At 41.9% G+C, this 126,923-nt stretch overlaps 7 protein-coding genes, 2 long non-coding RNA genes, 1 other non-coding gene and 1 pseudogene across 16 annotated transcripts; 4 read left to right on the top strand and 7 right to left on the bottom strand.

Moving 5' to 3' along the window:
• Nucleotides 1-1,018: 1,018 nt before the first annotated feature.
• On the bottom strand, nt 1,019-2,522 carry LOC146581474 (uncharacterized). Its single transcript, XR_014888510.1, has 3 exons — nt 2,384-2,522; nt 1,587-1,691; nt 1,019-1,496 (listed from the first exon to the last, which is right to left on the bottom strand). It is a non-coding gene; the product is annotated as an uncharacterized LOC146581474 (long non-coding RNA).
• An 18,248-nt stretch (nt 2,523-20,770) lies between these two features.
• On the bottom strand, nt 20,771-37,840 carry mmp17b (matrix metallopeptidase 17b). Of its 2 annotated transcripts, none has more exons than XM_085283155.1 (12): nt 37,776-37,840; nt 33,181-33,375; nt 32,883-33,015; nt 32,643-32,784; nt 32,400-32,508; nt 32,147-32,324; nt 30,677-30,853; nt 25,728-25,830; nt 23,309-23,382; nt 23,050-23,199; nt 22,006-22,284; nt 20,771-21,886 (listed from the first exon to the last, which is right to left on the bottom strand). In XM_085283155.1, exons 2-12 carry the CDS (start codon nt 33,307-33,309, stop codon nt 21,504-21,506), a joined length of 1,857 nt encoding a protein of 618 aa, XP_085139281.1. In that variant the 5' UTR covers nt 33,310-33,375; nt 37,776-37,840; the 3' UTR covers nt 20,771-21,503. The 2 variants fall into 2 exon arrangements, with proteins under 2 accessions (XP_085139281.1, XP_085139290.1); XM_085283164.1 differs by lacking the exon at nt 37,776-37,840 and adding an exon at nt 34,957-35,113.
• A 3,955-nt stretch (nt 37,841-41,795) lies between these two features.
• On the bottom strand, nt 41,796-41,867 carry trnaa-ugc (transfer RNA alanine (anticodon UGC)). Its single transcript has one exon. It is a non-coding gene; the product is annotated as a tRNA-Ala (tRNA).
• A 413-nt stretch (nt 41,868-42,280) lies between these two features.
• Nucleotides 42,281-79,679, top strand: LOC146581471 (alpha-1,3-mannosyl-glycoprotein 4-beta-N-acetylglucosaminyltransferase B). Its single transcript, XM_085283177.1, has 15 exons — nt 42,281-42,616; nt 48,240-48,413; nt 50,100-50,228; nt 52,424-52,557; nt 53,740-53,786; nt 54,801-54,914; nt 56,052-56,127; nt 56,639-56,753; nt 56,858-56,988; nt 57,375-57,482; nt 64,248-64,441; nt 67,920-67,998; nt 73,946-74,012; nt 74,791-74,903; nt 78,559-79,679. The coding sequence occupies exons 1-15, from the start codon at nt 42,526-42,528 to the stop codon at nt 78,574-78,576; spliced, it is 1,590 nt and encodes a 529-aa protein (XP_085139303.1). The 5' UTR covers nt 42,281-42,525; the 3' UTR covers nt 78,577-79,679.
• A 633-nt stretch (nt 79,680-80,312) lies between these two features.
• On the bottom strand, nt 80,313-84,734 carry LOC146581470 (short coiled-coil protein B-like). 2 transcript variants are annotated; one of them, XM_085283143.1, is made up of 4 exons: nt 84,212-84,734; nt 83,566-83,634; nt 83,404-83,484; nt 80,313-82,539 (listed from the first exon to the last, which is right to left on the bottom strand). In XM_085283143.1, exons 2-4 carry the CDS (start codon nt 83,579-83,581, stop codon nt 82,397-82,399), a joined length of 240 nt encoding a protein of 79 aa, XP_085139269.1. In that variant the 5' UTR covers nt 83,582-83,634; nt 84,212-84,734; the 3' UTR covers nt 80,313-82,396. The 2 variants fall into 2 exon arrangements, with proteins under 2 accessions (XP_085139269.1, XP_085139259.1); XM_085283133.1 differs by lacking the exon at nt 84,212-84,734 and adding an exon at nt 83,820-84,201.
• A 119-nt stretch (nt 84,735-84,853) lies between these two features.
• Nucleotides 84,854-87,526, bottom strand: LOC146581469 (microsomal glutathione S-transferase 2-like). Of its 2 annotated transcripts, XM_085283113.1 has the most exons (5): nt 87,385-87,498; nt 86,323-86,635; nt 85,588-85,687; nt 85,135-85,287; nt 84,854-85,017 (listed from the first exon to the last, which is right to left on the bottom strand). In XM_085283113.1, exons 2-5 carry the CDS (start codon nt 86,534-86,536, stop codon nt 84,915-84,917), a joined length of 570 nt encoding a protein of 189 aa, XP_085139239.1. In that variant the 5' UTR covers nt 86,537-86,635; nt 87,385-87,498; the 3' UTR covers nt 84,854-84,914. The 2 variants fall into 2 exon arrangements, with proteins under 2 accessions (XP_085139239.1, XP_085139247.1); XM_085283121.1 differs by lacking the exon at nt 86,323-86,635 and having other exon boundaries at nt 87,385-87,526.
• Nucleotides 87,527-91,246: 3,720 nt separating this feature from the next.
• LOC146581468 (histone-lysine N-methyltransferase SETD7-like) lies at nt 91,247-100,986 on the top strand. Its single transcript, XM_085283042.1, has 8 exons — nt 91,247-91,389; nt 93,570-93,699; nt 94,779-94,980; nt 95,082-95,271; nt 96,258-96,339; nt 96,435-96,552; nt 97,626-97,783; nt 100,044-100,986. Exons 1-8 carry the CDS (start codon nt 91,293-91,295, stop codon nt 100,234-100,236), a joined length of 1,170 nt encoding a protein of 389 aa, XP_085139168.1. The 5' UTR covers nt 91,247-91,292; the 3' UTR covers nt 100,237-100,986.
• A 451-nt stretch (nt 100,987-101,437) lies between these two features.
• LOC146581467 (uncharacterized) lies at nt 101,438-107,662 on the top strand. Of its 3 annotated transcripts, none has more exons than XM_085283080.1 (6): nt 101,455-102,474; nt 102,635-102,694; nt 103,562-103,693; nt 104,843-104,989; nt 106,496-106,550; nt 107,167-107,662. In XM_085283080.1, exons 1-6 carry the CDS (start codon nt 102,310-102,312, stop codon nt 107,271-107,273), a joined length of 666 nt encoding a protein of 221 aa, XP_085139206.1. In that variant the 5' UTR covers nt 101,455-102,309; the 3' UTR covers nt 107,274-107,662. The 3 variants fall into 3 exon arrangements, with proteins under 3 accessions (XP_085139215.1, XP_085139206.1, XP_085139197.1); XM_085283071.1 differs by having other exon boundaries at nt 101,469-102,474; nt 107,164-107,662; XM_085283089.1 differs by lacking the exon at nt 106,496-106,550 and having other exon boundaries at nt 101,438-102,474; nt 107,164-107,662.
• Nucleotides 107,663-107,710: 48 nt separating this feature from the next.
• rab33ba (RAB33B, member RAS oncogene family a) lies at nt 107,711-114,810 on the bottom strand. The gene is made up of 2 exons (XM_085283057.1): nt 114,325-114,810; nt 107,711-111,640 (listed from the first exon to the last, which is right to left on the bottom strand). The coding sequence occupies exons 1-2, from the start codon at nt 114,550-114,552 to the stop codon at nt 111,146-111,148; spliced, it is 723 nt and encodes a 240-aa protein (XP_085139183.1). The 5' UTR covers nt 114,553-114,810; the 3' UTR covers nt 107,711-111,145.
• Nucleotides 114,811-115,021: 211 nt separating this feature from the next.
• LOC146581465 (uncharacterized) lies at nt 115,022-122,668 on the top strand (annotated as a pseudogene). The gene is made up of 9 exons (XR_014893443.1): nt 115,022-115,593; nt 116,351-116,937; nt 117,026-117,097; nt 117,191-117,247; nt 118,585-118,653; nt 118,757-118,834; nt 119,029-119,097; nt 119,198-121,306; nt 121,430-122,668. The product of XR_014893443.1 is annotated as an uncharacterized LOC146581465 (transcript).
• A 771-nt stretch (nt 122,669-123,439) lies between these two features.
• Nucleotides 123,440-124,969, bottom strand: LOC146581464 (uncharacterized). Its single transcript, XR_014893441.1, has 2 exons — nt 124,492-124,969; nt 123,440-124,132 (listed from the first exon to the last, which is right to left on the bottom strand). It is a non-coding gene; the product is annotated as an uncharacterized LOC146581464 (long non-coding RNA).
• Between the last annotated feature and the right edge of the window lie 1,954 nt (nt 124,970-126,923).

The raw sequence follows: 126,923 nt of genomic DNA, 5'->3' as shown, positions 1-126,923 counted from the left end.
AATCTCATTACGTTCACATAAATCCTAGTTTGAATAGTAGGTTAGATTTGGCAGGTATTTCATGTCCTGACACAACCCAAAAGGCTGGTTTGTGTTGGAACTTAACCTGCTTACCCAACAAACTTAATATTGTGAAGGACATTTATTGCAAAAAATGAACAAAAACCTGTCAGTGGATGTAGTGTTAATATTACTCATGAATTGAAAGTGGTGGATTAGCACAGTGTTTAAGCAGTAACCACTTTTACCTTACCGTTAGCTCCTTTTCATTTATCAGGTTCTTAGTATGACTTTACCTTTCTATGTGGTGGCTGCATGTTTGGAAGCTGTTACTGTCAGTTTGTTTCAGCTGTGGTGCATTCTCACTTCCTTTTTAGTTTCACTAATGCACATGTGCAACTCGCTCTCTCTGTGTGATTGAAAGCCTATAGAGGGAAGCAGAATCCAGTGCACAGGCTGGTTTTTCTTACCTATCCCTCCTCTGTTCCACATCGAGGAAAGCACTTTGATAACTGAAGAATAAAGTTGTCATCAGCATCAACCCGTCTCTTCAGTGCTGTACATACAGCATGGTCAGTATTACGTTTCGTGCCAGAAAACATAAAACTCTGTATTGTAAGTTATGTTTTCAAAGAATATTGATTTTCTATAGAAAGGTGGCTGCAGCAGTGTTTGTTTGGTGCTGTGTTTGTAAACGGATAAAAGGATTTCTGATCAGGAAGAGAGCTGGTGGGATATTTGCATGCCATAGAAGAATATGAGAGCTCAGGCAGAGCTGTGTCATTGCAGCATGAAAGCAAAAAAATTGTTGTGTAGAGAAAATCACGACTACAATCAGCATTATGTTCTCAAACCAAATGGCATATTTGAAAACAAAAAAACAATCGGTAACAGGTAAACATTTTTAATTTGCACTTTAATAAATAAATAATAAATAATATAAATAGAAAGCAACATTAGAACATATCTGAAAACAGGTCAGCATCAGTAAGTTAAATTCCACAAAAGAACTGCTGTCATACTGAGATAGTGTCTGATTTACTCACTGACAGATTAAATAGATTATTTATGAGGCACAGGGACCTACAGGGCACTTAAAATGACTTTTCTTTTGTTGAGAACTTATACAGTGGTCCATTATTTCCCAAACTACAGAGCAAACTTAAATATGCGGCCAGTCTCTACCATAGGAAAAGTGTATCAAAGGAAAGTGTAAACAATAGTATTTTTCTGTGAAAAAGTAGTTGAACACAATTTCATATAAGCTAACATCAAATGTTGCAGCAAATCACTTTAACCAGACTTTCCATGAACACAAAGGATTCAGAATGAATCTGGATGCCAGTTGTATTGCGACAGAAGAATCAGGTGGTAAATTTCGCTGTTTTTCAGCAACTGTTGTAACAATGAAACAGCGTTTCCAGTTTCTTATGAAACTCTTTTGGTTCGATTGATTGATTCGGTTCTGTCTGCACACACCCAGACGTCACGATACTCTAAAGGAAAACACATTAACAGAGATTAATGTTAAAAAGTGACATGAATGATTTTAGGTTCAACATAAATGAACAGTCATGATCGCTTACCTGAGAGGAACGTTTCAGGCGCTCTGACAGGTTTGAGATGAGTGAGTTTGGGTCTGTACAGTTGAGTAACTTGATGCCCTCGATAAAATACTGAATGGAAGAGTTCTTTCCAGAGAAACACAGGAACATTAGTACAAACGTTGGGAATCCTACTTGTAAGTAGCTGTAAGTATCCTACTTATGCTGTTTAACTCCCAGAATGTAGCAGGTTTAGTCCTGCATGTTATAACATAGTAAGTACGTCAGAATGTCAGTTTACACAGACATTCGTTAGAAATTTGATTAAAATGGTTTAAACCCCCAGACTGAATTTAAAAGTGAACAGTAAATCTCTAACATCCCCCATTTTCTCAATTTAACACTTGTACCACAATTATACTTGATTTTTGAAAGCATGCCTCAATTTATACCCTAATGGGAACTATAACTGAGAAACATAAACATCATATTTGAACTAGTTATGAGACCACACACAGGATAGTGTTTTCTGTGGTCACAAAGCAACAGAGCTGAGCCCTGTTGCTACAACACAGCGGCGACAGGACTTTTTAAATGACGAATGTACTTGTGACAATGACAATAAAGAATATTCATATTCATTCATTCAATGCAGTTCATGAAGCAGCTTTCATGCCCAGTTGTGTCCTAACAAAGTATAAATCCAAGAGTAAGCACTTTTAAAGGATCTTTGTGCTCGTTTTCATTACATGTCTCCCTATCCTACATCTACATGCACCCCTTTTAAAACCTCTCATGATTGAAAATTACGGCACTTGGTAATGATAACTCCGACTTACCGATTGTGCTACGGAGATGTTTAACTGCTGAGAAAACACAGTGAGAAAACAGAGATGAGCCATCATATTCTTGAATCAGTAAACCAGCATTTGTCCTTGTGCTGTTGTTCAGTACGAGGACAAATGCAAGAGTTACAACTTGTTTTACTTGTTTCAACTACTGACAAGAAGGAAAGTGGATGGGTGCACTTTATAAGGATGTGTTTCTGTATGTATGTAAAAAAAGAGATGAATTAGAAAGCAAGCATCCTCCAGTCAACAAAGCTGCACATGAATAGCTGAAATTAGTTCAGATGAGATAAGAGGGAAGCAAAGAGGAAGTGGTAAAGATGCAGAATAGAGCACGCATGATAGAAAATGCATTTGTGAACGTTTTTGAACATTTTTTAGTGACAGTCAAAAAAGCATTATCAGTCTGTTTGCTTATTGTATATCACATTTAACCTCGTGTGAATTATAATTTTATATTCTGTTGTTTTTTTTAGAAATGATTTATGAATGCAAGCTGTGTTGTTAGTCCAATCTCTTCCCTCCTGTTATATAACAATCACAGTCACAGAATGAAAGCACGGGAAATAAAAACGCCACCGCTAATGACCAGCGTTAGAACAGAATTTGTTGTGCACTGAAATACTTACTACTCATGGTTCAGTATCATTACTCATATGTTTTCTCACAAGTGCAAGAGCAGTGTAATTATATAAATATATAATGAATGGAAATAATGTAGGAAGCAGGAATACAGATAGACATTGTTCAGAAAGAAAGAAAGCAGAGGCCGCTAAGGGCTAACAGGCTCATGAATTTGAACTCCAATCAATTAAAATGACAGAGAAGTTGGTGAGAAAAGTCATAAGTTCAAGCAACACAAGGTGTCAAATGGGAAAAAATAAATTGTAGGCTTACAGTTTTGCTGGACTTGTCAGAGCACTCCTGTCAAAAGGAGAAACAGAGTTGAAGCAACAGCAGTAACAGACAACCTAAATGTCAAATAGATGCCAAGCAGCAACATCGGCTACTTTATCAGCTATCTATTCCGCACTTCACCCACACAAAGTCAGCAGTTTTCTTGTAGCTTACATGAGAATGGTGCAGGTGAATCCCTGAGAAGAGGCTTTTGATTCACCAATTCAAAGTTTTACCCCTGACATACTGAAACCCTACGTTACACGTCTATATAACAACCTAAAACCTAAACGAAAAGAGAAACACTTTGGATAACAAAGTATGTAATCAGATAAAGCAGACAGGACACAATAACATCTGACTGCTTTTTAAAAGATGGTTTTGTGCATAATTTTGTTGAATTTCTTTATAGTTCTAAGTACCACCACATAAAAAGAATCACAATACAATTTTTCACTCACTGGTTGGTCAGCTTACCTTCAGAGCATTAAGCTCTGTTTTGGTCGATAGTACCGATCGTGCTGATGCACAATTATTGGTAGCAGGAGCTGAAAAGGATGAAATGACAAAAAGAGCCAGAAGCATTGGGAGCAGCATCCATGAAGAGGTGGAGGTAGAGGATCCAGTCATGATGACAATAATAGATATAGACCTGAGAGCTTACGCTGAAATATTCTTTTAGATTTTCAGTCAATATTTTAATTCAAATAATTGAATTAAAATATATAAACTGTTAACTGTTTATACAGCTTTATCAGTTTTCGTCCCAAGTGTTGTTGCATGAACCTTCTACTGAGTTTGTGGATAGGTGATAGCTTGCCACCTTTTTAATACACCGGGTCGACACATTTCCAAACTTTGGGGAATCCCTACTTGTGTGTCCATTAGGTGATGCTCCCACACAGGATGTCCTTAGTCAATAGGACCCTGACATGGTGGCAAGACTGATACAGCATGTTTGTGCTCATGCTAGCCACATATCAGTGAGATCTCACTACTTATGACTGTCGCGGCATTTCCTCACCTCTGTGAAGAGCTGGCCGTCACTGTACAGAGGAAAATAAGTCAGATACTTTCTCTTTTGTAGTTTGGTGGCTGTGCACTGAAATCAGGTTTTATCCAGCCAGCAGCTCTGAGACTTGGTGTCAACTTGGTGAAACAGGTAACAATGTAGCACGATGGTAGAACTTGGAGAAAATTTAATTTGATTGTATTTATACAGCTCCAAATCACAACAAGTTCATCATATTGTAATGATAATAATGTCGTTTATTGATCCCCATGGGAAAATTACTCTCTCTGCAATTGAACCATTCTCTCAGTGAAGCAGTGGGCAGCCTCTAAGCAGGCACTGTAAAGTGCTTTGAGTGCTCAGAAGAGTAGTAAAGCACTATATAACAACCAGTCCATTTACCATTTAGCAGTAAATGCATGTAAATGTCACTTTCCAGTGATTATTTTCATGTTGACTTGTAATAAAATATCTCTGCTGTTACTGCAGTTGTAACTTTGCATACATTTCATCTTTTGGAGCATGAGAAGGACACAGTGGACTTTACAGTTCTGTGTAGCATAGCAGAGAAAACAAAAGACATGCATAGATTCATGCTTTTGTCTAGTTGGCTAAGAATCTTACAATAATAGTATTTTTGTGGGCTAAGTGAATGACCAGTTGTATTATTTTGTTGGCCATTATATGCACAATGCCAGTTACAGAGGTTGGGGACCGCTGCTCCAGACCATGCACCTGAACATATAAAAGTGATGAGCACCTCTTTCATTGAATTTTGAGTGTTTTAATCAACCTTGTTACACCTGTGGGAATCCACTCACTCGCTTACTGACTGAATTTGGTGGCAAAAAAATGTTTTTGTGCTAATTTAAGAGCAGTTAAATCACACCGGTCCATCTTAACCAGGAACACTAAAGTAAGGGGCGGGAGGTGAACACAACCGGAGGGCTAATCTGTGCTTCTCTTTTTACAGTGTGAGAAAAGGGTGATGGAGAACACAGTGTAGTGGAAGAATGGGTGAAACTGAAGACTTACGGAGCTCAAGGCCGGAGCTGAACAACAACACCCTGATAACGACTGTGTTTAGCCTGTTCCTTCCCATTCCATGCAAGGCCACCTGGGTTGGCTGGAAGACTGTTTACTTAGCCTGGCAGGGCGAAGGACACTGTCTCAGCTGAGCTATGGACACGCACACACATACATATACTGATAAGCACTCACTGACGCATCACCCTCCCTACCCCGGATCCAACGCTTACCTCCCCTCTGATGTGGACATCGGGTCAGCTGGAGGCGCAGTCGAAGATTGCAGCGGTGCCAGATCAGATGTACACACTGGAACTCTTTGCCATGCTGCTGTCTGTGTTTATTGTGTTATGGTGTGTTGATATCTATGCATTCCTGTATTATCCTTCTGTGTTACGTATTTCCATGTTTTTTTCCTCGCTACCGAGCCTGACCTGTCTCCCCAATGTGATGTTTGTATTGTATGTACGGTCAGCAAGGTCTGTCATCTCGGTTGTGGGCAAAAGACCTGCAGCTGACAAATAAAAGCTATCTCTCACAGGCTAGCAGTCTTGGCACAAGCAGCGAAAGCAGATATGAGGAGATGTGTGGAGATGAGAAATGAAATGAGAAGAAAAATTCTCCCTTGTTTTCTTGTGAACCTATAAACATACTGAAAAATTATGCAAGTAACTGACATTTGTTTGTTATAGAAATCTGCAACCTGCTGTTGTTTAGTAAGATAAAATGTGTCAGACAAAGTTGGATGAACAAATATTAATTTTCATGTAATTACTTGTGCTTTTGGAAACTGTAAAGTTTGACCTTTTATTATGGAAATAAATGTTGGCATTTAATAAAAGTCAAATTCACCCAAGAAAAGCTTAATAATCTTTCATGTTGTGTTCGGGTCCAATTTGACTGATTTACAACTTAAAACACTCATAAATATTGTGTTTTACATCTGATTGCCTCAAGGCCTTCTGACATCCTCCAGACCAGCGGTCTCCAACCTTTTTTTGCGCCACGGACCGGTTTATGCCCGACAATATTTTCACGGACCGGCCTTTAAGGTGTCGCAGATAAATACAACAAAATAAAACTAGTACCGGTACTGAAAAACAGAAAATTTATTCATAACACACGTGAAAAGACCCAGGAAAACAGAGTTAACGATAAAAACGATAACAAAATAACGCTGGAAACCGATAAAAACCCTGAAAACCAGACATTTCACACCTGACCCTCAACTCTCGCGGACCGGTACCAAACGACCCACGGACCGGTACCGGTCCGAGGCCCGGGGGTTGGGGACCGCTGCTCCAGACCATGCACCTGAACATATAAAAGTGATGAGCACCTCTTTCATTGAATTTTGAGTGTTTTAATCAACCTTGTTACACCTGTGGGAATCCACTCACTCGCTTACTGACTGAATTTGGTGGCAAAAAATGTTTTTGTGCTAATTTAAGAGCAGTTAAATCACACCGGTCCATCTTAACCAGGAACACTAAAGTAAGGGGCGGGAGGTGAACACAACCGGAGGGCTAATCTGTGCTTCTCTTTTTACTGTGTGAGAAAAGGGTGATGGAGAACACAGTGTAGTGGAAGAATGGGTGAAACCGAAGACTCGGACTTACTTAACATTCTCTTATTAACTGAAATTAAAATCAAGCCTTTCAGAACCTTAACTCTGTGTTTTATGTGACGGAAAGAAATTAAGGCAAACATCTCTAATTTGCACGTCTTCACCCGAGCCATGCAAATGATCAGTTCTGAATTTTGATCAGATTCTGGAACAGCATTCATTATGATTTTGGTAGAAGAACATTACATCAGGAACTGAAAACAAGCAGTACATGACCAAGTTTTCAGAGTTCACTAGAAGTGTTCAATACAAAGTGTATTTCACCCAGCTGCAGTGAAGGGTTGCTGCTGTGGTGAAGACAGATATTAGTAAAGTGTCAAGATTAGCTTTATGAACCATCCCCATCCTTGCATTTTGAAACTAGACACTCTGTTCGGCTTACCATTTACCAGTCACATCAGCTTTTGACATATCATGCCTTTTGAACATGTTAAAGTAGTTAAAATATGAAATAAACACAAGAGAATAAATGATCCTATTAAAATAAATACTAAATGAACATTGACGTTTTTGTAAAAACAAGTTTTGAGGAGTGATTTAAAAGCAGACAGCTTGCTAACTGCAGCTGCTCCATCCCTTTTGCATCGAGGCGGGCTGTGGGAAGAGTTAGGAGAGGTGGGGTTAGGTTAAAGTAATAAATAAAAGTTTAAATGAGTTTGGTATCTTAAACTGATTTAAACTGGTTTGGTATCTGGTGGCCAATGTAGTGGAGCAAGGGTAGGAGGGATATGCAGTCTCTGATAAAGGTTTTGAAAAGACTGGAGGGGAAATATTCCTCTTCCATACTGGTCGATTGCTTGTCATCTTTATTTTAGTCATTAGACACCATCTTGCTCAATTATTCCATTACATTCCCCTGGAATTACCGACCAAGACACTTTGTTAATGTTGGTGGCAATGTGGGTGCAAACCTCACACAGAATTCCACTGATGAAGTAAAATGATAACAACGTGGCTTTGTTTCCTCTGCAAAACTAATTTTGCTTTGAAGGTTTTCAAGCTGCCGTGTGAAAGAAAGAAGACAAAAAGTTAAAAGATCATTTTTTTAAAAGAGGTATCGTGACAAACAAAACAAAATCTAGCACATTTTCGCACTAAAAGCCTAACATATCGTTCGTTTGTGACACAGACGAACTCAGCAGCGATTCTTAGAAAGTAAAACCACCTCGCCACATCTGAGAATTGCTGCTTTATCAGAGGGATACGAAATGGAAGAGTTCAGGAAGTTAGGGCGCACAGAGGTGCACGTCGCTTTGGTATCAAGCTAGTCTCCAGTATAAATGAATTAAACTTAATTTTATACCCATAAATCTCCATTTGAACTGGTCTGTGTTATGTAATTCATTTTGCTTTGCTAGATGACCTCATACGCCTTTGTTAAAAAACAAAACTAATTACAAAAAAGAAGCAGACACCTTTTCATCTTTCTTTCAACAACATGTTATAAAAAGGGTTGTGAAGTAACGTTTTGTGTATCTACAACATTTTGCGGTGTGATGTTGGCCCGCCCTTTGCAGCTATAACAGCTTCCTCTGGCAAGACCTTCCACGAGGTGCAGCTGCGTGTTTATGGACCATGCCGGCCTGACAGGTCTTTAACACGGCAGTATCGCTTTACCCAGCTGTGCTAGCTAATTATAGGTCACTCTCCAACCTCTCTTTATTTTCAAAGATTCTTAAAATATCAGGTTTATTTGGTTTATTTAAAGCAGGGGTCTCAAGCTTAAATGAGCTGTGGGCCACTGCTATCACTGTCGTCTCCTGTGAGGGCCACTTCAGTGTTCAAGTAGCACAAAAAACAAGCAAACAAACAAATGAGAAAGCACAAACATTTCCAAAATTCTAATGTTTTGTTGTATTTTTAAAATTTCAAATTTTGTATAACAAGACAAATTTTTTCCTCTCACTCTTAACTAACTGAAGCCTTTCATTAAACTACCAGTTAAACACTTTTTCTGTCCGGACCCGTGGCAGCACCTCTGCTATAATTTTGTTCCTATTTGTTGAAATTTAATGCAGACATAAGTGTACACATTAGTTTTTGACTGCTCACACGTGTGTACTCTCTGCTGCACATATTAAACCATTTTGTGCTTTTAAAAAAACGTATTTTAACATTGCACTCAGCAACGAACAGAACAAGTAACTTCAAGGGTCAAACTGCGTTGTATTTATTCACGTCAATATATGGGGTCACAAGTATGGGTGGCGTGGGCCACAAGTGGCCCCCGGGCCACGAGTTTGAGACCCCTGATTCAAATCATCACAGCGACAGTGATTCGGAAATCAGAGACTTTTAATATTAGGCTTCAAGCTTTCCCTTCTAATAAAGCATATAGTTAGGCCTGGATCAGGTGACCCTGTCACGCTGCACAGGCCTCGGCTGCTGGGGATTCCCATGATGCATTGAGCATTTCTTCTTCTCTTCGTTAGTAAAGAGTTGTGAACAAATGCATTTACTGAGACTTTAAAGACAAACTTCAGCTCTCAGCTTTACTTATTGCTTTTGCAATAGGAGTTGGGAAATTCAAATACAATTTCCATAACTGAACTTGTTTTTGCTTTTTTGTGATTTTAATAAATAAATCACCCTGTCTAATGTTTCTTTAACTTTATGGATGTTTTCTTCTTTCGGGACTTGATGAGCACTCGGGCCATATTTTTATACATTTACAGCAGTTGTTGTACTCGTAGATGTGACAATGAGTTTTGTTTCTGATTCACCAAAAGTCACGTTTTCTAATGTTTTCTAATGTAAATATCTTTGCAGATCTTTAATTTGTGGAGCCTTTCATTCAGACCAAAGTTCACTCTAAATGTTCTGTAAGACCTTTTCATCTGAAGTTGCTGATATAAGGTCACCAAAAACACCAGGACACAAACTTGTCAAGGGGTCATCAAAATTATTCATCATGTTGTAGAAACGCGTTGTAAACGTTCCTATGAGAGACTCACACCTCGTTTGTCAGCTCACTGAGGTTAACCACTCTGCAAATATGAAAGTGTTACTAAATAAACACAAAAGGATGTGAAATGAGTAAGAGGCCGTCGGCATTCTCTGTTTAGACATTTTGGGGAAAATACTTGTTTTACTTTTTGGCCAGATAGGATCAGACCTGTTCATCTCAGTAGGTGATGTCCATCAGAGGAGGTGGGGTTTGTGTTACTTCACCAGTAAGCTGAGCTACAGTGGAAGTGGCAAACACAATGCAGAGTTGCCCTTTCTGCTGTGGTTAGGCAGCAGAAATACGAGGCCCTTACTCTGCGATTACTGCTGATGAAATTTCAGTGTTTTACACTTGTTTCAATAACATTTGGCAAACTCAAGAAACGTATCATACATACACACACACACACATATATATATATAATATATATTTAATATATAATTTATTACGTGATCCTCTTTGAAAGCAACAGATAAAAACAATATAGTAATATAGTATATATAATATAATGTATATAATATAATATAATATAATATATATAATATAATATAATATAATATATATAATATAATATAATATAGCAAAAAACAAAAACAAAACTCCGATGTACAAATCCTGGAATTACCTCACATTTGACTTAAGATAACGGAAATTAGTAACAATAATAATAATAAAAAAAAACCCTACTTAGATTTTTACACATCTGGCATCAAAAATGTGTTTTTGGTGTGTGTGTCATCAACATGTAATCCATTTTTTTCAACTATTTGATGCAAACAAACACAACTTTCTAGGGAAACAACCTCACACCATCTCTAAGTATGTCTGTGGTTTGGGGTTTCTTTAGTGCCTCGAGGTCTGGGAAACTTTGAAGCATGACACTTTGAAGATAATCTGAGGCCAACTGTCCAAAGTGTCAAAGGCTGAACACACGTTAACCTTTTCCTCAGAAAAACATTGAAAGCTAAAATGTATTTGCTCAATACCTAAATGAATGGAGGAGTTGATATTCCTTGTGATTTTGTGATTTTCAGCTTTATCTGTGGCTGATGAAAGTAAAATAAATTAAAAAAAAATCAGCAAAAATGTGATGTAGCCGACTATCTAAACTGATATGGTTTATAACACATAAATATATCACATTGGTAGGATATGCATAACATAAAATGCTACAACAATAAATAATTTCTTAATTAAATATTTTTGTTTATAGCAAAGTGTAATATACAAATCTGTACTTACCTACTTGGGCTGTGTTTGAATTGTGTGAGCCGTTGTGGAGTGCTGTTTGGTTCATTTTCTTAAGCACACATCTGGTTGTGGTCTATCCACTCCACTGGGGCACAAACTTGGGTTCATCAGGACCCTACACCACCAGGCAGAAAAAAGGGAGCATATAAAAACACAAAAAATAAAGAAAGCAAGAAGACATCAACCACGGAGAAACAGAACCACAGACAGGGTCAGTTTGAATGTCTGAGCACACCCCAGACCCGGAAACACCTTCAGACAAAAAAACTGGTTGAGCCAAAGAAGAAAACTCCCCACCACAAGCTAAAGAACATCTGTCATGGTCCTCCGGTTTGCCTTGGGTTGCTGTCTTCACCCCCTCCCGCCAGGGCAGCGCCTTCTGCAGACTCATCATTCCTGATCATTCCAGCCTGTACTTAAGACCTGGGCGGCGTACTGTTCCTCCCTGGATCGTTGTACTTACCTCAGTTAGTGTAGTCTCTTCTTAGTGAATTCCCTTGTGTTTCCTGGTTTTCTTCAAACAGCTGTTTGTCCATCTCCTCATACAGATCTCCCTGGATCCTTCTTGGCTGAGGATCAGTGAGGATCTGGGTGGAGTAGATGGAGTACAGGGAGTGCAGAATTATTAGGCAAGTTGTATTTTTGAGGAATAATTTTATTATTGAACAACAACCATGTTCTCAATGAACCCAAAAAACCCATTAATATCAAAGCTGAATGTTTTTGGAAGTAGTTTTTAGTTTGTTTTTAGTTTTAGCTATTTTAGGGGGATATCTGTGTGTGCAGGTGACTATTACTGTGCATAATTATTAGGCAACTTAACAAAAAACAAATATATACCCATTTCAATTACTTATTTTTACCAGTGACACCAATATAACATCTCCACATTCACAAATATACATTTCTGACATTCAAAAACAAAACAAAAACAAATCAGCGACCAATATAGCCACCTTTCTTTGCAAGGACACTCAAAAGCCTGCCATCCATGGATTCTGTCAGTGTTTTGATCTGTTCACCATCAACATTGCGTGCAGCAGCAACCACAGCCTCCCAGACACTGTTCAGAGAGGTGTACTGTTTTCCCTCCTTGTAAATCTCACATTTGATGATGGACCACAGGTTCTCAATGGGGTTCAGATCAGGTGAACAAGGAGGCCATGTCATTAGTTTTTCTTCTTTTATACCCTTTCTTGCCAGCCACGCTGTGGAGTACTTGGACGTGTGTGATGGAGCATTGTCCTGCATGAAAATCATGTTTTTCTTGAAGGATGCAGACTTCTTCCTGTACCACTGCTTGAAGAAGGTGTCTTCCAGAAACTGGCAGTAGGACTGGGAGTTGAGCTTGACTCCATCCTCAACCCGAAAAGGCCCCACAAGCTCATCTTTGATGATACCAGCCCAAACCAGTACTCCACCTCCACCTTGCTGGCGTCTGAGTCGGACTGGAGCTCTCTGCCCTTTACCAATCCAGCCACGGGCCCATCCATCTGGCCCATCAAGACTCACTCTCATTTCATCAGTCCATAAAACCTTAGAAAAACCAGTCTTGAGATATTTCTTGGCCCAGTCTTGACGTTTCAGCTTGTGTGTCTTGTTCAGTGGTGGTCGTCTTTCAGCCTTTCTTACCTTGGCCATGTCTCTGAGTATTGCACACCTTGTGCTTTTGGGCACTCCAGTGATGTTGCAGCTCTGAAATATGGCCAAACTGGTGGCAAGTGGCATCTTGGCAGCTGCACGCTTGACTTTTCTCAGTTCATGGGCAGTTATTTTGCGCCTTGGTTTTTCCACACGCTTCTTGCGACCCTGTTGACTATTTTGAATGAAACGCCTGATTGTTCGATGATCACGCTTCAGAAGCTTTGCAATTTTGAGACTGCTGCATCCCTCTGCAAGATATCTCACTATTTTTGACTTTTCTGAGCCTGTCAAGTCCTTCTTTTGACCCATTTTGCCAAAGGAAAGGACGTTGCCTAATAATTATGCACACCTGATATAGGGTGTTGATGTCATTAGACCACACCCCTTCTCATTACAGAGATGCACATCACCTAATAAGCTTAATTGGTAGTAGGCTTTCGAGCCTATACAGCTTGGAGTAAGACAACATGCATGAAGAGGATGATGTGGACAAAATACTCATTTGCCTAATAATTCTGCACTCCCTGTAGATGGAGTGTGTTTTTGCCACAGACTGAACGAAGAACCTGGAGCCCCCCTTCCCCAGATCACTGTATATGTATATATTTCGCTTGGTGTTGATATTAAATTCCCCCTTCGACTGCACAGTTTGAGACATGGCTCACCCAGCGTGACAGCGTCATATCTGAAAAAACAAACAAAACACTTAAATGTTTGCTTTATTTCCTGTGTTTACCTTTACTAATAGCTCTATCTCTAATATCTCTCTGTGTGATAATGTCTGCTATAATGAGACACAACACATTTCCTTATGAAATTTCTCCATGCCTGCAGTAGTGGGCCTACTGTTGCTTTTAAACAAATGTTAAACTGCATGTATCTGACTGTTTTGAAGCGGTTAAGTTAAATTATATTGTACATCAAATTATGTGTGCAGTGATTTCTGTTTTTATTTCAAAGGGGAGAGGTGTAGCAATTAAAATGTGCACGTTGTTCAGTGAATGAATGAAATAATTCAACCATCTGTAGCTCCGTAGCAGAAAAGACCCCATCTGTCTTTGTCATCTCTACTTTATGAACTCACTCCTCAGACTGCTGTCACTGTCAGAGAAAGTGAGAAACTCCTTGTCCAAATCTTCCCCCACAGGCCTCTGGGATGTCTGTGCGTTCCCCTCTCCTCCTCTATTTCCCCCAACTCCTGCATCTTGCTTATTTGGCTGACGTCAAAAGAGTCAACAAAGTGCATATCCACGTATACTCACAATGCTTACATATCAAAATTAAGTTCCTGGGAACCATCAGGTGAATGAAAGAAAGCTTCTTGTGATTCTCAGGTCAGAGGTGCTCCCATCATTACTGAGCTGCCAGAGCCAGACTGCACACTTCCTGCTTTCAGCTCATAGAACAACTTGAGTAGCACGTTTCCATGAAGCTGTTACCTGTAACGATAGATAGCATCAATCTCATGTCTTCATGATGAGCCTCTGAGATTAAAGTAAACTTTTATTATTTATTTAAATTGTACAAATTACTGTGAATGATGTTAAGCAAACTCTGTGTACTCAGGCTCTAATCATGCCCTGTTCTCCCTGCCTCAGCTCTTTCTGAGGGTCCTTGGCTTTAGAAAACATTGTTAGGAAAAACTTAACTTGAAATGACACAACTGCAGAACTGATCCAGCATGGTTTTATAATGATGCAAAAACAGCATTGTACGACATGTGCTGGGTTGGCTGGCAGGGAGATATCTGCAAAGTCCCTGGACTTATTAGCAACTGGTGATAATCGTTGGTAAGGACTGGAAGATGGAGACTTGTGGAAGCAAAGTCACCAGCCAAGGATACGTGGTTAGAATTGTCTCCTATGGCAGTTGGAGACACGATAACTGGCGTCACCACCAACTGCTTAGACGGATGCACATTCTCATATAAAACTCTGTGAACTACTGGGAGAGGTTACTCTCTTCAGGGAAGTTGGCTGCAGCTGTGCCTGGTTTCTGAACACAAGAGATCCACGTACATGCTCATATTTAATCATCTAATGACTTAATAAACAACAATCACAAGTTAAGCCTTTTGGCTCGTCATTCCTCAAAGTACATCTGTTGTCACACTTTAATAATTATTTTGCTTTAACATCCATCCATTGGAGCCTGTCCAGCTTCCAGATTTATGAATGCATATATAACATCTAAGGTATTTGTATTTGATTTTAGTTTTTGAGGTATTAAAGCATGTCAGTAAATGATATGTGAGTGACCCTTGATGTGACAGGTTTCCACAGTGGCCCTTAGTAATAGTTTGACTCACCTGCTTAAACGTTTGAAGAGTTTTGGATAAGGTTGTTTTTTTTGTTTCTTTCATTTGCTCAGAAGTTGTGGTTTAAATGACACCTCATTAAATGTCATCATTCATTCTGGCAGTATAGAGTAGATTCATGATAACTAACCTATTTCCTTTGCTGAATTTTAATCTTCTCTCCATTTCTTTTTTGTTTCTCTGGAGGCCTGACTTGTTCCAAGATTTGAGCTTCCATGGAACATCGCAGAAAAACCTGTCAGTCAATTTGAAAAGTGAGAAAGGTCTTTATTTCTCAGTTCTGAAATGTTGACTAATTTATTGGTGGAAAGGGCTCTGTGTGGCCTGACCAACGTGATGGTGGTGATAGGGAGAGAGAAGAGCCGCTGGGTTGTCTTATCTTGTTTGGTTTGAATGCAGAAGCACAAAGTTTTCCACCAGTCTGTTTGTGAAAGTGAAAAATCACAATGTTTCTCTGAACAATCCACAATTCAGTGAATTCTTTTCACAAGAACAATGTTCCTCAAAATGTTTGCACTTTTTGAGGTTTTAGCTTTTTTTACTGCCTTCTTTGTGTCTCTCGGTAGTTGTACATTCATTAATAACTGAACTCAAACATCTGAGGGCTGCGATGTGTTCCTAATGAAACGCTTTGATTTTAGTGACGTCACTGAGTTAAAGTATGTTCCAGGTTTACATGCACATAATTTTCCACAATCTCATCAGAAACTACTCTTGTTGAGTTGAATGAGAAGCAATGCAGCTTATCTTATTGCTGCTCTTTCTATGAGTGTAATGGGAAAGCCTCACAGCTGAACTTGCAGTAAAGACCGTTGATGAGATAGAATCTTAAGATTCCCCTTTTCAGTGTGTAGCTTATCCAGCTGGGGGAGTTCCAGTGTGGGATGTCACAGGGCTGAGACTACAAATGAATATATATTCATTAATATATACATTTAATTTTCTATCTATCTATCTATCTATCTATAGATATGTAGATATATCTATAGATAGATATGTGTGTGTGTGTGTGTGTGTGTGTGTGTGTGTGTGTGTGTGTGTGTGTGTGTGTGTGTGTGTGTGTGTGTATGAACAGAATCAACTTCTGGAGAGTTACTTGGATGATTGAGCATGCGTCAAGACGGCAAACATTTAGTTTTGCTCACTCAGAAGAATCAAGTTATTCTCAGTACTGTTTACTCACAATGTTGTGCTAACTTAGTTATTTTAAGTTCATTTTTTAAACTTTACTTTTTGCATAATTTCCACCCAGTTCTGTGGACAAATTAGATTTCCCTGTGTATGTATGCTCACCACCCAAGACTCTGTAGAGTCTTCAACAGCATCTTGAAGCACATGGCAAAGGCACACTTCATATAATTGAAGGGAATAAAATCTGCTGCCATCTTCATGATGAAGATGAAACAAAGACGTTTCAGGAAGATTATGACCCAAGACCAGCCAAGAAAACTCTTAAATGGTTTCAGAGGAATAAAAAATAAAGTTGCGCGAATGGCCCAGCCAATCGCCTGACCTGAATCCAACTGAAAATCTATAAAAAGAACAAAAAAGAAAGTTTTTCCCCTCTCGCACCTGCAGGTGATTTGGGTCCTCTACCAGAGGCCTGGGAGTTTGAGGGTCCTGCAGTATCTTAGCTGTTCCCAGGACTGCGCTCTTCTGGACAGAGATCTCTGATGTTGTTCCTGGGATCTGCTGGAGCCACTCGCCTAGCTTGGGAGTCACCGCACCTAGTGCTCCGATTAAGTTGAAAGTTGAAAGCCTTTGTCATTATACATAGTATAACGAAATTAGAAACGGCTCTATAAAAGTGCACACGTGCTTATAGCACATTATAAAGACTATACAATAATTTAAATATACACTTACTATAAATATAAATACACAGTAAAGTACTGACAGAGACAGACCGGCAGAGAGTTGATGATATTTCAGTGCAGATTGCTTTTTGTACAAGTTTGAGGTGAGTACGGTGATGGCTTTGGGGAAGAAGCTGTCCCTGAGTCTGTTTGTTCTGGCCCTTATGGATCTATAGCGCCTGCCAGAGGGCATGAGGTTGAAAAGATGGCAGCCGGGGTGGGTAGTGTCCTTTAAAATCTTTCTGGACCTACTAAAACAACGGGAGTTGTAGACAGCAGACAAATGGTAAATGGCCTGTATTTGTATAGTGCTTTACACATCCAGTCATTCACCCATTCACACACACATTCACACACACTGGTGATGGCAGCTACATTGTAGCCACAGCCACCCTGGGGCGCACTGACAGAGGCGAGGCCGCTGGACACTGGCGCCCCCGGGACCTCTGACCACCACCAGTAGGCAACGGGTGAAGTGTCTTGCCCAAGGACACAACGACCGAGACTGTCGGAGCCGGGGCTCGAACCGGCAACCTTCCGATTACAAGGCGAACTCCCAACTCTTGAGCCACGATCGCCCACACATGGGCAGCCGATGATTTTTTGTGCTGTGTTTACCACCCTCTGCAGCTGGCGTGCCACACTGTCACTGCACAGGTCAGCAGGCTCTTGATGGTGGATCTGTAGAAGGTCACCAGCAGCAGGGTGTTTAGTTGCTCCTTCCTGAGCACCCTTAGGAACTGTAGCCGCTGCTGGGCTTTCTTGACTAGGGCCGTGGTGTTAGCTAACCAGGAGAGGTCTGCAGAGATGTGGAAGCCAAGGAATTTGAAGGACTCCACTCGCTCTACACATTCTCTGTTGATGTGCAGGCGGGCAGGGGTAGTTCTGTTCTGCCTGAAGTCCAGGATGAGTTCCTTGGTCTTGGTGATGTTAAATGCCAGGTTGTTTGATGCACACCATTCTCCCAGTCTCAGGACCTCATCTCTGTAAGCCGCCTCATTTCCTCCTGTGATCAGCCCCATCACTGTTGTGTCATCAGCAAATTTGACAATGATGTTCTCTGGGTGGGCGGGACTGCAGTCATATGTGTAGAGGGAGTAGAGTAGTGGGCTTAGTACACAGCCCTGGGGGGAGCTGGTGCTGAGAGTGTGAGGGGAAGAGAGGTGAGGACCCAGTTTCACCCGCTGGGGTCTGTTGACCAGGAAGTCCTTTATCCAAGAGCAGGTGGATGGCGGGAGCCCCAGGCTGGCTGACTTGGTGATCAAAATGTCTGGAATGATTGTGTTAAAGGCAGAGCTGAAGTCGATGAAGAGCATTCTGACATAGTTCCCCTGTTGTTCCAGGTGGCTCGGTGCTGTGTGGAGTGCGATGGCTATGGCCTCCTCAGTGTCCGGTATGTGAATTGGTGTGGGTCCAGAGTAGGGGGGGGAGGCAGGTTCTGATCATATTTCTTTTAGTTGAACATGAAATGTTTGTGAGTAAGTAAACAATTAGTATTGTAGAGTCAGAAATATCAAGTTATTCTTAATACTGCAGACTTGCACTGTATAAGTCGTCCTAACAGTCATCTTAAGTAAGCTTTACTTTTTTGAGGCAACGAGTTTCCTTAATTTTTTTGAGTTCTGGGAACTAACAAGGCTGTACAGTGTACTCAAAATGAGTAAGTTGCCCTAACTTGGTCATCTTACGTAAACTTGATCCAATTTTTTTGAGTTCTGGGAACAAATGAGCTTGTACAGAGTACTCAAAATAAATAAGTTGTCCTAATTTAGTCATTTTTAGCTAAGCTTTACTCAATTTTTTTGAGTCAACGAGTTTCCCCAATTTTTTTGAGTTCTGGGAACTAATTAGATTTTACAGTGTGGGGTCTGACCCCAGCCTCTATGGATCTTGTGCTCAGAGCTTGTTCCTGTGCTGCCATGATTAGTGCCACTGTGCTGTCTTTCAGTCCAGCTTTGTCCAGCCACTGGAAGGATTTCTGCTTAGCGTACAGCCTCAGGGTGCTGGACTTAGGGTGAAACCCTCCATGCATGGTCAGGAGCTTCCTGGTCTTGATGTTGGTGGCTTCTATCTCCTCCTTTGTCCATCTTATTATCCCAGCAGGGGTGTGTTTCTTTGGAAAGGTATTTTATGTTCTCAAATGCCCCATCCATAGACATCCATAGACATCCATAGACATCCATAGACACTGGAATGCTTGATTTAGACCTCTATGTAGTAGCTTACGATGTAACCTGAAACCCCTTTTAACTCGATGCCATAATCTTCCAACCATTCAAGCATTACGGCACCAACATCAGGAAAAATGTTCATGAGAAAATAGAGAAGTACCATGGGAAACAGCAGTCCCAGTGGTAAAGGAGCTGTAACCCACAAACTGGAAGAGTGGGTCCTGCAGATACCAGGTACAACATCAGACTCTAACCAGTCCTACGATACAGCGGCGCTCTGTTAAGACAAGGAAGGCAAGGACTGACTGCCTAATCAAATCTAAAAATAGTCATAAACTAAAATGTACTACAGTAAAAATGATGTCTCACCTTTCATTTCAGCATCATAAAGCTCCTTGTCTGTTTGTATCTATCCTTTACATACCTGCCATCTTGTGGCTGCAGATGGCTATTGTCACTGGAAGCATTCACAAGAAACCTGATTGGTTCTTGCCATAATATGAATTCTAACAGTTGTTAAATAGGGCCGCCAGCTGTGTACCAACCTGACTTCTGCACTGATGATCCCAAATCCCATGAAGAAGGCAAGAAATTCCAGAGATGAACCCTGACAAGGCAAACCTGTGGGGTGAAACCATTTCAGGTGACAACGTCATGAAGCTCAGTGAGAAAAGTGCAAGGGTTTGCACTGTCAACAAAGCAAAGCGTGGCTCCTTTCAGGAATCTCAAATATAAAACACATTTAGAGTTACTGATCATTTTTTTCTACTATATTCCCCATTTGTTGTGGATTATGGAGTTGAAGCAGCAGCTGCAGAATGCTTTGACAAAAGTTGACATATTTCAGTTACTTCATTTCAAACCCTATTTACAGGAATATCATGATCAAAATCAGAGTTCAGAACAAGCAGGCAGTCTTTAAATAACAGAAGGGCTCATAAGCACATCGAACTAAGTAAAAAGCATGTGAAATAGCAGCAGCAGGCCAGAACAACAACCTCTAACAACAAAAGACAGAGGAGGGAAGACGCAGTAAGAAATGCTTTTTCTAAGAGAGTACATCACACGTGCACCATTAAAATGCATAGTTTATGTAAATGCTGTTAAGATGAATGGAAAATGGGTAAAAATAAATGGTCAGAAAATAGAGCTCAAACTATTTCTCTCGTGTGTTGTTATGTGTTCAGAAGCGATTGTCCGTTCTTATTTAATTCACTTAATGTACAGACTTTACCTGCTTGCTGCATACATGCTACTACTGCACATCCACCTAATGTATATGTTATATTATATAATGTCCCCCCCCTTTTGCTCAAGTCAAGGAGCGTGTCAGGTTACATTTGATTGTGTGTTATAACTATGCATGTGACGAATAAAGACCCTTGAACCTGAAACATGTGGCAGGATAATGTTTTTAAGTTTGATAGCTGTCCTTAAGTGATGTCACCTGAGTCAGGGTCAGCTGCCCTTTGAGTTATTAAAAGTGCAAATTGGTTGGTGTACATTTACACTGCTCAAATCTGCTGCATGCTAAAGGCTACCTCCATCACTGACTGCCCTGTTGGAGGTTGTGTTCAACTGCAGTAAACTTAGGCTTTGATAAAAAATAATAATAATGTCATTTATTCTCCTTCTTCATAGATTTTTATCCTTATTTTTAAACAGTGTGTGCTTGCAGACTGTCACCTATGGGACGGCAATAAGAGAAATTAACCAGGAAGGTGAAATAATAAAACCACTTAATAAAGCCACTACTCCACTTTTTGTCTGTATAAAGAGAAACTTAGTTTAAAAGCTACGGTGGGTTTGGGGTGAAACTGGTCAAACTGAAATTAAAATATTATCAAAATGATATTAAAAATGATCTCTTTAATTTTAACTTCCCCAAACCACTTTCATTTTCTAGTGTGGTGTCTGTGATGCCTGGGATAGATTAGTATTGCTGTAAAGTACGAATGTAAAAGTAATACAGAGATCCATACATACATTTAAAACACTGATATCTGTAAATACAAGCATGTCAAATTATCAGTCAGTTAATGTCTGCGTGATTATTATTATTATTTATTATTGTTGTTTTTGTTAATAATTGATTTTGGCAACTTCAGTCCTTCACAGATGGAACCAGTTTTCTGGTCATAACTCACAATATGACCGGATGACTGGTGGACAGGTAAATAAATATGCCTCCTAATTAAAATAGCACTCGTAATTAGCACCGCTGCTACCTGAAACCAGCAGCACATTTCTAATCTCACACTCAGACAGGAGTACAGGGCGAGGATGCGAGTGCTTGTGGAAAGGTTGTACACACACTCTGTTTAGTCTAATAAAACCTCAGTTTTTTCTTTCATTGTGCACCTTTAAACAGCTAACAGTGCCCATGTAACCTGCAGCAAGGCAGCTATCAAAAATGTTGTCCTGCCCCCCAGGGCTCCGTTTCGGCATGTGCATTTTGTCCAGATGTGTGAACCTCTGTCCAGCACCTCTTTGTGTTTAGTTCCATCTCTGACCCGCTTTCTTTTTATCAGTTCTTCCTCCTCTCCCCGATATCTCCAACTCTCCCTGAGCTCCTCTCTTCCTCCAGGTGATGACAGTGAAAAGGAGAGGTCCTGCATCCCAGGTGAGGATGAGTCAGTGCAGCCCAGCCAGTCTGCAGCAGAGGATCGTGGGTATCCATCATGCAGTGATGAACCTGGAAACATGAACTTCCAGTAGGACTCTCCTTTAAAGAGATAGACAGAGCCTGGAGAGAAATAAAAGAAACTTCACTGAATTTAGTCTGGTTCTAGTTAAATTAAGTCAACTTTGTCCGTTTATTTGATCCTTTAATAGAAAGATCTCACACATGAATCAGATCCTCACCATTAGTGTCTGTAGTGATTCCATTCACACCCTCTTTGAGCAGTTGTGTCCAGGTGTCTCCTTGATTCTCTTGTTTGGCATCTCCAATTTTTCCCCACACAGCCCCCTCCTCCGGGTCCCAGACCAGGCCCCATCTCTCTAATGCTCCTGCTGCCTGCTCGTCATCATCGTCGTTATCAGTGTCTGCTAAATCTAAGCTGACGCCCGTCCTGAGAGCAGACAGGGGCTGAGGGTAACCTTCTTGCAGAGACAGGTCCTTGAAGAGCCAGAACTGGTGACCTGCAGCGAGACGTCACATGAAAAGGTTAGTAAGCCAGTTCGATGATTCGCAGTGAAACACCATCGATTGTTTCAAAAAGGTTTAAGCTTGTCCACTGTGACTGCTTTGATGTATTATTTTGTATTTACACTCTCACTTTATCATTGCATGCATGTTCTAGGCAGTGGATGTCTGTTGCCAAAGAAATAAGAAGGAAAGGTTTAAAAACCTGAAGCCACATCCAAGGCCAGATAAAGTTTAATAATTGGACACATCAGTTTTGATGCTGGAGAATTTAGTCCTTAACTATGCTAAAAGTATTTTGGTTATAGAGAATGTAATCTACAGCCAAACTGTAGGAGATGTTCAAAGAAGCTATAGGACAGGTGCATGTAGGTCTTCTGAAAGTAGCAGGAAGTAAGTAATAATCTCATAAATCTCAACAAGTTCTGCTTTCTGAAGACATCACTATCTCTCAAACGTATCACTGCTTGCTTGAAAAGTAATTCAGGAATTGCTATAGGCAAATTCTATGAAAAAGACAATTTTGAAGAACACATTCAGTGTACTTCAGTGTGCAAAATGTAAAGGCTAGAAGAGATATGAGCTAAAAAAAAACTCACGTCAATCAATTGTTACAGAAATAAAGAAATAAGGAATCTTCTTAGATTTTTTAAACAGTTTCAGTAACGATTTTAATAGCCAGTTATGGTGCGTAATCTGCACTGACTGTTGTGGCCTTTACACCGTTTTACCCCTCTCACAAGTAGGTTACTGTACTGCACCACTGATAAAGATGATCGCATGATCCGAGCGCCTCTCCAGCACAGCTTGAAGATGAAGCAGGTCAGGGGGTAGACCCCTCCACAACCTCCTCACTGAAGAACCGCGCCCCGACACCAAGCCTCCGCCATTGACCCTCCACATCATCGGACCTGAAGCGATGACCCAATGAAAATAATGAATTGTGGTATCCTGTTACTATAGATACATCTTCCATAGTTAAACTAAATAAACTACATTTATAAAAATCTGTTTTCAGACCTTTGAAGAAGAAAGTTTCTCCTCGAATCTTTGCCACAGCATCAAAACTGGTGTTACAGTGATCTATGGAGGGGCTGAAGGGCAGAAGCACACAGGGATACTTGTTAAAGGAATGTCGGGGTTTCATTTGGTTAACAGTAGTAGACAGCACAGCCATACTCTTTGTCCTGAGACAGGGGCGAATTTAGCCCAAAAATGGGCTAAAATCGCCCCATGAATCATCTGACATGTCAGTGCGCCCCAGGGTGGCTGTGGCTACAATGTAGCTGCCATCACCAGTGTGTGAATGTGTGTGTGAATGGGTGAATGACTGGATGTGTAAAGCGCTTTAGTATAGCGCTTTACACATCCAGTAAAGTGCTATACAAATACAGGCCATTTACCATTTTTTGTACAGACAGACAGCCAGGTTCATAATGGATATAAGGAAGTTTTTTTATTATTTTTTTTAAAAGGAGCCACATTCAGGTAAAAGTGTAAAATCAAATGATCCGTCAATCAAGAATAATGTTGGATCAGTGTTTCAATATTTATCTTTTATTAGATGTTTGTGTGGTTTGGTTATTTGCCTTTTGGTTGAAAGTACACTGAGAGAGGACTTTTTGTTAGTGATCTTAATAGTATTTTTTTCATATTAATGTAATTTATCATCTAATTGAATACAATATATTTGTGTATGATTGTCAGTCCAAAGAGGGAGAGAGGAAAGAGGGAACGTGAGGAGAAAGAACAAGGTCAGGAAGAACCAGGTAAGCAAACAGACAGGGAGCAGTGACAGGCACAACAGCAACTGTTAAACTGACAAAGAGGAAAAAACCTGATTTTACTCACAATCTGGAAGTTGTGTCCTCCCTATATTAAAGCTGCTGTACAGAATCTGCTAAACAAACTGGTTTGAAACATTTCTGAGCCTCTTTAACAACATTCCAACATAACATTATCATTGATCGGGGAGATTAAAATTAATGATATATTTTTATGTGGTTCAGCCACAACTCTACTAAAACCTCAGCCAGTAATAGGGAGGCCAACCTTTGGACCATCCAGTTGTCTGTATGACTGCCGCATGTACGTGCATCACATTTGCTCACTATCAGAAAGAGCCAAACAGCCCTGGTGGAGTGAGGAGCTGTAAAGAGAAGCAGATGCTCTGTTTCTACAAATGTTTTAAGCTTGTTTCAAAGATTCTGTACAGCAGCTTTAAATGTTTTCCAAAAGCACACACACACTTATCAGTGTTTCTCACACTTTTTACAGTGTGGACCACCTGATAAAAATGTCAAGCTCTCCTAAGGACCACTATGAAAGCATGAAAGTCATAAATCTTACAACACAAAATTATTATTATTAAATTAGTAAAATTAGTGTCTGCAGTAAAGATTTTTATTTGTAACAATTTATTCTGTTTTGGGAGTGTTTTTCATGTATCTGTATTATATTATACAAACGCATTAAAAGTGAATCTCTGTCCAAAAAATGCACTCAGTTCACTTTTTACTCACTATGAGCATCATTCATTATTAATAAACCAGTAATTAAGGCTAGGATACGTATTTTTATTATTCCAATCCATTCTTCTTTTGCAGCATTTAAATAACCTTTATCAGATTTGACGGTTTTGTTACAGACTTTGCAAAAAAGTGTTTTGCTTTTCTTTCACAAATGTGGGATTAAATTGTGCTAAAATGTACAAAACAGTGACGTCATGTTTTGAGACGAGGACCCAGGCACAGAGTGACTTGATGAATTTCAGAATCTTATGATTTATCTTGCCTGGCTGGGCAGCTCTCTGGGTGCTCAGCACCCCCAAAGCTCTGATCCTAGACTCGCCGCTGTCCTCAGATGGTAACGAATGTCTGTCTGTTGTAGCTGTTTCAGGCGGAACTTGCTAGCATTAGCTGTTAACTTAGCACTGTAAACATTTTCCTGTTTACAAAATCTATCTATTGTTTATCTAGCTTGTTTATGTAAATATCTTTGGTGGCTGAAATTAAATTTAAAATCTTAATACTGATATTAGATGATTTTGCAAAAATATGGAAGAAAAGAGGCACACAGTAAGAATTCTTGTAGCCATCTAGCATATTTATGACAAAGAGTTTTTGTCTCCTTCTGTCCGTGTGAACGTCCCTTCCCCCGTTTGGCTTTTATGGGATCTAGACCTTCTGCTGCTCTGCTCCTCGCCTCTGGAATTCCATCTCGCCAGACATTCAGAACTCTGACTCTCTCCATCTTCACATCCCGTCTCAAAACACACTCCTTTAAATGGGTTTAATTACTCATCCTGTCACATGAATCCTCTGCTTTTTATTTTTTTTTTATAGTCTTATGATTTTATTTATTCTTAAATGTATTATTATTAATAATGATAACATTAATATGATTGTTATTAACAGAAAAATCTCTCAGTAAGTCATACCCATGCCTATGATGATGCTGACGACGACGATGATGATGGCCTCTGTGGTGCAACTCTGTGGTGATACGAGGAGCCTCCGTAGACAGCAGCTTGTTCATTTGGCCTAAATCAAAAATCACAACAATTTAAATGGAAAAGCTTTAAAAAAAACCTAAATTCCCCCTCCGCCCCTGTGGAGAAGAGAAGCTGTGAAGAGAAACTTCGAGCTGCAGGAAGAGAGCCATCAGTAAGATTTCAGGATAAGACAAACCCATAAATCTTACAACACAAAATTATTATTATTAAATTAGTAAAATTAGTGTCTGCAGTAAAGATTTTTATTTGTAACAATTTATTCTGTTTTGGGAGTGTTTTTCATGTATCTGTATTATATTATACAAACACATTAAAAGTGAATCTCTTTTTACTCACTATGAGCATCATTCATTATTAATAAACCAGTAATTAAGGCTAGGATACGTATTTTTATTATTCCAATCCATTCTTCTTTTGCAGCATTTAAATAACCTTTATCAGATTTGACAGTTTTGTTACAGACTTTTCAAAAAAGTGTTTTTCTTTTCTTTCACAAATGTGGGATTAAATTGTGCTAAAATGTACAAAACAGTGATGTCATGTTTTGACTACCGAAGACATCACAAGATGGTGATGGCCAGCACAGTCTCCAGACTTAAACCCCATTTAACTGGAATATAAACGTAGATTCTCAATGGAAAAATTTAGCCAATGCAGAAATGCCTCAAATCTGCTTCTATCTAAAGGGCAGTGATAGATATAAAAAGTCTTGCAGCACTATATGGGTCCATAGGAAAACGTCATTCCTGACCTCTGCAAACACTTCCCTGCTGAGTTCACGGTGATCCATTTTGGGTTATACTGACTGGTTCTTCAATGCTCCTTCTGCGGTTGGCTCCATGCACCACTAAAGGGGCCCACCTGACAGTCTAAGAACCACTGCTGTCATATGCTGTGGGAGTGTCTGGTTGGGCGTGGTCCAGGTTCCTGTCATTTGTCCCTGGGAGTGGAGTTGGCCAGCTCATCACCTGTTGTCAATCTCCGGGGCTCCACCTAGAGGGTTTTTAAGCCAGCACGGCCTGCCACTCCTCGCCAGTTCGTCCTGCTACCATCTGTGATTCTCCACCCATCGCACTCACCAGTAGTGCTGTTTTGGTCTCCATCCTGTTCTCCCGTCTGCTCGGAACCCGAGGATTATATACTCCACTTCTCCTCAGCCTGCCCTTCAGTCTGTATTCTCCACCTCCTCGGAATCTGGACCGGACTCTCCACTCTTGACCCTCTCTGGAATACACCCATGGCAGCCTTTTCCCCGCCTAATAACTAGGGTCTCCAAGTAAGCCCAAGACTATCCACTGGCACTCCGTACCTCTGTCCCTTACTCGTTTTTTCCCATTCAGTAACATCTCTCTCCTGTGTTTACAGAAGTTCCCGTTAGAAGTTTCCCCGTGCTCTACGCCGGTTTCTCCGCCCACGGATTTCCTTTAGTTTCTGCGTATGGTTTCTGTTAAACCCAGTTCCGTTCAAGTTTTGTTCTTTTCAATAAATTATACACAGTTCTAAGCAAATTGAGTCTGCTCTTGAGTCCACCGCATTCTCGCCCTTGACAGAACGAACTGGCCATTAAGTTGGCTTTGGAGGAGTGGCGCCACTGGCTGGAGGGGACGGAACATCCATTTATCATCTGGACAGATCACAAGAATCTGACTTATCTCAGAACGGCTAAGAGACTGAACTCCCGCCAGGCTCGGTGGTCCCTTTTCTTTGCCCGATTTAACTTTGATATTTCCTATCGCCCGGGTTCCAGGAATCTTAAACCCGATGCTCTGTCTCGCCAGTACTCCTCGGACTCGGACTCCCGGGACCCGGAGCTCATTCTCCCTTCCACCTGCAGGATTGGCTCCCTCACCTGGGATGTGGAGGAGGCTATACGCCAAGGACTACGGGACGACGTTGATCCGGGAACTGGCCCGCCCGGTCGGCGTTTTGTGCCCTCTGCCGCCCGGTCGGCTGTTATCCATTGGATCCATACAGCCCAGTTTACTTGCCATCCGGGAGTGAGTAGGACCACGGCTCTGTTGAAGAGGTATTTCTGGTGGCGTTCTATGGACAAGGATGTGAAGGCTTATGTGGCTGCCTGTTCCGTTTGTGCCCGTAACAAGACCTCTAATCGGCCCCCGTCTGGCTTACTCCGACCGCTGAGTACCCCGCATAGGCCTTGGTCTCATATCGCCTTGGATTTTGTTACCGGCCTCCCAGCCTCTTCGGGGAAGACGGTGGTTCTGTCCATAGTTGATCGGTTTTCCAAGGCGGCTCACTTCGTGGCCCTGGACAAGCTGCCGACGGCTGCAGAGACCACCCAGATCCTTACAGACCATGTGTTCCGTCTTCATGGCATACCCTCGGAGATTGTGTCTGACAGGGGGCCTCAGTTTGTCTCCCGAGTGTGGAGGGCCTTCTGTACGGCCCTGGGTGCCAAGGCCAACTTGAGTTCTGGTTTCCATCCGCAGACCAATGGCCAGACTGAGCGTTTGAACCAGGAGTTGGAATCCGCTCTTCGCTGCGTCTCGTCACTGCACCCGGCTGCCTGGTCGTCTCAGTTGCCTTGGGTGGAGTATGCCCATAATTCTCTCACGTCTTCGGCAACGGGTTTGTCGCCCTTTGAGGCCTCGCTGGGGTATCAGCCACCGTTGTTCCCAGAGGATGAGACGAATTTGGCTGTTCCTTCGGTCCAGCATCACCTTCGACGCTGCCGGCGGGTGTGGCGGAGGGTCCGACGGGCTCTCCTTGCAACTGTCGACCGGCAACGGGATTATGCGGATCGTCGCCGCTCTGTCGCTCCGGCGTATCGGCCTGGACAACGGGTGTGGCTTTGTGCTAAGGACATTCACTTGCGGTCGCTTTCTCGGAAGTTGACTCCCCGCTATGTTGGCCCCTATGTGATCACTGCTGTCGTCGGCCCCTCGGCGGTCCGTCTCAGGCTCCCGGCCTCCTGGCGCGTCCACCCGACGTTTCACGTCTCTCAGGTCAAGCCGGTCCGTAGCAGTCCTCTGTGTCCGCCGTCTGTTCCCCCGCCTCCCGCCCGGCTCGTGGACGGTCATCCGGCCTATTCGGTCCGGCGGATCGTTGACGTGCGCCGCCGTGGTCGTGGTGTCCAGTACCTGGTGGACTGGGAGGGGTATGGGCCTGAGGAGCGTTCTTGGGTTCCCCGGTCGCTCATTCTGGACCCGTCCCTGATTGCTGCGTTTCGTTCCTCCCCTCGCAGGGCCCGGTCTGGGGGGTCGCCGGGTGGCGGCCCTTGAGGGGGAGGTACTGTCATATGCTGTGGGAGTGTCTGGTTGGGCGTGGTCCAGGTTCCTGTCATTTGTCCCTGGGAGTGGAGTTGGCCAGCTCATCACCTGTTGTCAATCTCCGGGGCTCCACCTAGAGGGTTTTTAAGCCAGCACGGCCTGCCACTCCTCGCCAGTTCGTCCTGCTACCATCTGTGATTCTCCACCCATCGCACTCACCAGTAGTGCTGTTTTGGTCTCCATCCTGTTCTCCCGTCTGCTCGGAACCCGAGGATTATATACTCCACTTCTCCTCAGCCTGCCCTTCAGTCTGTATTCTCCACCTCCTCGGAATCTGGACCGGACTCTCCACTCTTGACCCTCTCTGGAATACACCCATGGCAGCCTTTTCCCCGCCTAATAACTAGGGTCTCCAAGTAAGCCCAAGACTATCCACTGGCACTCCGTACCTCTGTCCCTTACTCGTTTTTTCCCATTCAGTAACATCTCTCTCCTGTGTTTACAGAAGTTCCCGTTAGAAGTTTCCCCGTGCTCTACGCCGGTTTCTCCGCCCACGGATTTCCTTTAGTTTCTGCGTATGGTTTCTGTTAAACCCAGTTCCGTTCACGTTTTGTTCTTTTCAATAAATTATACACAGTTCTAAGCAAATTGAGTCTGCTCTTGAGTCCACCGCATTCTCGCCCTTGACAACTGCAGGTTGGTGGGACACAGCCAGAGCTACTGTCACTTCCAGTGTGTCACACATGCTTGGTTAAGCCCAGCCTACTGTGATGATTACTCATTTAGCTTCATTTTAGAAGGTTAGTACAACACAGTTCAATGTCCCAAACTATTGCCACAGTATTTGGTAACCAAGTATTTTACAGAAAGGCTTGTTTCCTCTCCAGCGTGCTTCATATTGTGAAATTATTCATTTATAAACTACTTGTCAGACGATAGTTTTGCATTTCACTTAAAACCACAGAAACAATTTCATATCATATCTGTGGCAAAGATATTCAAGTTTAACTTCTAGGAGCCACAGACCTTAGTATAAAATGTTGTGCCAATGAATAATATATTTTACATGTTCATTAGTTTAAGTACCAAACATTAAAAAATGGATTGTGGTTAGTAAATTTTCACAATGACAAATTGTTAAACCCGAGATGCAAATATAGTTAATGAACCTGGAACGACACTGAGTGGAAGGATGTATTTTTTGGAACATGTGGGCAGAAGCTTGAATATCCACAGACACAGCGGTTTGCCTGTCAAGCATTCATGACATTATGCAAAAGCAAAATGAACTGAAAAAAGTTAAGAATGGTTTCTGAGCAACAGCGCAGTCAGACATTTCCTCGTTTTTATATTTTACAGTATGAGGCTTTCATGAGAGTCTTCGCTGAATGTGGAGGCTAAAGCTGTGAAGAAACTAATTCTGTCCTTCCTCAATAAACACACCAGAGGTCAGACCAGGGAGCTATTTCACAGCTGTCCTCATCCATCCTTTAAACTGCACTTCAGTGTTTATCCTTTTACATCAAACTTTATATTATCCTATGTGTGCTAATACTGAAATTTTACATTCAGTCTAGTTTACACATCCTCACACATCAACTATAATCAATATTAATGATTAAATCATGGTGTGAGAAGCTTCACCATAGAGCTGAGTGATGTGCTCCAGGTCTTGGGGTCCCAGGCGGTAGTGGAGAGGGTCTCCGACAGGACCCAGGTAGTATGGCCTCATGACTGAGTGACGGGATGAGGAATGAGGAAGGCCCAGTGCGTGGCCAAACTCATGAACCAGCACTGTGAACAGGTCGGTACCCTCAGAGACTGGGAAGGAAACAGAAGAGGAGGAACAGAAAACAAAATGATGACCTGATTAGAAGAAGAAGAGAAACAAGTCATGGTTTACTGGTATCCGGTTGTTCAGTCTGACGTCACTAGCCGAGTCTGGACCTAAACTCCGATGCAGGTCCATATATCAAACGATCACTGTGGCATTACTGAGAGTTGAAAAACTGTCTAAAGTCTTTCATCTTCAATAAAATGATCAGCATTCTGCTCTACCAGGTGTAACAACTGAGTTTAACATCCAGGCATCCATGAAAACGGAATTTATGACATTTAACGGAGTTAGAAGTTAGCACGGAGTTAGCTCGCTAGCTTCTATCTAAATACAATATAACATGTCCTGACTGCGGGGTTTTGGAAACAAATTAAAACGTACAGCTCTGCTATCACTTCCAACATAAATGAAGACAGAAAACTAAACAGCAGTGACGTTTGTAGGGTTACTGAAGTTGGGCTAGCTGGTATATAATGATGTGCTACGTGACCGCTAGCGACACAGCTATGTTAGCATAATATAAACAAGCTAACTTTTTTTCCACTCAATAAAAGTTAGCGTGAGTGTTCTCGGTGGTCAGGAACAAATGTAATCGCATGGCAGGATGCTGTAAAAGGACCAAACTTCAGCCAGGAGAACAACTGAGATAATCCATCCACAATACGAGGTTAGTCATTCATATACTGCTGCATGGGCTGGGCTGTAGTTACATCCTAAGGTTTTAAAAACTGAGCTTAAATAAATGATTAGCGGTAATAAAAGCCGAGGGAGGTCAACAGTGATCACTGACTGTTTTAGGAGCTTTTTGAGATTAAATAGAAGAAAATACAAAGCATTAAACATGTTAACAACACAAAAGCCATATTAAACGCAGACTACTTTAGACCCGGAAGTAGGATTCGTCGCGTCATCACTGAACAACCGGATAGTATGGCCATAGAGTGTATGGAGGTAGCATTGTGGTCCAAAGCTCACTGGTTTTGGACTCAGTGTTATTGTTTTGTCCACTGCCATTTGGCAACTTTGGAGCAAGAAAGGACCATAACTGAGTTACCGCCTAGCACTGTCAAGCTTGGTCACCAAGCTGCATTAATCTACACCATGTGAAGACACAAGACAAAAGACTGCTTCACTGAGTGAATGGGTCAAATGCAGAGAAAAACAAGTAATTTCCCCATGGGGATCAATAAAGTATCCATTATTATTATTATTATTATTATTATTATTAAAAGACTCATAAAAGGTTAGACTTTTATGTTTTTGAAGTGTTGTTCTACCTGGCTGTCTGAATGCCCACTCTTCCTCCGCATCCAAATGAACTACTCCTGCCCGGGCTGGGTCTGAGGGGAAGAAAGCGTGGCCTACTGCTCCACCTGCCCCATCAAAGGGGTAGTCATCACCATGGTAACCATGGAAGAAGTCTACCCGCAGGTCAGCTGCATCCGGACTGCCCACCTGGAAACAGAATGAATGAAACTCATCGACTGTGTGACTTTGGCTAGTTCTAGTCAAAAGTGGCATCTGACAAACCTCATGGAACTCCAGTGGCGTTGGCTCGGCCCACACTCTTAAAGCGTAGAAGATAAGTGAGCGAATTGTTTCCCGAGACAGATGAGAAGAGGAGGGATATGATTGCAACCTGACGAGGTAAGATAGACGCAAAGACCTCACCGAGTGGCAGATACTTCACCAAGCACAGCTTACTGACAATAGGAAGCCATTGTGAACTACTACATCGAACTGATCACAGTCTCCTCGCAAGTTTTATCCCACCTCCAGTTGATGTTCCTGCGCGTCCACATGGAGACAGCCCATCTTCTCCGCCTCCTCATATTTATTTTCTCTTGGTTGGATGATTCCTCCTGGTCCGGTAGTGAGCAGCGTGGCGTGTTCATCACCGCCATTGTCTCCTCATCTGGACACCAGAGAACAGACTCTATCCAATCACACAGAGAACACTAGATTTGAGAAGCAGCATAAACATCTTTTTAAGACACCATCTGTATTCCTCACCTACAACTCCGCTGTCTTTTAGGCCTGCAAACCTTTGCATGGCCCTCACAGCACTGGTGACACCTGTCCAAGCCTGCAGCTGACCGGTGGAAGGGTCTGAGGGTGGGAGGTAACCATACTTCATCAGCCAATCCTAACAAAGGGGGTAAATGATCTCTTTAACAGGGTGTTCTTCTTCCATTTCTATCCTGCAGTCCTGTATCTATATTATATATAAAGCTCACTACCAATGTAATATATGAGAGAGTTGGTAAAGATATTATTAATTTCCCATCAATAGTTGTATGGTTTCTATTACCACAAGTTTGGAGCTCTCATCTTGAGTGGGTGTCACTGGTGCAGAGGATGGTGACAGAGTCACACTAGCAGCACAAGTTGTTTGCATCCATCCACAGCTCAAGCAGAGGAAAGTCATATACATCTTCATCTTGATTACATGTTTTTGGAACTGAATATTCAGTGGAAAGCAGTATTTTCAGTGTGTGGAAATCCACTGGAAATGAAGCAAAGGCATTTTAAAACATTAAAGACAACGATACAGACAGGGCAGCAAAAAACCCTAAAGCCCGACATTTAAAGAGTTTTCCTTAAGTTATCCAAAGTAAACAAAAATATTTTAACATTTTGCACAGTGGTACAGAGGGTGGCTTGACACGGACACAAGGTCGGGTGCAGTGGTTAGTTCTGTCGCCTCACAGCAGTCACAGAAGTTTGCATTCTTTGCAGTTATTAAAATAGAAAAAACACTATATTCTCTTAAAAGGCCGCAATTCATTTGTGTCCTCTGTGAAGGACATGAACCTCTACATCAACCAGAATCTATGCAATCTGAGTCCTACTGTGGTGTCGAGGGGACACGCTGGGCTTTTATTGATGCCACATTTTGGGGGATTGGGCTAGTAGAGTAATAACAGAGTTCTTTTCCAAATGAAAAGGCACTGGAGGTCCCACATTTCAGATTAAGTGATATGATATCCGGTTGTTCAGTCTGACGTCACTAGCCGTGTCTGGGTCTAAACTCCGCTGCAGGTCCATATATCAAACGATCACTATGGCATTACTGAGAGTTGAAAAACTGTCTAAAGTCTTTCATCTTTAATAAAATGATCAGCGTTCTGCTCTACCAGGTGTAACAATTGAGTTTAACATCCAGGCATCCATGAAAACGGAATTTATGACATTTAACGGAGTTAGAAGTTAGCAGGGAGTTAGCTCGCTAGCTTCTATCTAAATACAATATAGCATGTCCCGACTGCGGGGTTTTGGAAACAAATTCAAACGTACAACTCAGCTATCACTTCCAGCATAAATGAAGACAGAAAACTAAACAGCAGTGACGTTTGTAGGGTTACTGAAGTTGGGCTAGCTGCTATATAATGATGTGCTACGTGACCGCTAGCGACACAGCTATGTTAGCATAATATAAACAAGCTAACTTATTTTCCACTCGATAAAAGTTAACGTGAGTGTTCTCGGTGGTCAGGAACAAATATAATCGCATGGCAGGATGCTGTAAAAGGACCAAACTTCAGCCAGGAGAACAACTGAGATAATCCATCCACAATACGAGGTTAGTCATTCATATACTGCTGCATGGGCTGGGCTGTAGTTACATCCTAAGGTTTTAAAAACTGAGCTTAAATAAATGATTAGTGGTAATAAAAGCCGAGGGAGGTCAACAGTGATCGCTGACTGTTTTAGGAGCTTCTTGAGATCAAATAGAAGAAAATACATAACATTAAACATTAACAACACAAAAGCCATATTAAACGCAGACTACTTTAGGCCCGGAAGTAGGATTCGTCGCGTCATCACTGAACAACTGGATAGGGGTCTACCTACAATATAAAGCACCTTGAGGTGACTATTGTTGTGATTTGGCGCTATGTAAATAAAATTGAATTTAATTGAATATTTTAATGAACCCTCAAATTGTTTCTTCAATATTGTCATGGTCCACGGCCCGGCGTCCGGGGTGCTGATGGGATGCCCATGCCCGTGGGCGTGGCTGCTAACCCCACACCTGCATCCCATCCCAGGCGATCACCAGGTGGACTATTTAATCCTGCCCTACCTGCTGCTCCACGCCAGTCCGTAGCCGTCGCTCAACGGTAACGCACACCTGCGGGAAAGCCCTTATGAAAACTTATCCGTCTGAACTAACACTACTCTGCCCTGTGTACTCAGATCACAACTCGGCGTGTTGTGAGCCACCTGCCTGTCCGCCTGCCCGTCTGAGATTTGGATCACGATCAGCACCCGCCGCCTCGACCCTTTTGGTTCTGCTTCTGGGTCCAGCTTGTGCGCGGAACCTCGGTTCATGACAAATATTAGATTGTTATCTTCAATTTAGTAGAATTTCAGAAATGTGCAGTAATGTTAACACTTTTGAAAGAGAACTTTTATTCAGTGTTGATAGAGTTGTATTGTTGATTGTCATTTATGCTTAGAAACATTTACTCATTTATGCTTAGAAATATTTAACCATAGATGCTTAGAAGTGTATAATCAATTGTGTAGTGATAAGTTGTGTGATCTTTAACAGGCTACAGAGGCCTGGTGTGCATTCCACACTGGGAGCATGGGAAAGTTCGTACCTTGTTTAATTGTTATGGTAGGATTAACGTAGTTACATTTGTTTTAGTTTAAGTGCTTTTTGTGTATAAATGAACTGCTAGACTTCCTTACTGTGTTATCTAGGATGAGGGGGGGTCTACCCTCTTCCTGACCAAGGATGTTTGCTTGTGTGCTTTTATGACCCTTTGATCAGCAGTAACACACACACACACACACACACACACACACGGTACTCTTTGTGTATGTAGACGTCATATGTTAATGAACCTATGCATATTCATGTAACCTCAATAAAAGGACAGTGATACGGGAGAACGGACGAGAGCAACTGGGGCCAAGCGAAGGAACGGCGTTTGTCCGGTTCTCTCCCGTGCACGAGTAACATGAAGCTTGCCTACTTCGTGTCTTGCTTTGCGGTGTAATTATATTGCCTTCAACGTTCCAGCGAATAGGTTTATGCTACAAACCCATCAAGTGTCCTTTGTAGTGGACAGAGGAATTACTAACTCTGATTTGTGAATGAGATTTTAAAGGATTTCACTCAGTTTGTAGGCAGGGAGTCAGACGAATAGCTGTCCCGGGATGGTGAAAGGTCAGAGGACACACTGGTATGTTCTGCACTCATCTTCCATTATGTATAAGAAGCAATGTGTAAGCTAGGCCTTGGAGGTTTTTTCATTAGAGTTCAACTCTTTTGAAATTGGGTAGAAAGACTTTTTAATGAGAAAACAGATCAACTACAAACCAGAGGGAGGTGCTCGTCTCTTAAAATTGAAAGCATCATTCAGCATATCTGTATATGTGACATGACTCGGATTATCTTGGGTCCTAGTTATAGCCAGGACCCGGTGTATAACTCAGCATCTGGCAGTCAGTCAAAGTCACGAGTCATCTTTATGTCTCGGGTGAGAAAGAAAGAATGTCCTCTGGCTGGTGATGCAACAAGGCTGCATTAATGAGACCAACTAAAACCTTTTTCTGGGTCTCAGAAGGATACAAAGATGAGTACATTACATTTGCACCTGCAATGTAATAAAATATAAGAGAATAATGCCTGTCCCAGTGTGCTTCACATCCACCACCATCATCATAGTCCCAAAGAGGACAGCTGCTACCTGCCTGCATGACTGCTGCCCATGGCGCTCAATCATCATGAAGGTTATTCATGGCACGTCTCTGGATGCTGTGCAATTTGCACTCCAGTCTAACAGATCCACTAAAGAGTTACTGGTAATCTGGCATGCCCGGTGTGCTGATGTGTCAATATCATTTTTTGGTCGATATAGTTACACAGGCCACAGACTGGATTGAAGGTCTGCTGTGCACTGGCCCTACAAGCACTGACAGCAGCCCATCCATTCATTTTTATCGGTGACACTAGATTACCCAATCAAATCTCTTCATGCAACCAGGCCCTTCCCAACCTTCCCTGTGTGGTGATGCACGTCCTGTGGCTACTTTTGCTACTGCTAGAAAGTAAAGTGCAAAAACTGTCACAGAAGAACAGGAAGCACACTGTGACACTCCATGTCACAATAGCACGGACGCGTTAAAGCAGTGAGTCAAAGAAGCTGATGGGAAACGTTGTATATTCCCACAGGGTGGAGAAACCTACCAGATTCAATCACGAGATGGACGAGAATTTCCATAAAATACAGAGAGGAGGGCATTGTGCCCTGCCCCATAGGACACTGCTAGATATGTGTGTGCCCATGTCAATCAGAAGATGCCTCCATTAATTAAGTTAGAGGGTGTACCATTTCAGTTAGAGCACTGGGGCAGAGAAGGAGGAGGGAGGATGAATGGAGGACAAGGCAGCTTTAAAGTAATGAGATTAAAGCAGCCACAAGAGTAGAGGGCGAAGGTCGAAGGAGCCGACTGTCAGAAAGAACATTCTGAATTAAACAAGCTGGAATGAACATTAGAGGAACTGCTTTGGTGGCAAATCACGTTGCATCAAAGCAGCTGATCAGGTAAAGTTCATGCTCTAAAATGTAAGTGCATACATTTTTGTCTTAACCCCAAAGCTGACTTATTTTTGCATTTCACAGCGTTTGACTAGTTAAGTCAGGCTTTAAATGAAAAGCAGAGTTTGGAGGAATTCGAGCAGCGGTATTGGCACAGCTGTACAGTAATTCAGGCTGTGTATTAGTCCCTGCACATGTAATATTGTCACCATCTGACAATGAAACCTAACATCTCACACCACTGACCACGGCACATTCATTCATTACATTAAGTTACACTAACTCCAAATTTAGTCTGAAAGCTGAATCACAGCAAGTTAAAGATGAGAAAAGTGCTTTTAACACTTACCTTCCTGCTGCTCTGCCTTCTGCTTCTCCCTGCTCTCTCTTCATTTGCCACAATGGGAACAGATGGGTCCTTTCTACTCTCCTGCTCGTTTCCTCAAAGCCTGACTCCTAACCCCCACCCCCTACCCCACCCACTGCCACAGCAGCATGACAAATGAAGAGTTTCATCTTTGCAGAAATATCTTCCTTCCTCTATCCCGAGATTGTGCCTTGGTTTTTCCCAACTTGTTTTTCCTCCTATCAGTCAGTTATTTGCCCTCAGTACACAATTTATGAACAAAGAAAATCTGATTTGAAAACAATTAGTTGTGGCACAATACTCTGTGAGTGCAGAATGCAACATTTGACTCGTGCAGGATTAGTGATGCACAGTAAAGATGGGTTTAGACACGTGTGTGTGCCTTTGCATGTGTGCAACATCTGCATGTTTATGTGTATCTTCTCTCATGATGACATTTTTACACACAATCCTCTTAACATGAGGATTAAAACAAAACCAAGACAGATTTGTGGCTCCCTCTCGTTCTGCTGCAGCTTTTTCCTTGTGTTTCTTCTTTGTGTTTAATCCACTGAACTGGTGGGAGGGGTGGTCTCATGTTGGCCTCTTTCTTTAAATGCAACTGATATCCTACTGTTCATGTCAATGAAAAAAGCATGAACTGCACTAAGCCATGTTCTCCATATTCTTGTCAATGCTAATGTTATTTCTTCCATTGGTGAGTCCCCTTCATGTGAACCCTGCACCATCCTGCTGGGATCATGAAGCTCAATCTAATCTGGTCTTTCTCTGCTGAGAGAAAAAAGCTGCAACTAGAAACACGTGTAGGACGAATGCAGTGTGTTTTCAGGAAACCTGATTCCTGTTATGTGTGTCTGTAGCAGAACAGGCAGATCCAGTGACGGACTGATGCTCAGGACTGACCGTTCTCTGCTCTTTGACTTCAATTTCTTAGACTGAAGTACATTTGTCACGGGTGTGCTGACACACAGGATGCATAGCCAGCAGTGATGGTGCATGTCATTCATGATGTTCATGAACATCATTAGTGGCCTATCCCTGGTCAAAACCACTAAACGAGTCTACAGATGCCCTCGCTGTAGGGGCCAAATGTTCAGGCCTAACTAGCATTAGTCAAATGCTCATTTCAGGCTCCTTTTGAACCGTCTCATGTAAACTGTTATACTTGCTTTATGCTTTCTGTTGCTTTCTGTGCTCACGTCACAGCAAAGTCAAGCAGTGTTTTCAGTGGGAAACATTAAGTAATTTAAAAAGACAGCTGCTGATGAATTACTGTAACAACTTAACAACAATTTCCATCTCTGTCTTCACCAGAACCTGTTGGTCTTCATGGGTCCTGGGTTATATGTGTGTGTTTGTGTGTGTGTGTCATTTTTCTGGGTATTTAATTATAAAAATTACAGCAAAGACTGAGTGAATCGTCCTCCTGGTGTACAAGTAGAACATGACTCATGAACCAAGAGAACCAAGTCACTCCCTCATCTAACTCATCACTCTTCTGCACTTCCATGGGTTCAACTTCTGCTCGCATCCTCACACACCTCACTAATGCTCAAGGATCGCAGCCATCAATGAGCACATTGAGCAATGTCAACTCAGACAGTATTCCTGTTCAAACACTGGCCAGTCAACCAGTTTTGTGACTGAACGTTCCACCCCAACAGTGAATCCTCTGTCAAAGACCTTTACCTCTCATTATGAGAAAGATAGTAAAATGTTTTACTAATAATTTTTCCCTTTCTTTGTTGAACAAAATGTCCTTCGCTGCTTCTTTTATTGCAATACGATACGATTGGTGTGATGCAAATTTTGTGTAAACTGCAAATAAGAATGCAGTTGCATGTAAGACATGCTTTTCTTACATGCAAATGCATGTAAGACATGCTGAGGAATGCAGTTGTTTATAGGATAGTAACACAGCAGAACAAGAAGATATTTAAACTCCGTCAGGAGAGGACAATAACTCACATTCCTAATGGATCCTGTCTCTGTTTTTAATTGTGGACAGCTTCTGGCTTTGAAAAGTTGCCTTGAACCTGCGTTCTTTTTAATTACCAGCAGGGGGTTAGCTACTGTGGCAGCCAAAATAATTTTGCTTGTATAGACCTACAGGGGAAAACAACGCTAAGCTCCTTTATTCTATGATCGCAGTTACTTTCCTGGTGGGCTCATGGCTTCAGTTGCTTGTTTCAAGGGTTACTGAGTACATCATGAAGCTGATTTTGTAAAATATGGTCTCCTTTAGCTGCTACAGTATATGAGAGTGCACTGTCTGTGATATCCACGTCTAAAAAGCTAAGATTACAGTACAACAACTGTTCTAGTCCTGGTTAGTTACAGCATATGGTACTCCAGCTTAAAACACTTTTGCAGTCAGAAACATTACCATATATATTTCCATACAGGGATAAACATGTGGATAATTTACAAAGAAAGTCAGATTTTAAACTTTTTATTCCTTGTGTGTTTTTGTTCACTGTTTAAGGGGTAAATGAAAATAAAACTGCTCCTCAGTCACCATGACAACAGCCTATTTCCCGATAAATGCAGCTGCTGGGAGGTGTCAAAGGTCACTCTGGGGTAATGGGTGATGGATGATGGGTGGGGGGATCTTGGTAAATATGTGAATGGGGCTGTGTGTGGTTCATCTTGCTGTTACCCGTAGTGACAGAAATGGCCCTTTTTGGTGTGCATGGTGTCTCTGTTAACTTGTCTGAATGAGCCTTTCTGAAGCGCTGCACACATGGGATCGCTCTGAGCACATCTGTGTTGCAGTGGGACTGATGTTCTGAAGGCCATGTGGTTATTTTGAAGCTCAAGTTGTTAAAAGACAATATATTGTTTCAGTATCCATGATTTTAACAGACATGAAGTCAGGGTGTCCGCAGCTGATTACCTTATGATGGAATATGCCATTGGCCTGAGGTCAGGCTGCACTGTATGGCGCTAACAATGGCCAGCCTGGTCCTGATGGAGCTGACCTGGTGATCTGATGATGGCAAACCCCAAACAGAGCTGTGGGTGGAGGAGAGGTCATGACCACAAAGAAGGCAGTGTGAAGAGTGATTACTAATGTAGATGTCAGAACTGAGATCATCAGACTTTATGAAACTCACAACAAAGTTAACTTGATATTTCATGTAAATCTTTCTTAAATTCATAACAGGATAAAATCCTTACTTGGTTCAACAATGACACTGCTGTCAGCTGGAATAGTACAATAGCACATGCTGTATTGCCAGTTTTGAATGCATTTGGCTACGGATGCATTTTCTGTTGCCCTGAGTGTTCTCTCTGTTCCAGTAAAGGTGATGATGGTGATGAAAACTACGGGAACCTTTTTCTGACAAATCATTTGGTTCTGAATTTCTTACACAGGTGGATCTCATGATATGTAAAGTGGGCAGTGGTGTGGTTGTCCATACTGCTGACTCAGAGCAAGAAGATTCTGGGTTTTGCTCCATTCTCCATGCCCTCTCTGTGCCGAGTGGTGCATGGATTCTCTCCGTCTTCCTCCAGCAGTCCAAAGACATGCATGAGTTTGGTTAATCGGTGATCCCCCCCACTTAGAATAAATGGATGGTAGGAAAGAAGTCTCAAAGGAATTGGATTGAGCAGCCAGAACACAATGACAAAAATATAATTGTTCTTTACAACCTAAAATCGTCTTTAAAATATGGGAAACGGGGATATGTCATCTAACTGAAACAGTCACTTCCTGCACTTTGTATTTTGTCTCAGACATCGATTAAAATATATACTTTAAAATAAATAATTAACTTAATTTTACTTTGAGATCTTCCTGCTTTTGTTTTGAACATCATACTAACAGTGCTTTCAAACACAGAGTAACTAGTGCATTTGGCAAACTAGTAGCTTAACCATGAAACGAGATATATATTACTAATTGCTACTTTTTTAAAATGAGAAAATTTGACTCGGACACAGAATCCAACAGTCAATTTATGAATTTATTAAAAAACAAAAAAACAAAAAAAACGTTGGAGATGCCGGGGATTGAACCCGGGGCCTCATACATGCAAAGCATGCGCTCTACCACTGAGCTACATCCCCACACGAGCGGAGGCTCACACCGTAGCCTATATAAACATGGCACGTTTCGTACTATTATACTCTCAACGTAAGCATAGATTGTCAGTGGCAACATTCCGTACCGTCACTTAGAAGGACTTACACAGGCTACCTTGAAGCACACGTTTCCTTAACCATACTGCGAACTACGAAACACGTGACACTAAAAATGTGCTGCCTACTAAAACTTGGGCTAAGGTTTATTTCTCATGCTAAACCTGAAATATTACATAAAGAGATAGTACGACTTTCGATTGCTACTATTTATTTTATTGTTCTGTGGGTTCCTGTCATAGACCGGTTCGCCCGAGGCTGTGAACGCCATGACACGGCCAACAGGTGTCGCTGTTGGCCGTGCGTGCCTACAACACGCCAGATTGTGCTCTTGGAGAATTTCACAGCGTTTTGTCAGGAACTGTCATCATGCGACCGTGTAACAACGTTTTCAACATGCGGAAAAGCATGAAAGCGGACACGCGTAGATGCTTGGCTTTGACGTAGGCTAGAATCACAGTTGTGACCAGACACTAAGCGTTTCTTCTAACTTACCTGCATTTACCTGGTCCGCTCACATCCACCTGTTGTCCCATCGGCGGCAAGTAGGCACACAAAGACGGTGGGACTGTGAGTGAGGAATGAGATGAGGTTTTACCCCTATAAGTTAGCATGTCTCTTGGCGTTCGGGTGTTTTGTGTCGGTTACTTGGATTAAATCGATTCCCAGTGATGAAGGTGAGTGTACCTGCTTTTACTTTTCACATGCTGACTCAAACGGAAACTTTATACTCATCTGCTGTTTATTCTCATGGAAACAGAAAATACCGCAGGGTTAAAGTTCGCGTCACAGCGTAGCATGAGCAACTTTTACATTTTTATGTTTTTAAATTATTTATTTATTTTTACAAATTATTAGCATAACCTTCTCGATCGTCGGGCGACGGTCTCTCTGTATACAACACTCTGTTTCACATGGAGTACAAACGTCTTATTGAAGAGGCTGTGGGAAATGTTGTTTCCTAAGAAAAAAAATGAAAGTTATACCGGTTATAAAGTCTTTCCCTAACGTCATAACATCACCGTGTGAGTTTTAGTAGTAAGCCAACACACCCACCATCTCGGCCTGCCGACCTGCTCCATTACTAACAGCGAGGTATTCAAGGAACAAACGCTTTCTGCTGTTGCTTTTTCACTCTGTTCTTCTCATTCCGAGCTCTTGTATTTTTATTGCGAATGACTTTGTTTATCTTTTAGGTACAAATACTTATTTTACTGGTAAACAGAAGGGAGTAAAATGTCTGTGAAGGTTCTCAGTCATCCAGGTCATCGTAGTCAAAGGAGCTTGCAAAGAAAAGCGTCTGGACTTCTTTAAGTTGCTTGAAGACGTTTCACCTCTCATCCGAGAAGCTTCTTCAAGTTCTAAGGTCAAATGGTGGAGAGTCCCAGATATAAAGATAAGATAAGATAAGATAAGATAACCTTTATTAGTCCCACACGTGGGAAATTTGTTTTGTCACAGCAGGAAGTGGACAGTGCAAAAGTTATGACGCAAAAATTAGAATACAATAAGAATAAATACAGTACACAGCTGTACAGAATAGAATAAAATAATATACTATATACAGTAGAATAAAATAGAATAAAAATATACAATAAGATAAAAATAGAATACGAATGCTGTATACAACTGAGTAAAAATACAACGATGCCAGAAAAGATTATTGCACTTAGTGTTATTGCACATGTGTGGATGTGTTTGTTTGTTCAGTTAACCTAGTGGGAGTGACCCCCCACAGAGGGACAAAAGGACCCCCTGATGATCCTCTAATCACCTGAGCCAAGGTGTGAAACTGGGTGTGGGTCCCAATCAACCAGAGTTTCGGGTGTGTTCATTGTGAAACCTGGCCCCACCTTATCATGCGAATTCCTGAGGTCAGAAGGCCCAGGATGTGAGTGGGCGTTAAGGCGTCTGGGAAGGGATCTCAAAACTGGATTATAGATGGCAGAGAGTTGGTGTCGTAAACCCCCGCCTCTGTTCAAAGATGGTCGCTCACAGTGGACTTAGATGGCTTCTTTCTACAAGAAGACAGCTCCTTGGAGGACAGGACCAACTTCACACCCGATCAGATCTGCACACTGTTAGACCTCTGCCTCACCACTACATATTTCAAGTACAACGAAGGCTTTTACAGACAAAAACATGGCTGTGCCATGGGCTCCCCCGTATCACCTATTGTAGCCAACCTTTACATGGAGGAAGTGGAGAGAAAGGCTCTTGGCTCTTTCAAAGGAAGAGTACCCAGCCACTGGTACAGATATGTGGACGACACCTGGGTCAAAATCAAGACACAAGAAGTGGAATCCTTCACTGCGCACATTAACGCTGTGGATAAAAACATCAAGTTCACCAGGGAAGACACAAAGGACAACTGTTTGCCTTTTCTGGACTGCGCCGTGCACATTGAAGAGAACGGCAAACTCAACATCGAAATTTACCGGAAGCCCACACACACGGACCAGTACCTCCTCTTTGACTCCCATCACCCTCTGGAACACAAACTTGGAGTAATTAGGACCCTACACCACCGGGCAGAACATGTTCCCTCTAAGCCTGAAGGGAAAAAGAAGGAACACACACATGTAAAGGAAGCACTCAAAACATGCGGCTATCCTAAATGGGCGTTCTTAAAGTACAGTGCAGCGAGGAATGCCCAGACCTCTACATTGGAGAGACCAAACAGCCACTTCACAAGCGCACATCTGTTATCCAACTGCAATAACACATCTGAATACTACAAAAAAATGTCCATCACGCCACTCTTGTGTTAATCTATGCACGGTCTGAAGCATGTGTGTGGGAATGTATGTGAATGTTTTACTGTTATATCTTATTAGTATTTTAAGTATTCTATCTATTTTATTTATTGAATTTTATTGTTTTATTTATATTTTGATATTGCTAGGGATGATGCAATGATCGGGGACCATTCTTAATTTCGTTGTTCTCATGACAATGACAATAAAGTTTCTGATTCTGATTCTGCATGGCACAACACAGAAGAGCCACCTCCACAGGACAAGACTCAGCAGTCCATCTGCATCTTAAGGATAAAGGTCACTCTTTCGAGGATGCCAATGTTCACATTTTGGACAGAGAGGACAGATGGTTTGAAAGAGGAGTGAAAGAAGCCATCTATGTCCACTGTGAGCGACCATCTTTGAACAGAGGCGGGGTTTACGACACCAACTCTCTGCCATCTATAATCCAGTTTTGAGATCCCTCCCCAGACGCCTTAACGCCCACTCACATCCTGGGCCATCTGACCTCAGGAATTCACATGATAAGGTGGGGCCAGGTTTCACAATGAACACACCCGAAACTCTGGCTGATTGGGACCCACACCCAGTTTCACACCTTGGCTCAGGCGATTAGAGGATCATCAGTGGGGGGTCACTCCCACTAGGTTTATATCTGGGACTCTCCACCATTTGACCTTAGAACTGAAGAAGCTTCTTGGATGAGAGGTGAAACGTCTTCAAGCAACTTAAAGAAGGGAGTAAAGGCCTAGCAAGCTGAAACACAGTTTTAATGAAACCAAAAGTTTTATTGAACATATAATATTTGCATGATTAATAAGGCACTGCAGCTCAGACAACAGACATCTTAACATAACAGCGAAAGCACAGGTATCTTCACAGCTGGGCTCCTCTCAGCTGCTGTCGTGGCTTATTGGGACGCTTGATGGAAATGAGCCATTGTCATTAGGCTTGTCCTTTTTCCTCCTTACCTTGACAAAGTTTTATTAATAGTGGGATAGTAGTTTAAAACCGGAAGTTAATACTAGAACTTTATTTGGTATATTTTGAGTTATTTGAGGATTTTTTTTTTTTGACATATTCAAGCTGTGCAGGTAAATGTTCTATCATAAATACTCCAATAACTGTAGACACCATTAAGTCTGCTGCAATACTGGTGAGCTCTCATACCAGAGCTTTCATCTTAATGCCAGAGCCACACCTGTGAAGTTGGGTAGCTGCATTTTACATTGTTGTGAAGGTATTGTGTTGACAAAACCCGCCCACAGAAAAGCAGACCTATACGGCTAGCTGTAGAAAAGCTAAATGGAAAGGCACATACAGAGTGCTCTTCTAATCAATTTGAGCACCTGATGTGCTTTGTTCCTACAAGCCTGCATTACAACAATGCCTAAACAAAGTCTTATATGAGACTCCTCCTCACCCACCCTCAATTGTATTCCACAACTTAGATATTCACATTATTCACACTCTCATAACACATACATATAGGACCTTGGGGGTGGGCACGCTACACGCTACAAAAAAAAGGGATGGGTATCGTTTAGGTTTTATCCGATACCGGTGCCACACCGGTACTTTTGAAACGGTGCTGGTGCTTAAAGAATGGAGAACACAAACTTTGTCCAAAAACCTCTCATGTTCAGCTGTTTTTTTGTAAAAAGATAACAATGTTAGCCTTTTCTGCAGCTATAGTTCACCGTACATGCATTAATGTAATAACGTGGTTGGCCTACTCAACATAAATTACACACGAACATGAAGCTACTCACGCAGAGAAGAACGGCTGCTGCTGCATCATCATCATTTCTGCTACACTGGCAGGGCTAGGGGCCAGGACTCTCCTCTTCGGGTTTTTGGGGGATGTTGCTAACTCCGATAACAAGGACCACACCCGCAGTAGGTACGGTGCATTTCTCAGCTTTAAAAAAGCTGATGTTTCATCAGATTCGAGGTGTTACCTCCTTTGACAGTATTACAGTATCACCTTAAAACACTTGTTGCAGGCTGCTGAGTTTTCATCTTTTGCTGTGAAGTACAGCCAGACTTTGGACCGCTTCGCCTTGGACATTTTTAATCTGTAGCTCGGCTCTAAAAGAACGTACGTACCTGGGCCCTCCTACTATCCTCGGAAACGTAAAATGATTGGCTAGAATCCAAAGTGTATCACAGCTCAGGAAAAAAAAGCACCGAAATTAAGCACCGAAATGCAGTGTTGGTCAAGTTACTTGAAAAAAGTAATCAGTAACTAATTACTGATTACTTCCCCCAAAAAGTAATCCCGTTACTTTACTGATTACTTATTTTCAAAAGTAATTAATTACTTAGTTACTTAGTTACTTTTTAAAAACACGATTTACAACCTGAAGAGGTGATAAAGCGATAGATCTTTCAGCCCAATTCTACTTTTTCTGCATAATCCATCATACAAAATGTAATCAGATGGAAAAGTCTCTTTTTAAAACTTGTTTTATTAGTTTTAATCTTTTAACTTTATGCATCAAGCAAAACATTTAATTATATGCAACATTCTCTGACTGGAAGAAATTAGTTTAACATTTAAAGCTATTTTCTGCACATTCCAGCACATAAAATAAAATAAAATAATTTTTGTGTTTACACTCAGTCTTTCAAATAGATGCAAGTAAAACACAGCAGAACATAAATAAAGTCAAAGACTCAGCGGTCCTGTTGCTCTATTTTCACCTGTAAAGCAGGAGTGCGGTAGGCGGAGGTTTACCCTGGTGCAGGTGTGCCGCGGTCAGTTGAAGAATCCGCGAGTTTCTCTGTGAGTTTCCCATTACGTCGTTACAAGTAACGCATTACCGCCCATCTCTGCCGAAATGTGCGCTGCTTTTCGGTCTGGTTACTACCATTTATGTCAGAACCCAGTACCCATCCCTAATACTAATGTGACCCTAAGAGCCTCTACAGCTTAGGAAAACTCAAAGTCATTCATGCATATAAAAAAAATTGATTGTTGAACGTGTAACATGTCCTTTCAAAAGTAATCAACTGTCATTTATAAAAGTGGCAGATAAAAGCACAAAGTGTGAACTGATTACATGAAAATGTTCCGTGAGTGAACGTTGATGTCGGAGAGTTGAAAGCAGTTGAACAAAGAGATTGGAGTGATTGAAAACAAGAATCTCTTCAAGTGCTGCAGACGTGTCTGCACTATAAATAGAGCTGCCTGGTGTATAAACAGAGAGAGAAGCGTCTGTTAGAAACATGAATGTCATTGTGAAAACAAAAATATGGGGAGATGCTGAAATGCCAGCTCCCAAGCAAAGATGACAAAAGCTTACTGATTCCAACTTCTTTGAAGATTTGCATATTTATTTGTTTTCTGTGGTCATTCAGATAAAATAAGGAAAGTTGACTCAAGTTAGGCTTTCCACCATCTGAAGGGACATATCTGCTTAAGGTGGGCGGTTATTATGGAATGATGTGACTTTAAGTTAGAAATTAAGCCGATAAGCAGTCAGTTTGTTGACAACTAGTGTGTCTTAACTCTTTAAACTTTGCTGTATGCATCCAGGTTCAACAGTGATGCCTGACCTGCAGATCCTGTACAAGCGTCTGCTGGTGGCCGAGGAGCTGGGGGGGCAGGTCAGTCAGGATCTCAGCAGCATCCTGGAACAGCTAAGGAACCTTTCCAAAACTGGCAACGACACCTATCTTTACTCTGTCCACAACAGGACAGGCTTTAAAGGTGGGTAGCAGAGAACCCAGCACTATTTGTTTTTATGACTTTGAATAAAGGCAAATGTCTTTGGAAATGCGTCATAAGAGCAAGATATTAGAAACAAAAAAGATAACTACATGGATACAGTACACAGCATCAACAGACCTAAAGCTGAAAACACTGAACACAGTCCATGCTGGATAGCATGTACTGACCAATGCTATTCTCCACTCACTGGGAATCATTCTTTTATGTGTAAGGCAACACTGGACTCAACTTTAAACACAGATTTCTTAACTTTGTAATAAGAATGATAAAAAACAATAAAAAAGACAATCGTGGTGCTAAAGTTCTACAGCATCTTTGAACTTGCCAAGGCCTGTTCATTTCTTATTAGTGATCACGATTGACTCAAACTGGCAGTTCGTTCGACTGCACTGTTTGATGGCATTTATTGGACTGAATAATAGGCCAAGTAACTCAGCGAAGATCTAAGGGGAAAAATTGTAGTTTGGAAGATCTGTTGGAGACATTTTTTAAGCAACTGGAGGTTCCAAGGTCATGAATTCAAACAACTGTAAGTTGGTACAGATTATTCAGTTGGAAGAAGACCCAAAGTGTCACTCTCAGATGAGAGGAAATTGGTTCAGAACAACTCAAAGGCCAACGAGGCTCAAGCCTGCCGAACTGAAGTTAGTTTTATATTGCTGTGGACGGAGGGCGTGCCAAGAAAAAAGGCCTCTGCTCTAAAACTGATCCCTTCGAGCTTGACTGGAATTTGCAGCTTGCGCTATCTGGCTGTAATGACAAAGGTATGTTTGGAGGAGTAAAGGTGAGGCTTTCAAACCTAAACAGTAAAGCCAAATGTGAAGCATGGTGGTGACGGTTCCATGCTCTGGGGCTTTTTTGACACCAGTGGTAGTGGAACATTGCACAAAGTGGACGGAACAATGAAGGAGGACTAGCTCTAAATTCTTTAACGTAACATCAGATGAAGAGCTAGTTGATTGAAACTTGGACACAATTAAATGTTCAAACAGGACAAACACACAGCAAAGCTGCTTTTAGAATGGAAGCAGGCTAACATTATTCTTTCAGAATGGCCTTGCCACAGCCCTGACCTCAACCCTATTAAAACTTTGTAAATGTTTCTTAACCCTGGAGAACCAATGGGGTCGGCTCTGACCCCATTGGTTTACTAGGAAACCATGGGGTCAAATTTGACCCCATGGTTTCTCCAGGGTTAAAATGTCAGTGTTCATGCAATGGTGAATACACAGTATTTCTAGGATTTCTCTGAATCTGGTTAATTAAATTGGTGTTTTTTGGCTTAATGAAGAAAAAAAAAAAGTCACAACAGAGACCTCTAGCTGAAACTGTACTTTGTTTAAGCATTTCCACACAATCAAAAGAAATGTGGACCTAAGTCATTTGACTTGTAAAACATAAGGAGATCACCCAGGTTTCTCTCTGTGTAATGTACCACGGGCAGTTTATCTACAGAAGTTGCAGTTGATGGTTGACACAGGAGCACAGGTCTCAAATTTTGTCTGTCTGCCATAATTCCTATTTATTTAGTTTCCTGTATGTATAGGAAACAAAATACATATGAAAGTTAATCATATATTTTTACCTGGCCTATTAGCATGTTGTGTGCTAACTGTGCTAACTATAACACCACATGCCTCTATCCCTTTTTCTTTGTGTTTACAGAAACAGAAAAGCAACCTACAGGCTTGCAAACATTCATTCAGCCCAATATTTACATTTTCATGCCCCACCTCAGACTCCATCCGGGCAGCCTTGTACCTAATGTAGTGCTGGGACAGGGACGTCGTGGAGGTATGAAGCCCTCACATTTAATAAAAATGCACAGCCCTACTATTCAATGAATCTTGGTAGGATTGTGTGTGTGTGTGTGTGTGTGTGTGTGTGTGTGTGTGTGTGTGTGTATGGCAAATAGGGTTGCCAACTCCCTGAAAAATAAATAAGGGACACCTCGTGGCCAGGGCCGGGCGACCCAGTTGTCTTCACCCTTCCCAGTGTGGTGAATTTTCTAGCTCTTTTTTTGTGTGTGAAATTATTTTTTTAACCATTTGACTTGAAGTTGATTTAAGTAGATGCATATTCTTTGTGATATGACCATATGGGAAACAAATGATCATTTAGCCATTTATTTCTAGCTCAAAATGACAACATTAACACAGTAAAACAGGTCTCTTTCTTAAACAGAAGCCTGTCATGCTTAACTTTTGAGAATATAAGTAAATCTTTCTTTAAAAGAACTCTGTCCTGCTTAACTTAAAATAATAGAAAACAATAGAAAGAAAAATATTCTTGTAACAGTGCACATTTAGTGCATTTAGTACAGTTGGCTTCAGTTGAGGTATTATTTCAGCTTTTCTAATGCTAATCAGCTGCTCCTGTTTGTAAACCCGCTTGTTCCCATGATTACGCATCATAACTCATCATCATTATTCATCTATGTATTACTTTTATGTATTAGTCATCAATTTGTTGTAATCATCTATCCTTGCAGTTGTGTCTTACACAAAATAAGTTATATTATCACACTTCTGGCCACATAGCGCTGATATTCACTGCACATGCCCATATTAACGTTTTCCAGCCAGGTGTTTTCCTTTTCCCATTCTTCCCTTTCTCTGAGGGGAACAAACATTGCTGCTCTAACGCTGGGCTCACACTGTGCGGTTTTAGGCCCATTTTGAGCCGATTTTTGAGTGATCGGACCGATTTTGGCCTTCATCATGCGTCGTGTAGTATACGTGGGGTAACGAGAAGTGATTAACACCTCACGACCAGCTCCCGATCATCAATCGCTCGTGAGGGTGTCACCACAGGCGCTCACACTGCTCACGCGCAAACGTAAACGTTGGTGAAAAAGATGGAGCAGCACAGCTGTGCAGCGTGTGATCTGGACACAAGCCATGGAGGCACAACTTGTAGAACTTTGGAAAGCTCATCCGAGCCTTTTCGATGTGGCATCACAAAATTATCACGACCACAACAACCGTGAAAATAGTTGGATTTACTCTGCTGCTCAATCACAGCTGCCTGATCATGTTTTTCATTAGCAATTTAGCAAAGTTGATGGTGGTAGTGTGTCTGTGTGAGTGAAAGACAGAGAGAGCGAGCGCGACAGATTTTCTGTTATAACCTTCATGTTATGGAGGCACAGTGTGAGCACTCAGGTCGCATCAGAGCATCGGGCGGTATAGTGTGAGACCTGCATCGTGACCTACCAACTTCTAACCCCTGCGAGTCAATTGTGCAGTTTGAGCAGGAGCTGAATAACGCGACTGAAAAAATCGCACAGTGTTTGCTCAGCTTTAGGTGTACTGTCATCCGAGACTTGCACCGCAGTGTCGGGGTTTGTTTCCCTGTTGGCCATGCTTCTTGTTGTGGTCATCTGTTGTCTTCCGGTATTTTCTCCGCAAGCGACCTTTCCTCGACCAATGAGATGAGCGGTAATCTGAATTGTCATACTCGAATTGTCATAAGTGTGCTGTCAGCTCATTGGTCACAAAGCAGGAGAGGGGCTGGGAATTATGTTTTCAAACAAAGTGTTAATTCCATTAACATTTATAGACTACTTTTGATTCTCACTGTATTACGGGACAAAGTGCGTCCCTTATTAGCTCAATACGGGACGTGTACTTTTGTTTCTAAATACGGGACGATTCCGTATTTTAAGGGACGGTTGGCAACCCTAATGGCAAATGGCCTGTATTTATATAGCGCTTTACTAGTCCCTAAGGACCCCAAAGTGCTTTACATATCCAGTCATCCACCCATTCACACACACATTCACACACTGGTGGTGGCAGCTACATTGTAGCCACAGCCACCCTGGGGCGCACTGACTGTATATATATATATGTATATGTGTATATAAATAAATAAATAAAGTGAATGCAAGAGTCAAATAAGGGATAGTCAGTTTTACATCTGCTGTGCTAATGGAAGCAGACAGTGACTATAGTTTTTCTCTGGTTCTCTATCCTGTCATCTCTCAGTGTCCGTGGTGCTTGGCATTCCCACTGTGAAGCGTGACAAGCAAAGTTACCTGGTCAACACGCTTAGCTCTCTGCTATTTAGCCTGACTTCATCACAGTGCCAGGATCTCCTCATCATCGTCTTTGTTGCTGAGGTTACACACACACACACACACACACACTCTAGCTGGCTAACTGTCCGTAAGTTTGCTGTTACTTTACAAAACAAATGTAAGTTATTTATATCTTTGCTTTGAATCATTGGATCATTTCCTGCTAGACACAGTGTAGTTTCATATTAAACACAAGTTACTAAGAAGAGTTATGTTAGCCAGTGAAGTAATTTGGCCTGCTATATAACTTTAATTTCTGCTGCGATGCAATTATGCTAAGGTATAGTTAGCCAGCTACATGTAACTTAGCTACGGTGCATTCATGTGGTGGTGGTTAATTTATAAAGTTAGCTGATAACTTTAAAAAACAACCACCAAATCTCAAGCACAGTGGTAAAAGTTTCACATTGTGGGGATGTGGTTTTCCCCTCTCACTCAGATGGGCTTCATTGGATTAAAGTTGTTTTTTTTCCTTTCCAGTTTATGCTAGCTAATTTTAGCTTGCCTATAATAAATTCCTTGATATGCAGTGTAGCAGCTGGCTTGGCTTACCTAAGGCACATCAGTGTTTGTTAGCCTATCCTAATGCACCTGACCTCATAACACTCCTGAACTCAAACACCATAATTTAGTGGTGAACAAGGTAAATTGTTCCCTACTGCAAACCATTAATTTCAATTGCATGTCATAAATTATAATAAATCATAAATAAATACCATAAATAAGTATTCAGGACCAGAATGACCTTTGCTTCCTTCTTTGCTCCCACATGCTGATTTACATATTGGGTGAGATGTGACACACAGCTGTTATACAGTGCCACTAAAGAACTTTTTTCTGATGTCAGTCTGACTCACTGAGAGTGCTCTTGCATATGGACTATAATGTGCTGTTTGCTAGACATCTGAGAGAAAGGACACATGAACACCTAACGATTTTCATACCTGCTCATCTTTGGGGTTTTCTTTTATTGTTTTTTTTTTTTTTGTGAGTAACAAAAACTATAAACAGGAACACAACGAGTCTTTATCAACCCCCAAACTGAAACTGATAATATGTCTGGCCTTCAAAGGACTTACACAGTTACAGTCTCAGTCTGTAAGAGCACCAGCGTGTATTCATTGTTGCAAAAGCCTCGAGGAGCTCAAGTTTTATATTAATTCAGTCAAATATGCCCCCCCTCCCCATTACTGACCCAGTCCTGTCTCTCTCTCTGTCTTTCAGACAAACTTAGACTATGTGAACAGTGTAGCAGAGACCATCATGAAGAAGTAAGTGAGCTAGATTGCCTCCCATGGGGCAGTTTCTCTGTTGTATCAGTGTTCACGTTAGACTTAAGTTTCATGCTCTTTATTGCTTGCAGCACCAGCAGCAGACTGCTGTTTCTGTCTGTAAGTGTATAAAAAATAAGATGTTTATTATTACAGTAGGATTGTATTGCATGTGGGCATTCACCAATCTATTTTTCTTTAGTCAGCCATGGACTAACTATGGCTGATGGTCATACGTGTGAGATTTGTCTACTGGGGAAGTATTTCTCTTTATGTGCAACTTCAACATGGAAATGGTCTGTTTTATGTATCGCTTTACAAATAAAGGAAAAGTTAGGCAGCTACATTTCCATTTCTCTTCTTTGAGATTCAACCACAGATTAAAAGAAATAAACCTGAGATAACAGGGGTAATCTGTAAGCATAAAACTACACATTGGCATGTAATTTTATGCAAAGAGAACACAAGAAATGTCCAAATCTTAAATGACTGTATCACTGGAGTGTATAAAACTTATCTTCATACATTCATTCATTTTTTTGAACTCAATTAGATGTTCTGGTAAAATGGAACTGGAAACGCCTGATTACATTTCTGTTTACGCAAATGCTTCAGTGTAGTCTATGTGCACTGATGCTTTACATTAGCCTCTACTACATGCTAACAAAAGCTGTCACAAAACAGGTTTTTAATGTTGTTGCTGCTCTTCCTCCCGGCAACGGGAAAGTGTGAAAGTTGGTTCCCAGCATATGTTTTCAGGAATTTGTTCTCTGATTAACCTAAACGCCTGTTGGTCAAATACAATGTTTGATCTGTGATTTAGGAAGAACTTTTCAGGACAGCTAGGTAAAGTGTGAGAATGAAACGCCCTACAGTTCATAAGACTTGTTATTACATATTTTGTTAGCATACACATAACTGTTTGATTAACCTCTAAATACTAACAAAGAATGTCTATTATTTCCTTTGTATCTTGATGTTGATCTCTGCAGTTAACTAGCTCATTCTTTGCAGTTTTCCCAAGGAGGTGCAGTCTGGATTGCTGGAGGTCATCTCTCCTTCACAGTATTACTACCCTGACTTCGCCAGCCTTAAGGAGACTTTTGGAGACTCCAAAGAAAGAGTCAAGTACGGTGCATATACAAAATCACATGATGCAGTCTCGAAATGCTACAAATGTTTTGTCAGTGATGGTAATTCTGAAGTGTTTTTTACCGTATTTTTCGGACCATAAGGCGCACCAGATTATACATTACAGAATCCTGCCATGCAATTGCATTTGTCCATAACCATCGGGAACCTTCGCATTAACATTTTTGTCGAGTGGGGAAAAAAAGTTAGCGTTCATCCTCCAGCTTCACTGTGTTTATGTTATGCTAGCATAGCTGTGTCGCCAGCGATCACGTAGCACAACATTATATACCAGGTAGCCGAACTTTAGTAATGCTACAAACGTCACTGCTGTTTAGTTTCATTTATGTTGGAAGTGATAGCAGAGCTGTACGTTTGAATTTTCTCACAAATCTGTCAGTCAGAACATGCTATATCATGTTTAGGTGGAAGCTAGCGAGCTAACTTCCTGCTAACTTCTAACTCCGTTAAATTTAATACATTCTGTGTTCATGGATGCCTGGATGTTAAACTTAATTGTTACACCTGGTAAAGCAGCAATGCTGATCATTTTATTAAAGATGAAAGAATTTAGACAGTTTTTAACTCTCAGTGATGCTGCAGTGTTTGTTTGACTTTGGGACCTGAGGATGACGGAGTTTAGGACCCAGATTACTGCGCGAGGCTCCTGCCTATGGTAGCCGTAATGCTCCAACAATCCATCAAGTTGTGCGGCTTCTTAGCAACCAAAGTCGTACTAAAACATTTTTTGACAGATTTTTGAGCGCCGTGTACCACATAAAATCGGTTCAAGGTCAGTAAGCACAACCAGAATTCATACATAAGACGCATCAGATTATAGGGCGCACTGTTGATTTTGGAGAATATTAAAGGATTTTTAAGAGCGCCTTATAGTGCAGAAAATAGAGTAGGTGCTGCTGCAGTGGCACAGAGGACACAAAACCAACATATACACTACATAACCTAATAAATAAATGATGAAGAGTAGGAGACTTATAATGTGTTTGGTGTGTTAAACAATAAACTGTTATTTATTGAATGCAGAGTGGTGTATAAACACACAGTGAGTACCAAAACCAAAAAGGTGAGTGAATTTCTGCTCGGGTTATATTTGTGCTTCTTGTTTGATTTTAGATGGCGAACAAAACAGAATCTGGACTTCAGCTTCCTCATGCTCTACGCTCAAGACAAAGGAACGTTTTATGTTCAGGTTAGGGTCAGACTTTAGTTATTATTTATTAAACACCTTATTTCTATTGTGTTTTGCATATCATGTTTCAGGAAAGTTATTTTTAGCACCATTTATTTGTTTGTGATATCAGCCAGAGTAGCTTTGTATGTTATAATTCTTCCTTATATATCTTTCGCTTTCACATTGCTTGTCTGGGTAGGGGCACTGCAGATGAGCCCAGACTATAAATGCTTACAGAAGACCCAAAGATGACATCACAGAAATGTGAAATACAAAAGTCTGAAATGATAGCCTGTTGTAAACTCTTTCTCCTTTTCACCAGGAGTGGTCTGATTGGGCTGTAGCTGTGCTTATGTTTAAACTTTTTATAAATAGTGTCTACTTCCTGACACGTCTGTTTTTAACAAGCTAAGCAGATCTAAAATGTGTGGTCGAATGCCTAAGTGCAGCACAGAGTCCTGTTACGTTTAGGATAACTAAGAAAAAGGATAAAGGAGCAAATTATTATTTGTTGTCTGTTGATTTCCAGTTAGAGGATGATGTTGTTGCTAAGTCGGGCTACTATGACGAGATGAAGGCCTACGCCACAAACGAAGCTTCAAAGCCATGGCTCTACCTTGAGTTCTCCCAGCTTGGATTTATAGGTGTGCTTTTGTGTAAAATACTGAAGTAATTTTTGTGTGTGTGTGTGTGGATTTTTTTAGGTAATATTACACGAATGCATTTGTGTGTATGTGTGATTCTCCAGGCAAGTTGTTTCGCACCCGGGACCTCCCAATGATCGCCGAGTTCTTCCTCATGTTTCACAGAGACAAACCTATTGACTGGCTGCTGGATCACATTCTGTGGGTGAAGGTTTGCAACCCCGAGAAAGATGATGTAAGTCAGTTATATCAAGAGTCAAGAAATGCAAAGTATAGATTCATTTGTGTTTTGGGAAAGAGTCAGACCACTTCATTATTTTTTTTTACACACTTTGCTGTTTGTTACAGCCCTACAAATAAGAAAAAACACGTTGTTGTTGAGGATTTTTGTTAAAATGGAGCATAAATCTCTAAATAAATCTGTGGTTAAATAGATCTGGGACTCAGACTCTACACACTCTATGTAGATGACACCTCTTGTCTATACAAAGCATGGTATTTCCAGTACTGAGAAAGCATTGAACAGTACATTTTTTCCTATTGCTTGTTTTTTTTGTTGTTGTTGTAAAGAGCAGCTTTTACAGTGCGTTTCAAACTCACATGTTCTCATATTGTATATAGAAACACTGCACAGAGCAGAAGGCACTACTCAAGCAGAGGTACAAGCCTTCCCTCTTTCAGCATGTTGGTCTCCACTCTTCTCTGCCCGGGAAACTGCAGCATCTGAAGGTGAGAGTTCTGTTGGGGTTTGAATATATAATCCGAATGCGTATTTGCTGATTATATTGTTTTAATATAAGAGAGGCCTAACTCTGAGTACAGTCTGTGCCAAAAAGCACTGACAGGGAACTGCATGCTTATATATATATATATATATATATAGATTAGTATATACACTGGGTGAATGTGCAGTAGTAGCAGCAAGCAGGTGAATTCTGTACATTAATATGAATAGACATCTGACTATTTTACAGGATAGACAATATAAACATATTTAAAATTAAAGGAATTGAAATGTACATTGTGCCTTGGTTTAGTGTCTGGAAGAGTCCTGTCTCAGTCAATTATAGATGATGTGAGAGGGCGGGTGTGTGTGTTTAGGGCACGGATGGCTTGGGGATAGAAGCTCCTCTTGAGTCTCTCTGTCCTTGCCCGGAAGATGCGGAACCTTCTACCAGATTGCAGAAGTTGGAACAGTTTGTTGCCAGGATGGGACGGGTCCTTCAGTATCTGCGCTGCTCTAGTCCGGCATCTCCTGGTGTAGGTGTCCTGAAGCGGGGGGAGAGCAATCCTGCAGCAGCGTTCTGCTGTACGGATCACTCTCTGGAGAGCTTTATGGTCCTTCACACAGCTGTTCCCGAACCACGATGTCATGTTCTGTGTGAGGATGCTCTCCACAGCGCCTGTATAGAAAATCCTGAGGATCTTTGGAGAGACCCTGAACTTCCTCAGTTGTCGTAGGTGATACAGGCGCTGCCTAGCCTTTTTGGTCTGGACCTGAATGTGGGCAGCCCATGTCAGGTCTGAGGAGATGTGGACACCAAGATACTTGAAGGACTGCACCCTCTCCACTGGAGCTCCATTGATGATAATGGGCTTGTAGTCTCTGTGCTGACCCCTTCTGAAGTCCACCACCAGCTCCTTGGTCTTGCTGACGTTCAGCTGGAGGTGGTTGTCCTGGCACCACGATGCCAGATTCTTCACTTCATCCATGTAGGCCGCCTCATCGTTGTTGGAGATGGCACCCAACACCACTGTGTCGTCAGCAAACTTCACAATGGTGTAGGAGCCGTGGGTGGCCACACAGTCTGAAGTGTAGAGGGAGTAGAGCAGTGGCGAGAGGACACATCCCTGAGGTGCTCCTGTGTTGATGGTGATGCTGTTGGAGAAGCACCTGCCCACCCTCACCACCTGAGTTCTGCCAGTGAGGAAGTCCAACACCCATGCACACAGACGGCTGTTAAGTCCCAGTTCCCTCAGCTTTGTGAACAGTCTGCAGGGCACTATTGTGTTAAACGCTGAACTGTAATCTGTAATCTGAACTGTAATTTGATAACGAGGTTCAAGGGTCACATGTGCAGGGGTTGCATATTACTAGAATCTGGTGGTAATGGTGTCAGGACACCTGAGTGGGAGTAAAAGAGAAGGTGCTTTTCTAGTCATCTTTTCTTCTGTTACATTAGTAGGCCTTTATTGAAAACTTGTAAAATATTTTTCAGATTTAAATATTTAAAACCTGTTTTACAAATATGAACCAGGAAATGTGTCAAACGTGACTTAAACAACAGAAGAAGGCTAAAGGAAAACAGGGTGGTAAAACAGCTCTGTGAACTACCTGTGAAACTAGTAGAGTTAAATAAGGTGTGACAGCTGAGCAATGAAAAGCATTCCTGTGAAACACTTCAAGGCTTTGGAGCGTGATGTCACGGGAGGGGGCGTGACCGCCGAGGCGCCATTTTAGCAGGCCAAACAAAGGAGCGAAAGCATCAGCAGTGGTTCGCACTTGCTGTGTTGTCGGTTGTAATGTTAGATCGCACGATCGGGAAGGGAATAAGCTAGAAAATTGGCTCTGTTTTTATCATTTCCCCACCTGGAAGCAGCATGAGGGAGCTCATGTGTCGGATGTTACCGAAAGAAGGCGTCTAGCCTGGATAGCAGCTGTGAGATGAGCTGATATCCAGTTCTCTTCCATCTCCAGATATCTGTTGGTGCTCCAGACATTTTCATTCAGGTAAGATCTAAATAAGTTCATATTACTCTTTATAGCCTAATAGTTGTATTTTCAATGCGCTCTGAGGTCGTAGCAAATTAGAACAAACATCCTAATGAGTGATTTTGTAGATATATATATATATATAATAGAATTCAACTTTATTGTCATTGCACATGTCACAAGTACAGGCAACGAAATGCAGTTTGCATCCATCCAGAAGGGCTTTAGCCATAATATAGCTATATTACAGAAACGGGTCTGTTATAGGTATGAGGGTACAAAATATGGGTCAATTATGGGTATGTTACAGTGTACACAGTATGAAGGTATGTTATGAATATGCTATAACTATAAGTATGTACAGACTATGAACAGGATATAAATATGAAAACTATACAGAAATATGAACTATGCAAGTTATAAACAGTTATAGAATTATAATTATTATATACATTCTCTTTATAGAGTTGCTAATTGTTTGTCATTATTGCAGCAAACCAGTCTATGAAACGGATGAAACAAATCCTGACTGGGTTCCAGCGCTACACATGGGGCACTACGAAATCCCTGCTTCAAACCACATGCTACACACCACCAGGCCACTCAGATTACTTCTTCCATGTGAGGGTGAAGAGGTGACCCTTCTGGATAAGATGGTGAAGGTTTTGGTGAACATGTGCCCCAGTGTGGTAGTAAAACCAGGGGAAATGCTCTTGTTAAATACTCTCAAAAGTCTTGTGCTGTATATGTAGTGATAAGTTTTCAAAAGAGACAGAATGCTAGCAGCGGGTGATATTATTTAAATGCTCTCATGATTTTATGTGAACATTTTGTCATTTGTAAACTATACATTGATTCTACATTGTAACTGATGTGATGTTTTAATTAAAGGCAAACATTTATTTGTTTCTTTATTCAACTTTTGAACAGTGTTACTTAGTAAGTACATATTCAGTAAATGCTAATTATTTACATGGCAATGCACTTCAGGCACAAATGTAGACCCCCTAAATACAACATTATGGGTTATCCCTCCATTGAAGAATGAAGGGCTTTGGCTGGATCTGCCCCTTTGACCTAGGTCAGAGCCACGTCACCAGGCTCCTGATTGGTTGTCGCGGCGCGATTTGACGCTGGAGTTCAGATTTTTCCAACTCGAGCGGTAGACGCGAAACGCGCGTATGCACAAAATGCAACACAAAAACTCAAAAACTGGGTTTGTTTGCGAGTCAAACGCGCCAGACGCGCTACACTGACGCGCGTTTCACGTGTTTTCGCGACGCAAATCTGCTTCGGAATTTTCGCGGGACCCGCAATCACGTGTCATCGCACTTTTCCATTGACTTTACATGTAAACCTGACGCTCTGTTCGGTGTGGACACACCGTAAGTCAATAGCGGTTGGCCTAGTGTTTCTACTCCACTGTCGTTATTTCATACGGGTCCACATTTCCAGTGCACGCTTTTTTTTGCAAGTACCGTGTCTTTGCATCCGGACGCAATCTGTCTCTATACCGTCGTTTTTATTTTGAGCTGCTTTTAAGTGTGGTTCGTAGCAATCTTCCTTCCAACACAGTGTGGTTGTTTTGATTCGTGGCCTGCTGAAATGGTGCCGCGCTCCCACAGTGCATTGCGGCGTGACGTCAACTCCAAGGCCCTATAGGATCAGCCGTACAGTTTAACCTGAGCAGAAAAAATGTTGTTGATCTGCTGTTTGCTTAGCTGACAATAGAGTTCAAGACAAGAGAAAGCGACTGAGATGAGTGTGAAAGAATGATGGTGTTTGTCATGGAGTAGCTACATGACAGCACAGCCTGATTTAACATGAACACTGGCATATAATGTGAATGTGCAGCTTTAGCATTTTAACTGTATGTGTTTTGAATTGACCCAGAATCATTCATTCATGTTGTTAAGGCAAGGCAAGTTTATTTGTATAGCACAATTCAACAACAAGGTGATTCAAAGTGCTTTACAGAGACATTAGAAACAAGAACAAATAAAAAGCATGATTTAAAATTGATTAAAACAAGCAAATAAACTAACTAACTAATTAACAAAAAACAAACAAACAAACAAACAACAGTATATAAAATCAAAACAGATAAAATCAGAACAGTAGATAAAATCAGTAGTTAAATGTAAGTTTTGAAATTTAAGCTTAAAGTGTGGATTTGGTGCTTTATTCAAATGCAGCTGAGAACAGGTGAGTCTTCAACCTGGATTTAAATAAACTGAGTGTTTCAGCTGATCTGAGGCTTTCTGGGAGTTTGTTCCAGATATAAGGAGCATAAAAGCTGAATGCAGCTTCTCCGTGTCTGGTTCTGACTCTGGGAACTGATAAAAGACCAGATCCAGATGACCTGAGGGATCTGGAAGGTTCATACTGGGTCAGGAGGTCATTGATGTATTTTGGTCCTAAACCATTCAGAGCTTTATAGACCAGCATCAGAACTTTAAAGTCTATCCTCTGACGGACAGGCAGCCAGTGTAAAGACCTCAGAGCTGGACTGATGTGGTCCACTTTTTTGGTCTTAGTGAGGACTCGAGCAGCAGAGTTCTGAATGAGCTGTAGTTGTCTGACTGATTTTTTTAGGTAGACCTGTAAAGATGCTGTTACAGTAATCAAGCCTACTGAAGATGAATGCATGGACTAGTTTTTCCAGGTCCTGTTGAGACATCAGATCTTTTATCCTTGATATATTCTTGAGGTGATAGTAAGCTGACTTTGTTATTGTCTTAATGTGTTTTTCTAAGTTTAGGTCTGCATCCATCACTACACCCAAATTTCTCACCTGGTTTGTGGTTTTTAGGTGTATAGATTGAAGTTCTCTGGTGACCTGTAATCGTTTTTCTTTGGCACCAAAGACTATTACTTCAGTTTTGTTTTTGTTTAGCTGGAGAAAATTGTGGCACAACCAGTCATTGATTTCCTCAATGCATTTACCAAGAGCCTGTACAGGGCCTCGGTCTCCTGGTGACATTGTGATATATATTTGTGTGTCATCTGCATAGCTGTGATAGTTTATTTTGTTGTTCTTTATAATCTGTGCCAGTGGGAGCATGTAGATGTTAAACAGAAGGGGTCCCAAGATGGAACCTTGGGGAACTCCACATGTGATACTTGTCTGCTCAGATGTGAAGTTACCTATTGATACAAAGTATTTCCTGTTTTCTACGTATGTTTTGAACCAGTTTAGTACAGTTCCTGAAAGACCTGCCCAGTTCTCCAGTCGTTTGAGTAATATGTTGTGGTCAACTGTATCAAATGCTGCACTGAGATCCAGTAAAACTAGGACTGACATTTTTCCACTGTCTGTATTCAGACATATGTCATTAAACACTTTGGTCAGAGCGGTTTCAGTGCTGTGGTTCTGTCTAAAACCTGACTGGAAGGCATCGTAGCAATTATTCTGTTTTAAGAAGTAACTGAGCTGTTGAGAAACTGCTTTTTCAATGATCTTACTTAAAAACGGGAGATTTGAGATCGGCCTGTAGTTGTTCATTTGTGTCTTGTCAAGATTGTCCTTTTTCAGTATAGGTTTGATTACAGCAGTTTTTAGTGGTTCTGGAAACACACCTGATAATAAAGAAAAGTTGACGATCTGTAACAGGTCTGACTCTAAAGTCTTTGAGACCTTTTTGAAAAAACTTGTTGGCAGGACATCTAAACAGCAGGAGGAGGAGTTCAGTTGACCTAAGATGTCCTCCAGGTCTTTGCTGTTAATAGGTTGAAACTGTTTCATGGTGTTTAAACAGTTTTTTGGTGGACACAGTACATATCCTGGATCTGCTGTTGATGTACCAATTGCTTGTCTAATTTTTTGGATTTTTTCAGTGAAGAATTTGGCAAAGTCATTGCAGGCCATGGTCGAATGAAGTTCAGCTGCCACTGACACAGGAGGGTTTGTTAGCCTGTCAACTGTAGAAAATAAGACCCGAGCATTATGGCTGTTTTTAGTGATGATGTCAGAGAAGTAGGACCTTCTTGCACTCCTCAGTTGTAAATTATAATTGTGAAGTTTCTCTTTATAAATGTCATAATGAACCTGGAGGTTTGTTTTTCTCCATCTGCGCTCAGCTTTCCTACACTCTCTTTTTTCATTTTTCACCAGTGTGGAGTTTCTCCATGGAGACTTTTTCCTTCCAGAGATAACCTTCACCTTAATGGGAGCAATAGTGTCCATTACATTTAACATGTTAGCATTGAAGCTATTGACGAGCTCATTGACTGACCCTCTGGACAGGTCAGGTGTTAATGGGAAGACCTGGTTAAAAATTGCACTACTGTGTTCAGTTATACACCGTTTTGTGATCACTGTTGTTGATATATTTGTGTGGGCTGAGATTTTACTTTCAAAGAAAACACAGTAATGATCAGACAGGCCCACATCAGACACAGTAACCTTTGAAATGCTCAGGCCTTTGGAGATCAGTAGGTCAAGAGTGTGTCCTCTATTATGTGTGGCCTCTGTTACATGCTGAGTCAGCCCAAAGTTGCCCAGAGTGTTACTCAGGTCTTTAGTCCCTTTGTCCTGAGGGTTGTCCACATGAATGTTAAAATCCCCAGCAATAATTACACAGTCAAAATCAACACAGATCACAGACAGCAGTTCACTGAGGTCATTAAAAAAGTCTGTGCAGTATTTGGGAGGCCTGTAAACATTAAGAAACACAACTTTGGATGGGGCCTTCAGCGGCCTTCTGTTAAGTGTTCTCGCCTGTGGATGTGCTGTGGTATGTGCAAAGATATTTTTCTCTTCTTTCTCTTATCCACTTCAGGACAAAGACTTTGGGAAGCAGACGCTGTACAAGGCTCACAATAACCCACCTGCAGAGGTGAGCAGCACTTTGAAACACTACCAGACGCACAGTTTGAAAAGTGCTTACGAAGGACGAGATTTCTTCTGGGCAATAACTCCCCTCCAGGGTGACTACATCCTCTTCAACTTCTCCCAGCCAGTCTACACTTCTGGGTTAGTTTGTTTAGTTATTTTCCATACATTCTGTAAATTTTGCAAATGAATGTTTTCTATTTAAAAAAAAAAAAAAAGAAGAAAAGAAGAGGACAAAAACACAAATGATGGTGACCCAGTCTGCACATTAAACTGCTTTACAAACTGCTTTCATTCATACACACGCATGAAACAAGCAGCAGCTAGAGGATGACAAGGTACAGCACAAATGCTGCGGCAAGGCAGAGCTAGGATGTTGGGTCAGGGGGAAATGTCATTATCACCACCCTCAGAGATTGGGTACCAAGCCCTAATAGCAACTGGTGCGTCGAAGGTGTTGAATGTGAGAGCAGCTGACCCGAAAGTGAAGGTCATGGCTAAGCTGGAAAACATGAAGTACCCTCTGAAAGTCTACTAGACGATGTGAATGCAGCATTAGAAACAATCCCTACTGTGACCATTACTGAAACTGACTGATGTACACCACAGCAACAGTGATCATCAGTGTTGGGAAGGTTACTTTTAAAATGTATTCCACTACAGATTACAGATTACATGCCCCAAAATGTATTCTGTAACGTATTCCGTTACGTTACTCAGTGACAGTAACGTATTCTGAATACTTTGGATTACTTAATATATTATCTTGCTTTTTACAACTACATGAATGTACTATTGCTGTGTGATTTATTACTTTTACTGAAGGTTACTCTCCATATCAATACCAACTAGATTTTTAAATCTGAATATATTTGCAGCGATCTCGTATAGAAAACTATTCCTCGCGTATATAAAACAGGTCCGCGGCTCCAAACCGTAGTAAAGGGACCTCTGGCTAATACGTCGGGCTCGTAGCCGAAAACTAGCTTTACTTTGTTGTCTGGGTCAAGTTTTAGAAAGAGGCGTTGAAAGGCTGCTCCAACGGAACTTATTGTTTCAGAGGAAAACAGGAACACGGTGTACAGTCGAGTCTTAACAGCTTACTTACAGCTGGGCTCGTCAGGCACTCTTCTTGGCTGCAGTGGTTATTATTATATTTACATGCTTCCAGCTCCCGTTTCTGCTCGGTGACAGCTCGTACTTTTCCTTTCTCTCCCTCCTCGCTCACAGACACATAACGGGTATGGCAGTCCATTCTCCCTGCAGCACGGACTACACTGCCCATCAGGCTGCATGCTTTAGGGCGATGCCTGTAACACTCTGCCTTCATATTAAATCATTTTTGTGAATAATTCTTTAACATATTTCTTCACGTCATTATGCTGCTGCAAGCAGTGGTGACATGGGCGGCGAGATTGAGACACAGACATTAGAGCCTCTTAATGCCTGTTTTGTTTGGGGCGTGGAAACCAAAAATAGAGAGGGCATAGCCGAACATATGAAACAGGAAAAGACCGCCGTGTAATCCCTTTATTTCAGCAAAGTAACTGTATTCTGAATACCACCTTTTTAAATGGTAACTGTAACGAAATACAGTTACTCATAGTTTGTATTTTAAATACGTAACGGCGGTACATGTATTCCATTACTCCCCAATACTGGTGATCATTCAGATGCTTGACTATAAGATGAACAACGGCTACAAGGAGCTGTACCCTCCATGGAAAACTGGAAATCAAGGCTGCATGGAGGGAGGTTAGCCAACTATCAGAATGGCAGAAAGGATTAATGAAGATTGTAGTGGCAGATTGTTGTACAACAAACTGCCACTACCTGAGGCCTTAGAGACAGTCAAACAAAGACTCAAAGCCTTGGCTAACTGCTTGAACAAGACCGATAGGACCCAGGAGAATAAACCAGCCCTGCCCCACTGAACTATCCAAGCTGTACTCTCAGTAGTAGGGAAGCAATGTGAGAACAACCCCATAGAGTCTGGAGACGGAGCAATACTGGAAGAACATATAGGAGAAGGACACAACGTATAACAACAATCCTTATTGACTAGTGGATCTAAGAATAGACCACAGCAACCTCCCTAAACAGGACCAACCATCACAATGGCAGAAATCCAAGAAAAGGTTTCCACTATAAAGAGTTGGACAGCAGCACACCCTGACATGATTCACTCCTGCTGGCTAAAGAAGCTAACTGCACTCAGTGAATGTCTAGCAGCACAAAGGAACCAGCTGCTACCGGATGAGATGCACCCAAAATTAAGGCCGGACCGCCCTTATCCCCAAGAAACCCAGGAGTACATCAGGAAGATGGCCACAACCAACCACGTGCTTGGTGAGAAACCAGAGAAAGAAGAGGAGCAAGGAGAAGAACCATAATGGACCAGGTAGAGGAAGTGTCTGACAGCACAGAGGCTGGGATCTATCACACCAGGCAAGACCCCAGGTGCAGGCTGGTGCAAGATGCTAGCATACATGGAACGCCATAACCAAGCGGCTGCCATAGTATACCGAAACATCGGTATACTATCACCCGCTAGGGTGATTGAAAATGACCGAGCTAAGATTCTGTGGAACATGTACAGACAAACAGTGATGGCTAACCAACCGGGCTTTCAAAACATGAGATTTAAAATGTGTAACTAACAGATATCAGGAAGAAGGAATATGGGTGGCTCAAGAAGTCCCAATGATTGAGAGAAGAGCGAGAGAAGATGTGGAAGGTGAACGCATTAGTAGTCCCCGTGGTAATTGGAGTACTCAGGGCAGTGACGCCCAAACTGGGCGAGTGGCTCCAGAAGAGCGCAGTCTTAAGTACATCAAAGATACTGCACAGGAAAAAGATACTCAGATAGTAATCTGAGAATCTTTTTAAAAAACGTTAGCACTCATATTCTCTACCAAATTTGATAAGAACTGATTATTTAATGTGTGATGTATTTCCTAAGAATGTTTAAATCTCCTTGTGCTACTAAGTAAAGAGAAACTGGAGCATCAGAGTCAGTATGTCACTCGTTTTGTGAAACCTGTGCTGTTATGGTCGAACAAAAAGCGATGATTGGTTGCAGCACGTCTTTCTGGAAAGTCAACATTCTAACTGTATGAGCTTCATGACTTTTCCTGTACAGTACATGTGCCAGACTGTGATCCTGTGCTGACAGGACTGTCTGGTAGTCACACAGCTGTTTGCTTGGTTCCAAAGAATGACTTCCCTCCATAATATGAACCAACTACAAAAATGCATCAAGACGAAAACTAGAAAAATGACAGTTTCTTTGTTCAATTTTAAATATTTTCCTCCTGTCAAGTGATGCTGTAGCAGTTTAAAACATCTTTGCACAGGTTTCAGTTATTATTCAGAATCATTTCTGTATGTTAGAGCAGTAAAGTTTAAAGTGATAGGTTGAAGTTTGTTGGGGGTTTTTTTTCATTGCACAAATGAACATGAACGCCAGTTTAAAGGAAAATGTAATTTAGAAATGAAACTGATATGACGTGATAATAATGCTGCGTGCAGTATTTGAGCCCAGGAGCATCTTTGTGTGTAGATGTTACCAGTTTGGTGTATTTATATTCCACCTGTGCTCTTTTCTTTAACAATGCAGGTACCTGTTTCGCAGTGGAAATATCGAGACCAATGGAGATAAATTCTTCAATACAACAGTGGAAGTACTGCCTAGCAGTGTGAGTAACGTGTGTAAGATAAGATAAGATAGAACTTTATTAATCCCTCGGGTGGGTTCCTCTGGGAAATTCGGTTTCCAAAAGCACAACACCGACAGAAGTTACAGTTACAGATTATTATATATATGTATATATATATATATATATATATCCCTCCTGCCATCCTTTAAAAAACTCACACCCATCACCCTAGGGACCATTCTCAGCCACGCCATAAAAAGACCATATATCCATATCTTATTCCACTTTAAATTAGCCAACCTTGTAAAACTACTTCTCCCTGAAATATTCATGTAAAGTTTTAATTATATTTTCGTTGTTTTAACCCTTCAAATCCCAGTGTTATTACATGAGCGCCCTGTGTTATAAGCCCCAAAAACCAAAAAACGAAACTAAATATTTCCACAAAAAACCAGTTGAAGTAATATGTGATTGTCATTATAAGTAGGCCTTTAGATGGACCAAAGATTGGCACCAACATACATTTTGACCTGCCATTATTTTTTTGCATTTTTTTTGCAATTTAAAAATTAAAACTTCAAGGCCCTGAGTCTTCATTGACATCCAAGAAAAGAAGAAAAAATAAAATCATATGATGATAATTTGGGGTTGAAAAATAGCATTTATAATGGAAGTCAATGGGCAGAAAATGGTCCCCAGGGTGATGGGTGTGGGGATTTCTGCTGCTCAGCCATTTTAGGCTGATTTAAGGAATTCACACTGGAATATTAACATTGACAGGTAAAAACTATCCTGTGGCAAGTTTGGTTATATTCCACTGAACACAGTGGAAATGGCAGCCATTTAACACATAGCAGTGGCACAAAAAGGTCCCAAGAAGGCAGGAAGGATATATATATATATATATATATATATATACATACATACACACATACACACACACACACACACACACATATATATATAAATACAGAGACAAATATAAATAAAATAGAATAGAATAAATAGGAATAAAAATAAAAATACAAGTGAATTGCACATTTCAAGTATTGAGTCTATTGCACCGTTGACTATTTACAAAAAGTATTGCACAAGGTATTGCACAGTGAGGTGAAGAGGCACTACAGCTTAGTTGTTCCCTTAGTTGTGTGTGCGTGTGCTTATTTTCTGGGCGTGTATTCTTTAGTTCTAATGTTGCGGTTGAGTGGGCCTTGGTTTTCATCTCGGGTGTTGATGAAAAGAGTAGCAAGGCAACAAGAAACATCTACCACAACAAGCTATCTGCTATCAGCCTGCTGCCTCTATTTAGCCGTGTGTGTGTGTGTGTGTGTGTGTGTGTGTGTGTGTGTGTGTGTGTGTGTGTGTGTGTGTGTGTGTGTGTGTGTGTGTGTGTGTGTGTGTGTGTGTGTGTGTGTGTGTGTCAGTCACGCTGAAGGGGAAAAGTGGTCAGGCCAGCGGTGGCCTTTGAGTAAAGTTAGACAGACATGGAATCCCTGTGTGGAAGATAAGAGGGAAACCTCATCGTTTAGTTCCAGGTCCACAAGCTTTTCAGTTCACAATAACAACAAACAAACAAAGGATTGGAACAAGATTTCTGTTTTTATTTTTTATTATGAAATATCCAGTGCTAGATGTGGTTCCTTAAAGGCCAGGACAGTTGATTCTGCTCATCTGCACACAGCAGTGTCAGTGGGAGAAACGTTTCATCTCATCCAAGTGACTCAAGTCAAGTCATCTTTATTTATATAGCACATTTAAAAGACATCAAGTGTCGGCCAAAGTGCTGAACAGAGGGATAATGTGATAAAAAGAATTAAAATAGATAAGATGGAAACTATCACCACTCACAACAAGTTTTTCAGTCGCAGTCACGCACAGACAAATCCCACAGTTGTGCAACTGATCACAACCATAAAACAGCCGTTTCAAACAATAACGCTGCAGATGTGGAAGCAAAGTAATTGTGGATGTCTGATCAGGCTTCATAGCACAGAGTGTACCCGGGGAAATTACACCAAGTCTGTATAGTTTGTCTAAGATACACAGCATAAGCAGCTGAGGCCTTTAAACTTCTCATAAGTGATCGTGATTGACTGCGAGGGCTAGTTTCTTTTTGCCATTATGTATTTTAACAGAATGACATCACTAGTCCCCAGAGTCCGTGTCTGTTCCCAGATCAGCTAAATAGAACTTTTGACTCAAACAGTAAAATGATCAAATGTGGACTATCCAGTATTATGTTACTCTTTTCTAAGTTAATAAATGATTTAATAATTGATCAAAATACAGATTTATTTTGTTTTCCTTCAAAAACCTGGCTGCAGCTGGATGAATTTGTCTAAATGAATAACCCTCCCAGAGTTCTGCTAAACCGCTATCTGGGTCCTCACAGCACAGGCTGAGGACGAGTGGCAGCAAATTTTTACTCAAAGAATTATCAAGAAATCCAAATAATTTGACAGATTCATGATTCATTTGAAAGCCTCACTCTTGGCCTTGTTACCCTCTAACACATGAAGAAGTTTGGTTTTGTTTCTGTCTGATTTCTTAGACTTTTTACCTGAATTGTTGCTCATAACATTCACGTGGATGCGCCAAATGACAACCCCTACACTGCATTGTTACTCTTTGCTAAATATGAATGAACTGACTGACTGTTTTGATCACACACGACATAGAAACTGACCAATAACCCAAATCTGTCTGGACAGTAACGTCCATTTTACAATAATGGACTGCACAGTTTCAGTACACTCTTCTTCTTTTTTTTTAGGAAAGTGCTGTAAGGCACGGCAAGTTTATTTATATAGCACAATTCAACAACAAGGTGATTCAAAGTTCTTTACAGAGACATTAAAAAACAATAAAAAGCATGGTAATAATTTTTTTTAAAGGTGCTTCCTTCTTATCTTCTTCAGTGGAAGAATATGCCACAATAATGTAGAGCAGCTATGTAAATGTTATTCTCAGAAGTCAAATATCTCGTGTTACATCCTCACTGCATACGTTGCAGAAAACTGTGGCTCCTCTGAAAAAAGCTTGAAATCAGAGGTTTGATCCCCTGATGTAAGACAGATAACTTGAAAACTGGAGAGGAAATGACATTGCACTCATTTAAAAGAACTTTGTTTTGCATGGAAGGATAGTTTGCAGCTCTACAAAAACCCTTCCACAGACTAGGTCATTTTACTACTGGCTACTGATGTAGTAAAATGAGATAACCCCAGGCTTCTTTCAGCACTGTTGCCAGGCTGACAGTCAGGGCCAAGTCTTCCTTTTTTACCTGTTTTATCTGAACTAATAATGAATTTCACCACAAATAAAATGTTCCAGTCACAAAGAAAAAAAACATGTACATTTTATTGCATATGTATACATTTTATTTTTGCGGGTCATACCCAGATGTATTGAGCTATGAAGCTGGATGACACCAATTTAAAGCAGCGGTCCCCAACAACCAGGGCACCGGTACCGGTCTGTGAGCCGTTTGGTACCGGGCCGGGAGAGTTGGGCTCAGGTGTGAAATTTATGGTTAACTCTGTTTCCCGGGGTCTTTTCCCGTGGTGTAGCTGTGTGTCTTATTTTGAAAGAAATATTTACACGTTACCATAGTGACCAGAGAGCGTTAAGGGGCAGAGAGGAGGATGTTACTCTGTGTTGTCTGCGAATTTCAGGAGGGCGCTGCTAACAAAGTTACACGATTACACAGTGAATTCACGTTTGCTATTATTATATTTACAAAATACAGTTTTTGTCTTTGTCCTATCAAAGACAGCTTAAAGGTGAAAATACCGTCTGATATTAAACCGACACGTGGCGCAAAAAACGTTGGACTGCTGATTCAAAGTCATGTCTTAAAGACATAAAAGGCTGGCTGACTTCTAATTTCTTACTTCTGATCTCAGACAAAACTGAGATTATGTTACTCGACCTGAAAAATCTTAGTAACATTGTTTCTAACCAGGATGGCATTAGCTTAGCCTCCAGCAACACTGAGAGAAATCTTGTCCTTCAGGGTCCAAATGAAGCAAATATGTAGCGCTGCTTTCATCCACAGAGCATCTCTAAAGTTATATCCTGTCTCCGAGTGATGCCGATGCTTTGGGGCTGGACTGCTGCAGACCAGGATTAGGAGGTTGTTCTAAAAGTTCCTGAAAAGCCTCCAGTTAATTCAAAATGCTGCAGTGGGAGCACAGAGAGAGAGTTATTTCTCTAATACCATGATGTCTTACCAGTTTGGATTTGGGAGACAGACATCCTCTCTTCTTTTAAGATTAGATTCAAAACTTTTGGATAAACCTTATAGTTGGGGCTAAATCACATGACCCTGAGCCATCTCTCATTTTGAAGTGCTATGACATCAGAGACAGATGGCACCTATGTGTGCAGTCTATTCTGATTGTATGGGTAGAGAGCTGTCGGGAATATGTCGCGCAAACCTCAGCTTAAAACTGACTAAAACTCTGCAGAAGACTGCCTGCGCGTCCTCAGTCTTCTTGTGGTGACGTCTTCTTGGCACACCTTCAGTTTGGAAACGGTACTAGTGCTTGTACTGAGTTTACACTTTCAAATGATGACATATAATCGCATGATTTCTCCCCTTATATTACTCGTTGACTCTGACTACATGTCCTGATAGGACTTCATAAAAACCTGTAAAAATGCCAAAGCAGTAAGGTAACCAAAAAGACAACACGTGTGGTCGTTACGTAAATTTACAAGTTCGTAATTGTTCCATAAACATGGGCAGCATTACCAGTGTTGGGCAAGTTGCTTTGAAAAAGTAATTAAATATAGTTACTAGTTACTTCTTCAAAAAAGTAACTGAGTTAGTGAGTTAGAAGATTCTAAAAGTAATTAATTACTTGAAAAGTAACTATTGCGTTACTTTAAAAAAAAAAAAAAAGTTTAGCCCTCTGGGCTCCAGGGTATAATTGGCCATTTTTAACCACTTTTCTTCCTCACGTGTCTGAATTTACAGTTATGTTTTCATTTTGACAAACTGTAGTAACACAATTGATCTACAATCAGACAAAAAATATAACTTTCTACTCGGATTTTATATTTTTTACTGTAACAACCACAAACATGTTTATTGAATCATATTTCATAACTTTAAATTTCATGTGCACAAGTTTTGCAAACAACAAAGATATTTGCAGCCATTTACCTTTTACCCTTTTTAAAAAAAATTAAATAAACTATTTACAGAACAATCAGCTGTTCTTCAATAAGATGCCACACAAGTTATTTGTGCCACTGCAAATATTTCTGTCCACTATAAAGGAAACATCACAGCCTGATACCTGCAGGTCTGACAGCAGCAGGTGTGTCACTGCTGTTTCTACCTGGAGACAGCAGTCGCCTCATTGTTCTGACACACAACACAAAACTATCCACAACACTACACACTAACTACACAAGACAACACACTAACTACACACTCCAAACACGCTAAACGTCACATCTCAAAACTCTCTCTCCCTCTCTCTTCCTAAACAACCAAACATCATGTTGCCATGTCATTTCTGATTGGTCGACATGGTGCATTTTTCCACCAACACGAACGGGCTGTTTTTTGTTTAGTTTTTTATGTTTTGCTCATAAGCAGAGAGCGCTCGCTGCGCTGTCTTTAGACGTTAAACGTGACGAAACTATTCAGGAAAAAACACGCGTACATATTTTTTTTATCATGACTCTGGTTTTACTGGCCCATCAACACAATTTAAAACCTGGTATATATCACATTGTTGCTTTGTCATCTTGAAGTGGTCATGTGATTGACCACGACTCTGAGGTCTGAGGTCTGTTGTTCGTCTGTGGCACAGTTTTTAAAATATAATCATCCATGTTTGCTTCTGTGGGGAATACGTTACCCGCTGTCTCTGGAATACCACAGCTCCTGCTGATCATGCTGAACTCCAAATGATAGGCAAATGTCAGTGTTGTGCCTTTTACACCTGAGATACTTGTTTTCTTCTTTTAGGTGCTGGCAAGACACAAAGTGGCCATTCCTCATTACAGGGAGTCGGGCAATGGCTTCATCATTGTTGGTAAGTGCATAAACCAAAGGAAGGGGCTCCCAGCGTCTCAAAAACGCTCATTTATCGTACATTTAGCAGCAATCACACATTATTCATCAACCATCTGTGTTAACCCTCTCAGGCTCAAATTAAGTTTTAGTTGCTAATGCACAACCAAGTCCTGCAGTGGTACTTCTGAGTAAAAAAACCTCATAAAATATGTATGTGGGGGAATCAGGTTGTTAGTTTTTAACTGTTGTAAATCTGCAACGCCTGCCTGGAGAGGGTTGAAACTAATGAAGAAGGAAAAGCATGCCAACAGGTTCCTATTAAACGCTGTATGGCCGAGGATGAAGTAGCTACTTATTATTCTAAAAGGGAAATATTATTGTACATTTAGCCGCTGCTCAGGTTGCTCTACCTGTTGTACCAGCAGCTGGTGCTTTGAACCTCTGCTGTGATGCCTGAGTGAAGCTTCCCTGTTATAAAGCGGCAGGTAATTGGCCAGTAGTTTGATGGTGTCACAGCCTTGTAGGGATCCTTCATAATCAGGACTGTTCTGCCTCTGTTAGCCAGTCCCTTTGTGGTGTTCTTGTTCTGGGAGAGTACTTCACCAAAGCTCTGAGCAGCTGTTCTTAGTTTGTTCTTATTACCATTAAACGTGTTCACAGCACTAAGTATTTCGCATGTTTGAAAAAGCTTTTGCATTATATGAGAAAAGGAAGTTACTCTGTTACCTGTGCTTTTTATAGACACCCCCCCCACACACACACACACACACAACCAACCTACTGCTGTGTGTTTCCAGGTGAATTTGTGAATGGATTAGCTGAAGGAAAGATTGAAGCAGCACTGCAGCCGGTCTCTGCACTGCGCCTGGTGGTCCACTCCGACTCCGATGTCTGGGCTCTGCTGAGTGAGGTCTGACCCAAATACTTGTGTTAAGTGTGTTTTTATGCACTTAAAAACAATCTCGTGTAAGAAAATAAATAAATAAAAACAGTGAAAAAAAAGAAATGCACAAAACTAAAAGCAAGCAGCCATCAAACAAACAGTTCTTCCCTGTTCTTATGTCACATGATGTAATTTGATGTTATGAAACGTATGTGATCAAAGTATCTTGTTGGATTTCTGTCATTCAAGTTGCTGATTCTTAAGATGAACCTTTAAAACGGACTCAGTACCACTGTGGTCAGCTCACAGTAGTGCTAGTAGGCCACATGCTCTGGATGCAGCAGTTTCTCCCATCAGTATCCCAGCCACTTCACATACGGCTGCACCCCCACTCCCACAGAGTGCACTGAAGATCATCAGGAAACAGGAGTTGTGGCAACTAGTACAAGAAAAGAGTCAATGTTGTGGTTTCATATGGGCTCAAAATGTGGTCATAAATATTTTGTACTTGTAAAAAAGATTTGTGTGTGCGTAAAAAAGATTTGTGTGTGGACTTGTGTGCCAAAAAAACCCTGCAAGTTACAAGTACGAATTTTGACCCTATTTTTCTTCCTTTCATCTGATTGGTCAATGTCATGTCAATCACAAATGTAACAATCCAATCAGAGAACAGATGGGTTTGGCTGTCAGAGGGGCGCTTTTTTGAACTGCAGGTCCTTGAAGGGTGATACAGTTTGAAGCTGGAGGATCGCTATATAAATATCCGATAGCAGCTAGGTCCCCTAACTTTCAGTAGCTGTTGAAAGGATAAAGTTGTGCTATATCAGTGGTTAGAAATACCGTCATTACTTTAGGATTAGTTTAACACAACGTCAGGGCTGACCCGGGACCATTGCTGTGAGTCACAGTGCGCAGCATAAAAGTCCTTTCACATCGGACGCAGGATGTGCTGCTAATGCTAACTGCTAACTAAAAGCAAAGGATCCAGAATTTGTTGCTGGCTGCTAGGCTCTGTGGGTTTTTGCAGCAGCTCTACCTGTACTAGATGCACCTGCTCCTTGTCTTTTCTATCTCTGACTTTATGTCCTCTACAAGTAGGGTTGCCAACTTCCTGAAAAATAAATAAGGGACACCTCGTGGCCAGGGCCAGGCGACCCAGTTGTCTTCACCCTTCCCAGTGTGGTGAATTTTCTAGCTCTTTTTTTTAACCATTTGACTTGAAGTTGATTTGAGTAGATGCATATTCTATTCTTTGTGATATGAACACATGTGAAACAAATGATCATTTAGCCATTTATTTTTAGCTCAAAATGACAACATTAACACAGTAAAACAGGTCTCTTTCTTAAACAGAAGCCTGTCATGCTTAACTTTTGAGAATATAAGTAAATCTTTCTTTAAAAGAACTCTGTCCTGCTTAACTTAAAATAATAGAAAACAATAGAAAGAAAAACATTCTTGTAACAGTGCACATTTAGTGCATTTAGTACAATTGGCTTCAGTTGAGGTATTATTTCAGCTTTTCTAAAGCTAATCAGCTGCTCCTGTTTGTAAACCCGCTTGTTCCCATGATTACGCATCTTAACTCATCATCATTATTCATCTATGTATTACTTTTATGTATTAGTGATCTATTTGTTGTAATCATCTATCCTTGCAGTTGTTTATTACACAAAATAAATTATATTATCACACTTCTGGCCACATAGCGCTGATATTCACTGCACATGCCCATATTAACTTTTTCCAGCCAGGTGTTTTCCTTTTCCCATTCTTCCCTTTCTCTGAGGGGAACAAACATTGCTGCTCTAATGCTGGGCTCACACTGTGCGGTTTTAGGCCCATTTTGAGCCGATTTTTGAGTCGTGCGACCGTTTTGGTGATCGGACCGTTTTTTGGCCTTCGTCGTGCGTCGTGTAGTATACGTGGGGTAACGAGAAGCGATTAACACCTCGAGCAGCTCCTGATCATCAATCGCTCGTGAGCCGCTCACACTGCTCACGCGCAAACACGTAAACGTCGGTGAAAAAGACGGCGCAGCACGGCTGTGCAGTGTGTGATCTGGACACAAGCGATGGAGGCACAACTTGTAGAACTTTGGAAAGCTCATCCGAGCCTTTTCGATGTGGCCTCACAAAATTATCACGACCACAACAACCGTGAAAACAGTTGGATTTACATGCTGCTCAATCACAGCTGCCTGATCATGTTTTTCATTAGCAATTTAGCAAAGTTGATGGTGGTGGTGTGTCTGTGTGAGTGAAAGACAGAGAGCGACAGATTTTCTGCTATAACCTTCATGTTATGGAGGCACAGTGTGAGCACTCAGGTCGCATCAGAGCATCGGGCCGTATAGTGTGAGACCTGCATCGTGACCTACCAACTTCTAACCCCTGCGAGTCAATCCTGCAGTTTGAGCAGGAGCTGAATAACGTGACTGAAAAAAAAATCGCACAGTGTCTGCCCAGCATAAAGCTGGGCAAACAGTGTGCGATAAGTGTGCTGTCAGCTCATTGGTCACAAAGCAGGAGAGGGGCTGGGAATTATGTTTTCAAACAAAGTGTTAATTCCATTAAAAGTTATAGACTACTTTTGATTCTCACTGTATTACGGGACAAAGTGCGTCCCTTATTAGCTCAATACGGGACGAGTACTTTTGTTTCTAAATACGGGACGATTCCGTATTTTAAGGGACGGTTGGCAACCCTATCTACAAGAGTTTCTGGTTTTTTTGCTGGTTCTTCAAATGTTCAATAAAAACATGTATGCTAATTCATAACGAAGAAAGCTTTGTAATGAAGACTGTCATTTCCAAAACACTGCCCGCCCCCACCCCGCAGCGCTGTTGAAAAGGCTGTGGAAGTCCCTGTATTAAACACGTAGACCTGTGACACAAAAATCACCAAACTCGGACGACCACAGACTGTTTTCCTTCGTGGTGATGAAGGAAAACGCTGGGTTGGCATGTAAAAGGGCATTTATTCCCTTCAAAGACCTGCAGTTCAAAAAAGCGCCCCTCGACAGCCAAACCCATCTGTTCTCTGATTGGATTGTTTAATTTGTGATTGACATGACATTGACCAATCAGCTTAAAGGAAGAAAAATAGGGGTCAAAATTCGTACTTGTAACTTGCAGGGTTTTTTTGGCTAAGTCCACACACAAATCTTTTTTACAAGTACAAAATATTTCTGACCACATTTTGAGCCCATAGTTTCAGACTACTTTCAGTTCCTGTTAAATCAAACAGGAATATTCATTAAAAACAGATCAGGTAGAAAACCAGGCTTGTTGTACAACCGGTCTGACCTCTAACTCTCTTCCTATGAAGTATGAGGTCAGACTGGAAAGAACAGAAATAATAGAGAAAAAAAAATTATGACGAAACGCCCTTATTGAGCTCCGCTGTTACTTTCACAACTGGGCTTGTGGTGGCATGCAGATGTTCAATCACACAGCAGCTAGTCTGACTGAAGTTATTCTGAGGTGCACCAAGTTGTTTCAACATATACCTCATGCATGCGTGCAGGTTTCCCTGCAATAACTCGGTCTGTGAAAATCTACAAAGCTCAGTTTTTCTTTGTGTTACTTGTTAACCTAAACAATAAGCCAGGAAGAGGTAGGTGGTGGCGTCAGTGGATGCTGTGTGTGGTTAACACTTTTCTTTTTCTTTCTGTCTGTCAGATACTCATTAAAGTTTGAAGACCACAGACAAGAAGGAAACTCTCACTCAGGCTGATTAGTGCGCCACCTGCTGCACAAAGACTTTGTCTACATGGACGTCCAATAAAAGGCTTACATGTGCCTAAACTGCCTGTTATGTGAATAATCCTTATTCACATAACAGGCAGTTTATGTGAATAAATTTGGACACTTCCATCCATCCTGGATGGAAGTGTCCAAATTGGCCACAGTGGTGGCTCATATTAGCTGCTTAAATTCACTCCACCCAAACGTTTCACTGATGTAACACCAGAGCTATTCACTGAGTAAATTACTGCACTATTCTATTTTTGTTACAAATAAAGAATATCAAGTTGTCTTGTAAGGATTTCATTTCAGCTCATTTTACATGAAAAAAACGCAAAACAGGTTCTTCAAAGTCCAAAGAATCCCCTGCAGCGACAGCACTCTTTAGTTTGATGCTCAAAGATGTCAAGTTTCATCTCATCATGCATCTGATACAGGCCATTCCTATAGGCTGTCCAAGTATGGTGACACTCTATATTTTACTTGACGCAAGCAAAATCCAGCATTAAAGCATGCAGAGGATTCTGATGTAGTGTTTGTATCCACAGTCTGATGCTATATGGATGCACAGAAGGTAGCAGCTGCATCAGTTCCCTGAGAGCTAGACACACACTGTAGTTTCTTCTGACTCAATGATACTAATGCACCGCTGATATAAATATAACCGAGCAAAATATTTTGACATTCACATCTGCAAAAATTTAATATTGCATTTTTTTTGTTCTTGAGCAGCAGGTCTCCAGGCTTTCTTTGGATAGTGGCGTTTGATACTGGTCACTTTCACTCTAGTCCTTTAACTGACCATCCATCCATCCATCCATCTTCATCCGCTTTGTCCGGGGCCGGGTCGCGGGGGCAGCAGCCTAAGCAACTTTTAACTGACCACTTCCAGAGAAATCTTTTGTTTGTTAAGCCACTTAGCATAAATCTATGAACCATTCAAGCATGAGAAAGGCACCAAACTCGAGATGATCCAGTGTTGTTTAGACCAGCGGTCCCCGACCTTTTTTGCGCCATGGACCGGTTTAATGTCAGACAACATTTTCACGGACCAGCCTTTAAGCTGTCGCAGATAAACACAACAAAATAAAATGATCTGACCAAGACAAAATCTGTGGTATCTTGTAAATATAATAATAAATGCAAATTCACTGTAATTGTGTAACTTTATTAGTCCTTTATTTTATTAGTCCTCCTGAAATGCGCCAACAACACTGAGAGTAGCATCCTCCTCTCTGCCCCTTAATGCTCTCTGGTCGCTATGGTAACGTGTAAATATTTCTTTCAAAATAAGACACACAGTCACAAAGCAAATATAAGGCACATGAAAATATATCGAAAAGTTATAACACACAGGAAAAGACCCAGGGAATCAAAGTTAACCATAAAAACAACTCAACTCTTACAATGCAGATGTAACACTGTAGCAAAGATACTATTTTAAATTGCATCTTTGTCATCATTTGTACATATTCTTCTTCTTCTTCTCGTTATTATATAGTTGAATATACCAAAATAGTTTCTTTCCTTTTTTTAGTTTGACCACCTTTCTGTGTTCTTATTCATACACCAGCTGTTAAATGCATAATGGATGGTATCAGGTCCTGGTGAGCACCTTTAGTTGACTCCGTGAGCGGCAAATAAAACAAAGAGATTGTTAGCTCAAGAAATATCACTTAGAAACGTCATGAAAAGATCGTAACTTTATTTAACTAAGACTTGCCAAGTCAAACTGGCAATCGAACAAAATGTAAACAGTATACAGCATGGTTAAAGAGAAGTTCATCAATCAGCGCACACAGGCTCAAATCAAAATGACACATCATGGTTTTAGCTGTGAACTCAAACAGTGCCACTAGTGTTGTTTAATCCCAACCCAAGCAGCAAGAAAGAGGAAGTGACATCACGCTGAAATGACAAAGACCAGGGGTTTGGAACTAAAGTAGCCATTCAAAGATCCACTGGAGCTGTAGCAATGGCAGCAACACTGACTCAGAATTAAAACAAGGTGTGTCAATCCCATCTTAGATCAAGCCAAGCTCCTCACTAACAAGTATCGAGAGCAGAAGACAGAATTTAATGTAAACACTTCAACATCTGTGGTGTGGAAGTTTTCTTTTTGTGTGTCAGGCCTGTGTGCAGCGCTCAGGAGCAGTAACGTCACCGGTATTTTCAAAGCATCATCTGAACTGTGACAATTGTAATCCAGTGTCAGTTCTTCGGTGATGCCTTCCTGTGTATCAGAAGATCTGCAGGAGGTGTAACACTAACCACACTGACTGGAAGCTAATCTATTATTCTTGTTTCTGCTGATTTACATCTGTGAGCACCGAATACATGAAAACACCGAGACTTTTGTCACACTCACAGAATAGCCATATAAAAGCAAACCATTATTTATTTAATGACTCCAAAACGTACATGCAGTACAGCTCACAAGACTGCTGCCCCTCGGCAGGCTTCCTAAAGGTGGAAACCTAACCACGAGTTCAGCTTGTTTGCTGATACACAAAAGGCCAGTGTAAGATTGCACTTTTGTCTTTGCTTTGTATGTGTGCAAAATGCCAAAAAACAAAGTCTGAATATATGAACATGGCACAAAAGCTGAGCTCTTACGTCTTCTGAAACTCAAAGCACTCACCGTCGCTTAAACAGGAAGCCCGTCTTACACACTGATTGGGTCTGGTTTCTTTGTTTACATCAACACATTACACAACAGGATTCTAGAAAGTCTAGTTCCAGGTATCTCACCGGTTTCCTGTTTGTGTGCCACGAGTTTGCAAACATAACTGAACTGACTAACTGTGATGTCCACAGAGTTGGTGTTACAGTTAACCAGGTGACAGCTGCTTGAATCGTATCTCATCATTTAGATATTCCAGAAGAACAAATGGGATTGACAGTGTCGTGTAGAAGTGTTCCTCCAACTTCCTGAGGTCTTTTACATATTTGTCACACTTACATGTTTCAGATCAAACAAACGTTCATATTAGACAAAGATAACCGGAGCAAATATAAAATGTAGTTTTTAAATGATTATTAATTATTTAAGGGAAATAAACGATACAAACCCACCTTTCTGTCCCTACTTATGGTTATTACCCCCAAAGACCAAATAACTGGTTGTGCAACAACTGCTGTCAATTATTTGTGTTAAGTGGCAACGAGTGTCTCACATCACTCAATCGGATCAAGTCGGGATTACTTTTCCCACATAGGTTGGTTTGCACAGCTTTAACATGTGTAACAATCATTTAAAAACTGCATTTTACTCATTTCAAAGTCTAACTTTTGATGATCTGTAACAAATATGTAAAGAAAATAAGAAATTAGGAAAGTGCTAAACACCTCACAGAACTGTACTTTATGAAATAGGACTCATTATGTGGGAAAAACAGCAAAGCATGTTTTCCTTCTGTAGACTTGCACAGATTTCAGGCACTCAGATATCAGAAGAGGATTCAGGCCAGCTGTCCTTCCTGACAAGTGTGTGTCAGCTCGTGAGTTAGGTTTAATATTAATGTGCAGCTCTGGATCAGGTCTCCCTTTCTTCTTTTTCTTCTGGACATTCTCTTTTAATGAATGCAACACTGGCCACTGCAGCCACATTACGAAAACAACAAATTCCCTTATTTGCACATGTTAGAGACAGAAACGGGTTTCAGGTTTCAGCAGTATTAAAGGGTCCGTGAGTCCAGGCCTCTGGTACGGTCTGGGCTCTGTTAGGGACGGTGGAGGGGTGGATTTAGGTCAGGCCTCTCTGAAGGTCTCCTTACTTTCGTTTGCTCTTGGTGTCAGTGGTCTGAAAGACACTGGAAGCCGACATGAGGTTCTCAATGTACTGACCCAGGACCTGGTTCTCCGACTTCAGCTTCAGGTTCTCTTCCTTTACAGCATCGACTCGGGCAGACAGGTCTGAACACGTCAACAAAAACATCAGTCAACCATACAGGAATGTGGAAACTACAAGGGTGGTAAACGTATTCATTACAGTTTAAAACATCATCATTATCCAAGAATCCATTAAAAAACATTTAAAGCTCATTCATAGTTCAGCAAACACTGTTATGTTAGGTGCACCTATTCTGTGTTTCCTTCATTTCTGTCACACCTCCTGATCTTTCCACTCTCCAAACACAAAATAAATGTGTGTGTCTGTTCACACAACACATCTCAGTGCTGCACGTGCAACAGGGAAATTATATTTAACCATAATAAGAAGCTTTGTATTGATTCAGAAAGTAAGGCAATCGCTGAGGCCACCATCGACCACTGACTTGGCGTGAAACACCAAGGACTTTGTCCACACTGCAGAGACTGTAGGGTTGTGTTGAAGTCACCTTTCCCCACTGATGTTCAAACACTGTGCAACCAGAACTCTCAGAATGAGTTTCTACTATCAGCCAGACGGTGCAGAGTTCAACGGGCCAAACTAAGCTGGTTTAAAAATGAGGCTAAACAGCTCAAATCCACTCTGAGTGATGCAGTGTTGCTGTGTGTTATCAATCTGTGAACATTCTGCTGGCACAGATACATTTATGAGTAACATTCACATAGAGAAATCAACACTCTGATGCTTCCCACTAAAAGCCCATTCACAGTGCGTAAAGTTAGGGGCAACTTTTAAAAATGTAAATGCACAATTTCATCTACAAATCCCAGCGTGACATGAAGCTGCAACACGAGTCTAAGCCACCCCACAAGAAACCTTACAGTTTATATTTAAAGAATTCATTTTCCATTTTAGCAGGTAACAGCTGTGAGGCTGCACGTGCCTACCCTCTAAAGTGTGCTGAAGCTCCAACACCTGGTTGATGAGCCTGGTCTTCTCTTCCAGCTCAGCCTGGTTCTCCATGTCACCTGCAGCAGGCGAACGGAGCCGTCAGGCGCAGGAAAGAGTGAACATGCACACTGTGGAGGGGTGTGTGTGTGTTGTCTCACCATCCTCTGAGCTCATGGTGAAGTACTCGTCTTCCTTTTTGGAATGCAGGGCTGCGACTCTCGGGGACACTGCAGGAACATTTGACAGTTAAATATCTGTAAGTTAGCTTATCCACTGTTTGTAGCAAAAGCTACGCATGCTTGAAAACGACCGTACAGCTTTTCACACGTATGTTACACAACGTGATGAAATGCTGTTGACCAAAACTGCTCTGGGCAGCTGCCTCAGCTGTCACTTGGCAGTAAACGCTTACATTTTGTTGTCATGCGGTGCACACAATTCTTTTTAATCATCACTTTTGCCACACCTATAATAATAACAACACATTTTAACAAGAGTTTATTATTCTCAGCACACCAGTGCAGCGCCGTGACTAAGAGACAGTGCCTACAACAGCGTTAATAATGCTAACAGCTAAACCCTATGACCGCTTGTTTGTCTGGTATCGGACCCTTCTAAAGGTCACGTGAACCACGGGTATTTTTAAAACTGATCAAAGAGACCAGCTGGCCAAAGTAAACCACACCGTGCTAACAGTGTGGTGCTAACTAGCTGCTCCTATGCTAATAACCGTTAGCCGGAGGCAATTTAAAATTAGCTGCCACACGCAGTTAGGTATAAGCCGTAAAATGAAAGGACCCATACCCAGCGACGTGGAAAAACAAACGTTGCAGCGCTAAATATCGATAGGAAAATTAAAGACTAGCGTAATTCAGCACAGCTTGAATGTTCTCGGCAGTGCTAGAATTCATTGGCTATTATCAGGCACTTGCACCTCACAGCCGCCAGGGGGCGCCGTACACCCCGCTGGGACAAACAACAGAACGACATCATAGTTCATCTTTCCCCCTTTTTTCCACTGTTTGCAGTTATTTTATTGTACCACAGTTCTTGCCGGAAACAACACTTAAGGTGTTGCACACTTGAAGGTAAATCGCTTAAAGCCACTCCTTTTTTGAAGTTGGAAAATGCTGTTTTAGATAAGCTATGCAGGCCATGGTCACACAGTTAAATCTAACAGATATTTATGCTATTATATGTCTTTGTTCCAAGATTATATTAATGAATAAAAACCAAGCTAAAAGTATAGAGAAAGAAAATAGTTAACTCGAAAAGTAAAACTGAAAAGTTAATTGTAAATACACACATAGTATAATAATAAGGAAACATACAGCACTGAATCAAACACTGAAACTAATTTAGAAACAACAACAACTGAACATGTAAACCTAGTCTAAACTATAAAGAACTGAAAATATAAACATTGGAAAATAATTTTATAAAAACTTCTACCAAATACAAATAACTTTATTTGTTGGTTTGCACAGTTTGATGACATTTTTCAAAGTTAGATAAGAAAGTATTTGTATAGTATTCCACGCAGCACTCCAATCGAACCCAGCAGAGACAGAATGCCGAGGACAACCAAATTCAGAATAAAGCCAGGTAACCTGCAAACCAGAAAGTACTCAGTCAGCGTGCTGTAATAGGTCAAACATCAGATACTTTAAAGTCAGCGCTGCCACCGTGTGCTTTTAAGTATTTGATATTTTAGTATCATGAAAGACCTTTTCTTGGGGGACGTGATATATCCACTGAAATACATCTGTCGAGCGACCATGTACACTAGCCCTCCTGCAGCTGCAATCACCTCACTGAAGAAGGTACCACAGGTCCACATCGACACCAGGAAGAGAGGGTAGAACTCCACACAGTTCTGACTGAGAACAAACACAGGTAATGTTAGGACATCCTTGGAGCTCCACCTTGTCCCTACTCTGACTGCAGATCAGCTCCCTCCGCCACACTGCTGCTTACTGATTGTCAGCTCTCTTCTTAACCTAGCTTCAGAAACTCCTTTGAATAACTTCATGGTGTGGTACCAGTAAACTGTTTCTCCATTCCTCAGGCATTCTCTCCCATATCACTCTGTAATCAGACTACTACTTTAAAGTAGTCTGTTTAAACTAGTTTTACCCTTCAGTTCATTTGACTATAGCATTACAATCAGGTCTTCTTACTGTGCACGGAATGTCCTCTCAAATTCTGGAGGTCCAGTGACAACAGGAGGTACGATGTTGTAAGCCATCCTGGATCTTCCTACCCGCCGAGCCAGGTAGCCTGAGAGGAGACAGTGACAGAGGTTTCTTTACATGTTTCTTTATACAATTCACAAGTATATTTCCTATTTTAGCCACCTAATTTTTTTTTTTGCACAGTTTAATAAATTGTAGATTTTGTTTTCAAGGGATAAAATTGAACATTGGAACAAAATCCAAGCCATGAACTTCTCTCTGTAGACCACCATGATAAAACTGACCAAGCTCCATGAAGTGTCAGTTGAACAGCAGGCACTTCTCAGCTCCTCCGTCTCAAAGCAGATTCGTAGTTGTCCAAATGCTCTACAGAGTCTAGATTCTACCCAGAAGAATATTCTGAGCTTCATGGTGAGCCGTGGTGTTCGCATTATCATGTTTTTGACATTCTCCTCAGAATGATTCCACATTAGAAAATGCATCAACAACAGCCATGATCAAGAATTCCGGTTAACACTGGCCTGGTGATAGTTAAACCTGCACACAATTTTTCTGGGCGAAGAAACGCTTGAAGCCACATTAAAGGCCCACAAGAATCAAAGTCTGAAAATACTATAAGAGTACTATACTATAAAACACGGCAACATATACTGCTCAACATATGTGTAAAAAGTGGAGATTGCTCAGTATAAATCAATAAACTAGTATAAAGGGGAGGACCTTCTATCGCTGTGCCATTGAGAGCATCCTCACTGGATGCATCACCACCTGGTATGGCAACAGCACCGCCTACAACTGCAAAGCTCTCCAGAGAGTCGTGCGGTGCTCTGAACGGATAATTGGAGGTGAGCTTCCCTCCCTCCAGGACATCTACAGGAAGCGGTGCCTGAGGAAAGCGGGGAGGATCATCAAGGACTCCAGTCACCCCAGCCATAAACTGTTCAGACTGCTTCCATCAGGAAGGAGGTTCTGCAGCATCCGGTCCCGTACCAGCAGACTGAGAGACAGCTTCTTCCATCAGGCCATCAGACTGCTGAACACGTCATAGACACCTCAGCTTCACTACTGGAACTTTAACATTATGCACTCCATACTGTACAGTAATGCCACTTGTTTTGCACAATATCCAACTAACAACCTCTGTATATTTACAGATATATATAAACAAATAATTTCCCCCAGGGATCAATAAAGTATTCTGATTCTGATTTTATATATTTATTTTATTTTAACTCTATTTAATTTGTAAAATATGTGCACACACACATACACACATGTAGACATACATATTTAGTATACACATTCAGTAATGTGCATACACTCTTATATTGTACACATATTTCTTCATATAATTCTCAGATTTAGCCATTCTTATATTTGCTTATGTTATTGTACTTTGCACACCTCTGTTGCTTGTGAAGCTTGCACACAAGAATTTCACTCACATGTGCTGTACCAGTGTACCTGCACATGTGATGTGACAATAAAAGTGATTTGATTTGATAAATGCACACATTTAAAATAATAAGGATGTTGTTTGCATTTAGAATGTATGTGCTTTTCTGTGTGGGAAACCATGTTCAAGCTGCTGACAAGAGGAAATCCGCATCCTAGATGTGATCTGATGATCACTAAATGAGTGGAGTGCTAAGTGTAAAACTTGCCTAGTCTTGCTGTTGCACAGTACCTACACAGGAGTGGGAAACCACACCCACATTATTATTAAGTTGGGACAATACCTTGACATGCACAACATCCATTAAGCTGCTGTGTTTTACTTACCCATGTGCAGAACTGACAGCAGGGACACTGCAGCCAACAAAAGAGGGGAGTCCGCTTCCATCAGACTGTTGGGAAAAAACAGCCGTCCTCACAGTTTGCTCCTAAACACAAAGTCAGCTTTACATAACAAATAGGAGGTACTTCCTGGGGCAAAGGGACTTTAGCACATCCCACAAGTTGTGCAAGTAAGAAAGTCCCGTGACTCTTATGCAGCTAAAGATCTGCCATGAGTGGGCAGAACTCTCTATGAACTCTATCACTAACACTCCACAAGAAAAACCTGGCTAAAACTTTAATACCTGCTGTTAGTTTATCATCAGCATATCATACAGTTATATATGCACATGTATAAATGCATGCACAGAACTGAACAATTAAAGTGTGATGGTCCTTAATTAATTACAGTGGCTCGAGCTTCATTTATCATGCCACTGTATACCACGCACTGTTATCAGTGTGAGTTTATTCTGCAGGCCTGGTACTGTAGGGGGGGCATTTCTTAGAGCATAGTCCAGGGGTCGGCAACCTGCGGCTCCACGTGGTTTGAAAAAATATAAGTATTTAACTGAAGTGTATTTTATTTGTGTTAGTTCTTTTTTAACTTCTAGTTGTAAATTGGAAGATTCTCGTGGTCTTCAAATATCAAAATAAAATCATATGTTATTATCATCGCTCAAAATAAGCGTCACACTCGCATAAACCATATCAGCCGAAATGCCCTGCATTTATGGAGAGTGTCAACCCCAGGCAGGCCAAGTATGGAGCTTCGGATCCACATACGTATGTGAGCAGCTGTTCTCCACCATGAACTACGGTAAAAACAAACAGCGCTCACGCCTCACAGATGGCAGCTTACAGTCCTGCGTAAAGACGAAGTGACTTCGTACAGCCCCGATTTGCAGACGCTGTGCGCCATGGCAGACCCAGCGATGTTTGCATGTACATGCTTTTTTTTCTTTATTGACCATTTTTACACATTGTTGCTGTAGCCACACAGTCGACACAACAGCAGAGAGAGCACAGACTTTAAGCCGGGGGGGCTTGATTGCGGATGCCGCTCAGGTGCGTCCGCCTCCCCTGTAGCGTGCAGACCACGCCCCGCCACACACGTCAACCACTTAAAATAAATATTTATACAGATATTTTGCAAATATTTCTTTTTCTTTCTTTTTTTAGCAGTTGAGTGAATTTTTCCAATTACTTTTAAAATTCAGCTCAACGCTACAGTTTTTGTTTGGTATATGAATAATTTAAGATCAGCTTTTTAATTCATTTAAAAGAGACCTTCAACTGTCTTTCCTTTGTGTTATATTTTTTAAGAGTTCAAAATGTGTTCATTCCATAAATAAAAATTTATTTTTCTCTGTAGCAGTTCATTGATTTCATAAGTCAAAGTCAAGTCAAAGTCAACTTTATTGTCAATTCTGCCACATGTACAGGACATACAGAGAATAGAAACTACGTTACTCTCAATCCCTAGATAAAATAGCAAATGAACATTTAAATATAAGAGTGATTAAAAAATGCAGGTAAAATAATTAAAAAGTAAAAATTTAAATAAATACAATACAATTTTACATATAACAAGAAAGCTATACAATATACAATATAATGGGTAAATGACATTGAGTGTAAACCAGGCAGAGTAGTGCAAGTAGGCAAATAGTGCAAATGGAGATTTAGTAATGTACGGTAAGAGATAGTGTAACAACAGAGTCTTATGAGGTAATGGCAGTCCAATGCTCCACAAAGTGACTGGTAACTGGTGCAGGCCAGTGAGTGAGTCAGAGAGTGTGTGTGTGTGACAGAGTTCAGTGAGACCGTGGAGGAGAGAGGGGAGAGGGGGCAGAATCGGGAGGGAGTTAAGCTTCCTGACAGCCTGATGGATGAAGCTGTCCTTCAGCCTGCTGGTCCTGGCCTGGAGACTCCGCAGTCTCCTCCCCGACGGCAGCAGCTTGAAGAAGCTTTGCATTGGGTGCGTGGGATCAGCCGCTATGCAAAGGGCTTTTTTAGTGAGACGGGTGCTGTAAATGTCCTGGAGGGAGGGGAGAGAGACACCAATGATCCTCTCTGCAGCTCTCACTATGCGTTGGAGGGTTCTATGACAGGACGCATTGCAGGCTCCAAACCACACAGTGATGCAGCTCGACAGGATGCTCTCGATGGTGCCTCTGTAGAAAGTGTACATGATGGGGGCTGGTGCTCCTGCTCTTCTTAGTTTGCGGAGAAAGAAGAGACGCTGCTGTGATTTCTTGGCCAGTGCTGTGGTGTTGTACGTCCAGGAGAGATCCTCTGTGATGCAACACAATACACAATACAGGTGTATACAAGGCATAACAATAACAGTGTTATCTTCATTTTAGATGACAAAAAGTATTTGCGGCTCCCAGTGTTTTCTTTTCTGTGGAAACTGGGTCCAAATGGTAGACAAAAGTCCGTCGAGACCAAGACCACGTAAAAGTGGTCTTGAGACCAAGACCGGTCTCGAGACATCCAACTCTACCAAATGGCTCTTTGGGTGTTGCTGACCCCTGGCATAGTCTGTATAAACTGCAATTGTATGTGAATGCTACGACAAAATATAATGTATGTATTTAATGTTTGAGAAATGAATGATTACATCTGTATGGAAGCTTTCACCACATATTTTTTGTTTGGACATAGTGGTGATTGGTTGATTTTAGTGGATTTGTAGGTGAAAGAAAATTGATAATGAGAAGATGTTGGGTAGGTATGGACATGAGAGTAAGAGGATGACATAAAGGAATGTTAATGAATCAGGAAGTATAAGGAGGAAGTGAGGGCAGCTGTGGAAAGGTAGTGAGTCCTGATGATTTACATGTGGAGGTATAGAGATGTCTGAGAAACAGGGCAGTGGACTTTTTAAACCAGATTATTTAACACAGTTTTGGAAAGGACGCCTGAGGAACGAAGAAGAAGTGTTCTGGTACTGATCTTCAACAAGGATGCAGCTATAGGAAAATCAAGCTGATGAGCCATACAACGAAGTAGAAGCTAGAGAGGTGACGGTCAGCGAGCAGCAGTAGGGCTTCATGCAGAGAAACAGTGTTGAGAGAGTTCATGAAGACGTACAAAGAAGGCAGGTGTAACACTGAAGCTGCAAGTAGATGTAGGGAATGAGGAATGGTTGAAATACCAGGAGTCAACCATGTAAAGAGGCATTTTATAGAGAGGTGATGGAGAGATTGTTACAGAAGGATAGGAGTAAGAGTGAATGGGTGGATTTACAAAATGGCAGTAGGACCTGTTATGATGTTTGGTTTGGAAGTGATGCCACTGACAAAAAGACAGGTGGCAGAGCTGAAGGGGCTTTTCCCCTGGGAGTGACCGGCACTGACAACATTAGAAATGACCACATCAGAGGGACAGCTCAGGTGGACTGCTTTGGAGATGAAGCTGAGCAAGTTTGCACATGCATGTTGACAATGAAGTCGCCCGGCACAAGGAAAAGAGGAAGACCACACAGGACGTTCATAGATGTAGTAATGGAGGACACGCTGGTGTGACAGAAAAGGTTAGGGTGAGATGGCCTTTTCTTCTTCTTAGTGCAGAAAGAAGAAGAAAATGTGACCTTATAGCTATAATGGTTATTTTGTAGAAAACCCCACTTTGAGCAGCGACGGCTAAGAAATGCCATTAAATGTTTACAGAAATTCTTTATGTAAATGTTGGCTCTACTGGGGGGATCTAAGTGCACTGTCAGTTTATTTACTCTTATGATTTTTTTTATTAAAGTAAGCTCGTTGAGATTTCTTATTTTTAATAATAACCTACTAGTTTTAAACACGCTATATTTCCGTGCAAATATAATGAAATGCCCACGAAACGTGTGGCATGTGAAAAAAGGTGTCCCCGGTTGTCATGTTACCGTCCCCAAACGACGCCACATGGGTGGCAGGAAAAGCAGTCGAAGCCGTGGTGCGGTCACAGCGGTCTCCTGCAGCATGGACAGCGACGATGAAAATGTAGAAGAGGTTGTAGAAGGTACGTAACCTCTGCCATTCGTGCCGTGTACGCGTGAACGACTGCATTTGCACCGTGGAGAAGGTATTCTCAGCACTTTGGCTGAGTGGTGTCGATTGTCTTTAAACAAATCTTCATGAGTGGATCTGTCGGCGGGCCTGCTCGGGAGCTCGCAGCGCCAGGCCCTCTGTTTGACAAGGAGATCCGCCGGTCAGGCGCGTGAGGGCGGTGTGTGGGGTATTAGTGCTCCGCTGCCAGCGTGGCTGCTGTGTTTAGTCAGCAGGGCAGGAAGTGCAGAATGACACCAAATGTTACTTTTTGTTGTAGTGCTGCACGTCTTTGTTGTTAAACTAGCACCACCGTTACACGCGGGTTCTTTCTCCCTCGTTCAGAGGCTGGACTGAGATTTCACTGCGTCGGACTAAAGTAGTGCTGTCGCGTTAGGAGACCCGGGCTGAAAACTCCGCTGTGGCGCACACAGTGCTGAAAGCTACGGACCCGAAGCCCCCGTTAGCACGCAGCCCTCACAGAGCTAATCACAGTGCTCTTTCAAAGGAAACCGACTGGACACGCTGTAAGAAGTCAGAAGGTTTAAAAAGCCCCAACACCGCCGTAAAGGGTTTCTACCCACCCCGACTAAATAACTGCCCTCAGAGGTTGAAACGGTTTAACCCGTTTCCCTGACTCAGTACTGCTTTGCACGTTGGAAGTCTGGCCTACTGAATTCTGCAAATACAACGGTATCGTGTTGCGCTGCTGTTTGTTTGCCTCGTTTATATTCCAGCTGTAACTTAGTTTCATTTGCTGTAATCTCAGTTATCTACTCACTGTGAGTGAGTAACAATTATGTACGAATATGCTGTCAACCAAACTCTCACATAACACATATTAAGAAATGTTATTGTTACTTGGTGGTTGGTTAAAAGTGTGTCGAGTTATTATTGTTGAATTTATTTATTTCCAGGAGTGTTGTGATGTGATTAGCACGTGCAAATGAAGCTTTTATTTCCACTCCAGGGACGTACTGATGCTTCCTTTTGCAATAAAATAGATTTTAGTTGGTGTTTTGTCGCCAGCATTGCCGTTTCATTTCCTGACTGAAGTAAAATATTGTAACTGGTTCCGTGTGTCATTAACAACTAATGGGAACTGATTGAATTATTCTTCTGTTCGAGTTTTCTTTGAAAGGAACTTTAGTGCAATTAAACATAGAGGAACAACAGTGTTTGGTGTTTAATTGCATTAGAGCCTGACTGATTTATCAGCAGGCTGATGATATTTGCTGTTTGCCGGATTATCGATGGCTGATAAGAACCTATAAATCCAATAAAAAGAAGAGATGGGAGAAGCACTCAACAACTTTGAGTGTTGATGTTGCAGTTTGTCCATCAGAGGGCACTCTTCAACGTCATTGCTTTTTAATTTGCATTGTCACGATCTTATCACAAAACCTGTGATATTAGAAACCCGGGTTACTAAATCACCAAATATGAGTATCAGTCTTTAAAGAAACAAAAAAACAAACCTTGTATCAGTTGGGGTTTAATTTCTATCGCCGTGTGTAATGACCAAGTGTTTCTGCTGAGCTATGTCAGCACCACTGAAGAAACCACCTGATGTAACCTGCACTGAACTTCTGGAACATTGAAGGATACTTTGCTTATTGTGAGGATTTTGAAAATAATGACCCATCTATGCTAAATAGACTTTAGGCATCATTTGGTTCATACTTTACAAATCACAACTGATGTTTTGGTTGGATGTAACGGTTAAAGCAAGAGGTTAACAAGTAAGTTGTTGGAGTAGACCGAGAGAGTAAAAAATAGAGATGTCACTGTTAGCAAAAGTGTCCAAAAACAAATTATTAGAGCTCTAGACTGACATGTCCTTTTAGCCAGGTGCCTCTGTAATCATCCACGGGTCTTGTTGCTGCTCCATGAGGGACGTGGCTAAAATGTAACAGTAGATACAGGAAGTGCTTTAGGCGTTTAAGAAAGGAGCTTGAGGACCTCAGCAGAAACCTTTTACAGGCTTTATTTGTAGTACTCGTTTAAATCAGCTGAACATGCTTTGTTTAGTATTTTATGGTAGATCCATGAAAACAAATGGATGGGCCTATCTGGGATCTATTTCTATAACCTGATTTCATTTAAAAACTCATCCTCATCACACTGAAACATTGTGTCTGCATGAACTTTCAGGTCCATTGGATGAAGATGGTCAGCCCCATGGTTTCTGCACTGTGACCTACTCGTCCAGTGATCGCTTTGAAGGACATTTCACCCATGGAGAGAAAAATGGCAAGGGCAAGTTCTTCTTCTTTGATGGAAGGTACTGTAAACATAACAAACTAAGGACTTAAATAATCTGTTAGGATCACTGATGGGGACGTAAATCTGACATTACTTGAATTAAAAACATTTACTATATCTGACCGCTGTCACTGCCAGATATGAAAGATGTATGTTCTGCATTTATCTGACAAACGCCTCATTATTGTGGATATATTGGTAATAATAAAAGAAAAGTACGATTATGCATGTGACAGCAGAGGACATGGCTTTGAGCAGCGGTCAGTTTCCTCCAAGGAGAAGAGTGTAACACTGCAGGAGCAGTCAGACGCAGGTATTGTGATAGTGTGCTGTGCGATAAGTGAACATCTGTGTTACTGCAGCTGTGTAATGGCACCTTTCCAAAGCTACATATGTATTTGCCAATAGAAGGTTTTGAGACTTACTTATTAATATTGTGTTAATGCATGTGTGCTTTTCAGTAGAAAAACAGAGTAAAGTTCTTGAGCATTACAGTTACAAACATTACTGGATTACAGGCAGCGGCATCAGAAGTAAACAAGAAAACAACTACTCTCCTCCTCCAAGTCCAAACATGCAGTACAACACATGACTGAGCGGCTTGCCCCGTAGATGGAATAGATTATTAATGGGACCATTGCAGATATACCAACACAGTCTGATTGTGGGCTGCCAGAAAACCTGTGACCAAACCTGTCCGATGTAATTACAAAACCATCACAGATGTAATTTCCTTTTAAAACTACCCCTAAAATTGTCGTGCAGTATACATTGAGTTATTTTATGCCATACCACCACTACCTCTCTCAAAACAATACCACAGAAATGTGAAAAAGTTTTGTTTGTTCTTTTTTAATAAATGATATCATATGGCTGATATAATGATAATATTATGTTGTACTTTTTAGAATGTCAGCACTGGTTTTGTTTTTCAGGATTAAAGTTTGTCCTGAATAAGAAGGAACAGTTAGACAAACCTCAGAAAGAAATACTGGAGACATAAATAACCTTTGTCTGGCCCTATTCACCTTGAAGATTGAATTTAGACTTCAAATGTAAAAATCTTAATTGCAGTTGTCCTTCTTTTCCCTCTCACAGCACTTTAGAGGGGTTCTATGTAGATGATGCTCTGCAGGGCCAAGGAGTGTACACCTACGAAGATGGGGGCGTCCTCAACGGGACATATGTGGACGGAGAGCTTAATGGGCCTGCTCAGGAGTTCGATGGCGAGGGTCACCTGGTGTTCAAGGGCCAGTACAAAGGCAACAACCGCTGTGGGGAATGCTGGGTCTACTACCCTGTGAGTCAGCTTACTGTCTAACTTCTGCTTATACAGAACATAGCAGAAGTATTTCTAACCATGTGTATTGTGCATGTTGGCGTGTACTGTGGTGCGTCTAGGACAGAGGCTGTGTGTTTGGGGAGGTAAACGAGGACGGGGAAATGACTGGTGACTCTGTAGCGTATATCTACCCTGACGGTCGAACGGCTCTATATGGAAGCTTTGTGGATGGGGAGCTCATTGAGGCCCAACTTGCTGCTGTCATCTCCAACCAGACTGGGAGACCACGCTTCGAAATCAGCCCCAATAGTAAGGAGTGATGCCAACGTCCACATTTGTTTGTCGAGACTTTTGTTCAGGAGTTGATGCATTTAATAAGAAATTGCCCTTTTCCTAAAATTGATTATGTTGGATTTTCAAGATGCAAAAGGCTAAAGCGTTAATAGATGTGAATAAATAATAATACATTTATTATCAAGAAACTGTGTTATGGTATAATGCATGATGACATGGATCGTTTCAGTGCAATGTAATATACTGGAAACGTAATGATAGAAACCTCCATCATGTGCACGGGCAAGCTGTTAAATTGTTTAGCAGTTTAATAGCTTGCAGCTTGACAAATGGACCAGACTAAAACATCCCATTTCATAATTTGTACTTCCTGTGTGAAAGTCTCTCCTTTGCATTTTGCTGCACTCTGCCTGGACAGCTTTACTTTCTGCTCCTACCAGGTTTAAGAAGATTAACATATAACCAAGTTCACGGTCCATGGATGCTAATATGAAAGTTTTCGGTTGAGCCAAATTGTGAAACTGTGTTAAAACCTACAAGAGCTGATCTTATGTTCTTGAAAGCTTCCCCTTAAAGTTCTAAAGGATTTATTAAAACTGCTTTAAGTTATACACTAACTTCTTCACATCATCACTAAGTGCTGCTCCTCTCTCAGCTGGTCAGTGTCCAGAAACGTGAGACACAACGACTATTAATATTTAGGCTAGTTTCAAGAGCCGAAAGCCAGCAGGAGCCATGGATGCAACCGTTTATTTAAGCTGGCTAATGTGACTGAACAGTTCTGAGATATATGTAGAGGAATTACTGTCACTTTGGTATCATTCTAATTGAAGTTTGTTTTTTTACATTTCACTCATTAACCAATGCTGCCTTGCATGTGCTGTCCACCACCCATGCTCGTGTCATTTCCTCTGGCCCTGGTTAATATGGTTCCACTTGTATTTCATGGAGAAAGGCCTGTGGTTAAAGAATCCCACTAATCTGACAATCTTCTTTTACAGGTCCTGTGTACTCGTATGACAAATCCACATCCACCTGTATCGCCACCCATACTCTGCTTCCAGATCCTTATGAGAGCCAAAGGTAGATACGTTTTATAGGAATCCTGACCAATCACATTGTTCCTCTTGAATTCGTGGTCAGTATTTCATTGTCTTACCCCTGCCTCTGTTTGTCAGAGTGTTTGTGGCAGACTCTACAATCAGAGGAGCAGGACAGGGACTTTTCGCCAAGACAGGTGCTGAGGCCAACACTGTGATGGCTTTTTACAATGGAGTACGCATCACCCACTCTGAGGTATGAAACACAGACCACAAACAACGCACCAAGGTCATTAAGAGTCATCATGTAGCAGTTTCAAATATCCAGTGGCCTTGAGGTTTCCATTGATGAAGAATGGACCCACTATCGTTGTCCCCCATATACCACACCAAACCATCACTTTTGTTGTTCCAACAGTCTTGGAGGGATCCATCCAGTGTGGGTTAGGGTCAGACCAATAGCGGTGGTTTTGTTTGTTAACACCATTCACATAGAAGTTTGTCTCATCACTGAACAAAATCTTCTGCGTGAACTGAGGGTCCTGTTCCAGTTTTTGTTTTGCCCATTCTGCAAATTCTGTGCGCCGATCTGGGTCATCCTCGCTGAGATGCTGCAGCAGCTGGAGTTTGTAAGGCTGCCATTTGTGAGTAGCTAATATCCGCCGAAGGGACGTTCGACTAATGCCACTCTCCAGTGACATGCGGCGAGTGCTACGCTGTGGGCTCTTGCTAAATGAAGCTAGGACAGCCACTGATGTTTCTTCATCAGTGACAGTTTTCTTGCGTCCACATTTTTGCAAATCCAACACTGAACCAGTTTCACCAAACTTAGCAAGCAGTTTGCTAACTGTAGCATGGGAGATGGGTGGTCTCGTAGGGGGTCTTGCATTGAAATCTGCTGCAATGACCCGGTTACTGCGTTCACCAGATATCAACACAATTTCAATCCTCACGTGTTAACCTTCGACATGTCAATGGCTGTGAACAAAGAGAAACTTGTAAATAACTCATGAAAGAATAAAGTTACATTGAAACCAAGCACACCATTGTTGTGACATTACCAATAAGTTTGATGTGTCACATGGCCCTCTTCCTATTGAAGAAACAAAAGTTGTATCCAAGATGGCCGACTTCTAAATGGCCACCATGGTCACCGCCCATCTTGAGGAGTTTGCCCCTCACATATACTAATGTGCCACAAACAGGACTTTAATATCACCAACCATTCCCATGTTGTTACGCTGTATCCATATGAATGACCCACCCTGTAGAATTATCCCCATTAAATGCGCTTGTGTTTTCTTTGTGTTTTTATCCGTGACTCATCAGGTGGACAGCAGGGACTGGGCACTGAATGGAAACACAATTTCACTCGATGAGGATACCGTGATTGACGTCCCTCAGCCATTTGGCCAGACGGACAGATACTGCGCGTCTCTGGGTCATAAAGCAAACCACTCTTTCATCCCCAACTGCAAATATGACCCGTGAGTATAAGCTGACAGGTTGACCAGCAGAGTCTGACATTTAAAAAAAAGAAGCCTGATGTGATTACAAATTGAACAGAAATAACCTCACTCAGACCAGCTGAAGACTTTCTGTAGTCATGCACCACCAATGTTGTTACTGCTCCCGAAGACATCAAGCAATCTTTGATGAGTTATACAGAAGGGAATTATTTTTAATAGAACTGTTTTTCCTCAGCTAGATCAGTGGTTCTCAAACCTTTTCATCATTCCCCACACATTCACGCCCCATCGAAGCAAAACAGTGACAGAAAGCTGCAACTTTATTTAGATAACAAAGTCATTCACAATGAATCCTTCAGTAATTTTTGTTTTAAACAAACAACTTTCATTTAACTATTTGAGGCTTTTGTCACTAGACTGCTTCATTAGTCTGCAGCACTTCTTCAAAAACGCAACAAGTTAAATAGAACGTGAACATTGCCAAACATGGAAAAATAAAGTTCAGTCTTAGTTTTATTAAAGAAAAGAAATCCAGAAACTTGTTCACAGAGATGAAAACATATAATTCAGGGAGAGTTTAATACTCTTCACTCTTAGTGGCTGCAGTGAGCCTGTTTCTGACTGCAGAGCTGTGCTGGGGCATGGTCTGCAGCTGCAGGGGAGACGGGCACACCTGATCAAGCCGATCACGCCAATCCCCAATCATGCCTCGCTGGCTTAAAACTGAATGAACTGGGTCCTGTTGTTGTTGATGTGTGTAGGCTGTAGCACAAAAGCTGCAGCCCAGTGTGTTAGTGGACAGCTGCAATAAGAAGTATACTGAAAATGTGAACACGTGGTCGGGTCTCTCGTGACCCAGTCCTGGTTTTCGGCACCACTGTAAACGATGCACGACAGACCCGACCACGTGTTCACGCTTTTCAGTGCACTTCTTCTTCTTCTTCTTATGGACACACGGCTGCAGCTTTCAGCAGATGTGCATATTATTAATCCTAATTAATTATAAATTTCTTTGTTCTGCCGTAAAAGTTAGTTCAGCGCGACTTTTCTGCCAGGTAACTTGTGCCCCACCTGTCAGAACTGAGAACCACGGAGACAGTTTGAACAGTTCAGTGGTCATGCTGTCTTAATAACACACAGTGTCGTATAGTGGGGCTGGAGCCGTTTTCAGCTGTCGGTAGGTGAACAGTGAGCCATAGCCTGGACAGTGAACACCTGATTTGCATGTGGTTATTCCCCTTCCAGTAACAGCAAGTTAAAGATCAAGAGAGAAAAAAGTACATGTACCCCGCTTTAACCCCCTAACAGCAATGGTCCCATTAATGTTGTTATGGAAAATATCACATCAGCACCAGCAGTGGATTCTTTGGTTTTGGTTTTTTTGGGGGGCTAGTCAGTGTAAGGAGGCTAATGCTATATTCATATATACCTCTTGACACAGGTTGCAGTTATTCTGTGTAGTTGGCCACACTTGTACAAAGATGACAAACGATACAGCTGCTCAGGAAAGCCTGAGCTAAGAGCTCATTGAACTAGCGACATGTAGTGATTTGATTATTTTATTTTACTAAGCTTCAAATGACAAAAAGCTAACTTAGCATGTGAGCACTGTCAAGTTTTAAAGTTAAACCAGTAGTTGTTTTTATAAGCAAATATTAGCATTAGCAGCTTATATCTCATCTGTGTAGAGTAAACACTGAGTTCAGGGTCATCAATCAACCATCATTACTCTCATCATGCACACATTTATTTATTTACGTGTTCGTCTTTGTAAACCAGCAAGGTTTCTTTCCAGGAGCAGGTGCTTAGAGCATTGTTTGCCATCCCATTCAATAAAATAACCGTTGTACCATTCATGTGGAAGCTCCGTGTATTCTATCCTTGTGTTAGCCTGCGTTAGCCTGCTGCACCATCTGAGAGTACAATGTAGAAGTCTCTAAAACACAAAGTTAGATGCTTTGAGAATAAATTCAGGCACCTGTTTACTTTAGTTAACTTTAGTTAACTATTTTAAACAACACTTTCAGTCACTGCCACTTAGGGCAGTGGGTGATTCTAATAGGACCAGTCCATGGTACATCCTGCCTCCGGCCCTGTCTCATATCACCTTTCCTACACCAAAAATGTTCCAAAGATTTGCCCCGAGACCCAGTAATATACTAAGCATCTAACTTGTGGTACCATGACAGACGTCACTGTAGCATATCTCACAATGAAATCACAAAGTAGTGTTTCTTGCCTGACTTTGTGCATTTGTGTTTATCCTGGGTTTGCACAGGTTTGTCCATCCTCGTTTTGGGCCAATCAAGTGCATCCGAACCTTGAGGGCTGTGCAAAAAGATGAGGAGCTAACGGTTGCCTACGGTTACGATCACCAGCCAACTGGAAAAAATGGCCCGGAGGCTCCTGATTGGTACAAGCGAGAGCTAGAGGCGTTTGAGCAGAGAGGAGGGGCTCCTACTGGACAGTGAGATTGCAGATGAATACCTCTGGACAATGAAAACGTTCCCCTCTACCTGTGCTACCACCTTACAAGACTGCTGGAGCATTGTGGCAATTGATATTAGAGAAATATTTGCAAAGTTACCAAGTTTAGTATTCAAATGGAATACTACTTGAGCAATTCAGGATGATTGGAGGCCTCTCTCAGGCCAAAGAAACACAAGAACTATGCAAGAAACCAAATGATATTAGAGGAGACACATCTGTGGCTGGAGGCGCCGCTCTGTCTGACATCCTCTTCATCACACACACCCTCATTCAAGTCAAGATTTCTGTGCAATGATGACTTCCTTCAGTTTCCACTGTCTGAATCCTCACTCACTGTATGTGTCTTCTAGCTGCTGTTTACCTAACAGAGCTCCCCTCCAAACACCACTATTTGGACCCCACAGTCTTTGTGTCATCTGTTGCAAACTGTTCAGCCCACACTTCATTTGCACTAATTTACGTATCCCAATCTATACATTTCATAAAGTGTAACTTGACAGATCTGTTTACTTGCCGTACAGGATAAACATCGCAGTGGCTAATTTATTTCTAAGATCTGAAGTGGTTAGGTACTGTACGACCTGAGCTTTGTAAAGGGCGTTTCTAATCCAAGAACTTTGGGAGAAAATAATGGAATGTCTGCCATTACTCACCTGTGAGCTTGTTTCACTTTTCTAACCAAACTATCTGTGTGCATATGCTCTCGGAAATAAAAGTACAAGGTAAGGAAACCCAGTCTGCATGCATCATCATCTTAAGACACAAGAATGGAAAGTTTTGACTTTTTTTGTTTTAATTTTTAATTGGTAGAATCTCCTGTAGCAGCAACGACCCCCATAACATCGCTGCTGATTTATAAAACGATGAGGACAGACTATTGACGAGTTCTCATCCTCTCTTTACCCATGTGCTCATTATCCTGTGTCCTGATTTATCACATCAGCCAAAACAGCGCTATCATTAATATTTTAATGTTTACAAAAACACAAATACAGTCACTGAAGAAAACAAGTTTTCACCGCTCTGGTTTCAGATGTCCAGGAGGCTACTTGGTAAACATGAAAGTAAATCTTGGCTTCCATATTTTTATTCCTTGACTCTAGCTTTGTGTGATTCACAGTTTACTTGCGTACTTGTAATAAGAGCCGTGTGCCGGACATCATACAGGTGCACGAATAGAAAGACTGTTTGGATCCTAAAGGTTTGGTTCGTGTGGATTAGGTGTAGATATCACAAAGAAAATCATGATCAAGATCTTAAAGATAACCTGTAAACACACACTCACGGTGTACAAGAACAGCTTCTTACTGCAGCAAAACAATGTTCTGTAAACTTCTCCATAAAGCTACTTGCGCAATAACCATTAACCTGACAGAGATGAGAGATGGATCAAAATGTTGTCTAAATCGGGAAAGTCTGGGGGCTCCAAAGCAAGTTTTATTTCAGGGAAAAGCCTAGCTTCTTCTATGCAACGTGTCTTATCGATTTAATTGATTATCGTGGCTCAAAAGTCCACACAGTTGAGAGGATCGCTGTTTTCAGAGTCCATCCATTTTCGTTCCTGGTTTTGCCCATCGTTGTGCAGCTTAGGAGACCGGGCCGGTCGCAGGGCTGAAAGTCTTTGGACCGTGGAGAGCACGGACACTCCACGCCGAAAGGACCGGGCTGGATTTAAGGTCAGGAGCTTCCACGGTGTGCGTGTTAAACCTGCAGTGAGGGTGGGGCTTGGCTGCCCACGGTCCAGACTCTGGACTCGGAAATCCCTTCCTGCTCTCCACCTGCCGCCGGGCACAGGTTAATGGATAAACTTCCTACCTGCTGAACCAACATCGAGATCCGTCGAGTGCCCGGAAGATTCACTTTACCCGATAAAAGGGCCGTCGGACGAGAACAACAACGACACAGGTGTCGGTAGCGGGACTCATGTTTCTGAAAGCCGCTGCGAGCATCAAAGTAACTTCAGGTTTCCACCGTCGAGCAGCTCCACTTTTCTTCTGACCAGAGTTGGCACACGAAGGACTTCAGGGTGCTTTGCGTCGGGTTAGCACCCGGACATGGACCGGTACAGGTACTTTATTTTTAACCAGAAGGGCGTGCTCGGCCTCGGTATCCTCCAGGTGGCTTGTGCTGGTCTCTGTGTGGTCTGCGGGCTCATGGACGCTGTTTTTCGCAAGGACACTCCGCTGAGTACCACCAGGACGCCGCTGTGGGGAGGACTGGTGAGACTAACGGGCATTCAGTATAACACAAACCCGCAGGACACCTGCCTGTTCGGGTATAAAACTAAACGGGTTTCGTCACTTAGATCTCCCGCTAGGATCCTTGTTTTGTCATCACTTTTCTTCTAAGCACTGTTTTAAACTGTGTCACTTTCTTTAGATCATGGCCTCTCCAGGTGTGCTGGCGCTGTTTGCCTCCCAGAGGAAGAACCCAGTACTGGTCAGTGTGATGGTTGCCATTTATTCTTGACTGATAACATCAGCAGGACTTTTAGAATGAATGACCGTGTCCGTTTCTCTGGAAAACAAGCAAACAAAAATAACAAGTAACACAACTAACAAGAAAATAAAAATAAAAAGATTCCGCAAAGTAGGAGGAGTAAATTCAGAGTTGTACTTTAGTTAAGGTGTTGGTGCATCTCTCACATTCGCATTAAAGGCCAACCATGCACCTTTGCTGAACTCATCTGTTATTTGATGCCTGGCCACCATTGTTATGTTTGTCCCCCACACTGCACTCTGAGCACTACAGCCAGTGAAACTTCACACAGATACAAGTGTGTGATGGGTGTTACTTCAGCAGCCCTGTCACAATAAAGAACCGTTTAAGGACCTCTGGTTAAAACTTGGATTTGGGCCTTTCCTCACCTGCCAACCTGCTAATGTTTACATATTAAATCTGCCACCAGCAGGTTCCTGTTCAGTCCATCAACAGGGCTTTGGACTAAAAATAAATTATTTGGATTATGATGGTCAAGGATGCAAGGGACCAGGCGAGGTAGATGCAGATGGTCCAGTGTGGAAGAAGAAAGTTTATGATGTACTTAATTTATTTTCCTCTTCAGACAACATGTTCTCTAATCGAACTCTAACAAACCGATACCCCGCCCTACACCTAATTCTAAACCAATACAAAACTCATACAGCTCTTTGGAGCGCTGTAAGAACCAGCCAGACTGTATTCACTTTCTAAAAATGTCCTTTCTCCAATGGTTTGAAACTCAAACTTGGCTTCATTAAAAGGTAGTCGTACACACATAAGCACAGAGTCCTCTTTCTTTGGCTGAACTTGTGTGTCTGTCCTCAGGTGAGTGTGATGGTGGTGGCCTCAGGCCTGTCTGTTTTGGCTGCAATCATCATATCAAGTTACTCCTGTCTGACCCTCACCTATGGGCAGGAGGATAAAGAGGTCTTCCATCACCACAACAGTCCTGAAGTGGTAACCTGCACACACACAATCACTGTTTTAATCAGTGACTCATTTCTTGACAAAGTCAGTTGTAGTAAATAAGACCTGGTTGCATTTCATCAAGAACTAACAGGTCCTGCTGTTGTGAATGACCAGCTTGAGGTGCTTTTACACAACGAGTTTCAGGAACTTTAACTTCTCAAGATCATCTGCAGGGGTAAAGTGGTTGAAACATTCAGGAAAATGCGTTCAATCCCTGTCTGCTCCAGTCTGCATGCCAAATATCCTTTGGGAAGATACTGACCCCAGGTTGCTCTCCAGTACATCCATCGGAGTGTGAATGTGTGTGAATGTTAGATAAGAAGTGCTTGTGCAAATGGGTGAATGAGGCAAGTTGCTTTGAGTGCTCAGAGTAGAAAGTGTTATAGGAACAGGTCCATTTATCATGTTCCGGAGGTCTCCAATTATTTTAGATGTGACACTGGTCACCTGCATCTCCTGCACAGTTACTTGTGCAGGAACCTAGCATAACCTTTCTGAATGTCCTGACACATTAATGTTGTTCAGCAAACAAACGAATCAAATTCCATGTTTGGGGTTTTTTGTTGTTGTTGTTTTTCTGTTCCTCTGAGTGGGTTGATGATTTACATATTTACCAGCAGCTCATGTTAGCATGCCTTTAAGCTCACATCTTCCAACAATGTCAGAGGCGTCCTATTGGAGAGGGAAACCTTGCTATGCGCTCTCCTGATGTGATCTTGACTCACATCAGCAGCACTTCTGGCCAGCTGTTTCGCAGTAGTGCAGACACTAGGATGAAGCATGGATGTGTGAGTTGGTGTTGCTGCTAAGGATGTGGGACGTCAGTGCTGCCTGTCTGTCACATCCTGATGTTTTTTATATGCCCTCCTTTGTACGACTCTATATATGCAGACTTATCCACAGTTCATGGAAGTTGATTACACACAAACATGTCTTGTGGCTTTCCAGTTTTGTTTTGTTTTTGGGTAGTTTGCTGAAATGTGTAACAAAAATGTCCAACACATGGAGGGATAAATAAATGTGCAGCTTTTTGTTTCGGTGCTGGTGTTTTAGAGAGATAATTTCACTCTGATCTCCCCCCATTTCTTTATTACACACACACTTCATGGCTGTAACATTGTTCGTCTCCCTGCACAGACGTTTGTGCTTCATCGGATGGTGAAAGGTGCCAACGCCACCATCCTGCTAACCTGCGCCATCAGCCTGGTTTTCTCCTCTGTCATCGGCTACATGGGCTGTCGCAGCATCCCCTTGTGTGCCTGCTATGATGCCAGAACTGGACTGGTAAGGACAGCATAGTAAAAAATCACAACATGTTTTCATCTCAAATTATTTATTTAGAATGAACAAAAAACACAAAGGTCAAATTTACTCTAATGTGCTGTAATTGTAAGGAACAAGAACCCTGAAAGTCATGATTTCATTTGAAAACGCTAAGATTAAAGCAACATGATAACCCTCACATTAAAATATGAGTAACAGTGTATTTCAGAGGAAGACGACTCTGGTTTTTAACTAAAGAAAAACATGAACTAATAACACGTGCAGAATGTTTTTATGTTGCAAACATACTTGGACAAAGACACGGGTCAGGACTAAATGTGTTTGCCACACAGATTTAAACAAAAAAAGAAGCTACCTATGGTTGTTTTCGTAGGATTGTCCACATTCACTAAGGAGCTGCTAACATTAGCCTAAAATATTAGTTACAGCTTGCTAGTTCCAGCATAGCTCCGCATGTTTCCAGACTAGATGCTGCAGATTTTGGTCCATACTGACAGTTGCAGCAGTCGCTATAGATTTGCCATTTGCACATCCCTGATGCAAATCTCCCACTCTGCCACATCCCTGTAATGGATTGAGGTGTGGTGACTGTGGAGGTGATTTGAGTGCAGCGAACTCGGTGTTACTGAGCTGTTTGAGATGAGCTTTGTGACGCTGTGCAGCCATCAGAAGATGAGCACACTGAAAGACGACATGGTCAGCTTCATTTATAACGAGTCTCCAAAAGTGTCTCCACCATTACAAGTGGCACCAGCATCCTGAGGAGCAGCTGAAAGCCAGGATGGAGCCGTGCGCAGTTGATAACATTTTGGTGAGTCACTGTGACCTGATCGGCTCATAGGAGCAGCACCCAACGGCGTCTTCTGCTTTAGCCCGTTTGATTCAAAGTTCAACAAGGCTGTGCTTTCTGAGATTCTCTTCGCCACACCTTGGTCATAACGGGTGCTTATTTGAGTTCACGTTGCATCAGTGTCAGATTGAAATTCTCTGGCATCAACAGGGAAGTGCAGCACACTATACATTTACATCAAAAGGGCTTTGGACAGGCGTACCTAATGAAGCGGATCCTAAATGTTTGCAGGAAAATGGCCCAGCTGTTTGAGCTGGTTTATTGATTGTGCGATATCAGCAAGCGCTCTCTGATTAGTTTAACGTCTCATTACAAAGTGCTGTAAATTTCCCAACTGTGGGACTAATAAAGCCTATCTTATCTTACGCGTCTTATGATTATTTTCAAAATGATGGTTCCAGTTGGAGTAAACAAGGCAATTAAGGCCAGATATGATTAAGGGTGGGCGTTGTGGTTGTCAGGTTGCTGCCATATAAGTCCAGCGTGTCTTCATTTCTTAGTTGGGTCCAGTTTCCTAAAACCAAGCTGGTGACGTCTTTAAAAAAACCCTTTACTAACCAGTGTGACATAATCACAGTGGGGTTCTCACGAGGCCACACCTGGATGTTCTGTTTTCACTTCAGTTTGTTCACTATGTGTCGTGTGTGTGTTTTCAGGAGAGCCTGGTTCCTCAGTGTGATCCCGGGGACACGGAGATGTGCACTTTGCAGAGTAAGCTTTAAATGTGGATCCTGTGTTAGGAAATTTTCTCAATAATCAAGGTGAACCCAGCATATAACATTTTAATGTGGTGGATTTAGGTTAAGTGTGTGTTGGTGTTTTATCACCAAACAATGATAACAAAGAAAGAAATTTCAGACACTACTCAGGAAATCTCACCATGAAGCCTCTGACAGAGAATGAGACAATCATGTACAATGAAGCAGCAGGTTCAAAGGTCACGGGGGCATCCACATTAGTGTGCTGCTCTGTCAGGTTTGTGTAGCAGTGTGCCTGATTGGTCTCTAGTGGTAAAAGGAAGTAGCATGAGCACTCTTCCTCTGAAACATATTCATTAATCTTTTTTCTTGTACTTGTCGCATGAAGCATTGTGGGAGGGGCTTGAATCTAATCTGCAAAACAACAGCATCGTTTTTCTGATGCCAAACAACATAGGCTGAGCGGGCCACCATTATGATCCAGAGACTTCTAATAAACGTCCCACCCATTAACTAGTCGCGCCTTTATGCACCACAAACTCAGGGGACCTAAGTCTCGCCCGTGTTTCTGTTTTTTGTTGTCCAACTCTCAGCAGTCCTGTAATGAAGTTCTCATGTGTGTCCAGCAGGAGGAGACAACAGGCTGTTTAACTCTCCAGCTCAAACGACTCACAAAGACGATCCAGAAGAAGAGGAGGGTTCCTCCAACCTGCCCCCATACAGCAGACTGACCTGACACCATGCCTGTTGGGGACTTCATACTCCTGCTTGCTTCCTTCTGACTGCAGGTTCATTATATTTAAAGCTAAAGTCTATGGGTTTACTTCTGAGCACAGGCAGAGGCGGAATTACATAATTCAAGTGAAGCTCAAGATGCCAAGTCTTGAAAAACAGGACTTTTTACAGATCTGTTGGAGAGACACGAATTGTTGCGCTGTGGGAGTTTCTTTTGGTTAATGGCCTCACAATTCCACAGTCAGACTCATTTAAACTTGCCAAAGCCTGAACACCTGTGTGTGCGTCGTGTCAGTACTTTCATGTTTAATTCTTTTTACGCTGTGTGAATGACTTTTGCTCTGACTTAATATATTTGATATGTATGCATTAAATACAAATTGGACTGAACTGTTGGAGAGCTGAAACATTATTGCACATAAAACCACAGAATCTCCCTTTTTCTCCACCAGTTTAATGGATTTAATTCATTTCTTTCGGCCCATTTACAGTAAGATATACAGCAATCCTGTCTTGCATCTTTAAAGAACAAAAGTAAACCAAAGGAAGTTACAGTAGAGCCCAGTGTGAAGGCGGACTTGGAATGAAAACAAAGGACACTTTGCGAACAGAAAAAAGCAGCCGAGCCCACAACAATTAAAACCCACGCAGTGCCCACCCCCCCCCCATTCCAGTCACATCACTGACAGGCTCCACAGATGCTTGGGCTGTGAACAGCAAGTCCTGAGAGAAAGTGGTGTTTTCATTTACTGTGTGTCTCTAGTGTACCAGCTGTGGTCAGACATGCACAAACTGACACAAAGCCACAAAATGACTCTATGGACACCAGCAAAGGGGCCGTCGCTGCTTGTGGACGGAATGATGGCATTTATTGTAGAATGCTGCCAGACATGCTTAGTATTATATCACAAGCTTATGTGTAATCTAAGTAGCGGATATAGACATTACTCCACATGTTAAGACACCTGAGCGACGCACTATGAAGTAGGGAAATCCAAGGTCAGCGCAATGTCTGCAATAACAATTTGCCTGATAGTTAATTTTCCCTTTTTTGTAAAGAAAAAACTATTTAAAACTTGAGTCCCGGGTATTTAACCCTTTGATGAACTGTCCTCTTGGAGGTGGTTCCAGAGCAGATTCACATCTCTAGGTCACGCTAGCCAAGGTGTCAATCCTTCATCAGGTGTCCCCCCCCTCCCCACCATCCTGTGAGTTGTTATGGTCACACAGACAAAGGTGTGAGTGAGGGCTTAATGACCTGGGAGGGGATCTGAAGAATGCATCGTGGGTGGATGATGGCTGGCGTCACCGCCACCACATTGATACATACTTAACTTATTTGTTTTAATCATCTGATTGGCCAGCAGAATTGTACCCTACACATAAAAAGCAGTATTTAACCAGTATTTCCCGTAAAGGTTCCCGTTTGACTGACTGAGCACATTCCTTATATGTCATTGCTCCTGAATTACAGACAAGATTAGGAATTGGAAAAGCAATAGCGCCATATTTTTGTGGGGCATCTTAGAACATTAGCATCAATCTAAAATGTTTCAAAAAGCCAAAGGTTTTTCAAGATTTATCGATATCTTAACAAAAATGTATTTAAATTTATTTATTAAGCTATAGGTCCTGTTACATTTTATATTCCTGGCAACTTCTGCAATGCCACAATCTCAGTGTTCATCAGCAGGGTATTTAGTCCCAGTTTTTATGTTATAGGAAAACTACAGATCTTGTTTCAGGAAGCAAATCCATTCAAAAACAAAAACCTGGAGAAAAGAGAGTGAAACAGTGCTAGCTCTTTTCAGACTGTGGTACTCTATTGCAGTATACAAAGGTTCATTTAAAGGCCTAATAATAACAACTGCTGCACACAGACTGTACATACATAGTGAAACAAAAACAGAGGAAATTAGCAAACTAGATTAGCAGCTAGATGGTAGCCATGATTTCCTGGATATTTTAGCTCCAATTATGAGGAGCTATATTAAGGCCTGACATGAAAAAGACTTGATCATTTCCTCACCTTTTATTGGCACAATGTTTCAGTAAAGGTGCGAAAGATAATACCATTTGTTAACTGTCCGCTAATGCTAATGCTACGTTTACAAACAATTTATTAGCAAAGATTTTGCTCAAAAAACAAATTTGAGTTGTCTCGTAATTATGTGGATGGTTTTGTGCTTCCCTGGGACATTTATCAGGACATTAAGTACCAAGTATATCTACTGGTAGCTGTGGTTAGCAATGACTGTACATGCACTGAAAACACCTTAGCAGTTTCCCCCACTGTTACGAGGAACAGGAAGTGGATTAATATCGTTTTCTCTGAAGCAGCTTCAGCTGTAAAAATAAAAGTGAGCTGACACAGACGGGAGTGGTTCACTAGGTGCGATGCCAGTAGCAGACATCACGGCATGAACTTGATGTTGAATCTTTTTGTTTGGCTGGAAAAGATGTGATGAATTGGTCATAATGGACACATGATTGTTGTACATGCTCCCAGACCCTGCTGTGGTTTGAGGTTGTCCTAATAATTGACAAATAGCTAAAATTTGCCTTTAACTTTACGAAACCACTCTGTAAAACTGTCATTGAAGTAATCATACTTCTTTACTTTCCATCTACTCTTAATATTAAACAAACTTCACTTCGGCATAATAATAAAGTTCATATAGTAGGAGGAAAAAGAAAGGTTGTCCATAACTCAATGAATCAGCCCAAAACCGAGTGGAAAAAACTCCACTTTTTCTATAAAAAGTCAATAATGTGGATATTGTTCCCTCCATGCATTTCATTCCAATTTAGTATTTCAGTGAACTCGTTATGACTAAGTTACACACAGAATATTAATATAAGTGGACAATTTTTTGATCACTGGAGTAAAAGCAACAGGATTTAAAGGCACCCTGTGAAGTTTTCAACTCATAGTTGTAGCCGCTGTTTTTAACGGTCTGCACACTCTGCTAGCACGCGCCCGTTTCTGCTTCTTATAATTAACTTTAGCATTAATGGTGATAACAAGCTAAGAAAGCAAGCAGTTCAGCAAAAACACCCTCAGCTTCTGGAGGGCGACCAATCAGAAGAAAGTGTATGAACAGAGGGGATACACTGGAAATTCAAAGTCCCAGGAATAAAGAATTAAATGTAGTGTTACTTGAGAAAAGTTAGTCTGATGGTGTCCCAGAATAGAAACATAGACCGTGGACTGGGAAGACCAGATCCCATGTGAAATATTCAGAATACTGCATCTGCATATTCACACTCAACATAAACAAAGAGTGAAAATACTATTTAGATGCAAACTTCACATGGAGCCTTTGATGAGACAACTAAAACCAGCCACCTGTGGAGTGTTACACCCACGAGGGGGGCAGAGATAACATGACCAACACCTTTAAGATAATGCAGTCTACAAACATTATAATACCACAGTGACACCGCTCTTCTAACATACAGTCTAATTAAACGGCATGTAGTGCATTACTTTGTAAAGTGCTCTGTTATTTTGACCCTACATATCTGCCTCTACTGAAGGAGTTAAACGAATAATTACTGATTTAATATCAGATTTTTGGCCCCAGTTTTCCAATCATTCATTGGCACAGTTCATTTCCGTGAACCCTGCCAATCCTAGACAGTCACATACTGCCTCAAATGGTTATAAGTCAGTTAAGCACAAGCAGTGAACTAATATATCCTCTACTGGAAACATTCATCTGTTGTTCTGATTGTGAAGCCATTTTTTAAGAACAATTTTCTCTTTTTTTGACATCCGTTCTTCGCTCTGCCCCGTCTGCCTCCAACCTCATCAGCCATCAGCCACCTTGGGCCGAGCTCGTCTCCTTCTATCCTCTCCGTTAGCCTATCTCAGCAGCTGGTGCAGCCCCAGCTCCTGGTCCCGTCCCCCCCATCATCCTGCCCCCTGTTTAGGTTGATGGTTCCCCCTGATGCCTCAGGGGGCTGGCTGAGCACCAGGGGCTTCTGAGACTTCAGCTTATGGGCGACTGTCATGAAAATAGCCTCGACATGGTCACTATTTCCATAGTTTCTGTCTCCTTGGCTGTTGGGATTCTTTGCAGATGTCTCAAACAGCGGCATGGAGTGGGCGTCTGCGAACTGTTGAGCCAAGTCCGTGTTTACTTGCACGGAGTCTTGGAGGTCACACTTGTTTCCGACTAAGATCCTGGGTACCTCTGTGCCCAGTGCATGCTGCTTGCACTCTTCGATCCAAGCAGGGAGGCTGTGGAAGCTGGCAGCGTTGGTGATGTCATAGACAAAGACAACAGCGTGCACGTTGCGGTAGTAGTGCTGCACCATGGACTTCCTGAAACGCTCCTGGCCTGCAGTGTCCCACAGCTGGATCTGTACGAGACAATACAGAAGTGAAATCCTGCCAGAAGACAAGCAGTGATGTCATTTACTCACAAATTACATTCATTATTATAATAAGATTATTATTATTATACCGTTTTTCTAATCTTACTGACTGCTCCAAGTGGTTTTAGTTAGAACAGTCCAAACTAGAACTGTGTTTTTATCCATATTATTGTGTCACTAAGTTCTACTGTCAGCCAAAAACCATTACAAACACAACACTGACACACTGTTTCTACATTGTTGCAGGTCTCATGATCTGTGCATCAGTATTAGAAATTAGGGAAGAGTCAGTTAGTCTTGAAATGTGGCTGTCATTGTTAATGCCAGTTAACTGAATTAACTGCCAACTGGAGATACCACAGCAGCTGTTCTTATTGTATTACTTCCTATGATGACGTATGTGTCGCTGGCACTCCTGTAGTGCAGTGCCTGCAATTGTGCAGCCACAGCAAATGAAGCCCTTTACGATCACACTTATGCAACACAGAAATCCAAATATCTGTGCAGATCATTGATGCAGCTAGCTCATTAACTGAAATACCTGGTCTAAATATGTGTTCAAAGTTCTTTCTCTTATAAAGACCCCCCCCCCCCCAAAAAAAAAAAGGTCACATTAAGTGGTACATTGTTCTAAAGTGAGCGCAGTGGAATAGGCGAGGTTAAACATTGGCCACACAAACATACATTTGAGTGGATTTAGGAGCCATTAAAATCTTTGATAATCAAGTCATGTTTTAAATGTTGTAGGAATGTGTGGCACTTTGTAAATATTACTGAAAACAGATTCGTTTGTAAAGAGTGGCTAATGTTAGCAAAGCTAGCAACAGCAACCTTTCCTTCTTTACAGGCTCACAACTGTACAGACAAAATCAACATGGTGTGGACCAAACTGTTGAGGCAGTAGAGTGCAGTAAAAAAAATTAGAATCACAATTGACAGAACATTTTACTCAACTCGATTAACATTCTTTTATACGCTTGTCTTCCTGCATGGTCAGTGACTGTGTAATGCTTATCTATAGCCATTTTCCACTAGTACCTACTCCGGTCGGCTCGACTCGACTCTGTTGTTAGGGTTTTCCATTAGCTGGTACTACCTGGTACAAGATACCTTTTTAGTACCTTCTCGGTTGGGGTTCCATACCAGCCAGGTGGTCTGAAAATGTGACGTCAACAGACTGCATACCAAATATTGGCTAGTCAGTGGCACCACTTCTAAAACCAGATCAAAGTGAGGTTATTGTACTTGCTCCTAAAAATCTTAGAAATATGGTATCTAACCAGATTCTTACTCTGGATGGCATTACCTTGGCCTCCAGTAACACTGTGAGGAACCTTGGAGTCATTTTTGACCAGGACATGTCCTTCAAACAAACTTCAAACAAATATGTAGGACTGCTTTCTTCATTGTGTGTAATATGTGCACCAATATCTCTAAAATCAGAAATATCCTGTCTCAGAGTGACGCTGAAAAACTAGCTCGTGCATTTATTACTTGCAGGCTGGACGACTGTAATTCATTATTATCAGGAAGTCCTAAAAACTCCCTGAAAAGCCTTCAGCTAATCCAAAATGCTGCAGCAAGAGTCCTGACAGGGACTAGAAAGAGAGAGCAGATTTCTCCTGTTTTGGCTTCCTGTTAAATCCAGAATTCAAAATCCTGCTCCTCACATACAAGGTCTTAAATAATCAGGCCCCATCTTATCTTAATGACCTTGTAGTAGAGTTGGATGTCTCGAGACTGGTCTTGGTCTTGAGAAAACTTTTACGTGGTCTTGGTCTTGTCTCAGTCTTGCTGTCTCAGATCGACATAGTGCTCCAATCCCTCCATATTGTGGCCAATCACATGCGAGGATATAGGATAATATCATTATGTGAAAAACAGAGAGGGTGAGAGACGCGACAGTCAAGTGGAGCGTGCGTCTGTCCTCTCGGTAAGTCTTGGTATTGTCTTGGTCCTGGTTTAGGCGGTCTTGACTACAAGTCTACCTTATAGTAACATATATTTTTTAAACCTGGCAACGAGGCTTTATAAATAACAACGTGGCCCCCACATGTGACAAATAGCCATAGACTAAGCAATAGGTATATCATTGCTCAACGTCCTCCATTGTTGTGGTGTTCACAACAAATGACATCACAGGACTTTTGGCCAGTTCGTGGACGAGTTGAAAATTCCGACTTCAACTGGAAAACACTACATGATTTAAAGGAGACAGAATTTAGAAAGAAAAGATGGGCAAGAGTACTTCAATTAGATCTTCTGAATGTTGGTTTTCATTTAATATCGATTAAGTGCCCATGGCTGATGTCACGATGACTACGTCCATCGTTTATATACAGTCTGTAATCACTTGCCTACAGATGAGAACTTGTAACAAGGATTAAATAGTGCCGTTTCAAAGTGACCATCCAAATGATCCTAATGACCTGCACATCAGGGTTGGTATCCAGTGAGGTCGAAGTAAAACATGTCCCAAGTACTACAGAAGGCATTTTTTACATAGCTGCTGCAGTGGACCTGATCAGAGGCCCACTGATAAGACCTGCCACTAGCTGTCAATCACCATATAGCATAAACCGTTTTGTGTTGTCGTTGAACCTTGAAGTCCAGCCAAGACACCCTGAGGAACTGGATGTGTAACAATGAAGCTCCTCTGCAGTACACACCTTGATATTTTCGCCGTCAATCTCGACCAGTCTCTCCCTGAAGTCCACCCCGATCGTGGCCTCGGTCTTCTCGGGGAACTTGCCGGCACAAAAGCGGTAAGTGAGACAGGTCTTCCCGACCCCGGAGTCCCCGATGACGATGATTTTGAAGATGCGGGTCCTCGGCGGTGGAAGACTGGAGCTCGTCAGGGAGCTGGAGAATTCAGCTGACGACCCGCTCTCCGCCATATCACAACGAAGAGCTGGACGACTCTGGGCCCAGTGTCCACTAGCTGTCAGTTATCAGGCTCCACTGCAGCTACTGCTCGGTCTGAACTCAGGCGGTTACAGGACGAGAAGAGCAGCTGCTGCGTGAGCCATCTTTAGAAAATGTCAATGTATACACTGATCTTTGTCTCTAAACGAGCGCATCCCTGTAAACACTCCTATCCGCAGCCTACCTAGGAAGACACGTTCAACGTAGTCCAAACAACGTGGCGTCTCGCGAGATTGTATTTTACGTGAGGTTCATGTCCAGTGAGAAATAATGTAAAAATGAACTTCATATAAGAAACCTCTAATCACTAAAAAAGGACACTGAATTTAACCGGTCATCCATGAGCTGTGTGGGAAATGCATAAAGATTGGGATCACTGAATTACGTCAGAAATCTTGAAGGGACAAAAACAGATAGCAGAGGATGGTTTCGATCCATCGACCTCTGGGTTATGGGCCCAGCACGCTTCCGCTGCGCCACTCTGCTGCAGCTGAAGACAGTTGACTGTTACGTGTATTCGTTTTTAAAAAAAAGCATAAAAAAGGACTAGGTTTAATTTCCGAGTTCAGACTCCGCTTCAGGTCCCAAAGTCAAACACACACTGCGGTATCACTGAGAGTTAAAAACTGTCTAAATTCTTTAATTTTTAATAAAATGATCAGTGTGGCTGATCTTTTTATTTAATGACCATTCGAGCTCGAATGCACATTGGATGTGCTTTTGGCAGACTGAAAGCGCGGTTCGGGGCATTGTGGACATTAATCTAAATGCCCCCGCGCGATGCTTGGGTTTGTTTAGCTAAACGGCCCTAAACTGTTTCCCATTCATTCTCTATGGTAGCGCTAAAGCACTACGGGTGTGATATATGTTTGGCCACTACGGTCTTCCGGCGCTGTTGCGAGTTTGAGATGCGGCGGCACTTTGAAAAAATCTCCTCTTTTACGTTTCGGGAGAGAAAACAAGTAACTCAACTCTCGCAACACATCCCAACGCTCCTCATTCATTGATCAAAGGTAAGAAACGTCGTTTGAAATAAGAATAAACAAACAGAATACATTTACAGCTGTATATTACAGGTAATAGGCGTGTTGCGATTGCATTTACGAAGCATCCATCGCTCAGTTAAAGACGGTGGGAGTTTATCTGCTGTTGTAAAGTGGCACGGTAAAAATGAATGAACGTGATCCTTAAATAAATTGCGTGTTTCATTGACGTGTTTTACTGTTAAATAAACTTTGTAGGTTTCTGACTGCTGTGACACTGACATTACTATAATGTGGTACAATTAAATAACCGATAAGTGGCTTGTTATGAGATGACATGCTAAATGACTGAACCTGCTTAAAAAATGTATTGCTTTCATCTTGTAATGGGCAGTAATCTTATCAATGCGGAAGTCTGTCTTGATATCTCTCTAACATGAGCAATGCCCACTCGTGTATGAATAAACACGATAGCTTAAATAGATATGTTGATAATCTACCAGCAATTCTTATGTGCCATGACTGCTAAGCAGTTACCACAAATTTTGCAGATAATCATTCAACCATGAAAGGTTTTTATTTACAGACAGAACAGTTTGTTATACCTGGAGGAAAAAACAATTTTATCGCAAATGTTGTCAATGTTCTTTCAAATTGTGTCTCTTTATTGTTCTCCTGCATCCTGCTGTCTAAACCAAGCAGCAAGATTATAACCTGGAATGTCTTTGTTTCTGTTTGGAATCAATTTTGTTTAATATAATTGTTTATTTTTTCACTGCATGTCAAGATGCACAAAGGTTTGTTGCGCCATATCCAGGGAAAATCTCTGTGGCGTTCCGCAAGAGGCCAAGCTTCAGGACAAGTCTGCACCTGTGAGGGAAGACGATGCTCTGACTGTCATCTATCAGAGAGGAGGCGACGCCTCCAACATGAAGGAAGTGCAGGGAGAGTACATCCTGCAGTTTGGAAAATATAAAGGGAAATCTTTCCGGTGGCTTCTGGAGAATGATGTCGGGTACACCATGTACCTGATCAAAGATCTCAGGAAAGAAGTGGATGCAGGGACCTCTTTGGAAGAAGGGCATGGCAAGGAGAGCTTGCATTCATTTGTACAGTATACCCTCAGCTTTGCAGAGATAAAAGCTCTTCTGGACTATGAGGCCAGCAGAGTGAGTGTTGCTGCAGAAGCCTCTGAGGATGATCAGCTGGTTGGCTTTGGCTCATGAGCCAAGAGCACCTGGAAGGAGATTTGGGACGGCAGAGGTGACGGCTATGCAGACCTTATCATGAGGAAGAGCTGCAGTCAAGGAACACGGATGCATAAGCTGCAGCAGTCTGCGCCTGCTTCCACAAATGCTCCAACTAAACCCCTGGGTAAGTTGTTTTAATAATATTTTAATAACAGTGTTGATGTGAAATATAAGTTCATTATATATTTATCTAATTGTTGCCCGCATCATAGGGATGGATGAGGATAAAGACCTGGAGGACGCAATGCTGAGCATGTCACCTGTAAAACTACACATGCAGAGCTGTAAGTACTGCGTTATTACTAAATGTCAGAAGCGATAATTGCTAAGTCTGTTTCTGTCTCATATGTCCCTGTCCTCTGTCTCTGTATAACTAGTCACTGTGCCAGCAGCAGCAGGGTCCACACCCAGAGGAGCTTCAGGAGCAAACACAGGTTTTCAAATGAAAGGTTTCAGAACTGGAGTACAATTGTTTTACATAATAATAATGGATTGGATTTATATAGCGCTTTTCAAGGCACCCAAAGCACTTTACAATGCCACTATTCACTCACTCTCAACACTGGTGGAGGCAGCTACAGGTGTAGCCACAGCTGCCCTGGGGCAGACTGACAGAAGCGAGGCTGCCATATCACGCCATCGGCCCCTCTGGCCAACACCAGTAGGCGGTAGGGTAAAGTGTCTTGCCCAAGGACACAACGACCAGGACAGAGAGCCCGGGAATCAAACCGGCGACCTTCCGGTTACAGATACGCTTCCCAACCCCCTGAGCCATGGTCGCCCATAATTGCTCTCCAAAGCTGAGCCTGAACTTTTATATATTGTCTTGTTCTTGTTTTGTGTGTTCTGGCCACGTTCTGGCGATGTTCCGCTAATAGTATAGTTGTATGCTGGTGTTAATAGGAAAATTGTACTTAGTAGTCAGTATAATCTTTTAATGATATAAGTTTGCATATGGTAGAATGTTGCATGTAATTATTTGTGTGTAGAAGTATATAGTTGGTGGCATATTGAAAGAATGTCTCATCCTAGGAGGTCTGTAACATTCTAGGGTGTTCACCCCCACATCCTAGGAGCATGGGAGAGGTCGTACCTTGTCTTATTGTTTTACGGTAGGATTAACGTAGCTATGTCAGTTTTAGTCTAAGTGCTTTTTGGTTTGATGAACTGCTGGACTTCGAGACCAGCAGGTTTAGGGAAGTTGTTTATGGGGCCACACTCTGACCACACACACACACACACACACACACACACACACACACACACACACACACACCTCCACATTCCAATGTAAGGAACAAACGCTCACTGAAGTATAAATAAAGACCGGGGCAGTTTCTCAGCGCGAGTCTCTCAGTCTGGAGGCTGCCCTTGCTAGCAAGAAGTTCTGTGTGTTTCTCTTCTCTGAGTCTTTACTGAAGAAGTGTTTTAGAATATATTTCTTAACAGCTGGCATTATGCTAACTGTCCTGAGGACTCAACCACAAAGGGTGAGTATGTGTTCTTGTTCTCTATGAATGTGTTAAAAACAAGTAGCAGTAGTTACTAACACCTGAATGCATGTTGTTCACTGACTTATACCGCTCCTCCTGCTTCGATGAGAAGAGGTTAAAATGATTTGGTTTGGCATCTCGGTTGCATATAAATAAATTACATTTGTTCTGCAATGAGAAACAGGAGAAGTAAGAGTATGGATGTGTGAGTTCCTACTAACAGCAACACTCACATACAGTGTAAATTATGAAGCTGCTGACACGTTTTCTTGTTGTAGTTCCATCTGCTGCACTGTCCATACCACCGTCCAGTACAACTGCAGAACCTCAGGCATCATCAGCCGATGGTACAAAACAACTATAATGTTTTTCATATAATTAAATGTTCTGTTTATTGTGTCTAGAGTAAAAAAATGTTTCCATTACTCTTTTCGATTACTATACCTGTAGGTGCAGCCTCAAGTGTGAAGAGGAAGTCACCTGCGCCCCTCCCACAGGAGCTGGCATTTCTACTTAAGGAGACCACAGGTCAGTGAAACAGAAAGGTCTGAGTCAAATCCTGGTCCCTCTCTATTTTCATTTACAGTTGATGTTCAGTTAAACGTCTGCTTAAAGCATAGATCATTAATGATAGCATATTATTCACGCTCAGGTTACATTTTGTCATCTTGCTCATAATTTGCACAAATGAATTACAGAATGACTGCATTCATTTGTTTCAGGACCGAGTACAGATGCTGCTTCCACATCTGTGTGCAAAGTGCTGACTTTTGAAGACAGCAGTGAAGATGGTGAGCGTATACTGCATGTCTTTTATTTTTTTCTGTGTATTCCAACAGTAACAATATAAGAGTAGCACTGTTTTGTCAAATATTTACGTTTCAATCCCAGATCCTTCAGCTCAGCCAGCTGTTCCAGTTCCAGTGGCTGGTTATGAGTATGACCTCAGCAGCTGGAATTGTTCTACTCACCAGCAGCTGTGGATGAAGACTGAGCTTCAGGACCTTGGACTGTGGCCTGGGTCTCGACCAGTGCGTCACACAGGGAACGCGACTTCACTCTGGTGTCTCCCTCCACAGCCTGAGCTCATAGATACAGTGGCTGACCTACCATCGCCAAATTTCTTCCAGCTCCACCCCTTCTTCAGCCTTCTTCTCCAACCTGAGAGTGTTAGTGCTATCATGGTCAGGTTAAGAAACAATTATATCTTGCCATGTCTCCATGATTGCTTTGGTTCACAAGTGGTCTCTGCTGGTGTGGGCAGGCCACGAGTAATTGTTGGCACCAGTGGTCAGTATTACATCCTGTCCTCACGACTCTGCTGCAGGGCTTGTCGCAGGAACTGGTTTGCTGACAATCCACGATGGCTGGAGAAACTGCCCAAAAGGTTTACCAACCTTCTCCCTGCTTTTCTTACATATAAAAAGGCCATCTGCAAGTCTGTTATGGATAAGCTCAGGAGGACTGGGAAATCTCCAGCAGATATTGCAAAACAATTAAATGAACTCATGCACCTCAAGTACGAGCGAGCTCACCTGGCGTACCTCCATGCCACAGAATCGGTCTGGGATTCTGAGGCAGGAGCCCATGGACAGAGGACCATTGGGAAGTTCCTGAGGAAGGAAAATAAGCCACAGGAGTTCAGGTCTTATGAAGACCCACATGCCTAGTGTGGTGTTTCTGTGTCCAGCCATTACCTGACTGACTGCCTGCTCGACGAATTCCGACGTCAACATCCAGTCATATCCAAACTCCTCCAGGCCACATCTTCAGGTCTGACCACACCAGGAAGGTGGCACGAAAAGTCACGCTGGCATCTGGGGTCATGTCCAGTTATTACATAATGAATGAAAACTGGCTGAGTGTTTCGTGGGTCATGGTTCAGTCTGAGACAGAAAGGTCTCAGACTGAACCATGTACCAGGGAATGGCCAAAAGGTACAGTGATGCAGGAGTGGAAAAGGCCGGCTACCACTGGTACCAGTGGACCCGTTCCACTGCCTGAGGCGAGTGGAGTGTACCTCTGAGCATCATCCTCTGTTCAGCACTTTCTGCCAGCTTCTCTCTGCTGCATTCTCAGTGGTTGATCAGGCGGACCTGAAGAGGCTCCAGGATGCTTATAAGTTTTGTGGCATCCATCCTGCTAATCCCACAAAGCAACACATATGGGAGCACTGCAGGATCCAAATACCACAACCCACTGAGCTGCTGAACAGAGCGGAAAAGATCCTGAATCATTTTCACCTGGCCACAGACCCCAACAATGTCCCACTCTTCAAGCCATCCATGCTGAAGACGTGGTGCATTCAGAGAGTCCACATTCTGCGTGGCTGCCTCAGTGACCCTGAACTCTCAGAGGGTGTAATGTTTAGGTACGGTGGGACTCTTCAGCTTAACCATGTCCCTGGTGAAGGTGCCAAGGTCCCCATCTGGATTCCTGTCCGAGGCACTTCACAGCAGGAGGGTTATCATTTCCACCAGGCCCAGTGGATTACCGGGACTCATGTATCCAATGAACTATTCCAAGTCCAGGGCATGACAGGGGTGGCACGATGGAACTACCAAAGACTGGTGGACCTTAAGCATCCAGGTGTCATTCTCCCTTCTGTTTTTGATCCAGCTCTAGTGGTGGAGTTGAATGCAGCCTCCAGAAGAGTGACTGATCAGGAGAAGTACCCTGCACTTCACCTCTCTGACAGAGACACTGGAGAGCGATTTGGGCTTGAACACAGAGAGCCAGGCTGCCGTCCAGTCCCTCTGAACTGGGACAAACACAAAACCCTGAGAAAAGATGAACCGGCTGCCCTTCAGCCCCCATCCTCTGTTCCAAAACCTGTGGCTGCCCAACTTCAGGTTCCAGCAGCAGGACCCTCCTCCAGCCTGGCACCGCTAGGTGTGGCATCCCCCACACCAGCACCACCTGTCACCCACCCTTTCTCTGGTGCACTTTTAAAGCAGGAGTTAGCATCAGAAGACACCCAGCAACCTACAACAGTCATGGGTAAGTTAACATAGTGGTATTGTCAAACAATTCCGTGTACTTACTATTATTATTATTAATGTATACGTTATTATTATTAGTTCATTACATGATATATGAGTAACTATTATTAATGTTTCCCAGAAATCTCTGAAGCTCTACCTCTGCCGATGCGGGCCTCACCAAGGAGTGCTCGCACTGGACCTATAAAGACAGGTGGACGGGTTTTTGTGCTGGACCACACATGCTGGACACGACCCATGAAAGAGGCAATAGATGATCTGTTGCAAAAGTACCATGGGAAGAAGGACATCCTGAAGCTTGTGGATCAAGATTATGCAGACATGGTCCATCACTCGGCTACAGATCCCAACAGCCTGCTGCGTCCCACATCCAAGGTGCACATATCCTGGTAGTTGAAGCACTTGGCTAAGCTTCTCAACACCAGTTCATCTTTGAACATAAGCCCAGAAAAACTACTGGAGACTCAGCAGCTGTGGCACTCTTTAACTGAAGGCAGTGAAACAACTAGTGTCCCTGTAATCACCATAGAGCCTGCCGCGTTTAACCCACCTCCTCCTGCCCCGTCTACACCACTGACACAAGTCTCAACAGAGAAGATTGTGGACGGCATCTTAGAAAGGCAACAGCAGCAGCAGCCACAGCAGCAGCCTGAGGGGAAAAAGGGCAGACAAAGACTTGTCTTGCCTGTGGACAGCCCAAGTCTCAATGTGAGACAGATGGATCCACCGTCGATTATTTTTACCAGAGAGGGCCTGTGCGCTATTTCTACAGTTCCCACAAGGTGCATCAAACTTATGCTGCTGAGGGAATCACTAACCCTAAAATGACCTTTGAGGAATTTGCCCAGACAGACTTTTTCCAAAGGGAACTGGATGCTACCAGGAAGAGGTCAGAGGAAAGGATGGAGAAAAAGAGGAAAAGGCCAGAAACCCAACAAACAGGCCGCCTCTGCAGGTTCTGCCACATGGACCTGAAACAGGGCCCAAATAGCTCACATGTTCACACAGGCTTCCCTGGAGTGGCAGGGAAATATATCTACTGCCCTTCAAAAGTGCACTCTCTGCCCGGGCACAAGGGCTTGGCCAAGGGGATGACCTGGAAGGAGTTTCAGGAGTCTCCTTTCTATGAGGCAGAGAGACAAAGATGGGTGGAAGAAAAGAGGAAATAGGGGAGAAACTGTTGATATTGTACATAATATAGTTTTGTTCTAGTTTTGTAATGTTTATTTTATTTATATAAATAAAAACTGATTGTAAATATAAAAATGTGAATAAATTGTGTTCTTTAAAAATAGCAGCACAGCTCTCTTCTTTATAACCTCTTAGAGTTCACCTGTATGTTTATATACCTGTGTGTGCTCACCATCAGGTAATCAGTTTTAAAAAGCTGTGAGTGCTGCCCTGAAAGCTTACATATTATTTCTAAATCACTTCATGTAATGATAACAAGCCATCCTTTCTCTAGTGGGGTCTCACAGCTTTTATCTTTATAATCTTTCTGGTTGATTTATATCATTAGAAACATGACTGCTGTCTTGTATCTGTGTGACTGTACAGCCTATTTCAGACATGACAACCAGACAGTGTCTGAAGTTATCTTTAATGCATGAAACACAGCTGGAGATAGTCCACACACTTTCTCACTGATATTTTTGGTTTAGGTATTGTTGCTTTCTGGCTTGAAGCTTATCTACAAAAGCAGTTCAATAAGGAGAGATCATGTGGAAAAACCGAACATGATTTATTGAGATACAGAAATCAATGTAACTGTTAGGAAGTTAGACTCCAATGACCCATCATAGCAGAAGAAATCTCAGCAGTGACAGGATTTTACACAAGCCACACCCCAGAGTCAAAATGCTGGTAGTGATGAAGATGGAGGCTGGGACAGGGTTCTGAGTGACCACGGTGAGGAGGAGAAAGGAGAGAGGGCGGGCTGCATGGCTGTGGATCTGAAACGCAGAATGGTAGAAGCAGAAGAGCAACAGATTTAAAGCATGCAGAGTGGAGGCTGAGTTGCTCGGAGAAGATCTCTGTCTAAATAAATAAATCTGGGTAAATTCCCAGATGATTAAACATGCAACTATTTTGTTGGTAATAACTGAAATGAGTAAAGAAAATCAACAGCCTATTTATGTAAGATAAGATAATTTTATTGAAGGGGTTATATTGGTTGGGTCTGATTATTTGGAGGGGGGGGGGGGGGGCTGTAAATTACAAGGAAGACCTCTTACACTTAAGTCAAAGTCAAAGTGCTGTTTTGAACAAAGGATTTGAGCTGCATAATAGCTAATAGAAAACATTTAACATGCCAACAGTTGAGCATACAGATGCAGCCCCAAAAGTTCCCAACATAAGTTATTAATTTCCCAGCATAGGTAACGATGCAGATTATTTCAAATATCATCCTCCAAAAGTGCTTGTGTGAAGAAAAATTGCCCTGCTCCCTGCAAAGGTAGGGGTGGGTAGGGTGTGCTGCTTGGCAGCTCAGTTATGGTACTGTTGGGTGGAAATGAGCCAGGTACAGCGTGTGGTGGTGGTGCACATGCATAGATGTGCCCACCATGGTGTGGTGGCAGGTTGAAAGGTTGTGGTGGTGGATGCATGACTTGTCTTAGCAGTAAAAATCCATCTGCAACTGAACTTGTCTCTCAAGAGTGACTTATAATTTACTGTGATGTTCAGAAGCTCGCCTCTCAGATGTCTCCATCATATCCAGAATTCTTTTCTTCATCTGTATGTCCACCTCTGCAACATTACGCAAATGTGTTTCAGTTGAAAGTCTTCTTTCAAGTCTGTCCTGTCTGTGGCCCTTGAGTTTTGCCTTGACAAAAGGTAGAATAAAACAATGAAAAACTAATTAACCACAATAAATGTTAAAAATAAATCAGTGGTGGAATACCAAGATTAATATTTACTTAAGTGCTACACTTAAATATTTTAGGTTAAGTGTTCTCTTTTCCTATACTTTTAACTCTACAACATTCTTGAGGTAGGGATTCAACACCAACACAGTTACACTGCAGATTCAGATGAATATAAATCTGTCATTATGATGACTTCGTGTAGGTTAAGCTACACAGTAGTTAAAGAAATGAAGCCGAGCTGTATCATTACTAGGTCAAACCTAAAGGCTACTGAAATACAGTAGGGCATTCGTTTATACATGTATGGTAGGCTAACCTTATTTCCCCTGACAAGTCTCCCAGTCCACGTTTTCTTGTTTTGTTTTTTTTTGCTGTTTCATATTCCAGTGTGATATTGAGGAATAATTCCACCTCACTGTCTGTCACATGTACGACTCAGTTCTGCTTCTATGCGATGTCTTATCGGATTTTGTGCTTTTTTACCTAAATGTGCTATTTGGCTATACTGACTCTAGTAGGAAAGACTCGAATGCTTTTAAGTTCTCAAGTAAGAAGCCAAACTTTTTATATTTGTTGTTATTGTTCTTAAGAAATAAAGTTGGAAGTAAAAAAAAGTTCCACCGTCTTTGTTTATGCTTTCCCGCCCTGGCTTCAAGACTTCCGATTGGCCAACATTTCTGCAAGGTTAGGATTATATCGCCACCTGTTGCTTTGGCGTGCTCATTACAGCGTTTGCCTTTGTTTTTGTTTTGTTGGAGGGGGGGGGGGGTTACGCGTGGACTGAGATATTTTTCTCAAAACTTCACGTGTGGACGGGATTTTTTTTTTTAAAAAACGAATACGGAAAATCTCTGTTTTCAAAAATACCCGTGTACGTGTGGACGTAGCCTAAACAGTAGAGATGTTTGTAGCTTTACGTTAGCTGGACTGACCGGAAGCAGGGTCCATGCGTCACGACTAACCGGATAGAGTTTTGAATCGGTTTAGTCCTGCACGTGCTGGCAAAAGGGAAGGCAAGAGAAACGATCTCCTGGCCGCATAAGGAAATCTATTTAAATATCCGTGATATCCAGTCATCATGAACTCTGAGTACGAGGATAGCTCCGCGTTATCCCCCGTGGAATCTGGGGACGAGGAGGAAGAGGTATCGGAGGCAGAAACAGAGCAGCTGGGGTCCAGTTCCGACTCGGATGAAGATGAAAGCGAAGAGAAAATTGATGAAGCAGCAGCGGCCGGAGATGAAAACGGAGAGAAAATTGATGAAGCAGCATGGACGTCAAAAAATGGAAAAATATCTTGGTCTCCCACAAACGCTGAGACGTTCCGCTACATCCCAGCAGCCACTGGTCTGACCCCGGGACCTACACGCTATGCCACTCTCCGAATCGTTGACCCCATATCCAGCTTCGCGCTGTTTCTAACGGATGAGATCGTGAAGCATATTGTGTCCATGACAAACCTGCATGGGAATCGCAAAATTCCCGGCTGGCGAGATATAGACGCAGAGGAGTTTCGGGCTTATGTGGGGCTGCTCGTTTTGTCCGGTGTTTACAGGTCAAAACACGAATCCACGTTGAGCCTCTGGAGTGAAAAATGGGGACGGAGCATTTTCCGGGCTACGATGTCACAGAAAAGGTTTAAGAACATCAGCAGAGCACTGCGGTTCGATGATAAGCTATCCCGCCCCCAACGCCATGTTGACAAGATGGCTCCCTTCCGCAAAGTCTGGAATATGTGGACGCACCGCCTGGAGATGCTGTTCAGCCCAGACAGAGATCTCTGTGTGGATGAACAACTCGTCGCGTTCAAAGGCAGGTGTAGCTTCAGGCAGTACATGCCAAAGAAGCCGGCCAAATATGGTATCAAGATTTGGGCAGCCTGTGATGTCAAAACATCCTACGCATGGAGACTGCAGGTGTACACGGGCAAAGCAGCTCCAGATCGTGTTGAAGTCAACCAGGGGATGAGGGTGGTCCTGGACATGACAGAGGGGCTCCAGGGACACGTCGTCACCTGTGATAATTTTTTCACTTCCTGTGCACTGGCAGATGAGCTACTCAAGAGGAAAATGGCCCTGGTTGGCACAATTCGCCAAAACAAGCCTGAGCTTCCACCTCATTTGCTCCAGGCAAAAAAGAGAGAGATCTTCTCCTCCATCTTCGCTTTTACAAACACCCACACACTTGTGTCTTACATCCCCCGACGGGGCAAGAATGTGCTGCTACTAAGCACAAAACACCGCCGCCCAGACGTGAGCAAAGAAGGGAAGAGAAAGCCTGTAATAATCGAAGATTACAACAAATGCAAAGGAGGTGTCGACAACCTTGATATGGTAGGTGTCATTATGAACCAGTTATGCATATATTTATTCATTCTTGCTCATATTCATGTCTAATATATATGTATGTTTTATGCTTCTTTTTTTTGTTAGGTTGTTGGCACCTACTCCTGCAGGAGGAAAACAAATTACTGGCCACTGGCCCTCTTCCACAACGTCCTTGATGTTTCACTTTACAATGCCTACGTCCTGTGGACATCAATCGAGTCATCCTGGCCGAAGCAGAAAGGACACAGACGGAGGGTCTTCATTGAAGAAGTGGGAGAAATGCTGGTGAACCCACACATAGCAAAGAGAGAGCGCCTTCCTCGCTCATCAGCCGCTGCAGCAGTAGTCACAAATCTGACTGCAGCGGCTTCATGGACCGCTCCCATCATTCAATGTAAGAGCAGGAGGCAGTGCGAACTTTG

The sequence above is a fragment of the Mchenga conophoros genome, linkage group LG2 (assembly GCF_057382185.1).
Source record: "Mchenga conophoros isolate Kocher_MC1m ecotype Shallow Benthic linkage group LG2, M_conophoros_male_GT1.1, whole genome shotgun sequence".
NCBI lineage: Eukaryota > Metazoa > Chordata > Actinopteri > Cichliformes > Cichlidae > Mchenga > Mchenga conophoros.
The sequence above is the reverse complement of the archived record's forward strand: the minus strand, read 5'-3'. Positions and strand labels throughout refer to the sequence as shown.

Excerpts from the sequence above, each read along its gene's own strand:
- LOC146581468 (XM_085283042.1), top strand. The coding sequence starts at position 91,293 with ATGGGTGGCAGGAAAAGCAGTCGAAGCCGTGGTGCGGTCACAGCGGTC. Across the intron at positions 94,981-95,081 it reads AATGCTGGGTCTACTACCCT|GACAGAGGCTGTGTGTTTGG; the intron begins GTGAGTCAGCTT and ends TGGTGCGTCTAG. Across the intron at positions 96,553-97,625 it reads TACGCATCACCCACTCTGAG|GTGGACAGCAGGGACTGGGC; the intron begins GTATGAAACACA and ends GTGACTCATCAG.
- rab33ba (XM_085283057.1), bottom strand. The coding sequence starts at position 114,552 with ATGGCGGAGAGCGGGTCGTCAGCTGAATTCTCCAGCTCCCTGACGAGC. Across the intron at positions 111,641-114,324 it reads TTGACGGCGAAAATATCAAG|ATCCAGCTGTGGGACACTGC; the intron begins GTGTGTACTGCA and ends TGTCTCGTACAG.
- LOC146581467 (XM_085283071.1), top strand. The coding sequence starts at position 102,310 with ATGGACCGGTACAGGTACTTTATTTTTAACCAGAAGGGCGTGCTCGGC. Across the intron at positions 103,694-104,842 it reads ACCACAACAGTCCTGAAGTG|ACGTTTGTGCTTCATCGGAT; the intron begins GTAACCTGCACA and ends CTCCCTGCACAG. Across the intron at positions 106,551-107,163 it reads GGAGATGTGCACTTTGCAGA|CAGGAGGAGACAACAGGCTG; the intron begins GTAAGCTTTAAA and ends ATGTGTGTCCAG.
- LOC146581469 (XM_085283113.1), bottom strand. The coding sequence starts at position 86,536 with ATGGCTGGGGTGACTGGAGTCCTTGATGATCCTCCCCGCTTTCCTCAG. Across the intron at positions 85,688-86,322 it reads CAATGGCACAGCGATAGAAG|GCTACCTGGCTCGGCGGGTA; the intron begins GTCCTCCCCTTT and ends GTCTCCTCTCAG. Across the intron at positions 85,018-85,134 it reads ATCACGTCCCCCAAGAAAAG|GTTACCTGGCTTTATTCTGA; the intron begins GTCTTTCATGAT and ends TCTGGTTTGCAG.
- LOC146581470 (XM_085283133.1), bottom strand. The coding sequence starts at position 83,859 with ATGATTAAAAAGAATTGTGTGCACCGCATGACAACAAAAT. Across the intron at positions 83,635-83,819 it reads GCACCGCATGACAACAAAAT|TGTCCCCGAGAGTCGCAGCC; the intron begins GTAAGCGTTTAC and ends ATGTTCCTGCAG. Across the intron at positions 82,540-83,403 it reads GCTTCAGCACACTTTAGAGG|ACCTGTCTGCCCGAGTCGAT; the intron begins GTAGGCACGTGC and ends TGACGTGTTCAG.
- mmp17b (XM_085283155.1), bottom strand. The coding sequence starts at position 33,309 with ATGAAGATGTATATGACTTTCCTCTGCTTGAGCTGTGGATGGATGCAA. Across the intron at positions 32,785-32,882 it reads AAAAGACAGCGGAGTTGTAG|ATGAGGAGACAATGGCGGTG; the intron begins GTGAGGAATACA and ends TCTGGTGTCCAG. Across the intron at positions 32,509-32,642 it reads CGCAGGAACATCAACTGGAG|GTTGCAATCATATCCCTCCT; the intron begins GTGGGATAAAAC and ends TTACCTCGTCAG.
- LOC146581471 (XM_085283177.1), top strand. The coding sequence starts at position 42,526 with ATGAGGTTTTACCCCTATAAGTTAGCATGTCTCTTGGCGTTCGGGTGT. Across the intron at positions 48,414-50,099 it reads CAACAGGACAGGCTTTAAAG|AAACAGAAAAGCAACCTACA; the intron begins GTGGGTAGCAGA and ends TTGTGTTTACAG. Across the intron at positions 67,999-73,945 it reads TGGAAGTACTGCCTAGCAGT|GTGCTGGCAAGACACAAAGT; the intron begins GTGAGTAACGTG and ends TTCTTCTTTTAG.